Here is a 115,502-nt window from a genome sequence, read left to right on the forward strand (position 1 = left end):
CCTGTGCCATTCAGATGCATGGGAGGAAGCCATGAGTTCTTCAATCAGAATTATAAAAAGATAGATTACTGACAAACAAATACTTTTTTATCAACATCTCGCCTTTCCAAGTTTATTGACATTAATAACAGCATGCGTCTGTAATATAAACCTCATGTATGGGTCATAAATTTAAATATGACCCAAACATATTTTTTTTGCTGATATATCTTATGTCCTTTAAAAATGTTGGCTATTTTATATGAATGTCGAAACAAAGGTGGGAAAGTAGGCCTGAACCAAGTCAGGCGCAGTTTTACGGAATATTTTTTTCATTTCCTTGTTCCATTTATAATGACCAAAAAAGCATTTTTTTTTATTTTGTGTAGAATATCATTTGTAAAATATTTCAAATGTTTGTAAATAATTATCCCTTAAACTTCTTTGTTTATTTATCCAAATATATGCGCACGTACTGTAAAAACAAGGAATCTAAAATTTGAAAATTGCTCTGGGCGTAGCCTAGAAGGGAAAAGCGGCAGGGAGTAAGGGAGGGGACAATGGATCGAATATTCAATCTTTAGGAGTCTCAGACTTTGGGGACTGGCTTAAAGGGAATGTGCAAGAATTTAGCAGTTTCTGACTGAGTTTGGGGACTGGCGCAAGAAATGCCGTTACTCGCTTTGTTAGTTTTGAATATATATATAGTTTTGCAGACAGAGAGTAGTTCAAATATAAATACACGGCCCCCCTCCCATACTATATTTCACTCCCTTCATCCCCACCTCCCTTTTAAAAGTAGACGAGAAAGGGAAATGGAGAAGGGAGGTGGGGGGAAATAAACAGGATAAAAAGGGGCAGGAAGGCGTGCGGGTCATATACTTGCCCATCCAGCTACACGCCTGCCTGCCCCTTTTTTCCGTGTTCACATCACTTGCCCCCAAATCTCTTTTCTCTTTCCCTGTCATCTGAAGACATCCAGGGAGATATTTCTAGTAATTAATTACAGAATGGTTATGTCAGTCTGTAATACTGGTAATCTTATTTTCAAATGATTGCTTTTTTTCTTGGAACTATTTTCTTAGTTTATGGTTTTCTAGATTTAATCAACAATCACTTTACAATTTCCACCATATTTTCGGGATTATTCTGGTTTTCATGGCCTTTCTTCAAAAACTCTTAAATTGAATTAATTGCCCATTGTCCCCTCCCTTACTCCCTGGAAAAGCGGGGTCATAAAACATATATTTTCTCAGTTTCAAACCTCAAATGTAAATTTTTTCGTCTCAACTTTCTTTAAATTTACCAGAGATTGGGGATAGATACGTTTTTTTAAATTTAAACTTATATCATTATTATCAGCGAAACATACCTTTCTATCAAAGTTTTATATAAAGTTGTTCAAAAAAATTAATTCAGCATTTGATTTTACTAACATTTCTGTTGAGTCAAATTTGAAGGATAATATAGGTATCAGGCACCTCGGGTGCTCTCGGGATCTATGCAGAAACAAATAAAATAACCAGAGATAAACTTGAATCTAAAATTTTAGGTTTCAGTGTAAGACAGCTAATATATTCTTTATACAGACAGACAGACATAAATTGGATTAGATAGCTAATTGTTACATGAAGTTTTATTTTAAAATACAGATAGAAAGACAATTGCACTTACATAGAAAGTAATTTAGTCAAGAGTGAAATATATTACCCTAAGAGAATTTTTTTAAAAATTAAGTACCTCTGATGCTGCGACCACTACATTTTAAATTAACTGCCTAAAAAAATGGGGGATTTTTTTTTGTTTTTGAGGGGGTTGTGGGTGTCCCACCCCTTAAGAAAATAGCCAAAAACCACCACAGGACCAGTAGGTATATTCCCTGAACTAAAGAGTAGAATCCAATAGGTTGAGTGGTTACCGAGATCATAAGGGACGGACAGACATCATGTACATTGGTTCTCTAGACGATCACTTGAAGTAGATGAAGAACCTTGCCCTTATATAACGTAAATCATACATATTATCCTTGCATATTGGTTGTATAGCCTTTGTCATTAGATTTTTTTCGTGCATTAGATTCAAATTTTACTGTATAAGTGATTACTTTAAGAGAGACTTAGCTCCAAGGCTAATTATATCTATCTTAGTATTTAAATTAATAAACACTACATTATAAATATCACTTTACTATTATTATAATTAGTCTTCGTAATTAAAATTTAAATAAGGATGACAACATCCATAAAAACGAAGCACTCAAACGTTAGGACAAACGAACATTAACACTTGTAGAGTGTCAGAACTGAATTATCAGAATATAAAAAATCTAGCAAGGCAAGTGGCAGCTGGCAGAAATCCCCTAATTTTACTGAAAAGATTCTTGGATGACCTGTTTATGATCTGGAGAGGCAGTGTGGAGAATCTACAAATGTTTTTAGAATTGGTCAATACACTCCACCCCACAATTAAATTTACAAGTTCGTTCACCTGTCCTTTCCCTTGTACCTATCCTGCTGGATTTGAACATGACTGCTTCTGCCACTCAAGCCGATCCATACCTTTCCTGGACACATTAGTTACCATCAAAAACAAAACCTTGGTCACAGATATCTATAAAAAACCTACAGACCGTTGCCAGTACCTGTTGCCAACATCAGCACATCCTGCACACATTACCAAAAATATTCCCTTCAGCTTATGTTACAGACTAGTAAGAATATGTTCTGAAAGAAACACACTAATCCAACGACTAGATGAACTTAAACAACTGCTTCTTTCTAGAAACTACAACCTACAGATAATCAATGGTGCTATTGCCAAGGCTCTAAATATTGATAGAAATGCGGCCCTGGAAAAGAAAGTTAAAGTATCAACCAAGAGAATACCATTTGTTATTACTTTCCATCCAGCTCTACCTTCAATCAGCACAATCCTAAAACAAGGTTGGAAAATAATGGTAAAGGATGAGAGACTGAAAAAGATATTTCCAGAACCACCTTTAGTTGCATATCGTCAGCCTAAACACAGCTCTCTCCGGGAAATATTGGTGAAATCAAAGCTACCTGAACGTGAAAAAAGAAGTGTCAAAGGTATGAAGAGATGTAACCTACCTAACTGTCCCTCCTGCCCTCATGTCCGTGAAGCCAAAGTTGTCTACAGCTCAGCAAATAATTTTAAGGTACCTATTTCTACACCAGTCAGCTGCTCTACAAAAAATCTCGTTTATGTTATAACATGTGATAGGAGAGAATGCAAATACACACAGTATGTAGGAGAAACGGGGAAACAGCTTAAAGAAAGATTCAAACAACATTTAGATTGTGTCAGATCTCAAAATGAAAACTTGAATAAAACTGCAGTTGGGGAACATTTTAATCTTCCTGGACACAGTGTTGCCAACATGAAAGTATCTGTTATAGAAAATTGCAGGCAGGAGTCAGCCATGTACAGAAAATGTCGAGAATCCTTCTTCATCAATAAATTTGAAACAAAGCACCTGGGGCTGAACAGAAAAATTTAAAATTATTGTTATTGTTATATATTTTTGTTAATGAAAGTAAATTTTGCTAATACATGTTGTTTTTTCTTGTAACATAATTTATACCTATTTGACTTGCAAATTGCAATATTTTTTTTAAAAATGCTAACCCAACCAAAATTTTGAATATTTTCTTCCTTGTTGTTGTATAAATTCTTACCACTGTTGAAAAGTTTGACCGCCAATTTTCATCTGCTAACCCTTCCCCCCCCCCTTCCATTACAATAAATAATTCAGTTGTACATAAACTCTCAAACAATTAGGTACACCATATTTCAAAGTAAAAAGATTTGGATTTTATTTTGTTTTTAAAAATTCTTTTTTTCAAAGTTCTTAATATTTTTAACTTGTTTTTTGTTAAACTTATATTAATTTTAACTAGTATGAAGCTTGTTGTTTTCTTAAGAATTTTTGCAAATATGGTTATTATTTTATAGAATTGAGAAGGCTTGAATAAAGCGAAATATATTTTCTACAAAGAAGTGTGTTCTTCCATGTGTAGTTAGCTCTAGCCGCGCGTTTTTTCAGAATATAAATGTATAAAATTCAAAACAAATTGTCAGTAAAATTGTTGAAAAACTTCTTAAATACACAATAATGTTTGTGTGGATATACTTTCATAGTCAGGACTTAATTATAGAGATGCTTTGCTTATAACAAAGTACTTTGTTTTTTTAAAAATCAGATAATTATATCTCATAAAAAACTTGCTTAAAAAAGTTAAAAATCAACATGTTTTAAATGGCAGTAAGAACATTCTGGTAACGATTATAGAGTTGCTACGCTTTCTGAATCGTAACTAACATGCCTCTTAAATTAACGAAAAAAGCTATACCTTCCGGGCGTACGCCCTAATTATAGAAAAGCTTGCTTTTAAAAATCATAATATTTAGTTATTATTCCCTTTAACTTGGGTAAATTATAGGATTTCTAGCTAGGCCAGGGCTACATGAATAAATCTTTTTTTTAAACAAGTAATATATTGTATATTTAGCAGAGGAATATTAAATTAAATCACAATATGAAGAGAACCTATGTAAAACATTCTTATTCTTAGGTATATAATATAATAAATTCACTGGAGTCAAAAGGTTTCCAACTACCATAAAAAAATCACGGATTTTTTTTTCATAAAACATTGTTTATACTTAGCTGCTCTACATATTTCAAGAAATGACACCTTTTTTCCATTGAAATGTCCTATCCTTGTAGCCATGGAAAGGAGAGAGATCAGAGTTGTCAAGCAACATAAAAAACGATCAAAAATGCATAAAGTCTGAATCTGGATTAAAACCAAATACAATTTGTACATAAATAGCGTAGCAAAAATAACTTATATATGTTTTAGATTTTGATTAAACCGAAGTGTAAGCTGTTACACAGTATTCATTAGAATATCGTATATAGAGAAAAACTGCGTAGAGAAAAAGAAAAACAACTTATTATTACATCTTTACAACAGAGAGAACATGTAAAAATACTTGAGTAATTACCCTTATTCTACTTTTGGTCTGATAGGCGTACTTACATATCATAATTATAGAGAAGCTATCCTCCTAAAACTGCAATTGCCTCTAAAGAACAGGACATATAATTGCACTTTAAGATTTAATGATTATTGTTTATCCAATAAAATGTTCTGATTTGGCATTGTCTTGAAAATTTAAATATCAACAAGATGGCTTGACTTCCATGAATAGGAGAAAACACATAAATTTAAAATATATAAATATACCATATACAGGGTGGGTTACACTCATTTTTCATTTTAATACATATACAAAGATATATGTTAAGCATTAAATGAAATTTCAAAAAAAAGTTTTCAGAAGTGAAATAGTTTACTATTACATAACGAATATCGTAAATATAAAAGATTCGTATTCAGAATCTTTTCTTCTTTAAAAAAAGATATGGTTTTATAAGTTTCATCAAAGATTAGCGAACAGGCAAAGTGTATTGTGATAACAGTCAAATAAATCCCATGTTTCAATTATGAACAAGGATGACAACATCCAAAAAAGCGAAGCTCTATAATGGAAGGACAAACGTACATTAAGGCTTGTATAGTGTCTGAAGTGAATAATCAGAATATAAATGTATAAGAGTCGAATCAAAATTTTAAGTATATTTGTTGAAAAACGGCTTGATACAGGATAATGTTTATGGACATACTTACATTTTTAGGACTTGATTATAGAGTTGCTTTGCTTAGCATATTGTACTTTTTTGTCCCAGGAATCAGCATACCAAAAAACATAAACATATCCTAAAATCCAATTACTTAGAACCAAAGCACCCTGTAATACAATATCTGAGGTGGATTCTTAAAAAAAAAATTGCCCCTCTAATCGCTTAGTGGGACAAAATTGTTTTCGTGAAATTCCTCCAAAATTACATAAAAAATCTACAAAAATTAAATAAAATCTTATGTTACTAACCCTCTTATGATTTTGTTTTATTTTTGTAGATTTTTAATGTGATTTTGGCGGATTTTTCACGAAAACCATTTTCCCCCACTAAGCAATTAGTGGGGCAAATTTTTTTTAAGAATCCACCTCTGGTCTGTTTATTTATGTTTCTAGGAGGAAAATAGTAATTGTTTAACCATAGGCTCTTTTTTTAAAACCAACTTCACATTATTGCATGCATAATTATTTTTTTTGGAAAAAATATTATTAGTGTTATTACAGCAACATATACATTTTTACATATTTCTAAATAATCTTACGATTAGTGTTCCTAAACTTTTGTCGAATTTTTTGATGATGAAATTGCATTTTTATAAAGATATAATGTGAAAATTTATGGCTACCAGAATCAACGAGTTTAAACTTACTTCTCAAAGTTTACAACATGCGTAAGAGAAATGTTCGCATATTAGAATTTAGTGGCCTGATTATATTTAATTTTGGACGTTAGTGCCTTCTTGATTGAGTATATTATTCTAAGTTAAGTCAAGTTTTTATTTATTATGTTTTCTGCAATTTCTGCATTTTCTATTGTACATATCTGTAATGTTGGAAAGGTGTCAAGTTTGAGAAGGGACAACACTTTATCATACTGAAGACTTCAAAATTGTATTTACTACTGCAATATCAAACGCCCGACACCAATAGTCTGAGTTGGATGAATGCTTGTGGTCATAAATATTTGCAACTCACAACCATGTACGGCTAAATTCTTGTTAACTTATATAAAGTAAAGTACATCTGCAGCCAGTTATTATAAAATTTAAATTCATAAATCATTATATATGTATTATGTATATTGTCTTGCTCAATAAATTTATTTCATGGTTTTGCATAAAATAATTTCAACATTCAAATTACAATTAATTAAATTAAAGTAGCCAGCTTTAATTATTGTTAACTTATCATTGCTAAATGAAAGGACAGGAATAGTTATTTCTCGCATCGTATTATAAACGGCTTTCCGCGGATATAGAATGTACAATTATGAGATTAAAACTAGTTTTTTTAGCCCCGAGTTGCCGTAGGCACCGGCTAATTAATCTTATGATTGTATATTTTTTTATTCGTAGAAAGCTGGATATAATACGATGCTAGACATAGTTTTTTCGTATGAATGAGAACTGGTTTCTATCCACCGGGTTCGAATGAATACGAGAAACTACTGCAGTTCACGGTAAAATATTGCTGGTAACGAATATTGCTGAAAATCTATGAATTTTAAAGGCTGCTAGCTGCCAAACGGCTGAACGTACAGATCTTTCCCGCACACCATTTTAAGCGGTATAAGAAGGTCTACAAATAATCTGGAATAACCAAGATCCAATGATGCACAGGGAAAGCTTTACTGAAGAAAAAACGCGTAAAATAGGCCTTTTTCGCGCATTTCTCTACACTGCGAGATAATTATGCATTATTGATTTATGGCTATTCCAGATTATTTGTAGGACTTCTTATGCCGCTTAAAACAGTGTGCGGGCATGATATGTACGTTCAGCCGTTTGGCTGCTAGAAGTCTTTTAAATTCATAGATTTTTAGCAATATTCGTTACCAGCAATATTTTACCGTGAACTGCAGTAGACCCATAAATTCTAATAATTTGAATACTTCAGTATGCAAGTGGATATTTGTGAAGCACGTTCACAGAATTATCAAAATGGTCTGAAAGTTGCCATACCTCCTCTCTTCATTTCGTCTATTCTCTAAACACACATCCCATCTCTTTTTCCAGAAGGACCTTAACAAATTTCTTTACCAAGATGTAGGGCTAAAATATTTAGTAAAGCTTAACACTTTGCTAAAGTCTTGGATACGGGATCATTGGCTGACAATTTTTAAATTTTTAGAATTTTTGTCCCTTTTAGCCGTACAGAAGTTAACATTTAGGCAATTGTTAAATTATTCTTTACATTGTTGGTTAGTTATGTAACAAATAAATGGGAGTAGTTGTCAAAATCCAAGTTTATTAACTAGTCTAAAGAAATTAAATCCATGGTTGTTAATTATATTCTGTGGATTTATTGCATTAAATATAAACAAGTGTATATTAAATATCATTTACCTTATTCTAATTGATATGACAAAAAAATAAAGTTAACATAATGATAGTAATGTTGGTATAAAGCTTAATGTGTTAAATCCCACTGGAAAAGAAAATAATGATAAAAATTAAAGACGAATTTTTGTCACGAAAAGTATGAATTTCAATAACGGAATTATACCCTTGATTTTATAACATAGCCATATTCAACAGGCATTCATTTAGGCAATTAATAACGAATAACAACTAACAGACATCCCATCTTTAAAAAGTTTCATTTCAAAACAAACATTTTGATAATGAGATATTTATTAAATTAATTATATAAGGCAAATCAAATAAACCTAATGACATTGATAATCATTGTAATAATAATAATAATTGTTTAATATTTGTATTGGCACTATTAAATTCAGAAAGGTTTATTCAATAAAGCTGTTTAATCAAATTATAGCAATACCATGGCTTTTAATAAATAGGTTTATAATACCAATCAAAACAAAAAATTATTTATATACAACTCGAAATTACTAAAAAGCCATGATAATTTAAAAAATAAGTAATAATCATTAAAATATTTCCATTGGTTTCGTCATTATATTTATAAGATCCAAAATTGTCACGAAACCTTTCAGAAAAAAACACCACTTACAAATAACCGAAAAACAAAATTTAAACAAGAGCTTAAAGGATCAATTAAATAAAATTAATTCATACAAATAAACTTTGAATTAAGAACACATTACTGAAAAGTAAAATTTGTTTTTTAACTAATTATTTTTTAATTAATAAAATTTGCATAATCTTTTTCTCTGAGGACAATGAAAATTAAAACACATTTAAACGGACACAAGAAATTATCTAAAGTTATCTAAAATTACACATTGTATCCATTAAATAAATACTTTAAATTTATGTTAAAATATCCCTTTTTATATGAATATTCCCATTGTAGATTATATTCTCTAAAAAAATATATTTGTGCCGACCCACACATTTAAATATTACATGACGCAATAGTGGAAGATTTGAGTGTATTTTTGTGTTCTTGAACACTAATCTTCTATTCTCTTTTATAAAATTAAGTTTTAAAAATATTATGTTATTACTAAAACAACAAATTTTAATTTGTACAAATTGAAAATAGTATTTTTTCTCTTAAATGACAAGGGGCGACATCAATTGATGTCCCTATTAACACTCCCTCTTTAATTCAAGTGGTTGAGTTTTCCTGGCTTATTAAAAGTTGTATCTTCTGCTGGTTGTCAGATGCCCAACATTGATAGCAAGAATATGAAATGCCTCGGCCCAAAACAGGCGCAACTCATTAACCCCTTTTTGTATGTTATCAACCTTCCCCAGATGTATTATTCACCCAAAATTGTCTGCTCAGAACTTACGTATTTATTTCAACAAAGCATAAAGCTTACAGTTTTACCCTTATTTCTAAGGCAGTACATCAGATGCTCAAGAACACATAAAAACACTCAAAGTCTCCACTGTACAATCAGATTTTTTTTTTGCATATTATTTATAATCTTGCAAGATATTGTTTTGTTGTATTTTGAAGAACAATTCTTCGAGGTGTTATACTGGTTGATATATTCAAGGCATCTAAATAAAACAGTTTGTCAATTTTATTATATTTCATTTTATTATTTCAGATTAATTTATAAAAATTTAATTGTTCATGCTTTTTAATAATTTTAATAGTTTTAGTTTATATATATTTTCATATATTATTTCATCTGTATTGTATAGATATACATTATTGTAAAAAATTAAATTAATTTTCAAAAATATAAAAAAAAATTAATTAATGATATATAAACATGCACTGCCTATTGTGTGTTAGATCAAGCTTTTTACTGATATAAAAATAAAAAAAAAACTATTTAAGGATTAATATGTACTTACTTTATATTTTTATTGGCCTGAGCTTTCTCAGTTTAGGGGCTGATTTTGACCTACTATTCATAGTTGACTCTGAGATGTCAAAACTAAATGATTTCCGGCTGCCACCACTTGATAATGAAAATGGGAGAGCTGAAAGTTTATCCTCTAAAACGGGATGTTCAGTCGGCCTCTCTTTAATAAGAGGCTTTAATTTATTTGCTGAGCCACGTCCTGTTGTAAAAATATCATCCTTGCTGTCGGAACCTGCAAAATTTCAGTCCAAATTTAGTTTTTAAATACAGGCACTTTAGTCAAGTTATTTAGGTATAAAAGGATGAGCTAAATAATGAACAGTACAATAAGATGCTATTGTGTTTATCCTAAAAGAGTATTTTAATGCAAAATGGTTTTTCTGTAAGTGAAAAAATCCATGTTCTTTTATTTACTTATCCAAATATACCTTAATTTTATTTTATATTCGATTGTCATGTAGTAATATTTTTTAAGAAGAAAAATTCATATTTTGACAAGATGAATGAATGTAATAGAATCCTTCTAATCATATAGTAGACGACAGAGACCCCCGCCCCCCCCCCCTCTAACCTTTAATGTTTTTTTTTATATATCCTGGCCAATTTTGTTCCTTTAGTCTTTCTTGATACATCTTTAAATTATAAGTAATGTACAGACAAGAAAAAGTAAAATTGAGCACTGCATGAAGTAGGGTTCATAATTGATGCTCAACAATTGAAAGGATATTGCCATAAATTTCTATGAATATTTAGATGTTTCATTTGTTTTGTCAAATTATGCATTATCTCATCTTATTCAGTATAAATATACAGGGAGGGAGAGGACAATAAAGGTTAAATCATATAACTCCATATCTTATAACTAGCGGCTACGCCCATAGAAGCCTCTAGTGGCACTTTAAATGTTTTTGTTTGTTAAAGTTAATTTTATATGTACGATACCTCTTTATTTGACGTTAAAGTCTCCCATAAATTTTAAAAAAATTCGATTTTTTTGTCTTTTCTCTTGGGAGGGTGGTGGTACCCTCCCCTAAAATAGTTATAAACCTTCCCGGGACTTATGAGAAGCTACCCTGTTAAGGAGAACCCGATCGGTTCAGCGGTTAGCGAGATCCTTTGGTACAAACACACAAACACACAGACAAACACACAAACACACAGACATACTGTAACTTTAGTATAAGGATTTCATACAAAATTGGAGAAAAAAAAATTTATTTAGCGTCCATTGACCTATCCTGTTATCCCTGAAAATAAAATAATATTTCATGCAATTTAGACACTCATATAATCCAATGGTTTATGTTGCATTTTAGATTAGACATAAATATAATCAAAATATATTTTACAAAAGCTTTTGATTAGTAATTTATATTTTAGTTTAAGGTAACGGTAAAAATGGCGATTTAAAAAAAATTAATAATATTTCCTGTCAAAATTTCATTTAGGTTTCCATAGGTTAAAAAATAAAACTGAAATAACTTCTAAGCCAAATACAAGCTTTACTTGCTTTAAAATTTTTTTTACATCGACATTATTTTACTGTCGAAACGTTTTTTAAAATGTCTAAAACATAAGTTTAAAAATGAGCCTTTTGAAACTTTGCCCCTAACCGTAATATGTAAGTAAAATAATAGAATTTAATAAAATTATTATCTGGTCAACTATTAAAGCCTATGTTGATTTACATTAAGTAAAAGTTTGAATATTTAGGTATATAATTACCCCAATGCATAGGCCCATGTCTTCCAAGGTTACTGTTAGGTCGGTAATCTGCGCTTGGTCGCCTAAAAAGGTAAATTCATTCAGGAAAGAATTTCTGGCTTGATATTTAACAAGGATGACAACACCCTTACAAGCGAATGTCAGATAAATGAACATTAACCAACATAGAGTTCTCAAACAAAAATTTTGGATCAGGTAATGAGTTCCTGGGATCGATTATCTTCAAAAATTTTAATAACATTAAAGACTTCTAACTGCTATACTGATAAACTTTATAACTTTATTTAATGTTCGGACATAATTTCAACCAACTAAAGCACGCTTTTAACTAATCAGAAATCACAAAGTTTGCAGAATGAAGGTGTCAGGGTAAAAAAGCCACCACCCCCTAATCTTCCGTGGGGTGTTTTGGGTCGAGGAAATGTCAAAATTTTCAGGTGCGCTTCGGGCACCCTTCTGGTGAAACCCTCTGCGCGCCACTGATACCCAGTTTGAAATAGGTAGAACCATTTTAAGAAGCCTAAATTAAATATACGAGATAACCGTAATGTGTGAGCGAACGGAGCGACAATAAATATAGAAAAGCCTCGCTTTTCAATATAACTTGTCGGCTATTGTATCCTCTTCAATGTGTCAGGTACGTCAATGAGAAAAGAGGATGGGTTGAAATACCCGAAATTTGTTATGCATTTGACCCCACGAAATTTTTTGAGGCGGTAAATTTTTTGGCCATATTCCAATCATTAGTTTGCCCATCTATTGAGTTTTTAACTAACCAACCTAAAAAAATGTATGGTTCCTCGAATTTTATATCCCTAGATGATTTTTTACATTTTAAATCAAAAATGTTATTTACCCCACCAAAGTTACCTTCCGACACACTCGGCCGTGGTAGAGCACAGTTTAAATTATTGCTTATTTAAGAATTTCATGTATCATAAGTTTACTATGGTCAGTGCCAGTCTAGAGACAGTATTCTACTATACCTGAGTGCCAGACTAGAGACAGTAGTTTAATATACCTGAGTGCCAGACTAGAGACAGTATTCTACTATATCTGAGTGCCAGACTAGAGACAGTATTCTACTATACCTGAGTGACAGACTAGAGACAGTATTTTAATATACCTGAGTGCCAGACTAGAGACAGTATTCTACTATACCTGAGTGACAGACTAGAGACAGTATTCTACTTTACCTGAGTGCCAGACTAGAGACAGTATTCTACTATATCTGAGTGCCAGACTAGAGACAGTATTCTACTATACCTGAGTGACAGACTAGAGACAGTATTTTAATATACCTGAGTGCCAGACTAGAGACAGTATTCTACTATACCTGAGTGCCAGACTAGAGACAGTATTCTACTATACCTGAGTGACAGACTAGAGACAGTATTCTACTATATCTGAGTGCCAGACTAGAGACAGTATTCTACTATATCTGAGTGACAGACTAGAGACAGTATTCTACTATACCTGAGTGACAGACTAGAGACAGTATTCTACTATATCTGAGTGACAGACTAGAGACAGTATTTTAATATTCCTGAGTGCCCGACTAGAGACAGTATTCTACTATACCTAAGTGCCAGACCAGAGACAGTAACCTGGAAGTCTGTGGCTTTACCCGTAGCACCCATTGTCTTAGGTCTGTCTAGACCCAACAATCTTGTTTCTCTCTCCCCACTGGTAGAAAGAAAATTCAATTATTTTGATAATGGATAGCCTTGTACTTTAACTCATGTTTTGTTTCTGCTTGGTGCTTATTTATGTATGTCTCGTAGGGTGAGAGGTTCGAATCCCTACTGGATGGCGTAAATTCTGATAGATTCCGCTGGCGGAAAAGATGGCGGCCGGATTGAAACTGCAACTGTTGCTTGTAGAAGGAGTATATTTAAACTGAAGAAAAATGGCAAAGAACAGCCTCATGCTGGTGTTGAGGGTTCGGTGGAACCGCTCAACCTGGTTGGATTGAGGGTTGTAGGGTGGAGGGTGCGTCAGCCAGATCTCTAACTTGGCTGCCAGGGTGGTAAACACTTGCCCAGTGAACTTTAGGCCATTGTCAGAGTGGATCTTCAAGGGGCAGCCAAAGATGGCGATGTGCTTGTGCGTCAAGGTCTCGGCGACGGTGGTGGTCCGCTTGTTGGGGATAGGGTAGAGACACACAAACCGGCTGAATACGTCTTGACAGGTAAGGATGTACCGGTTGCTGGCGGGTGTCTCAGGTAGCGGCCCCGCCAGGTCAATGAACAAGACTTGTTTGGGGTAGCCCTGGCGGGATGGCACATGGATTCCACCCTTCAGTATCACCTTGGTGTTTTCTGGACACAGTCAGGACAGGTCTGGACCATAAGGCGGACGCCTCAGTAGACAGTGGGCCACCAGAAGTGCATTGCTACCCTGGCCAGGGTGACCTCCATTCCATTGTGGCCGATCCATGTGGGCGCCATGGGCTAGGTAGAAGGCATCTTGTTATAGTTCTGGGGGCAGCAGGTAACGGGTCTGCTCCCCTGTCAGTGTCATGGCAGTGATGGTCAGGCACCCGTGGTCGTTGATCCCAAGGGCTGCAAACCGGCTGGCATACTGCTGCTCGTCCCTGGATTTTTCAGATAGCTCTAACTTGGCTGGGGGCTATCCTTCTGACTGATTTTTCTTTTGGGGGAGGGGGGGGGGGGGGCGAAGTGGTTTTATGTTTGATATATTTAAATAAAATATTGAATTATCCCTGTTAGTCTTAGGTCTGCTGATAGGAGGTAGTGAAACTGGCTGTCGAAGGTACGGAGGAGAATCTGACTCACTTCGACTCCGACGGCCCCTAAATAATACAAAAGTATTTGTTAAATCTAAACGAGTTATTACAAGGACAATTATCAATATTAGCGTTATTTTGGCATTTGGCATTTTGGAAGAAAATCTGATTAAGGGGACCACAGAAACACCTTATCCCTTTATCTATAACTTATTGAAATAACATTTTTTCCAGCTCCTAAGAGAAACTCTACCATGCAGGACACTAGCTCTACGGAGCTCTCCTAACTAATACTTAACCTTGTATGCCCTTTAGGAAGAAGAATTTGTTAATATACTATATAACTGATTGATTTTTAAAGAATCATTTAAGTGAAAATACAAATAACATGAAATAAACCATAAATTGATATTATAGCTTTGTTTGAATCTATGTTAATACCAACCTTATTTTTTCCGCTATAATTTTAATACCAAGAGAAAGATGAATAGAAGAAATATGTAAGTTTAATTTTGCTTAATGTCTCTGCTTAACTTAATGTAAAGATTTAACTTTGATAACAAAATAGAGAATATTAAAGTCGCATATGAAAAAGATTAATCTACCGTTCAAAATTCTGAATACAGGAAAAATAAAGTCACTGGTAACGAAATCTTCATATGAAATGGGAATTTATATGTTTGCATTTTAAAATTTTTCACAGTATTTCTAGACCACCCCAACCCCACTTTTCTTACCCATCCCCTTCTTATTTTCATTTCTAAGTCCCTGTGGGTCGATCCGACTCTGCGGGTCCCTATGCCTACAAATAACTATTCCTGCGGGGCTCTTTTAATCTTTAATTAACCTAACCTGACCTAAAATAAGCATCAACGATGCTTTTCTCAGTCTCAAAAAGTTTATTTGTGGTTCATAGGCGATGTGATGGAAACCGTAATTTAAGGTCGCCTTTTGCATCTAATAAATATATTTTATACAAGTTAAGGTGCATATAAATAGGAAAAATGTTATATTAAAATATTAGTCAATAGCAGGTAAATAGAAATTAAAAAGTTTGAAAGTTTAAATGTATTTGATTCATAGTTTGATAAAATGAATTATTAACATATTCATGGTTTACCAAAATTATTTTATTTGAAGATAAATTATGTTTAATTACATTTGTGTCCGTTCATCATTAATATTTATGTCAACCATATCATTTGTTTTTTAAGTGTCCAAATATTGCTGCAAAGAAGTCGTATTTTAATTAAAATCAGTAAATAAATTGGATGTATAATTTATGTCTGTTAAGGCAAGGAAGGAAAAATGTCTGTAAAGCCTGAAGATTTCCAGTTTCATTTCACCCACATTAAGTTGTTATTTGTTATGAAACACCGTTGGTTTATAAAACAGGGATAAAAACAACTGCAAGTTTTTATATTGCATAACAATATAGGATCAATCTTTGTATATTTTTATTAAAGTTTTTTAAAAATTTGAAACTAAACTAACAATTTTCTTATCTAGAATAGGTATATAAAAATACAAAAACTTACCTGTTATTTTGTCCAGAATTATTACGTTGTTGTCTGCTATTACGTCCAGATTTCTTTCTATCCAAACTTTTATAATTTGTGTCAATGCCTGACTCAGCTAATCTCCATCCTCCCACACTTAATTTTCTGTGGTCCGGTGTCTCACTTTTCATCTTGTGCATTTCACGTCGACTTAAAAAAACTTATTTGTTAATTGATTTTTACAAAAATCTAAAATATTTATCCTTCCTGCAATCTTTTATTTTTAAACTACTCACCCATAAGTATTTCATATCTTGAAATCTCAAATAATGGATTAAAATGCTACATCATTCATGCACTGACATAGGTATTTACCTGTGTAGTTTATTTTGCTACATAAATCCTTTTACGGTTTAGACTTCCATATTGGTCCATATTGGTACATCTTCACCCTAGTTTCAGATTTATGAAGACACTCACCTTGAATTAGGTTGTGAAACTGGATGAAAAACCGAAATCCTGGGAACGACAGGTGCACTGGCAGGTATCTGGCGAATTGTTGGCAATGACATAGCCTCACCACAAACATCTTCTTCATCGCTGAAAAGTAAATAAAAATGATAAAATTTCTTGCTATTTGAAGATTCAGAAAGAATTCCTGAGAGTAAAGATCCAATCAAAGTTTTTTTTTAAACTAAATAAATAAGAAAAAAATGCAGAATAAACGACTGACAGACAAAACAAATTCAATAATATTTATTCCAAGTCTAAATAGTACATAGCCTTAGACTAATTGTAAACAATTTGAAATTTGGGTACTTGCTTACATGTGGTAGACTGGAGCACCGAAACCCCCCCCCCCCGCTTAGTTTTGACAAAAATCAAAAATAAGGGGGGGGGGGTAGTTTTTTAATGTCTGGAAAACGGCAAGGAGGAAAAAAGCTCAGCAAGGCATAGACTTAACCCCCCCCCCTTAATTTTGAAGAAAATCAAAAATAAGGGGGGGGGGGGTAGTTTTTTCACTGTACACACGCCAGAAAGTTGAGTGAGGTAAATCAAGTAAATCCAGTATACCAGAGGGGAAACCTTATTACAGGGATATTCATGTTTTGGGGCATAATTTCCTTATTTATTGACTTTGGCCAGTAAAAGGTTTTAATTTTTGCGCAAAAACTACCCCCCCCCTTATTTTTGATTTTCTTCAAAATTAAGGGGGGGGGGGGTTAAAAACTACCCCCCCTTATTTTTGATTTTTGTCAAAACTAAGCGGGGGGTTAAAAAACTACCCCCCCCTTATTTTTGATTTTTGTCAAAACTAAGCGGGGGGGGGGGGGGTTTCGGTGCTCCGGTCTTCACATGTAAGCAAGCACCGAAATTTGAAGTAAAGTAGAATAACCATTTTTTGCAGACCAACCAACATGCCAATATAATGGCACAGTTTACTTAAAAAATAAGATTTATTATTAGGCATATTTTTTTTTCACAATTTAAATCCTGTCCATAATTTCTTTTAACCTAGCCTTCATAAAAACTTTGGAATTTTGGCAATTTATTGTATTATGCGGTTTGAATTTCTCCAAACCTTTATTTCAATGATTAATCTTAAAATATACTTATTAAGCAAAATAAACTTTATTATATCGTGTCTAAAACATACTTTTATATCATTTGTATGAATCATTCAATCTTTTTAAATAAAAGGATGAACACAACAGCCACTTTTAAGTACAAATTTCCAACAACGTATATAGCATTTCCTTCAAAGAATAACAAACAATGGAATACATTTAAAGTTTATTATTGTAAAGTTTTTCCAACTTAACATTTGACTATAATTCAGAACATGATGAATAGTACTTTAACTGGGAGGGTAGGGGCAATGATTTTCCCTCCAGAAATTTTTATCTGCGTAAGTTATATCTTTTTATTATAATTGAATAGTGAGAGTGGAGGCTCTAAGTAATTGTCCAGGACCGTATCCTGAAGAGTCGCAAGGGTTTAAATTTTTTATCAAGTGCTTTTATTAAGTCTAAAGCCCACAAATTGAAATGGAACTTTGAATTCTTTTCCTTTCATGTTAAAGAGGTAAAATAGATTTAAATTAAATCTAAATATGCTTAGCTTGAATTATTTCAAACTAGGTAGATGTGATATATCTAAATAAAATATATTTATGGAGTAAAACCTTCCTCAACTTGGCTATCACCTGCTGATTATGATTTATGCTATTCTGTGAATTTGGTGTGTTAAAGTTTATTTGTTAATGATAAACTTAATCTACTTATAAGGTGATGCATTTTCTCACAGGTTCATAATTTATACATTCTTGTGCAGAAAAAAAACTTATCACGGCAGCCGAAGTCGTTTTCAGACATCCTTTATTTAGCATGTGTAGACAATAGACATAATTGCTAAATGGCAATTCTAGCATATACAAATGTACAAAAGTACAAATGGCAATTACTCAAACCTGATATAAAAATTAATAAAATAAAGATGCTTGCTCTTGCTATTCTAATAAAATCAGCCGCAAAAAATAGCTATAAATGAGTAAGTCAGTCTTCTTGCTGGATAGCCGTAAAAACGATATTTGTATCAATCAAGCGTAAAATCTTAGAAATTTGCATTTATTCTTAAAATCCGCGACTTTATAATTTTGCAGATGCCGAGCCTTGAGTTAACCTGAGGAGGCAAGGTTAATCATAAATTATAATTTATGAAAGGGAGAATTGAGGCGAATATTTTCAAGTACTCTTTGCTTTTTAATTAGTTTAGGGTTTCTCAATAGTTCAATATAATCATATTAATTCTTAAATACAGGGTATCCAAGAACATTACAGTTCCATGAAAGCACAGCATCTATTTACAGAATGAAAGGCATACATAAATAGCAAATTATACTAACTTTGAGTTGCTGAGCAAACTGTAAGGCGAATATATGCTAGTCTTAAAGTAGCTAAGATTTATAAAAAAAATATTTAATAAGTTACATATAAATACGTATATATATATATCTATTTTATGTTTCAAGTGCCATTACTGAGAAATTATTTTTACCTGAGATCCGGATATTGTCCATATTTAGGAGAAAAGGCAATTTTGGCAAGACTGAAAATAAATAAAAGTTTTAGAACTTCAAGTATTATTATATACTATTTTTAGGGGGGAGGGGGTTATTTCAGATAGGAGAGATATCTCGTCTTCATCAAGTAATTACAAATCTTCCATGGACATATAGGGAGCCTTACTGTAATGTAAGAACTCTATAGGGTTTGACACGTTTGCGATTTTAATAAAGATTGCTGACTATCCCTTTTTTAGTATGCAGAATTACATATGTATGTACTTTATTAGATAAAATGCTCCAAAATTCACTTTGACTCTCTATCAAACTCATTAGGGCAAATCGCCTTTACTTCACAGTTCACTCGAAGCGACAGTAATAGAAAAAAATTTCCAGACATAAGGCCAACTGTTTCTAAAATATCCCAATAAACATATAAATATAGTGGAAAATTGGTTGAGATAAAGTTATTTAAAAAGAAAAACTAGATGAGGGATGAAATAATCACCTGAAAATACTATCATCTTCTAAAGAATCTGAGGCTTCACTTTCCCTAAAATAAAAACTGTATCCAATACAAAATAACAACTATTTGATCTTATAGACTAACAACTACTACATATAATTTTATAGATTATTTTTACTAAATAAATATTCATTTTTTCTTGTGATACTTAGATTTAAAAAATTCAATACTTAAATTGTTAACATTAGAACTTTAATAATCCTCACTGTAAAACATAATTTATAATTTAGTAATTATTAACTACTAATTAAAAATTCATTTAAACATGTGCTGTAATTAAGCAACATAAAAAATTAATAACAGTCTCTTTGTGTACTCAAATATCGATTTTATACATTTTGTATTACTTTATGAAAACAATTAAGTATACAGTAGCATAGAGTGATCAACATGACAAATCATCAGTTTTTTTTAAGACGAGATATAAAGTAAGTACTTTATTAATTTAGTTGACATTCTTCTGTTGTCTAGCTGTAATTTTTTAATAGAGTTAAAACAAATGTACGTACTTGATTGAGTTCATTGCATTGGCTCTGTGAATTCCAGCACTTACAGCCACTTTTATATCTTCGGATATACTTCCTAAATATGTATATATTTAAATTAGATAGATTTACTTAATAATAATCAGGGCTTTGCAGTCGAGCAATCAACGTGAAGCTAAGGTAAAATTTACATATTGCGACAACAGCTGAGTATGGTTGGTATTTAGGACGGGAGGATAAATTGACCCTTCGCTTTTTAGTTTTAAAAAAAACTCTGGACGTATCCATTTATCGATCGATTTCTCCTGCGAGGATGGTTATACCCTCCACCCTAAAAATAGTTATAAACATTTCCTGTACTTCTAAAAATATTCACTATAAAGGAGAACCATATTAGTTAAGTGGCTAATTCTAACCTCGTTGCTGAAAGTAAGGAAATAAATCCATTAAATTAAAATCATTCCCATGTGTATGACTATATGATTGCAAAGAAGGTGTCTTAACTTTTATCTTTATAGCTAGTCGGTGTTTTTAGTAAGTAGTAGATGTAAAATTTTCCATAGAATTTAGATATGCAATCGGTTTTATGTAGACCTCTTATTTTTTAAGTAATAAGTAATTTTAAGTATTAAAAAAAATGAAGTCAGCTTTAAGGTACTAAAACGCAACAAAAAAAGAAGAAAATTGCCATTATAAACAAAAATAGTAAGATCTTTAATTTGACACCTTACTTTTTAAATTCTGTCAGGTAATTATTGAAAAAATTGATTTTTTTAAACGTCGGTTTAATCAAAACTTTGGACGTAAATATATACTATCACAGACATAAAAAAATGGGTTCATATATTCCTTTAGAATCAGAAAAATATTACGAATTAATTGTAAGCAAAATTGAAAAAAAGTAAAAAAAATAAAATAACAAAAGTGGCCTAACACATTATGTTGTACAGGCAACACTTATTTTGTCCCCTCTTTACCCCCTTCCCATTTTTACCCCAAAACAACGAATTAAGATGGTTGCCTGTATAATATAATATAATATTTCATATAATTTCTATTATTGTAGTTTATATACTATTTTGTAAACTTTTTATTTCAATTTTGCTTAGAATGGATTTGTAATATTTTTCTCATTCTAAAAGTATATAAAACACCTATTTCTTATGCCTGTGTAATTGTATATTTAAGTTCAAAATTTTTATTCTCGTGGGTTAAAAAAATAGATTTTTCCAATAATTACTCAACAGAATTTAAAAAGTAAGGTGTCAAATTAAAGATCTTACTATTTTTGTTCATAATAAAATTTTCTTCTTTTTTTTTGTTGCATTTTTAGTACCTTAAAACCGACTTAATTAAAAAAAACTTGGAAAATTTTACATCTACTACTTACTAAAAACACCGACTAGCTATAAAAATAAAAGTTAAGACGCCTTCTTTAAACGTGGATTTAGAAATATATGTATTTATATACATGCAAATTAAATCCTGTTTTAATGATGCATTATGCTAAACTAAAATTGATAGGGTATTACTAAACTAAACTTGTATTAACTAAGGATATAGGGAAGAGACAATGAATATCAAATTTATCTTTTTTCTGTCTTGTACTTCAGGCACAAGAATTGATGCAACTTTATTATTTTGGCTAATTTTAAATACTTTTACCACTAGCGCATAGAATGCTGTGTGTGCGAAAGGGGCGTTTGTCCATATTTATGTATGGAGACCGCTCTTCTATGAGTACTACTAAAACCTAATTTTAATGCAATACACATAGACATTCTCATCGTCGGTTCGCTTATTTAGAATGCTTAACCCTCTATTCCCACAAGTATAATACGAATTTGGTTGAGCTGGTGGAAGCTCAACAAAAGACCCACGCGAAGTATTATGTTGCTTTAACCTAAGAATAAATGGTTGGTTTTGATATTCGATTAGAATCATATAAGTATATTAAGTATTAAGGAAGGAAAATGTTTTTATAAAGTGTATTTATATCACAAGTGCATAAGTTAAGTATGGAAATATTTACAGGATAAGTGTTAAAATTATAAGTAGAGTAGGACAGAAATGTGCCCTAAGTCCCAAGCAGTGAATTGTGCTAAGTGTTAGAGTTCTAACATAAGGCCTGAGCTCAATTCATGCTAAGTACTAAGGGGCCTAAATTTAAACTACAATGCATGCCAAACAACTAAGTCATTACCTTTTTAAAGCCAGAAAGAGAAGTTGATGGTAGGAGAGTTAGTAAATAACTGAATAAATTCAAGAGGTACATGCTATAACATTAGCTCTGGACCAGGATTTTAGTGTTTGTCTGTGCAATTAAATATCTGTGTGTTAATATGTGACGTAAATCAGGCATAGTTGTAGGCATACATATATGTACTGGTTGTTTATATGATTACATTAACTATAAACATAATATCTTTAATAAACATATACTATTAGCAAATCACATACAGATTACCATGAATAGGCTTTCGTTACCCATATGTGGTGTCATATAGGTAGAAACAGGCCTATGAATGCATAAATTGATACAAATAATGCCTTGGGCCTAGCTAAAGTAATTGTGTCTTGCCCCTGAGTGCTACTAGTTAATTGCAGGGCACGTGTCAATCAAAGGTTCATAATATGATCTATATAGTGTTGATTTTATATCAAGCATAGATAGATAGTTGTGGATGCGAAGCATTTCTGTAAAAGTCTCATATGTACGTTCAAAGAATTTGAAAATTGAGGATCGCATCTCCAATGGGGGTAAGTTGTTAAAAAAGAAAAAAGAGAAAAAGAAAAAATTTAGTAGTCCCAGTATATAGGCATATATAATAAACTATAAATGTATTCCAAGCTAAGTTAAATACGCTTTCCATTAAGAAAGTATGATTTGCGTATCTTCATAGCTGGGTATACAAGATGATAAACCTCCCAAATAGAATACATTCTTTTCTTGAGGGGTTTAGTTTTATCTAACTTTGTCACATCAATAAATGTTTTTGCGTTGGTAGTTCTGGATAGTTCAGCTTCTTCTGATGATGAACTAGGTGGTGAAGTGCTCTCGTTCGAAGTGTAGGTTGAGGTTGGGGGTGAGGTAGATATGTAGCCAAGGGCGTCCACTTGTGCTACCTCGTTTCCATTCTCGTCCAAGGTGATTGAGTGATTTTCCAGGTCATAGTAGAGTTGGTTGAGGTCATCGGTAGAGAGGGACAGTGTGCTGCTGGAGCTGGTGTTACTATCGGTCTCCACTCTACTATCTTCTCTGGTAGTCAGGGCTGTATTTAACAAGAAATTCCTGATGGTGATGGACAGGTTCTCTGAGAATCCATCGTACTCAGGTGTGGTGATGATGTTGTTGTTCTCGTCTATTGTGTCAAGGTGTTGACAGGAACACAACCGCAATCCGTCCAAGGTAGGGTGGTGGTAGGGCTCCAATACTCCATGATCATCTAGGTTATCTCCAGGCTGGTCCATGGTAGATCCTAAAAAGAGTTAGTGCGCGTGCTCCAACCGGTTCCTTGGGGTATCCTGGCTATGGTAATCTAAACAAAAGAAGTTTTAATAATCTTTTATTAATCCTTTTATCCCTGGGATATTCTAGAAATTCTTTCGTTACAGATAGACCTATAATGGATTGGTTAGTTATCTCTATTTCTGTTAAATATAACTGTTTCCTGAATATAAACAATATTATATATAAAAATGTATAAGTACAATTAGTATTTACATATCGTATTATTTTCTTTGGTTACATTACTCGTATATATGTAAAAATATAAGATTTTACTAACAAAAGTTGGTAACCCTTTGTTTGTATATTTTGTATATGTACATATGGTTTATACCATTGTTGGTATTAGCTGTATTTATGTTATTTTTAACATGAATAAATTTTAATCATTTTAAAGACTAATATCTTACATTACGTCGCTATCAAGTGTACCTTTTAAACTTAATATCTATAAAATATATCGTTCGACGTCCGTAATTAAATTTTACGTAACAATAAGTTGTCAACCCTTTGTTTATGTTTGGGCGGTCAAAAGTGATAGGGGTTGGCTTTGAGCGAGGTTATAAAAAGCTGGCGGCCCAGTAATTATGCTCATTTATATAATAATTGTCCTTGCGAGCGGAGCTTGCGTTCGAGTGTTTAATTTTACCGCTAAATTCCAAGAAAATTTATATAAAAGTGATAAAATATAGTAACCCGTTTGTTTTATATGAATGTTTTTATGTTATAGATTGTTGATGTGCCCATTATTGTATTCGTTAGCCATTATTTAAGACCTAAGAATCTTATTTTTTTCTTCGTCGATAAGACCTTTATCACTGTATTTTAAACGAAAGTGGGTTTGAAGCAGTATGGGTACATCTTCAATATATGACAATTTTGTTCTATATAATATTTGTAGTTTTGATAGGACATATCTGAGTCAGCAAGTAAATTGACGTACCTTGTTTTGTTTATGTTTTCCGTCTGCAAAAGTTAAATTCGTTCATCGTAAACAAAACTTATAATGACACAGATATATTCCATCATTCTACTCGTTTTAACTTTTGATTATAGGGTTCCCTTTGTATAATCAAAACTTATTTGAGTCCTGATTCAAATCTTCTAAAACAATTTTACTATAGGTTTAAAAATAAGATTTTCTTTTTACGTAATTCAATTATAATGACGTTAATTGATAGATTATTTACGTTACGAATAACTCAACCATATTATATAAAAAAATGGTCGCTTACAAAAATTATATTTAGCTAGCTTTATCTAAAGTGTTTTAAAACATCATTGAAGATATTCAGATTTAGCTAGTACATAAGTTTTAACTGCTTGATACATCATAATGAATATGTTTTTGATAGCTCAGCGATAGCTATTTTTAAGCGTTGAATCATGTAAAACTAATTACATATTCTTTAACTTAATTGAGTCTAATAAAACAAAGTTTTAATGTTTAAATAGCTTAACGATAGCTATTTTTAAGCGTTGAATCATGTAAGATTAATTACATATTCTTTAACTTAATTGAATCTAATAAAATAAAGTTTTTAATGTTTGAATAGCTTAACGATAGCTATTTTCAAGCATTGAATCATGTAAAATTAATTACATATTCTTTAATTTAAAGAATTTTACTTTTAGATGATAAATCAAAGTTTTAATGGTTAGGAGGTTCAACCATAGTTGCTTAAAATACAAAAGAATTATTCGTGTGTACAGTCTTTTTCATAAAATTAACTTTACTATATTGCCTTTCAGAATCACTAGTCCTCTTATTTTAAATTTACATTCGCTCATAATGTATGTGCCTGACAGCCTGGACGCGCATCAGAATATTAAGGAAAGATTCGAGGAATCAATGAGGGCGGCTGCGGCCACTCTCGCCAATTCCTCGTTTCTTGAAAATTCCTTAGACGACTCGAGTTCAGTGTACAGCGACCAGTCTGGGATGCCAAGCCTTGCTGATGTCGATGACTATGGGGGCACAAGTACTGTAGAGTCCGAAAGGGATCAAGGGGAGATGTTCGGCAACGAGCATCTCTCACTGATGCTTAGTAGAACGATACAAATCATCTGGTCTCTCCTCAATTCGGTGATGCAGAACTCCTGCGGTGACATTGGTGACGATGTTGCCGGAGGTGATTCTGGGTCTGCCGAGTTGGGGAGAGACCAGAAGACGAGTCTGGACACCTTCAACATGGATGGCTTAATTAACATGTTGTTGGGTTTAGCCTTGTTTTCATGTGCTCTTATAGTGGTCTTCTTCGGCGCTGTAGGGCTTGAGACTCTCACACGTGTTGACAACACCTCAGACAGGTCGCTGGCTCGCTGGATAAGAGATGTATGTACGCGCCTCCGAAACATAGGCGTCAGGACCATTGAGCTTCTCCACTGCAGTAACAGGACTAACAGGACTAGAGCTGGGGCTATGTCGCCAACTGCGGAGCCGTCGGATACCATGTATGAAGCCGCATCCTCTGAGATTGATGATATTCTGTCGGATACACAGGTGAGTTTTCTTCTGTTGTATATTTCTTTTTTTTTTGTGTTTTGTATAATTTTTTTTCTAGCCACCCGGTTTGTATAATAAAGCATCATGTTGGTGTATGGTTGTTCTGTCCTATTCTCACTTCCTCAACGTTGACTTTCGGCTCTTCCATATATATCGCTCACCGTTTGTCATCGTTTTATGTCGCCAGAGAAATCTGCTCGATTACCGCAATTAAGTTGAGATACCAGTTAACATTTACTAAAATCTTAAGTAGCAACCTAATATTATTTCCCTCTGGGAAAGTTAAGAGTTTGCTCGTGCCGTACGTTTCTCATTGGGGTTTAAATGTTAGATCAAGACTTTAATGTTTTCATTTTGTTTTAGGCTCCCTCTGCTAGTCCATCGACTCCAGCAGAATTGAGGTCCAGAATTGGCCTGTTTGCCGTACACTGTTTGTCTGCCCCTGAGGATCGGATTACTGGAAGAAGTGTGCCTGTGGGCTTGGAAACCTCGACGGGAAGTCCTGGCTTCCGTCCGTTGATTGTGGATCAAACAGAGCGTTTACATGTAAGTGTCCATGCTTTAGTTTTCTATTAATTTTCAGAAAGAGGCTGTATATTTGTACACGTATCTAGAGGTATTTGCAACTAAAATTCTTTTATTGGTAGAATATTAATCTTAAAATGTATGGTTGCATAAGCATTTTTGAACCGATCTAAGATTTTAATTCTAGTATAAAGTGGGTTGACTTGCTACCTAATCATATAGCTTTACAGGATTTTAGGCATTCTCATTTCCTGATTTTCCTAGACTCGTTGTTGGTATTGCGATTAAACTAATAAGATCTATTATATTTTAGGCGACCAACTCCATCCCCCTGGCACAATTTTACACCAATATGGGGAGGTGTAATCGAGTCAGCTCTGAGAGGACAGCTGAGGTATCCAGCGACAGCTCTTCCTTGAGCTCTATTATGTGCTTAAGTCGCATTGAATCTCCGTCTGCAGCTGATTTGTCTGTGGTAAGTTTGATAAGCTCTTATAATATTTCTTCGCTGCAAAAATTACGTAACTTAGACTAGGCTATTTAGCTCAGCTAGCTATGCTTTTAGACAATAACTTTACTTTAACTATGGTGTAATTTCTTCCTAATAGTTAATAGCAATATTTTAGATAAAGTATTAGTAAAATTGACTCATAATCATATATGGATTAACGTTGATAAATTTTCTTGTGAACATTTTATTAATATGGTTGTCTAATAACGTCCCTTTTCTTAATTTTAGGATGCGGCCAGTTTAGTTCCACTGGTTGACGATATCGAGGACCCCGATCTTCCGCCGATTCGATTTAATGCGGTGACTGATGAAATCGAGTATCCCACTCCACTGCGGGTCCTCAGTTTAGAACGTTTGCGCCGCTCCATGCGTACTCCAACGCCTGCTATCTTGGAAGAGATAACATCAGCGGAGAGTAGCTTCAACTCAGCTACGCATTCCTCAGATAACAACAGGACAGAGGATTCCGGCGTCGAGGGAGTCCCTCGACGTCGGGGTCCCATGTTCCCTAAACGCACGCCGTGAAGTGGCGCTGTTAGCTTGGTTGAAACTATGACATACAAATTTTAAGACAATGACCAGTTTTAGACAACATGTGACTAAATTTACAGATTTTCTATTCTTATGTAACTAGTCAAAATAGTAATCACTATGAATTAAAGACTTTTGTTATTAGACATTATGACTCTTTATACTGTACAAAACCAAACATTAATTTACACTTCTGCCATTATATTATGTACATATATGTTTAGTCTGTAAGGATATTTAGTATGTAAGGAAATGATTATAAGGTTGTATTTTCTTTATGCCCATAATTTTTAAAACTTCATTCAATTCTTAATTACTGTCTTTGTAAATGAACTAATCCTTTTTCTTTTTCAATAGTATATTAATAACTGTAATTGCAGCCTTATATCGCAGTATATTCATTCTTGTTAGCTTGTAAGGGTCATGTATATATAGATATTTAATCGAACTCGCAACTCAGTACCTTTTCTCTAAATTTCATTTATATCCATCCCTGTGCATTAATCGTGAATTTTAATTGTGCTGTGATATAGAGAGGACTTGTAAATAGCATATATATATTTTTTTTGTAAAACAATATCTAAGTAGACCGAAAGACTGACGTTTAGACAAAATCATTTAAATACGCTTATTCAAGTATTTTTAAGAGAACTCATGTAAAGGCTGTTTGTAACTCAAGTAATTAAAGTAATATCATTGATTGGATGATCTCATTAAGGAAGTTTTATTTAATTAGTAAGGCTTAGAATAAAAGGTTTTCCCCTTTTAAATTTCGATACAATAGTCATAAAGTTTAAAGTCTCAAGGTAAAATGTTCTTATGTCCCTTTGGATTTAAAACTAGGTCTGAATTCCAACAAGTAGAGCTAAAAAAAAATTTTTTTTTTTTGTGCTCACATTGGCTTGTTGTTAGGCTATGCGCTTTTTATATGAACAAATTCAACATTTAGCGTTTGATTAATCGTATTAGCAATCTCGAAGTTTTATTATGTGCCAATGTACAGCTTATGTCCAAATTATATTAACTAAGATGTTAAATTGTCAGAAAACTTCTTACTATCGTAATGTTTTCCCAATACTGTAAAAATAAAAATTTATGTTCTGTTTTCAAAATTGATTTAAATTTTAGTTTTCACCAAAGAAAAATATTTGTCAAAATTTTTATACCATTCTAAAGATTATTTACTTTTGTTTTAAATAAATATAGCAATTTTAAGTAGCGTATACACTGTTATTTACTGATTTAGTATTTATTGTGTACAACTCCCGTTTACGTAGCTACTCTATAAGTATTATTGTCTGTTCCTTAATTTAGTTAGATACATAATTAAAGTTTATTTTTGCAAGGTGCTTAGTTTAGCTTACATTCACTTGGTTTATGATAACTTGTATAAATAACAAACTTTCTTGTTATGTTCTTTTTGATATCTCTACTATGATTTATGCGATTAATTTCCTATCGTTTTCAATAATTACATAGAGATATATGAGAATATAAATATTTTACATCAATACACATATGTACAAGAGGTTTTATCATATGCAAAACTTTTATATCGTTAGGATACGTCCGTACGTCTTTGTTTAGAACTCAGATTATAAGAATCAGTTGTAATCTAGTTTACTCTTCGTGGATAATGGGGAGAGTACAATGACCAGAAATAAGAAGGACTGTGTCTCTCAGATTCTCTATTTGGCGTGCTACTGCCCGTAATTCGTCTGTTATAGTCTGTCGGTTTCTATACTCTTGCTGTCTATACCGTATAACCAAACGGTTGTATGCGTCTCTATAAGTGTTTCTAAGTATACGACAGTGCAAGTATCGTACAATACGACTAGGTTGGCTGATTCCACAACTAATTTTAAACGCTAACATTTCTTTAATCATCGTAAGCAAGTTATAACAATATTCTACTAGGTTTGCGAAGGTCTCATGTAGAACCCGTTGTGATCTAGGCATAGGCTTTCGGAATCTAGTTTGCATTTTATAACTTTTGTAAAATATTCTGTTAAGACTTACGTGTTATGTGATAACTGTAGTACTTCACAAGGTTGGTGATTTCCTCACTTGTGGATATGTTATAGTAAACTGACTCAATTTCAGGGTAAAATTTAAGTTATCGTTATTGTTTACTACTACTAAAATTCTGAGTGGGCGTTTCCTGTCCGAAGTTATAATTAAAGTTTTTGACATATTTTTTTTGTATGTAGAGTGGTTATAGTTTCTAATAACTAATCAACTCATCATAATTCAAGGCGAATATATATAGGTTGCCTATTAGTACTGCTATGTTTGTGCACCTTGTACAATTTGTATTAAATGTTTTAAATAGTTTTTGTGTATATTTTAGGGTGCGTATTTAACATTTGTAATATTCGCATTTATGTACAATCTGTATCAATTGTTTGACTCTGTTTGCCTATACAGATTCAAAACTCTCTATATGCAAAAATTTGTTTTATGTAAGTGTTTTTGAAGGGATCGACTCTTTAGTCGACGTATATTGCATATAGTTGGTCTCCCCGTTGAAGAGAAAAGATGTATATTTTACCACTGAATATATAACCTTGAGTGGGAAAATTTACATGAATATGATAACTTAGTTATCAGATTAAAATAACATATTATCATATTGTTCACAAGTTTACAGGGTAAATGGAAATGTAAATTATGGTTGTGAACTTGTGCCATTCCGAAATCTGACATGTCTATCATTTATTTTCCTAAGTCGTCGACCTCCGGTAATAAATACGGAATCGAGTGTCATGTCCTCGTCGTCACTTGAGTCTTCTATGTCCGAATCAGAATCTAATGGTTTCTTATTTTGTGACGCTTCTTTTCGTGTTTCTAAGGGTGAGTGTGCGCGTATTCCTGGTTGTGGATCTTTTGAATTAACCGGAAATATAAGCGGAAGTGTGTCATTTTTAACTAATGTGGCTATCTCTTGATTTGTGAGTTTATTATAAGGCTTTGTGATAATATCCCTTATTTCCTCTGGGAGGGTGTCAAAATGTTCGTCAATTGGCTTGAACTTTTTGATTTCGTTGAAAGAGTATTTAAATATTTCAGTCTTCTTGTCAGAAATTCTTTCAAGCGTGCAACTGTTAGGGCTTACATCTAGAACTCTATAGGGTGAAATATGATAGATAGGTCTAAGATTGGGGTTAACACCAGGTGTAATAGTGTTATTTCTAACCAAGACAAGATCTCCTATATCAAATTGTTTGTGTATGCGGGTTTTGTTAATATACTTTAGTCTTGCCTCCCTTCCCTTTTCAATAGCTTTTGCTGAAATGTCCAAGTTTTCTTGTATACCGTCTGAGAGGTCTTGCACATAAGCTTCTGTGCGTGCTATTTCAGGGTGATATTCATCCGGTTTTATTGCTCCAAAGAACAATTTAGACAGGGAGCTACGTGTCCCGAATAATAATTCCATGGGTGAGAATCCAGTTTTTGGTATTTTAGTGCAATTATATTGTCGGACTATTAACGGTAGTAGATATACCCATGAGGTTTTTGAGTCTTGCGCCAAAATTTTAATGATTGGCCATTTTATTACTTTGTTGCTAGCTTCCACCAATCCTTTAGAGGGTGAAAAGTACGCAGTAGAATACAAAACTCGGATGCCAATAGAAGCAAAGAATATTAAATTTTGCTTATCTAAGAATGATTTTGCATTGTCGCACAATATTTGTCTGGGGGAGAAATTAGGATAGAAATAAAACATGAATTTGTTTATAAATTCACGGGATGTGAGTGATTTCATGGGATATGCAAGAATCATTCCTGTTAGTTGGCAGACTATAGTGAGGATATGGTTATAACTACGATATGGTGGCAAGGATTGTATATAGTCAATACTTACACATTCAAAAGGTCTTGAAATTGTACTATAAGTTCCTACTTGTTCTAGTTTTGTAGATGAATTTTGAAGTTGACAATTTAAACAAGATCTAGTGTAATTTCTAACATATTTCTTAAGGTTAGGGTGGAAGAAATTTTGCATATTCAAAAGCATTTTAATTTCTCCACTATGTACTAACAAAAGATGAGTATAGCATACTAATACTGGTAATAGTTTGGTTGGGAGATAAACCTTTAAATCTCCTTTTACTTTTGTGAACAAAATCGTGTCCTTAAGTTCGTAGTTCTGTCTTTTATAAGTGTAGGTATTTGATTTAGAGGTTAGACAACGTGTGTAAATATCAGAGTATTCCTCTTTTTGGTTTGCAATTATATTTTCTATACTAATCTTTTCTTTTAGGATTTCCAAAGGTCTTAGTACTTTGCCTATAACTCTATGTTCTGCGGCAAGTGAATTTATGGTGATTTTGGGTTTTTGTTGCTTTGGCTGTGGGGGTTGTTCATCATAACCCAAATAGTCGGGGTTATCCATAATGAACTGTGTCCATTCCTCAATAGTCCAAACTTTATATTGGGGTAAGTTATCTTCAAACCCAGATTTAACAAACTTAGGTAGGGCTACCTTTTTAATGCTTGGTAAAGTAGCCTTATATGCCCTTGTTAAGAAATCTGCCAAATTGTCTTCTCCTCTTAAGAAAGACATTGTTAGCTTCGGTATTAGAGTCAACAGAGTGGTATTCCATCTCTTCAATTTATTAACGGCTGTTAATGCTTTAGGATTAAAGAGATAATAAGCACACTTTGCGTCTGTTAACAAAGTACATTCACAGCTTGGACCTATTAGAGTTCTAAACGAGTTTGCTGCATAAATAATTCCTAGGATTTCAATGTCTATGATATGTAATCTTGACTCAGCAACGGTAATTTTCTTTGAGGTGTATGCGATAATTTCAAACATAGACGCTAAAGATTTTAAATTAAAGCTATTGGTTGATGAAACCATTGCGGGTCTTACTATGTGTTGCTCTTTGTGTCCATATAGTAAAAATACAAAAGGGGGTTTTGTTTTGTCTGAACAGTGTTGAGTGACAGGTTTGACACCCTCTATATTTGTGATAACTATCACAGGACGGTACATAGCTACACTAAGAGCTTCAAATATGAGTTGTTGCGGATCTAGATATACATATCCATGCTCTAGTTTGCGAATAAATTCTAAGAATTTATCCCTATCATTATTAAATACAAATTGAATATACTTTTGTCTCAACATCGTAGAACGTATAATTTTTGATGCTCTTTGCAGGATAGTGGTCAAAGGTGTTTGAACTTTATTTAGTTCTAGAAGCAATTGTAAAGATATCCCGAGACTATTGTGTACAGTGTCTTCAGGATAGCCCAAAGTTTTACTAGCCAAATATTCAAACTCAGGTGGTCCATCTTCAGACATACGCTTCGCATAATCCTTAATGTTTTCACCTTCATTCTGCAAAGGTAGGGGTAAAATTGGTAACCTATTATCATAAATAACATGGTGTACAGGGTCATCGAAATTTAGCCCAGGGGGTAGGGTTTTAGCCTGTAATTCTGGTGTCACTATTTGCGCTAAGACTGCCGAATATGAGCCAGTTGAGGTGCCGGCTGCGTCTGATAAGATAATCTTAGGTGCAGATAAGTTAACTAATTTGCTAAAAATTGGTCCTGAAGCTAAAGCTTTCTTAATGTCTTCGAATGCTTGTCTTTGTTCTGGAGTTGGGACAAAAGTTTTACCTATTCTAGTAGAAGTAAGTGAAGTTAGAATATGTGTAGGAGCCATAATATCAAATCTTAAATGTTTATGCATACTTTGTAGTACTCCCATAAAAGATCTCATTATAGTAATATCAGTAGGCATGGGAATATTTAGGAGTTTTTGTACTCGCCTTTGATCTACACAGCAATAATTATGTGAAATGAAGAACCCAAAGAAATTTACCCTACTTTTAAAAAGTTGTGATTTCTTTAAACTAATCTTTCCTTTATGCGTGTGTATTCTCCCCATAACTTTCTTCAAAATCTTAAAATGTATATTCAATGATTCTGATCTAGTTTTAGCTAGTTCAGTTGAGACAATGAAATCATCGTAAATGTGTTGGACTTCTGGGATAGGTGAGTATACCATCTTGGCTAAATCACCTTCCATTACAACATTACCACTATCATCATAAACCAATTCCCAGTGTAATATCTTTTCCATAAAGCGTGATAGACTTTCAGGTGAAGTCTTAATGCCGGTTGGTAAGGATGCATGTCTAAAAGCTCCTAAGGGGGTTGCAAACAATGTTAGGTCTCTGCAAGAAGGTTCTAGCGTTATACTATGAAAGGCGTTAGCCATGTCACTACTACTGTGCACAAATTTGTCCCTTAGAGACTGAATCAAATTTTCTGCTGTGGGTAGCAGTGCAGGTTCAGATTGCAGACATGGATTCAATTGTTGAAAATTTACAATTAAACGAGGACAGCTCCCCTGATCCGACTTTGGAATCAGATATGCTGGGCTTGCATAGTTGTTATAGGAATCCCCATCCAAATTAGCTCTTTCAATGGTGCCGTTCTTTAACAAAAACTCTAAGATAGATTGCATTTGCATTTTCTCTACGGGTGATAAATAATATAATTTCTTATGCTGGGGTAAAGTTTGACCAGGTTTTAGTCTAATTGTATAATTGCCTAGATATTTACTCATGTTACCTCTGTCAGTAGAATGTGTAGATATGATATCAGGGTAAGATTTTAGGAATATGTCCTCTATATAATGTCTTACCTCTGGTGGATAGTCTGACAGCACCACAAGATCCTCTGGTTTAACAAACTGATCCTTAGGCACACTGTAGCCAGTAGGTTCTGTTACATAGTCCATGAGGTTATCAGATTCAGCTATATGTTTTAAGCCAAGTTCAATAACGTCATCACTATTCTCAAAGAGTTTATTCTTTTCAGGATCTGGTGTAGTTAGAATTTCATCAATATTAGAACGGTAGTCAGATAAGGCTACTCCTGGTACTGGAGTGTCATTGTTTATAGCTGTAGGATTCGGTATATATCCATCAGCTAAAGGAAAAGATCGTTCTACCAGATTGATGGCGCTGTATTTTGGTAGCTATAAGAGTTGAACTGAATGGTTTCTGGTGTCTAGTGAGATCTGATTGATGGCTGGAGCCGTATCTTTTTCTGCGTGTCGCTCCAGGGCTTGTACAATCTCATCTAGCTCAGTTGTCACAGATACATTGTGTAGGAATGATTGCGTAAAGTCAAAGTCTGTGGTGATCTCCTTGACTACAAATTGGTTGCTTGGTTCCAAGTATCCGGTGATAACAGTGTTAGTGATTGCATGTTCAGTGACATTTGTTATCATTGCTCTTCCACTAAGTTGTCCTCGGTTGTTGACAGTCAGTTGCGTTTGTCCAGGTTGAATTTTAATTCCTCCATTTCTATCATTTGCAATGTGGTCATCGCTGAGAATGACTTTTGTTCCGGGAGCTAAGTTGAAGAAATGGTTGATGTTCATTTCTATAGTCTGAGTTTCATTAGGGTCAATTTTGTCTATTGTCCCTGTGCAGAGTTGTAACTCATAATCAGAACAGAACAGGCTATCTAGTACTCTCCCAGGATGGAACATAGAGTATAGATATGGTGCCGGCGGGTGGTTATCCGCAACGAAAGTCAACCCTAATTGGAGATCCCTAATGCCGTTCATTCCAATGATCATAGGTGTGACATTCTTGTGTTCCTCAGGTACAATCATAAATGGTACTGGTCTATAGATGCCTGAGAATTGTGTGAGACGAATCATGAGAGTTATCTCTCCAGCTACTGGGATTTTGTGTCCAGAATAGCTGACAAGAACCATGTCACTCTTTTCCAGATGGTTCTTAACCTCATTTTGTTGTACTCCAAATAACATACCAAAATAGCTGGTTGACATGATATTTCTATCTGCTGCTGAGTCAAACAAAGCTGTCATGTTTACATCGTAGTTTCCATTTGACATACAGCCAGAGCAGTTCAAGTACATTTTCCTATTTTCATCCATGATAGCTGCAGAACTATCGACCGCTAAAATCTTGGGGTCGTTTGGATCCATTCGAACGGTGATAGCATTAACTCTACCTGTTCTGCCACGCTCCTTGGATTGTCCATTGGCTTTGGCCTCAACCCATTCTTCATATGCCTGTCTAAACACACCACCAGGTCTTACTTTGCCACTATGGTACAGTTCCATCATTGCTGGTCGTCCAGGGCATAGGTGTTGCGCGTGGTATAGGTCTTTGCCATACTTCTTGTGACAGCTTGGGCAGTATCCGGATGTTAGTGCTGTTTGATATTGTCGTCCTTGGTCATCACACAGTAGTCTGCATCCATCGGATATTTTGTGGGAGTTTTGACCACATGCACCGCAGTAGCGCTTATTGGATGTACCATAGGAGATATGATAATCTTGTTTAGTGTTCTTTTGTGGTTGCCTATCTCTATTATCCCTGTTTTCTCTGTTGTAGGTTTTAGGATAAGCTGGTTTAGCAGTAACTTCTCTAACTGTTGGCCTTTTATAATAGCTTGACGTAGCGGCAACTTTAGCAGGTTGTTTGTCTCTGTTCATTCTTGTATCCCTGTCATGTGAGTAGTTGGTGTTGTTCGTCTTTTTATGAAGCGATAAATCTCCATTGTAACTGGCTGATACACCATTCTGCTGTAGGTCCAGATCTAGGTCTTCAGTTCTAGGATACATGGAAGCGGTCAACTCATGATATGTAGGGGATCTTCCAAGATCATGTGTGAGATTGTGATGGTTTTCAGATGCTATATTGCGGCTATTTGTTGGTAAGCTACGTTTAAGTGCCTCCACTGCAGTTATGTTGAATACATTCTGTCTTTCCTTCTTGTCTGTATAATGAACAGCGGCTCTGCTGGCAAGATTCTGAATTGTACTGACAAGCTTAGGGAATGACATGGCTTTTGTTCCCTTAAAGGCTATCAGCTTAGCTTGAGCTTCCTGTGGGCTGATGAGTATATCATACTGTAGCAGTAAGCTATTGTAGACACTTTCAATGGATAGTCCAAGATTGAAACTCTGCTGGATAGTAGTATATGCTTCGCCAGTTGTGGTTCTAAGCATAAAGGTTTCAAATTCTGATCTTGAGAGGTTACATAACTCCTGAGCAGTGTTCATCTCTGATAGGTAATCAGTAATGTAGGGTGGTTTACCATCTCCTTTGAAGCAATGCTTGAGAGGGAAGGTTCCATTGGCTAACTTAAGCTTTTGATCGTTGCTTAGGGTGCTCTTACTTGCATAGCTGCTTGGTGGTTTAATTCCAGTTTGGTTGGTGAAGTTACTGAAGTGTCGCTGAGTGCGTTTGTCATTCTCCACTTGTACAATACGCTGGGCTTCTAACTCAACTTCACGTCTTTGTTCCTCTTTGTATTCCCTCATACTCTGTGTGTAGTTGGTACAGAAGTTCCTCATCATTTCTGAGTCCACACGTAGGTTGGGGTTACAAAGTCTTATTGTATCCAGGAATTGTGGGAACAGGAAATTTCCCAGAGGATCTGCTAGTGTTGCTCTAACATATCGGTCTCTGATCAGTGCGTCTGGTGAGTCCTCTCGCATGGGTATGGATCTTACAGATTCCCTGTCTGGTTCTGGCGTCTGGGTTCTCTCACCATTCTGTTCTGGTTCCTCCTGGTTGGGCATTGGTTCCTCCCTTCGTGTATCATCTCCTGCAGAAGCTGCATCAGCTGACGGAGTTCTTCTTCCAGGCGTCGTCGAGCGTCCTCGACGTGGAGTGTTCGCCTTTTCAGCGTTGTCATCTTTCTTACTTTTATTAAATAATGGCATTACAGCTAGCTTAAAGCTTTTAAACTTTCTATGAGTTCTTTAAAGAAGCTTATGAGATGTTGTACTATTTTAGGATTTAAATAGCAGAGGTACAAGAAGAAACCGACTAATGCGCTTAACGTTAAAACAATCAGGAATTGTTTACAATAACAAATTTTTCTTTTAAAATTGTTAAATATAGATGAGTATGTATTGTCTACTTCACCTACAGTTGTTTCTACGTCGTGAATGCTTGCGTGTGAGCTTGGAATCTTATTCTGGAGTGTGCGCTAATGCACTCTTATCCTTAATTAAGCTCAACTGTAGAAACACTTTTACTCAGATTTATTCTATATTTGCTTACAAAGCTAATGTGGGTTAGTTAGCTATACAAATTAGCTATAAGGTTAGATAGAATGTTAAAGTTTGCAGCGAAGTTAATTTGGGTATGCTAATATACTATCACAAATTAACTGTTATTTGCTTAGGCGTCGACTTTTCCTAGCAAATGTTATTGTTGAGAAAAACAGCAATTTATAATCCTTGTTGAATTCTTACTTCACTCTAAGGATATGTAGCTTACAATCTGCTTATTCCTGTAAGGCTTTATGAATATAACTTACTAAGGTTCACTCCCAAAGGATCGTCTATATTCTAGTAGTATTGCAACTGTTTTGCCTGAATATCAAAGATCTCGCACCCAATACTTATAGTTGTATTAGGGTATGCCTACCAATCCTACTAAGTATTATTCGCGAATTATTACGGGGCTTCACTTGTGATTTCAATCCTTATAACTATATTATTGAGACTCAATTTAGATTATCCTATATATATGAATATAATCAGTCTGTTTTCAAGGTTATTATAGACCGGATGTGCTCTACTTAATTAGTGAGAACACAATATTCTATGTGTCTTACTGAAGTGTGATATCCTACGCAAGGTGATCAATCTATACGCTGGAAGTTGTCAATCAAACTCTTTAAAGTAGACTACAAGGTTGGTGTTATTGCTTGGTCAAATATTATTGAAAATCAAATTAGCTGAATTAGTGCACTTTTTTTTCTAAAAAGGTAACAATTTTAGATTATAAAGACTATGAACTATATGTACACACTTTATTTTACTTGGTTATAGATTTTATACTAATAATCCTAAGTAAAATTAAATTTTCTCAATGGTATAAAAGAAAATATTCTTTCTTTGTTTTAATCCGGATGTTTTATAAAGACAGTAGAGTACTTCCAATATTACTTGCTACTTCTTTTAGAGACGTCCCAAGACTCCCAAGATAGGCTGCTGCAACCTTTTGCTGCGTTTGGTTACTAGAACTTTGTCTCTTATAAGTGTGCTTTTAAATTACATATAGGGCTTAGGTTGTTGACTATACTTTTAAATCACTAATATTCACTATCACTAATGATTGATGGTTTATAACTCTTCTCAAGTTGTCTGTTGAATTCTGGCGGCACATGAAATAGAAATTTTAGCATTAGCAAAGCAAGTAAAAATTTAGTTTTCATGTCCTACTTATTGTTGAGTGAACTGTTTATTGTATCTATGTATGTGTTTGTAAGGAACATACAAACAAAAGATTTTTCTAAGTTAAGATTGAATTAAAAACTTTCTAAGTCAAAATAAAATAGAATCACTCTAAGTCCAAAGTTGGAAAATTTTGACTAAGTCCAAAAAGTTTCTAATGAAAATATTCTAAGTACAAAATCAATAAACTTTGGCCCAGGAAAAAATCAAAAATTATCTTAAGTACAAAAAGTTAGCAAATTTTGACTAAGTCAAAAGATTTTTTTTTTTTTTTTGAAATTATACCAAGTACAAAATTAGTGAATTTTGACTAAGTCCAAAAATCTTTCAATGAAATTATGCTAAGTACAAAAATAGTGAAATTTTCTTGAGACAAAAGAAATAGAATTACTCTAAGTCCAGACGTGGAATATTTTGTCCGAGATGAAATTTCCTAACAGTTCATTCACAAATCTACTTTAGAGATTGCCTATAAGTCAAAAGAAATAGAATCACTCTAAGTCCACTATTGGAATATTTTGACTAAATGCAAATCTCGCTAAGTTAAGGATTTTAAAATTATAAAGTATTAGAGTGTTAGAATTATCCTTCACCAAAAGAAGTAGAATCTCTCTAAGTCCATAATCGGAATATTTTGGCTAAGACAAAAATACTCTAAGACAAAATTTTCTTTTAAGTGTGGAAAATGAAATTTGTTAATCTAGTTGGAAAAAATCGTAATTATTACAAGTCCGAATTTTGGTAAATTTCCAACCAAGTTCCCAATTTCATAAAAATTACTATAAGTCCAGAAATTCGAGATTCTCTCTGTAACAAAAGAAATAGAAACGGTGCTAAGTCCAAAAGTGGAATATTTTGCTCAGAGTCTCAGGAGGTCTCTGATTGCATACAGCAATTTGTCTACACTTATATCATTCCAACCGATCGATGTTGAGAATATCTTTGAGACTTTGAAATATTTTGTTTAACTCAAAATTTTAGAGGCAATAGTTTTATTTTGATACATCCGCGTATAAATCAGAATTGCATTAAGAATATAAGTCCTAGGCATGTATAAGTAAGTGCAAATCTCAGAAAATCGGTTCTAACGGCACCAAAGTATTAGTACAGTTTAACTTGTGTATAAATGCTACAAGTTTGTAATAATCTTTTGGCCCTTTACTACGACTCAAGAGTACTAACTGCTTTCGGCATATTGTTTCAGAAACATGGCTCCAAAGACAATATGTATCCCAACTAACAGCGTTTCCCGTGTTCTATAGGATTTGCTCCTAAGTTTTCATTTAATAAGGCAGTTCAAAATGGTCCTTTACAAATAGTATTTTGATAGCTTATAAATGAAAAGTTACTTCATGCTTGATTCTTAATAAGTTCTGGCTTAAGTATCAAAGATTCAAGTATTTCAACACTTAGAGAATTTTCGAATAAGTAAAAATCATACTAAGTCCGAAGATTTATATATATACTCCGCCACCTAGCACAACTCCTAAATTTCAAAATTCTGACTAAGTCCAGAAATCAAAATTTTGCACATAGCTCAATCATAGATTATTCCAACCCAAGTGTTTTACTAAAGAGAGGCGGACATGGAGGTGCCGGTGTGCTGGTATTCTCTAGGGCCTCTAGAGTGTCAACCAGTGCGAGTGTCCTTATAGGGCGGCGACCAATGGCCACAAATATGCTAGCATTCTCTAGGGCCTCTAGAGTGTCAGCTAGTGCAACTGCTCGTACACGAGGCTCTCAATTGCATTTGTGTCGTGCCTTTCAGTCCCTATCTCTTCAAACGCCTCATAGTCCTAACCTTGCTCTCAAATAGTATCACAGGTTTTGGTAAATCCGATTTTGCCATAGCTACAATTATTCGATTTTGGTAAAAATACCTGCCTTAGGCGGTTCGGGTACGGTAAGGAAAAAAGAAAAAAATTTATGAAGTAAAATTTTTCCAAGATACAACCGGTAAGTTGCACCATTGTGTGTGCGAAAGGGGCGTTTGTCCATATTTATGTATGGAGACCGCTCTTCTATGAGTACTACTAAAACCTAATTTTAATGCAATACACATAGACATTCTCATCGTCGGTTCGCTTATTTAGAATGCTTAACCCTCTATTCCCACAAGTATAATACGAATTTGGTTGAGCTGGTGGAAGCTCAACAAAAGACCCACGCGAAGTATTATGTTGCTTTAACCTAAGAATAAATGGTTGGTTTTGATATTCGATTAGAATCATATAAGTATATTAAGTATTAAGGAAGGAAAATGTTTTTATAAAGTGTATTTATATCACAAGTGCATAAGTTAAGTATGGAAATATTTACAGGATAAGTGTTAAAATTATAAGTAGAGTAGGACAGAAATGTGCCCTAAGTCCCAAGCAGTGAATTGTGCTAAGTGTTAGAGTTCTAACATAAGGCCTGAGCTCAATTCATGCTAAGTACTAAGGGGCCTAAATTTAAACTACAATGCATGCCAAACAACTAAGTCATTACCTTTTTAAAGCCAGAAAGAGAAGTTGATGGTAGGAGAGTTAGTAAATAACTGAATAAATTCAAGAGGTACATGCTATAACATTAGCTCTGGACCAGGAGTTTAGTGTTTGTCTGTGCAATTAAATATCTGTGTGTTAATATGTGACGTAAATCAGGCATAGTTGTAGGCATACATATATGTACTGGTTGTTTATATGATTACATTAACTATAAACATAATATCTTTAATAAACATATACTATTAGCAAATCACATACAGATTACCATGAATAGGCTTTCGTTACCCATATGTGGTGTCATATAGGTAGAAACAGGCCTATGAATGCATAAATTGATACAAATAATGCCTTGGGCCTAGCTAAAGTAATTGTGTCTTGCCCCTGAGTGCTACTAGTTAATTGCAGGGCACGTGTCAATCAAAGGTTCATAATATGATCTATATAGTGTTGATTTTATATCAAGCATAGATAGATAGTTGTGGATGCGAAGCATTTCTGTAAAAGTCTCATATGTACGTTCAAAGAATTTGAAAATTGAGGATCGCATCTCCAATGCCCCGATAAAAGGTTGGTTCTGAAAATGTATTTTTATTCTAATCAATCTAGCTTTCAAAGAAACTATATACTTCTATAAATAACCTCTATATAACCCCTATTTTTTGAAAATATGATATGGGATGTGATTTTTTTGTGATTAATCATGGAATATAAACCCCAACTTGTAAAATAAACCTTTTATTTAAACTTTTTTCTTTTCTTGATTTTTATAAAATGTCACTTTTTCTAGATATCTTTTTTTCGAGACAATTAAGATTTACCTTTAAAATGAATTAATTGCCCATTGTCGTATCTCTATGTTTCTGTATATTTACCTAGAAGATTAACCAGTAGCTCAGACACAATTTTCTCCTCCACAAATTTGTGTGGGCTATCAGTAAATTGAGCACTAAAAAAGGAATAATTAAATATAATATGTTTTTGTTAATATATCATTTTATTGTCTATTCTTTAAATAAAATAATTTGATTTTAAGTCAGATTTATTAAAGTTTCCTTCAATCCTACAATCTACAAAGACCAAAAACTTATTTTGAGAGTGTATTTTTGGATATAGACGGTCTTGCTATCAATTTGAAATATGTAAATTATACGATTACTAAACTCGAGCTTTAAAGCATTTTACATAATATAAACATATTAGGTTATTTACAATATCAATTTATTTTATCAAAATATGCGTAAATATAAATAGTTAAATAGACAAAGAGGAAAATGAGATTTGATAATCTCATAATAATTATAAAAAATAAGAGTCTCATTTTTTGGAGAAAATCTGTCATGTTAATCTTTCCATGAAAACAGAGACGTAACATTTCAATAGAAAAACAAAAACTGATTTACAGCCAAACATTTAAAGTATAACTTGCTTATTTGAATTATGATTATATATTAAATATGTATTGGATTTTATTATTCCATTTGTAAGATATAACTTAGTTTGTTTAGCCGACGTTTGTTAGGGTTTATTATATTTCTTAAAATATATTCATTTAGTTGTAAGGTTTACCTTTCACCTGGAATCATTTCATTAGGATGGATGTTAGGTAATAATAGGATATATCCGTTTTCGTATAGAGGAATGAGGATTCAATATGGTTTTAAATCCTCCATTAATAATAATATACAGAGCGCTAAGCTAAAACCAAAAACATATTTTCAACAATGTTATATGTATCTTTTCTACATAAACAAAACAAAATATTGATACCTAGGATGTTGATTAGGTTGTGGAGTGAAGCTGAATCCGTGCTGTGCGTAAACAACTTCCTCCTCCCCGTCACTGTGCCACCCATCTCCCACTTCCTCGATAACAGCCGTGTCAACAAAAGCAACAACAGGCTTGTCAAGTCTTCTGGGCTGTCCATTTAATTTTCTTCCTTCTACCAACGAACTTTCCCTACGAAATTTCTTGTGATCGAATTAAGATTAATATTGAGAATTAAACAATTAAATTGAAACTAAAGAAACTTTTCAGCTGAAAATTCTTTCTTTGAGTTGAAAAATATATTTCAATATGAAAATACGGAAGTAAACTTTAATATAGAAATAGAAGTGGAAAATACAAAAAGAAAAATTTAATTATAAATCAATTTGTAAAAACCTGGATTTATTTTCCCTTTTTTCTCTATGTGGAATTTTCTTGATGTCTGGGCGAGTTCTACTTCGTAATCCACCCTTCCCATCAACAGATCCTTCTAATACAACTTTCCTCCTAAAATAAATAATTTTCAAACACAATCCAATAACCCTGTTCCTCGTCTTTCAGCTCTTTAAAGTAATGTACATTAAATGAAGAAATAGAGTTAAATTAAAGTTAAAATGTGTGCTTCAGCTTTTCAATACAACAAGGACATAAACTTTAGCAGTACAGCTTACCTCAAGAATAAAGATAAAATATGATATAAGATTTGGCCTTAAATTTTGGTCAACTCAAATCTATATAAAAGTAGTTTTCTGTAAGTTCAAAGTATACAATAATCTTCACATTAAGAAATTAACATATACTAACGATTAATTACACATCAAAAAGTATGAGAAATATCATAACCAGAGTTAGAGCATCTGCGGAAAAACAATTTTGCTTTAAACTTCAACATTATATTCTGTTAGCCTCAAAATTTGTAACAATAATATACCATACATAAAACAGATAAATAATATATTTTGTCTGATTAATAGCTAGAAAATTTTAAGGTGAATAAATTTAACTTTTTTACCTGTTTTGTTGTGTTTGCATATTTGAGAAGTCTATACTTTTTCCGACAATCCTAAATAAATAAATATTAAACATTCCGTCTGTTTGTCATTCAGTAAATTCTTAGCACAACTAACTGCCGGCTATTAATGAGGTTTAAGTAGGGAGTAAGGGAGGGGACAATGGGCAATTAATTCAATTTAATAGTTTTCGCTGAAAAGCAATGAAAACCAGATTTATCTAGAAAATATGACCAAAATTGTAAAGGGATCATCTATAATACAAAGTAGCCTGATGTCTGTCCGTCTGAAGCTTGAGATCTCAGTAACCGCTGAACCGATTGGGCTTGCTTATGCTCACCCCGTACGAGATATACGGTGAACAACCTGGGTTTAATTTTTACGAATTGAAATTTTTGTGCAAACGGCGCACAACCTGGGTTTAATTTTACCAAAGAGAAATTCGGCAAAGAATAACTTTTTTGAAAATATAACTGTAAAATTATTCTGGAGGGTTGACTTTCCATTGCCTCATGGGGTGAAGCCCCTTCAGGCTAGGGGCGAAGCCACTAGTGGTAATATAAATTAAAACAAAATTAGTTCTAAGAAAAAATCATTTACTTGAAAATTAAATTACCAATACATCACAATGTAGTAAACATTCTGTAATTAATCACAAGAAAAGTCTTGTTTAGAAATTTGTCAACCCTTCTCATATATTTTTATTTGCTACCTAAATTCAAAGGGTTCTTAGATTTTTAATACATAAATATCACAGTAGAGTTTCTATACATGAAATGACATTTTCTTGGGAAAAAATATTTGTTAAAACCAGCCATCAATAACAAATTTTTCTGTCTGCAATATTCAAAACTAACTCAGATAGTTAGCGGGGAATTGATGCGCTAGTACCTAAAGTCAGCCAGAAACTGCTGAATTCGTGCAAATTCCCTTTACGCCAGTACCCAAAGTCTGAGACTCTTAAAAATTGAATATTCGATCCATTGTCCCCTCCCTTACTCCCTGGGTTTAAGGCTTTGGAGGTGGTGGGGGTGGGACTCCTCCTCAAAAAAGAGAAAAAATAGGTGTTTTGAAATGGCAATTATGGAAACATGGAAAAAGTAGTCTCGGACAAAGTAGCCTCGGGACATTTACTTAAGAAAAGTAGCATTCTAAGGAAAATATATTGGTGGTTTAGAATTTTGTGGATTTTACAAAAATTGCTTGGTAGATTTTTACAATTTTTAATATTGTTTTTGCAATTTTAGATATTGTTTTTACAATGTTTAGGTTAGGTTAAGTTATAGGCTAGGAGCCGAGCGCCCGCGGCTAGGCAGGCCAGGGAGCCGAGCGCTGCGGCCATGACCTTTATTAACACTTTCCTTGGGAGGCTACTTTTCTTAAGTAAATGTCCCGGGGCTACTTTGTCCTAGAGGCTACTTTGTCCGGAGGCTACTTTGTCCGAGGCTACTTTGTCAAAGATCCCAATTATGACGTTTTTGATAATATTTTTTTGTATTGGATATGTTTTTCTTCAATTATAGGAATACCTAATCCCAAAATCAATTACCCTTATTTTAACCCAAAATACTTAAGGGGAAGAGACACTCTTGAAAAGAACAAAGCAATTCGTAAAATATTTCAAGAAAATTGAATTTGAAGAAAATCAATTTTAGATATAGAATTTCTTAAAAATTGTTATGTAAAAATATTGTTTTACCTTAGATGCATGAAATGTTCTCTCCATATCTGACATTCTTTGCTCTGTGTTGAATTCTAAAACATTTATTTCAATTTGTATTTTCCTTTTTTGACAAAGTTTGTTGATCATTAAAAAGTTCTTATTTAATACGTTTCCAGTTGTTTGAAAGCCTTCAACAAGAATAGTTCTCCATATCAAGCTTTTCTACTGTTTTTTTTTTTACATCAGCATAATACTGTGAATATATAACATTACTAGAATAATATAATGAAGATAAAGTGTCATTAAGTAAAGTCATGTGATGATATGTCAGCTACAAACACCATTCGCATTAACTTGTGAGAGTATTAACGTAAAGAGAAACCTTACCTTTTCAGGTTGTGTAGAATAAAGACAGTCTTCAATCTCATCAAATAAGGTTTTCACCTTTTCCGTTGTCGCTTTCTCACATTCCTAAAAGTACAAAATTGTTTTTTGTGTAGTATGGGTATATTTTAGGGACGTGCAGGGGAGGGTAGGGAGGGGTTGGGTAAAGGGATATAGGCCATATCAAATTCAACCATCTCTCAAAATAAAAAGCTTTTAGAAATTAGAATTTAGAATTAAAAGTTAGGATTGGAATTACCTAACACGACTACAATTAAAAATATTAAACGTTAGGTTTTACAAAATACATATTTTTAGTTCAATATTTCTATTCTTTTTTAATGCTCGGTGCCGCCAAATTTGAATCCATCTATTTTCAAAATACAGTGTTTTTTTTATGAGAACTTTTTTGAAAGCAATTTTACCCCACTTATAGTTATCCGAATTTAATGATTAATGGCTTATTTTCTTCGTTTTTTAATGCAATTAATAGAACATTAAAAAATATTACAGTTTTTGTTTAAAAAGTACAGTAAAATGTAAAATTTAAAACTTAGGTGTCAACATCTAAAAATGGTTTTAGCGCATTTTTCTTATGTTCAAATCTTCTACCTTTTGCAAGAATGGCTGCAAAACGCTTCAAAGTTAAGATCTAGAGCTAAAAATTGATACGAAACTATTGGGGACATGTACTAGAATATATCAAAGTTTGCAGGTCATATCTCAATCAGGGAGGGAGTAATGGCCCCCCAAAGTACACTACTGAAAATCCAATTTTTTTCTTGCAAAGGGTAGAAGATTTGAGCATAAGAAAAATGCGCTAAAACCATTTTGATTTTGTCACCTAAGTTTTGAATTTTAGATTTTACTGTACTTTTTAATTAAAAAACTGAAATATTTTTTTAATGTTCTATTAATTGCATTAAAAAACGAAGAAAATAAGCCATTAATCAATAAATTCTGATAACTATAAGTGGGGTAAAATTGCTTTCAAAAAAGTTCTCATAAAAAAAACACACTGTAACTTGTCCAAAAAAAGATCAACTCTCATCGAGTGTGGCTTTAAGGAAGCCGAAAAATTTAATTTGTATTTTCTCAAGTACATTCGCAGCTGTACAATTTAAGGAACGACTGCCGAGTCCAGATTATCTACTTAAGTTTGCAAAATCTAATCAGGGATACGGGATGGGAAACCTGTCCGAAAATTAGGTCTCAGCCTCCTTTTTAAAGCGATGAAGCAACTTTTCTTTTTTAGCAAACATAAATTTCTGCTATTAGAATGACAACAATGGAAATTTTTTGCTATCAGAATGACAACAATATACAGGGTGCGGCACATAAATCCGGACTTTTTTTAAACGGCCATAGCATCAAAACTACTTGACCAATCAGGACGTTTGACCCCACTATAAAAAGCTTAGATAATGACCTTTTAGCACAAAAAAAACTTTGGACGAAGATGGACGTGTATTACGAGCTGGCCGCGCATATGTTCAACAAGGCAGATTCGAAATGCGCAGGTGGTTTAATCTTGATTCTCGACTAGGGCCCACTAAATCTGACCTCAGCCTATCTGTAGGTGAGATATGCATATAAAACTTGCTGGAGATACTGTTAGATACATAAGTAAGACACTAGAAAAGACTAGAGCTTGCTATCTGAAATGGCTTGGCCGTAGTACTCCAGCAAAGTGAAACGTGTCAGATTTTAAGATGTCAAAAACGTCAAAAATGGTGAAAAATTGTTAATATTTCTCGGTTTTTCGATTTCAGGGATCCATATGGAACTTTAAAACTCATTTTAGACTATGCATTGCGCTGACAATCCTAGCTGAATCGACATGCCATTTTCAAAAAGGTAAAAAACGTCGTTGTAGCTCAACTGTGGTCCAAATGAAAGCCTCCGTGTCTAAGGGTAGCTTGAAAGTTGTGTTAATTTGGACCCTGCGGTTACTCACGTTTCTAAGGAAATGTGGCCTCCCAACAGCCTGATCTTAATTCAATGGACTTTTAGGCCTAAAGCTACTTTGAAGCATGAACCAATAGAAGTGCCCATATCACAAAGACCTCCCTCATTGCCACTATCAAGGAGAACTTCGCCAGCTTGGACAGGTACATTTTGACCGTGCCTGCCGGCGGTTGAGGAGGCGGGTAGAGGCGGCGAATGAGACTGGCGGCCATTTTTTTGAATTATCTAATAGTCAAATACCTATTCTGCCTCTCAGTTTTTAAAATTTAATAAAATCTTTAAAATTGACGATTTTATGTTCATTTGTTTAAAAATTAAAAAAAGTCCGGATTTATGTGCCGCACCCTGTATATTGCGTTTAATCACATCAACTTATTATTAAATCTACACATTAATAAAAGTCCATATAGCAAAACATAAACAGAGAGATCGTTTTTTGAAGACTGAGTAGGATTCAACTTTTTATACTTTAGAACAATGTGAAAAGCTCATGTCTTCAGACAATTTAAAAGTAATATTTCATGTGGAATTGATAACCCACCTAAATGATTACAAATACAAACTAGTTCAATATGTAAATAAAAGTTTACTATGTTTTGTTAAAAAATATTTCCATTAATTTTGCTAAAAATTATTGTATACTTAATTGAACTTTTCAGTTTATTTTTAATATAAAATTAAGCTTTAAAAAAAATTCTTAATTTATATGTATGCTATGGAACAATTAGTTGATAGAATGTTACCCATGTACTTATTCAATTCTACTTAATTTATTAATAAAAGCTGGGGGGCTAAAGCGGTGTTTATTTCCATATGCGAATTTTGGGGTGAAATAGACCTCCCTTAAAATGTTTGAAAATAAATCAGATTTAACCATCTCAAAAACAAACTTTTTTTCTTTGCATTCATATAATAGCTATTTCATCATTGTTCATATTTTTCTAAACTAACTAATGCACCTTTCCATTTTTTGAGAGAGTTGTGAAATAGGCCTGGAATAATATTTTGCAACTTTTCCCATCCCTTATCCATGAATTTAATGATTTGGGATGTTTGTACATTAGAGCTAACTTTAATCTTAAAATTAAATCAAACCTAAACTTTGTTTTTAATTTGTCAAGTTTGAGATGCCAACAATATTGCAAAACTTTGTGATGCACTAAAGTTTTGGTTTTTGCAAAGTCAATCATTAGAATCGTCCACGAATCATCAGACAATTTTCTAACTTTTCTTTTGTTAAGTCATTGAAAGTATCTTTTTATTTATTATAGATAAAACTTAGTTTTCAGTTCTGCATTGAATTCGAACAAAGTTGAAATAACCATAGGTAGGGAAACTAAGAAAAATATTTTAAGTCTGAAATAAAAAGTAGATACATATATCTAGTAAATTATAAGAACATAATGTCTGTCTGTCTATTTTTCTCTAACCGCTGAATTTGTAAAGCTCTACTAAAATAAGGTTTATTATGGTATGTTGCTAATTTTAATCTAGTTTTCCTCTTCCACAGGGTTAAGAGATAAATTACAAGTACCTATTAAACTATGAAAAAAAAACTTTTATATTAGAAGAAGCAAACTTATCAATAATAATATGAAGAGCAGCTGCGCTATTAATACTTACGTCATCAGCCCAGGAAAGAGAACTATCTGTAGCTCGTTCATACAGACTTGACCATGAGACAGTTGACCATGTTGTACAGTCCTCATCCCTAGAATATAATTATCATAGTTGACCATGTTGTACAATCCTCATCCCTAGAATATAATTATCATAGTTGATCAAGTTGTACAATCCTCATCCCTAGAATATAATTATCATAGTTGACCATGTTGTACAGTCCTCATCCCTAGAATATAATTATCATAGTTGACCATGTTGTACAATCCTCATCCCTAGAATATAATTATCATAGTTGATCAAGTTGTACAATCCTCATCCCTAGAATATAATTATCATAGTTGACCATGTTGTACAATCCTCATCCCTAGAATATAATTATCATAGTTGATCAAGTTGTACAATCCTCATCACTAGAATATAATTATCATAGTTGACCATGTTGTACAATCCTCATCCCTAGAAAATAATTATTATAGTTGACCATGTTGTACAATCCTCATCCCTACAATATAATTATCATAGTTGACCATATTGTACAATCCTTATCCCTCTAGAAGATAATTATCATAGTTGACCATGTTGTACAATCCTCATCCCTACAATATAATTATCATAGTTGACCATGCTGTACAATCCTCATCCCTAGAAGATAATTATCATAGTTGACCATGTTGTACAATCCTCATCCCTCTAGAAGATAATTATCATAGATGACCATGTTGTACAATCCTCATCCCTACAATATAATTTTCATAGTTGACCATGTTGTACAGTCCTCATCCCTAGAATATAATTATCATAGTTGACCATGTTGTACAGTCCTCATCCCTAGAATATAATTATCATAGTTGACCATGTTGTACAATCCTCATCCCTAGAATATAATTATCATAGTTGATCAAGTTGTACAATCCTCATCCCTAGAATATAATTATCATAGTTGACCATGTTGTACAATCCTCATCCCTAGAATATAATTATCATAGTTGATCAAGTTGTACAATCCTCATCACTAGAATATAATTATCATAGTTGACCATGTTGTACAATCCTCATCCCTAGAAGATAATTATTATAGTTGACCATGTTGTACAATCCTCATCCCTACAATATAATTATCATAGTTGACCATATTGTACAATCCTTATCCCTCTAGAAGATAATTATCATAGTTGACCATGTTGTACATTCCTCATCCCTACAATATAATTATCATAGTTGACCATGTTGTACAATCCTCATCCCTAGAAGATAATTATCATAGTTGACCATGTTGTACAATCCTCATCCCTCTAGAAGATAATTATCATAGATGACCATGTTGTACAATCCTCATCCCTACAATATAATTTTCATAGTTGACCATGTTGTACAATCCTCATCCCTAGAATATAATTATCATAGTTGACCATTTTTTACAATCCTCAACATCTACAATATAATTATTATAATAGACCTTAATAATATCTGATTGTTTTAAACCTTGTATTTTTCATTTTATTTAAAACAATCAAATCCAATGATTTTAGTTTAGATATTATTCTTTTGTATTGTACGTAACTAAATTTCCAAAACTTTAAAGGTACTATTAATGTTTGTTTATTGATGCAGTAAAAATTGTAAAATTGTCCACATTTAATGATTTATTTTTATGATTTTTATTTATTATTCGAGGCAAATTGTCTAGAATAGGGTACAATACTTGATTTTTAGTATAGCACAAAACCAGATATTTTCTTCAAATCGGTTTTGAAGCCATACTGAATGAAAAATATTACCTATTAATTTGTTGTGACTCAATGGTGTTGTTGTGTGGAATGTGATGGGGAATAACCTAGATTAGTTATTTCTCGCATCATATTATAAACGGCTTTCCGCGGATATAGGATGTACAATTATGAGATTAAAACTAGTTTTTTTTAGACCCGAGGTGCCGAAGGCACCAGCTAAAAAAACTGGTTTTAATCTTATGATTGTACATTTTTATATTCGTAGAAAGCTGGATATAATAAGATGCTAGGCATAGTTTTTTTGTATGGATGAGAACCGGGTCCTATCCACCGGATTCGAATGAATACGAGAAAAAATTATTTATATTAATTTTCCCTTATTCATAATTTATATTAATACCAACTGGATTAAACCTAATATTAGAACCCAATTGGTACAGCGGTTAATAATATCTTACTGAAAATAAAAAAGAATAATTTGGACAGGCCTATTCTACTATACAAAGAAGAAATTGTATAAATTACTAGCTCAAGGATTTTATGCATGACCTCATTAAGCTATAATTGTTCAAAATTAAACAATCTTTTTGCTTTTCCATGGATAGCATAAAGACTTTAAACAACAAATTAAAGATAGGATTAAGATTTTTTGTAACTATATGGGTTTAATTTCAATATCTTTAATGAATTCACACTAAAATCTTTTAATTGAGTTTTTTTTTATAATTATCAAAGCGTTTGATTAAAAGTGTGTCTTTGTACTGTTTTAGCTATTCTTCAATGTCCCTGCAATTTAAGTGATAAGACAATGGAGGATAAAATTATGTACAACCCTAATAATATTAAATAAGATTTACACTTTAACCAAATAAAATTTAATAAAAGTAACCTATTTTTCTGAGTAAACAATTAATTAAACTTTGGGTACTACTGTAATTAACAATCCAATGCCCCCCCCCCCCTTCTTGGGAATTTTACAGCCACACAAAATTATAGTTTTCTTTTTTTTACGTTGCTTGATTAAATATTTATTTTAATGATATGAACGTACTACAAATTATTAAAAAAATATCACTCAATAGATCATTATTTATCACTTTTGAATTTATTATAATTCAAAAGAGGGTTGAAATGATAATTTAGCGTTTACCTGCAATAATTAAGACTAGTTGTATAAATTGTTTACATTTTAATGAAGCAAATTAGTGTAAATAGATTAAAGAGAACTATAACAGAAAGAACCCACAAGGCACAAACTAATAGAATGCATGAGAATTGTAGAGAAGCCCCGCTGCTACAGAATGGTTACCTTTGATACTGGGGTGAAATCCCCTTTATCAGGACTCTCAACATCTAGTAGCCACTCAGTCACCTAAAATTGATTTTAATTTTAAATTTGTTAATAAATATTTTACATTTTATTGCATTATATTATTTCAAGCAATGTGGAGCCGATTCTTGAACAGACTATTTGTTAGATGTCTGGAGCCAAAGATGAAGCTAGGGCGGTGTTGAAGAAAAAAATGGCGGCTCCACCTCGCAGGATAAAAAAACCTTTTTGTTAAAAGAATTCTTATGAAGATGAAACCACTTAGTAAAATTTTAATACAACTTAATCTTTTCTCTTGAAACACAAAACTAAGAACTTGGTTCAAAATAAAGATAATTTGTTTGTTAATTTTATTTATATTTTGCTTTAACTCATCTTTAACCTGAATATATTTTGTTTACGTAAATGTTTTTCAAAGTTTATATCAGCTATATGAAATCTAAATAATTAAGGTAATCGTAACAGCTAATATTGATATATATTTTATTATTACATTTATATTATCCCTATATACTCTTGTAGAAATTACACAACAACACTCAACAATGGAATTAAGTTTAAAACTGTCAATTTTTCTATAAAATTGTAGGCGCAATGTTTTCCAATAAACTTTTCACTTCCCAATATCCAACATTTTCAGATAAAGTAAAATTTTGTTTCACAATCACAAGAGCCAAATATTATTGTTTAGTAAACTGAAGAAAAGTTAAAAAGCAAACAAATCCAAAGCATTCTCTTTATTTTTATGAAATTCTTTACATTTTCAGGAATGAATATGTTTGCTTGCCTATTTAAATCCAGGGAGTAAGGGAGGGGACAATGGATCAAATATTCAAGTTTTAGGAGTCTCAGACTTTGGGGACTGGCTTAAAGGGAATGTGCAAGAATTTAGCAGTTTCTGACTGAGTTTGGGGACTTGCGCATGAAATGCCGCTACTCGTTATGTATGTTTTGAATATTGCAGACGGGGAGAAGGGATAAGGGAAGTGGGGGCAAGGGAAATAAAAACTCGTTGTGTTAGTTTGGAATTTGGCAGACGGGGAGAAGGGAGGTGGGGGCAAGGGAAATAAACAAAATAAAAAGGGGGAGTCATATTCTTGCTAGCAGCTGGCCGGGTCCAATAATCTTTTAATATAAAAATCACATCAAAAAACCTCAATATATTTCATCAAAAACAAGTTGTGATTTCACTTTACATGACGCTATGGAAATCTATTATTCAATTAACAATCCCTTTATAATTTCCTACAAATTTATTGGATTAAACTAGATTTCATGCTCTTTCTTTGATAACTCTTATATTGAATTAATTGCCCATTGTCCCCTCCCTTACTCCCTGATTTAAATCCCTAAATAAAAGTAATAGGATCTGTGTTTGTGTGTGTGTACTGAAGGATCTCGCTAACCGCTGAACCGATGATAGTTCTTGTTAAAAATGTACCTTTTCATAGGTTTATAACTATTTTGGGGGAGGGTGCCATCACCCTCACAACAAATATCGCAATTTAAAAAAAATTACCCCCTTCCCTAAACCGAAATAAAAATAGGGGTTGAATTAAACCCCTTTACCATCTCAAGTGCCCCTAAAGAACTCTAGAAGCTGGTCTACTAGCATTAAGTATAAAATTTACATTTTCTTTGAAATAGAAGAAAACAAATTTGCTGAACTCACGTTTTACATTTATAATTTCTTTAAAAAGATTATGTTACTCAATAAGTATAAATTTAGTACTTTGATCACATATTAATAAAATCAAGATGACTTTTCAGGAATTGGCAGATGTATTTTGAAACTAATAAAGTAAATCCAAAATGGATTATTTTTAAATTAATTAAAAATATTTAGGAACATGTTACAGTTAGGGAGTTAAATTTATTTTTATAGAAGCATAAATATAATCTATGATTACGGTTTTGACCCTCTAAAAAACGTAATCTACCATTCCACTTTCCCCTCTCTTGGTGATGATATCATCAAAACCGATACGATTTTTGAAATGTACCATTCCACTTTCAATAGAGGCGAAACTGGAATGGTACATTTATGTTTACATATCAGCGTATTTATAAAAATTGATTTCCTTATCTAAATCGACATAATAGTAATGGTATTTTCTAGTTATTGGAATGGTACATTTCAAAAATCGTATCGGCATTGATGATATTATCACTAAGAGAGACAAAATTGGAATGGTAGATTACAAAAATCATATCGGCGTTGATGATATCATCACCAAGAGAGGGGAAAGTGGAATGGTAGATTACGTTATTAGAGGGTCAAAACCGTAATCATAGATTATATTTCTGCTTCTATAAAAATGGATTCAACTCCCTAACTGTGTTAGTAAATTTAGATAACTACTTACTCTCTTTTGAAGCAGCTTATAGTGCCTAGTAATTATAAAGTAATACAATACAAATAACCAATGAAAGGGGAATGTGTGCATTGTGATTTACCGACGGTAAAATGTATACTAGCCTATTATTTGTCATTTGTATTGTATGACTTAAATTTTTATTAGCCACTATAAGCTGCTTCCTTTTTTTAGCCCCAAAACGAGGCTTCCCTAAAAATAACGAGCCAATTGATTAGAGATATTATGATTATAACATTTTTAAAAAGATTCTAGTTAATTTTTAAAAGTAAATATTTATATATTTGAACTTTTTCTTCCTGTATACTAAATGTACTTAGTGTGTACCTGTCTATCTGGAAATTTATTTGCTTCCACAAGAGGATGTAAAGGATAATCCAGAGAGATAAGATCTGATTTTGTATCAGGCCTAAATATATTTTACATTATTTGGATCAAGTCGGAAATAAAGTTTTATTTCTTACAAAATTCTAACTCTTCGTATGGTGGAACATCTGTACTGTACTATGTCTTACTTATTATAAAGACCTTGCTGAGTGTGTTGTATTGGTGTGCTACAGACGGCTTGGTAGCTAATAACTAGTTTTAAAGTTAATAAAAAGACCATCGTGTTTTCCGACTAGATTCTATTGTTGCACTTCATACCATACACCATACAAAGAATAAGGAAAATTAATTGTCATCAAAAAGTATTTTTTTAAGAACACGTCATTTTAATTTTCATGTTTGATTCAAATCGAGTTTTTGGTCTTGCATTAAGTTTTAAAATAATTTGACCGTACACAAACTTAAACTTTATTGTTTTATAAGTATAATATCTTTAAATATTTGGTCAGTGGACGAAAAAAACAACTGTCTACAAGTTGTGTTTTGAATCAATTCGCAATTTAAATGGAATGATTTATTGTTACCTGAAGGAAAGCTTGTTCTTGGTTAAGGAGGTTCTGTTCGTTTTTCTAGCCACAATCTAAATGAGGATGAGAACATTAATTTGACGGGAATCAAATAATGTAATACAATTCATCAAAATATGAAGAAAAGATGTTCAAACTGGCAGCAAAGTGAGTTTTATAGAAAACCAACAGCAAAATTATAGAAGCCAAATTAATTCATTGTAAAATTTTGAGGCAGATTTACAAATTTGTGCCCTTGAAATATTTTTTGAAAACAAATTTAAAATAATTTCATAAATGTATTATGCTATAACCATTATGTATTTCTCGAACAATTTTTAAAATTTTAAGAAGGAATTGTATAAAAATATTTGATGGTGCGTAAGAACCAACTTCTTATCTTTGTCACAGTAAGTGATGAACCTAAATATTCTTGTTGGTTTAAACTAAAAGTTGACTTGTTTGATTGCATGCATTCAAATGCAACATTTTAGATTGTATCCAGAGGCATTATATGCTTATATTATCACATAACAGTTATATGTTTGCCTGCCCAGATTTATTTTGTATTATGGTGACCTCACAGAACTGTAGAGACTTCCTTTTATTGGTCCAACGGGGCCCAAACATAATTATAATGGATTCATACATTTCTGCAAAACTTATTGACAGTACATGCTAATTCAAATCTTTGTCTTACATTGTCTTTGTTTCAAGCCAATAAATAACGTATATTACATACATAATTCCGTCACTTTGACTTCTGCAAAGTGTTTAATTTTTACAGAAACCCAACAACTTTTCTCAACATGATTTTCTTAGCTTTGATTGATTGATTTAAAAACTAAGTTTTCCTCACTAAAATTAAACATTAGATCTTGGTCATTATCTAATGATATGTATTAGATTAAAACATTGCCACTTAAATAAATGTTTATAATTGTAATTATAGTGAATAATATCAATTAAATGGTGTGTCAGCTCAAATTTTTCTAGTTTTTTAGCATATTTGTAAACCAGCCAATAAAAGCATACACAGACATTAAAACTAAAATTGTCCAGTTTTACACAAAATTTTGAAATTACAACTTTGTAAATTTTGTGCTATAAACAATGGGAATTCGGATTAACTATTATAAAGCTTTGTAAAGCTGGAATAAAAAATGTATAAAAGTTTCTGTTGCTGTTTTTATTATTAAAATAACAAGGATAATATTTTTCTTAGGTATGAGGTAATAATATATAATAATAAACTTTATCAAAGGATAAAACTTTAGAAAAAAAACTAACAAATTTTATCAATTATTTGTTCTCTACCTATAGAATAAAACGATCCATATGAGATATACACCACTGTCTTAAAACAAAAGTGTAGAGAAATTTTGCTGAACAAAAAGTAATCTCTAAGATAAAAGTTTGCGAAAATAATGTTGTTCTGCTATTTTTTTGTTAGGCTAGGTATAAATATTTGGAGAACAGAAAGTATGTAGACAAATTGATCTTTACCCTTAAAATTACTTAGTGGGCGAGAAAAAACCTTATCGCTTTGTAGAATTACCCTTCATTCCAGAACTTCACACCCCCCCCCCCCACTCCCCTCCTGCACACAACCACATAAAGAGATAAAAAGAATATGAACGTCCTGATAAATTTCAACAGGGAGTGTACCATATCCTTCCACCCAGCAGAGCAGACGCATATAGACTACCTCTGTTAAACTCTGTAATTATATCCTTTGTGTGCAGTCCTGCCTTAATATTTTTAGAATTTTTATCTTTGCCCCTAGTTGTGCTGCATTATGAAGAATAAGAAAGTTAGCACAAATTATTCAAACTTACAAACTTGGCACAAAATTATTCTCAAATGAATACTTTAGTAAACAAACTTTTTGATTAATTTCAAACTTATGTTTTTATCAACATCATCATCAGAGAGAAATACGAAAATTTATAATCATTAAATTTGTTTTCAATTTAATTTTGAATTTCTCAGACTTTATAAGTAAACTTAGGAAAATTGAAAACTTTTCTATTCTCTTGTCACTTCAAATTATATTGAAAACTTAACAATCGAAATACAAAAGACTTTTTACTGTAGCAAAGCTGCTCATAAAGTTTATAATGTTATTCTGTTTTTTTATATCATTATTACATTACACCCCTTCCCCTGTTATAGGTAGATGGTCGATTTTTTGAAAGATTACTAAAGAACATCTATTAATACTAAAGAACATCTATTAAATCCTTTTTTTTTAACTTAGTGTGCTACATGAATAATGCAACCTGTACACATTATATACCTGTTTTTGAAGTGGTTGTGGTCGGTGATTGTGCAGGGTTGGAGGGTAATAGAGTTGCATGCTGGTTCCTAGCACACAATCTAACCTATAAAAAAAACATATTATAATGGTTTACCAATTGTGCAGTAATTTATTCGGTAGAAGGTTAAAAACCTTTTGATGGAAGTAAAACTAAAATATTTTATGTCCTTTACTTTACAGGGATTGCGTTAAAGCCGAAATGTATTTTAAAATATCTCATTTTTATAAAGTTAGACAACCCAAGTTTGTTGTTTGGTTTTAATTGTAAATATTATATTATCATAGATATAGGGATTCAATTTATAGTTTTAGCTCAATAGTCTTTAAAACCAGAATTATTTAGAAAAATTTCAACAAATTAGCTAGGACATACTAGATTTTATTTGGAAAAACAGAATAAAGTAAGGACACAAAGGAAAAAATTCCATACATTAGGTTAGCTTACTCGTATAATGCTGATCATATAATTGATAATTGATCATATTACGTGTGACTATAAAAAAAAACAACATTTTTCACAATAATAATTTAAAAATTACGGGGGTTTAACAATTTGGCTTATTAGAATGATTTATTAAATAGTATCAATAGTTGAGTTTTTGTCTTTGCACACCAATAATCATAATCTTAAGAACATTCCAGAATAAGAAAAGTTGCATTAGTTCAAGTAGACACAGTCCATAAACAAGAAGAATGAATTTAATTCCAATGTCCTATCGCTATTTCCCTGGAAATTAAATTAAATTACAAAGGGGTAGTTGCACGAAATGCATTTGAACTTGAATTTAGTGATTCACATAATGGTTTAAACTATCTGTATTGGAAATGATTTTGTTTTCAGTTTTATTTGATAAATACCTAAGGATTTTGATTTAATTCCAAGAAATTTAAAAAAGGGCCAATCGGTCATAACGCCAATATTTTTTTTTATTATGAATAAGTTATTAATATCTTATTTATAATGTTTTAAATGTACTAATTATGTATATTTTTTTTAGGGTTGTTAACCGATTTTATGAGTTTCAATAAAAATTTGACAATCACCTTTTTTGTCATTCATCCCATTCCCGGCCAGGCCTCTATAGCTAGACGTATGATGCGTCATATTTGAAAAATCGGGCTTGTCCAGATCGAGTCCGTAACACTATCTTTTTAGAGCATATATTTGAAAGTATCTCAATTTTCTACCACGTAGTTTTAGAAATAGCAAGACTTATAGCTACACAAATTAGACAATTTTGGACGTAACTCTAAAACTACCTAGTAAAAGTTTAAATATATTTCAAATATCTTCAAAGCTAAACAATTTGTATATCAAATCCTATAAAAGTATATTAAGGTTCATTTCTACAAGTATCCCCAACTCGTTAAATGCACTTCGTGCAACTATCTCCTTAATGTATTTTTAACAATCCATTCATATATTCTGTATAACCATTAAACGATGAATATGGTTGATATATTATAAATCAGTTTACCTAAACTTCTTTAATAAAAAAAAACATTTATTAAGTTAAATCATAAAATATTTAGGAAAAGAAATCGATTAATAACTTACATGATATTATCATTTAATCTAATTTTTCTTTGATATTAATACATTGTAAGAAAGTTCCCAGCTTTTATTCTAATTCATAATTTATCACTTACAAAAAATAATTATTGTATGTATTAGATTTCATGTTATAAGGACAATTTTATCATAAGAAAGGAACTATATTAATAACAGAAAATAGAAATTGTAATGTGTTAATTCTTCAGTACATATATAAAACATATGTTCATATATATTACGGTTGACCCACAGCCAAGAACTTGAACAGAGGGGCCATAGCTTAAGTACATATATAAAACATATGTACATATATATTACGGTTGACCCACAGCCAAGAACTTGAACAGAGGGGCCATAGCTTAAGTACATATATAAAACATATGTACATATATATTACGGTTGACCCACAGCCAAGAACTTGAACAGAGGGGCCATAGCTTAAGTAAAAACGCATTTATATTTACAACGACGAGACAACTTCGTAATTTCAGACTAGCAACCATTAGTTCATATTTGTTGGGAAAGATTGGATACCAGCAATATTTTTACGTGATTCAACTTTTCCAAGAAATGAATTATACTGATAGTAAAGATAATATTGGACATCTTCAGATAACCAATACTTATTTATTCTAAACTTGTACTATACAATATTTTTACGTTCATTTTTTTCTCAAAATATTCTTCGAATTTAAGGGTTATTTTTAACAGAAGTCAAGTTTTGCAAAGACTAGAGTCAATCTCAATTATGACATTTAGCCGATACCTTTACTTTAGTTGTACTTTGGCTAAAATAGATTCATTATTACTTGCCCAATTATCCTTTGATAAAAGAGTGAAAGTAAACATGTCTGATTGTATCGAAAATACTTTAACTTTTCTTAAAACAAAATTTTAAGTTGCGGTGCCTTCGAGGCCTATAGGGGTACTGCCATGCACAAGTAACAAATAATAGTAAAGTGACAATTAAAAATATTTTTAAACTTTGTATACATACTCTCTTTGATATTTTAAAAAGTAAATGGAAAATAGGAATTCCCAGTAGTTAACGCATACAAAATTACAATTAGGTTAAAAACATTAAGGTTGACTAATCACTTTGTCTTTCATATACAGGGTGGTTTTTTAATTCAACAATAGTATTGCTTTATTGCTTAATTTAACCCACTTACCAATGACATAAATTAATCAATAAATTCTTATTTTCTACCTTGGCTATGCGATTATTAAATAAAAAATAATTCACAGTTTTTAAAATGTTTTTAAAAGCGAACCTTTTTATAATTAGGGTCGGTCCGTAACGGTTATTTTTCGTTAATTTAGGCATGTTAGAATTGTCCTATCGATTTCAAACTTTGCATGCTTTTTCCTGTAGTAGTTAGGTACGATTTAGAAAGCGTAGCAACTCTATATTATATCTGTTACCACAATGTCCGTACGTCCATTTTAATCATGTTGATTTTAACTTTTGTAACAACAAATTTTTATGTTATATAATAATCCAATTTATCTGATTTTAAGAGTTCTGATTCCTATTACAACAAGGTTCAATATTATAAGCGAAGCATCTTTATAATCAAGTCCAAAAAATGAAAGTATGTCCTTAAATAGTATGCTGTATTTAAGAAGTTTAGCAACAATTTTATGTATAATTTTGTCAAAACTTTTATATTTACATTTTGCATATTCAGTTCTCACACTCTGCAAGAGTTACTTTTCGTCGGTCCTACCGTTTTAGAGCTTCACTTTTATGAATGTTGTCATCCATGTTTCTAATTAGTTTATTATTTTAATAATGGATCAAGACCAATTGACAAGATTATTGTATCAACGCTAAAGTACATACTTATCAGGACGGACAGACAAGCAGAAAATGTTTTACCGTTTTAGAGGTAATCAATGTAATACAAATAATTTTAGATTATTAATTAGTGGAAAAACGTGATATTGATAGAACTGTCTTATACTATCATTTTTATGTATATTAAAACTGCTTTAGCTTTCTTGAATTAACGGTAAAAAGAATATAAAAAGGCTACACAACTATAGAAAAGTTAACTTTGAAACAGAATCATAGCACTGAATTGTATATTGGTTGGTGAACAGTTTCTTACTAAATTTAAAAATATAAAATTATTTTATAAGAGTTGAATTCAACATTGACTGACAAAGCTGATTCATTGGGTGATTGTGTCATAGTTTTCATGTTTTCAGTTTTCGTCAACACTAATTTAGTGCTGAAAATTACATGCTTTAAAAGCATTTTAAAGTGTTCACGAAGCTGGAATTAAGTTGATATATGTCACTGATTATTGTTTTTTAAGATTACTTTTTTGAGAATTAAGTCTTAAATACTTCCCATTTAAAAATAAATCAAACTTTAAAAAAACGAATTTATTCCCTTGAAAACATCGTTGTATTTTGTGTTTTATTATACATATCTAAAAACCTATCAAAATCGACAAATAACAATCTTTTAGTTGAAGTTTACTTGCAAATTTATAGTAAAATAAAAGCTTTTGTTACATACCGTATTAAACTAACCAAAAAATGTTGAAATTGTTATCTACGGATAGATTTAAAATTTTCCTCCGATGGTCACAGAAATAAAGCCATATATGGTAATGAATATCACTGATAATGGTTCCTGGATTTTCATTTTTTCCTTTATTTAAAAATTTATATGAATATCTAATTCTACATATCTACATGGCTTTAGATATGTGACGTTAAAAAACATTTAAAATCAGTTAATTGCTTTGTATATGTATGATAAAATGTAATATAAACCATTGAACAGGATACATACAGGCAATTGATAATATTATAATTGAAACTATAAAATTAAGCTATTCTCGGGACCATCAATAATGTATCATCTTAATTAACGCTTATCTCAAAAAATGCTTATCTCAGAAAATGCTTTTCTAAAGACATTTTAAAAAGCAAAGCATTGTTTTATATTTAGCAATCAATATATTAATAAGAATATATTTTGATATCATTAATATGACTTAATTATATTCATTTTGTATAAAGACACATTCATTTATTAAAAATTGTTAAGATAAAGTCCAAGCTTTTTAGCTCTAACTAGTGGCTACGCCCCCAGAGGCCTCTAATGGTACTTTAAAAGTTTTTTTTATATTTAAAATATGTCTATGTTGCGTTTGACATTTATATTTCATTGAATGCTCTTTGTTAAATCAAGAAACATAATTTTTTTGTTTTCTTGTGATTTCTCTTAGGAAGGTGGTGGTACCCTCCCCCAAAATAGTTACGAATCTTTCCGGGACCTATGAGAATCTACCATGTTAAGAAGAACCTGATTGCAGCGAGATCCTTTGGCACAAATATACAGACACACAAACATCCTGTTACTAATAAAGTAACAGGATGTTTGTCTGTGTGTTTGTACTCTCTTTTGGAATCATACTGCAGAGCTAAAAATACGAATAGGCCCCCACATAATTGGGGGATTTTAAAGTTTTATTATCAATTGAGAAAGTTTTTACAGATATTAAGGTTTTATTTTATTTTGGGGTAAAATTCTTGCTTAGATTATATTTAATTAATTAACTAAAATTTATAGAAGATATTTAAAAGAAACAAACTTTAAAATGTAAATTAATTAAAGGTTTTGCTGTAAGTGTTTTCTAAGATAGGCATTTTTTGAGTACAGACAGGTTGAATTAAACACACACACACATACACACAGACAGAGTACGGACACCACAGAACTTGATTGTATTAAAGTTTATTCTTCAAAACATGGAATAGGACAAAGAGCACACAAATTCTATTCTTTTAATAAATTTATATATAAATCTGTTGTATATGGATGTACAATAATTAAAGCAAGGCTTTATTTTAATGCTAAACAAAATTACGTAAAGATGGTTCCTGAGATATTAAATCAAGTCAGTTCATAAAATAACATGTCTTTTCAGTTATGGGAATACAATTATTTACTTATTATAGTTATTGAAATTGTCCTATATTGGTCCAAACTTATAACTTAAAATACACTGAAGGGACTGCAACTTTTACAATATTCAAAAATGTTTGGTTTCTATATTTCAACTTAACAAAATTTGTTGGTACCATTTGTACAATGACAGGTAAGAGAGGGGACGAAGAAAGAAAGAGGGAAATACAAACGGCTATAAGTTGGGTTTATAAACAAAATCTGTATGATTATAAATCAATAAATTAATAAACTTGTTTAACCAAGTTGTCGAGATTTTACATAATATCACCAGGGACGTCCTAGGGGGTGGAGGATAAAGGGGTAGGCATCCCCAAAATTTTTAATTTTTACCCCCCCTTAAAATAAAAAAGCTTAGACGTCACCAACTCTATGACATAAAGATTTCTCCCCCCAAAATGAACTTTGTGATGCTGTAGGCATCTCAGAAATTGTAATTTTTAATTCTTCCCCCCCCCCCCCCAATAAAAATGCTTGGACGTCCTTGAAAAGTATGATCTATGTTATCAAGATTTTCAATGATAAACAACCTTTTTGTTTCAAAGACCCAACTCTGTGTGAATGAAACAGTGATATTACTGGATAAAAATTAATTAAAATCAACTTATATATTATCCAGATTTTATTTAATTGACGACCTTTTTGTTTTAAATCCCCAACTCTGTTGAATGAAACAGACAACTACTTAAAATAATGGGCCCTGAATGTTTATTTTATATGGATTTTTCATTTAAATAATGTTTAGTTGAAACTTATGTATATTGATTGTAGGAATATGAATTTAAGGCTTTAAAAAAAATTAAATAAAAAACTAAATTTGGATATCTAGGGTTTAAATTTAGGCAGGTATTTAGAAAAATTTGACTCTTTTCCGATAATTGGGAGAAAAAAAAGATTGCTTTTGTTTATGGAAAACCTTTAGAAAGACTGCTAATTTTTTTGCTAGATATGTATGGCAAATGATATTTGTTTATTCTTTTTGCCCAATTTTATTCTTAAATCATGTATTTTCTGAAGATTTCAACAATTTTTCATATGTTAGTGTACCTGCATAGATATATCAATAATTGGTAACTGATTTTACGAAATTAACGCAGGTTTTATATTTAATTGTAAACCAAGTTTGAACATTTATTTCAAAAGAGGTGTAGTACAACAAAATTTTTGTAGTATAAATTTCGTTGTTTTTATGTGTAAGCAAAGAAAAGGGTGATTTTTCCTTAGTCTTATAAGTGCACAGATTGTTGTGGTATTTTTGTGAGAAGTGGATCTCGGCATTCTTAATTAATTTATTTCTACCTTTATGGAATTTTTAAGGCATTATTCAATGAAAATTACTTAAAACATAAGAAAAAGTAAATAAAAATGCAATTTGAAAAATTAGCTTCGCGATCACTTTAAAGGGCGAATATAGGTTGAATATAATATGGGCTCAAAAAAAACGTGCAATTCCATAGATTATAAGTAACTTTAAGATATTGACATATCCAAATGTATAAGTCTGTTATAGCTTAAAACCTGAACATTCTCAGGATAAATTTATGTAATAAGTGTGGTTCCCTAAGAACTCCAAACACCCTAGCATCACACAAGGCTTCGGTTTAAGGTTGAATTAAAAAGCTTTCGTTAAATGATAGTCGTAATAAAAGTGGAAACCAGTTATCAATCTATTTTTTTGTATTGTGGATTTTTTCTTCCTTGACAATATTCCCCAACAAAGTGTAAAGTATATGAATTTTATTTTTAAAAAAAAACCTTTACAGGAGAAATTTTATTTCATGTAGTATGAAAATTATATGGTAATTGTTATAATTAATTTAAAGAGGACAAAAATAATAGGTGAATAGTGTTTTTTTTCTTATATTTTTTTCTGGAGAAAATCTGGCGATCGGTGCGTTTGTGTGTGTGTGTTGAAAAATGCGTACTAGGGTAATTATATCAGCAAGAATTAATCATTGATCTTTATACAGAAAAAAAAACTTTAAAACGTATTATTTACCCTAGTAATTACTCCGGACGCAAATTGACGCAAATTATTTAATGCTTTTTAAAAAATCAATAAAATAGTATATAATATAAAAAAAATAAACACTTTAATTATCAATTAAGATGCATGCCAATGTAATAATCAATTAAACTTAAGAAAACTAGTCAAAAAAAGTCTTGTAAAGGGGTAAAATAAACGATTTTGTTGACTTTCTCATTTATCATATGTTGAAGTAAAAGCAAAAATTGCAAAATCTACTTAAGGATTTTTTTGATTTTTTAAATTTAACATAGATATTTTAAAAGTATGTAATGGCACCTTTCATATAAGCTCATATCATATTGAAACTATATTCGCCCTTTAAGCTTGTAGTAGTTTTTTTTTATTGAACTGAATTTTTATTTATAGGTAGTAGTCATCTGGAAGTAATACCGAAAGTAAAACTAAAAGAAAATTGTATTTGAATAGAAATACCTAAATAGTAAGAAAGTTTGTATTGAAATTAGATATTGAACTGCATTTTACAAAGGATAACATGAGTGAGCCTGTATTTACTTGAGTGGATTTTAGATCTTAAACCTACAATATGAAAATGAATGTTGTACGTTTTCATAGCTGCTTAATATTTGTATGAACTGTCTTAATATAGTTGTTCAATGAATATGTAAATAATTTATATTTACCAAGTGCTAATATAAACAGAGAGATTCATTGGTTGCTGAAATGGAAAAGTGAATGGGTTCATTTAACATTTAAGTATGTTGGTTTTACATATAAATAATACAGACATTTTTATATGCCTTTTATCTAATGAGAAATATAATATTATCAAATAGTCATGTAAGGTACTAAGTTATCATTAAAATGGAAACAAGGATGACAACATCCATAGCAAATCTTGGATAGCAAAATTAAAAAGGAAGTTTTATAAATCAAAATTTATCATCTGATCTTTTTAAAAATGGGCATTTTTGTATTTTGAAGAATAAATGAAAGACAGACAGGAAAAAACAATGTAAGATTAGATGTGCACAAGTCATGGAAATCATAAGTGAAAATTTCGGCTGTCTTAAATAACAACCGAGAAAATTACATTTCCCCCACAGCTTTTGTATAAAGGACGGGAGGACAGACAAAGTGAATTATAGAGTAGCTTGACTACTATAAAATTTATATAATTCTTACTAAATTTATAGATTATTCGGCCAGGTTTACAATATTGCTATCATAGTTCACACTTTTTTATGCATTGAAATTGCAGAGAGGGAGAGGCGGGTTCCAGTTTGAGTCAAATAAACCTGAAATCATCCACAAATATTCAGGGATAAATGGAACAAACAAAATATTCATGTTAGCCATTCAAAAATAATAGTTATATTTAGTTTAGTTGTATAATTACCTACTTCAATATCCCTGAAAATGTTGACCTGTCATCAACCAAACTTTTATATCAACTATCCCTATATACCTGCTATAAATCAAGTATTGACCTGTCATCCAACATTTTTGCTTTGTGTACTGTGCAACACTCTTTGCAAAGCAGTGATTTTCTTCAAGTTTCTTTGTTGTTTCGTTCGTTATTTAACAGGGCACTCAATACTTAGGTAATAATTAGAAGGTTTTATAGATAGAGTTTTATTGCTGTAAGACAGAAAAAATACTTAATAAAATTTTCCATCTTCAACTAAGCAAAAGAAGTTTAAAATTTGAACAATTGCTAAATCAAAGACGCACATTATCTGCGAAGTTTCAAGAAATATAGTCAGTTGTCCAAAATAGTTTAAAGCATGTGGGTACTTCTCCCCATTGTCAATATGTAGATACTACTCTCCACTTACATCATGTAGGTACTACCCCACTGTCAACATGTAGGTACTACTCCCCACTGTCAATATGTAGGTACTACTCCCCACTGTCAACATGTAGGTACTACTCCCCACTGTCAATATGTAGGTACTACTCCCCACTGTCAATATGTAGGTACTACTCCCCACTGTCAATATGTAGGTACTACTCCCCACTGTCAACATGCAGGTACTACTCCCCACTGTCAATATGTAGGTACTACTCCCCACTGTCAATATATAGGTACTACTCCCCACTGTCAATATGTAGGTACTACTCCCCACTGTCAATATGTAGGAACTACTCCCCACTGTCAATATGTAGGTACTACCCCACTGTCAACATGTAGGTACTACTCCCCACTGTCAATATGTAGGTACTACTCCCCGCTGTCAATATGTAGGTACTACTCCCCACTGTCAATATGTAGGTACTGCTCCCCACTGTCAACATGTAGGTACTACCCCACTGTCAATATGTAGGTACTACTCCCCACTGTCAATATGTAGGTACTACTCCCCACTGTCAATATGTAGGTACTACTCCCCACTGTCAATATGTAGGTACTACTCCCCACTGTCAACATGTAGGTACTACTCCCCACTGTCAATATGTAGGTACAACTCCCCACTGTCAACATGTAGGTACTACTCCCCACTGTCAACATGTAGGTACTACTCCCCACTGTCAATATGTAGGTACTACTCCCCACTCCCACGTGTAAGTACTACTTCCCGCTTACAACATGTAGGTACTACTCTCTGCTGCCAACATGATGGTACTACTCCCCGATCTCAACATGTAGATAATACTCTAGGCTCCTGACATGTAGGTAAAACTCCCCACTGCAATATGTAGGAACTACTCCCCACTACCACCATGTAGGTACTACTCTCCACTCCCATCATGTAGGTACTACTCCCCGATCCCAACATGTAGGTACTACTCCCTGCTCTCAACATGTAGTTACTACTCTTGGCTCCCAACATGTAGATACTACTATTGGATCCATACATATAGGTAATACTCCCTGCTCTCAACATGCAGTCACTACTCTAGGCTTCCAACATCTAGTTACTACTCCCTGCTCTCAACATGTAGGTACTACTCCCCGCTCTCAACATGTAGGTACTACTCTAGGCTACCAACATGTAGGTACTATACCCTGCTCTCAACATGTAGGTACTACTTCCGGCTCTCAACATGTAGGTACTACTCACTGCTCTCAACATGTAGTTACTACTCCCTGCTCTCAACATGTAGATACTACTCTAGGCTCCTAACATCTAGTTACTACTCCCTGCTCTCAACATGTAGGTACTACTCCCCGCTCTCAACATGTAGGTACTACTCTAGGCTCCCAACATGTAGGTACTACTCCCTGCTCTCAACATGTAGTCACTCCTCCTTGCTCTTAACATGTAGATACTACTCTAGGCTTCCAACATCTAGTTACTACTCCCTGCTCTCAACATGTAGGTACTACTCCCCGCTCTCAACATGTAGGTACTACTCTAGGCTCCCAACATGTAGATATTACTATTGGATCCAAACATGTAGGTACTACTCCCTGCTCTCAACATGTAGTCACTACTCTAGGCTTCCAACATCTAGTTACTACTCCCTGCTCTCAACATGTAGGTACTACTCCCCGCTCTCAACATGTAGGTAATACTCTAGGCTCCCAACATGTAGGTACTACTCCCTGCTCTCAACATGTAGGTACTACTCCCGGCTCTCAACATGTAGGTACTACTCACTGCTCTCAACATGTAGTTACTACTCCCTGCTCTCAACATGTAGATACTACTCTAGGCTCCTAACATGTAGTTACTACTCCCTGCTCTCAACATGTAGTTACTACTCCCTGCTCTCAACATGTAGGTACTACTCCCCGCTCTCAACATGTAGGTACTACTCTAGGCTCCCAACATGTAGGTACTACTCCCTGCTCTCAACATGTAGGTACTACTCCCGGCCAATCATAGTTTTAGTTTATAGTATTTTTCAAAATATACTCAAAATCTTTAACGATGGGTGATTTCGTAGAGAAATGTTACTGTTTTCAATATTTTCAAAATACTAAAATAACCCTAAAAATATACATTTTCCCCAATATATTCGAACGACAGGAAATTGAGACTTCGCACATTTGTTGATATTTTCATACGGATAGAATGGGTCAACTTATGCTAGATTTGGGATGTATTTGTAAGATACTACATATGTTCACATATCTTTACGGTCAAACATGGTCAGAAAATCATAAAAGTTCTGGAAAATATTATCAAACGAATAAGGTTTTATGGCCTCATCAGGATTTTATGACTTGGAATAATAAGGTTTGGTGAATAGATTTTTTTTCTATCATCACGCAAGCTCGTAGCAAGATTATCAAGATAGTTAAGCTTAGTTCTTATTTCTAATTTTGCTTGTTTTTTTATTTTCATTTTGGCAGCATTTCATGCTTAATAAACCAACCAATCAAAATTAAAGAAAAAAAGTTGTTATTTGCAACTCTAAATGTGTTAATGTTCGTTTTGGAGCTTTGCTTTTATGTATGTTGTCATCCTTGTCAAATAACATATTACAGAGTAGCTTTGTAACTAAAAATTCAAAAAATCAAAATGTTTAAAATGGAGTAGCTTTGCTTCCGCTCTGAATGTAACTAAACAAGTATGATAACACCCTTAAAAGCAAAGCTCAGTGAATATAAAGTCAGACAAACAAATATAGAGTTAACAGCGCATTTAATATTAAAAATCAAAAAAAAACCTTTTACCCCCCCCCCCTTGGAGGTCCTTGGGATATTATTTATTGTCCATTGTCTTATCCCTTAAGATCCCTGACCAACCCTCAACATTTTGATCATAACTTAGACAGGGAGTTGTAGTATTAACATAGTTTTAAACATATGGTTTTGTTTTTAATTCTAAAGGTACTACAAACTACGCTTGAAGTTAGCCAGTATTTCTTGTAAAAAAAAGTAACAGGATGTCTTTATAACTTTCTTTGGATCGATATAATTTTAACCGCATTTTATGGGGGGGAGGGGGTTGAAAATGTATGAAATCTGAGTACTAAGCTTATTGAACTAGCAGAGTCACGGAGGGAGTGGACATTGGACTGTAAATTATATTAGCTTAAAAAATTTGGGTATAAAATGTATTTATCAACTCTGTGATCGTTGCTTAAAGATTATGTGACAATTTAAAACACAATAAAGTTAAGTGTCTAGACATTTTAAACTTAAATTGTAATCTAATGAGGGGTATTTTTGTTTATCATCAAAGTTCCCTTCCTGGGCCCAGCTGAGTAAACAACTGCAACATGCAACATGAGTATTTTATAATATAGCTCTATCAATATCCAGGGAGGGAGGGGACAATGGGCTACATGGGTACTACTCACTGCTCTCAACATGTAGTTACTACTCCCTGCTCTCAACATGTAGATACTACTCTAGGCTCTTAACATGTAGTTACTACTCCCTGCTCTCAACATGTAGTTTCTACTTCCTGCTCTCAACATGTAGGTACTACTCTAGGCTCCCAACATGTAGTTACTACTCCCTGCTCTCAACATGTAGGTACTACACTCCGCTCCTCTTGCACCATTTTCTCAATCAAACACCCTCTAAATTTATCTCAGCCGTTGATTGTGACAAACCAAAAATTTATTACGTTATAATAACTCCATCCCTTTCCCACATGTTATTTTAAAAAATAAAAGGATATTTTTACCTCCCCATCAAAAAATGTAAATACACATAATTTAAAATAAATATTTTTGGAGCAAGATTTTAATTATATTTTACTTTCTACAGGTGTAGAAATTTCAAATTTTATTTAATAAAATATTAAATTTGATAGAGCTTGTTAAATTAAACTCATTGTATTGTTAGTAGCGAAGCTACTCTATAATTCACAATGTCCGCCCGTTCGTCTGTCCGTAATTAATGAATTGGGGGAAACGTGATTTTCTCGGCTCCTATTCAAGATAGACAGCTGAAATTTTTAGTGAAGATTCCCACTATATATGCCCATCTAATATATACATTGTTTTGTCCGTCTGTTTGTTATTTGGGGTGTTAGATCAATTCCTAGATTTCTACGTTTTCGTGATTTTCTCAACTCCTTTTCAAGATAAAGGGCTGAAATTTAAGGGATTAATTAATTTTATATTCAACATATTTCCACCAAGTTTTATTAATATTTTTTTATTAAGTGGGGTGCTAGAACGATTCCTAGATTTTTTAGGTTTTCATGGTTTTCTCAATTCCTATTCAGGATTTACGGTTGAAATTATCAGATATTGAGTATGCTCATGTTCTACATATTTCCATAAAGTTTCATTAAGATTTGTATATTAATTGCGGTGCTAGATCAATTCCTAGATTTTTAAGTTTTCATGATTATAAGGTTGCGTGATTTTAAAGGTGTGATGATTTCCCTATTTTACCAATATTAATATTTATTATATAACACTGCTTTATAGTATTTTTTTCCTGATATACAATCATAATTTTGAGCTTCGCTACTTATGGATGTTGTCATTCTTGTTTTAACTATATACAGAGTAAATTAAATTAATTAAGACAACACTAACAAAGCTTTAATTTAGAAAGTATCCAATAATGGGTTCAAAACTCTCAAACTGGTTGACCGTCTAGTGATGTGCACAAAAACCAAAATCAAAATCGAGACAGAAAAAAGCTTTTTTATAATCTTACTGTGTAGCTATTACTCATTGCATTAACAATTCAAACTTTCCAACATAAAGTATAATTACTTTAATTTTTCTGGACAATTATAGGTCTCATTAAAGAAATTTTTGAACTTTTATAGCTTAAAATTTAGAGGCAAAATAAATATTTTTAAGATGTCTATTATTGCCTTTTCAAGAAAGATACAAGTTTTATTTTATAAAACTGAGAAAAAAAACCTTTAAATTAAAACTAACTAAAGTGTCATTAAAAACATGTAAGTTTGAATAGAACATAGAAACATAAATAGATGATTCAATTTCTATTTATAACAAAGGTTTTATTACAATGGGAAGTTGGGTGATTATTGTAAATTTCAATTTATGTATTATATTCTATCGATTTACAATTCAATGTAATTATAAATGTTAAAATATCATACAGATTTTCCTTTTCAATGATTAATAAAGCATTTTTTGTGATTTTATAATTATTTTTTTAGGACAATATCATTTTCAATAAGTATACAAAATATATATGGGGATAAATTTATTTACTTCATATTTAAAGTCAATTCAACATCAAAGGTTATAGAAAATTGATTTTACTCTCCCTGTGCATATATATATATATATATCATATCTATTTACATAACCTCTAGGTATAGCAAATAGGTATATAGTATTCTTAGAATAAACAATCTAAACAATATTTCAGTAAAAATTTTGTTAAGGTCCGATTTATTATAAATATTTATAGTACCTCAAAAGTTATATGTTACTAAAAAATAATTTTATTTAGATATATAACATAATCTTAGAATATAAATAAGGTTAGGTATAGATTTACAACCTTGAAAAAAAAAACTTTAGTGTTTGATAGGGAATTTATAAAAACTTGATAGTACCCACCCAGAGTAAACCTTTTAACTTTGTTTTTCCTTGACAAAAAAATGCAATATAAAGATAAAAATAATTATTTTCTTTTTGAAAGGTAATGTTTAAAAAAATTAAATGTAAGAAAATAATAAAAATCTTGCTTACCTATATACAAAGCAAAGTCATATTTTTGTATTTCATTTTTGCTGGTTTGCTATCTCACAGTACATAATATATAACTTTGAAACTTAAAGAGTAAAGTTTAGTAAGTGTTGACACATCTTCAAAATTATTCATCACTGTATTGTAATATTATAATAATTTCAGAAAATTTTAAATTCACCAACTTTGCTTCCATTGATCACCAATATTTATAAAATATACAAAATGGAAGGAAAAGTTTTTTTTGGTTGTATATTACTAATTGTTGTTGAGTTACTCTGGCTGAAAGCAGGTTAACTGTATAGAGCCAATATAACAAGGACTCATAGTTTCCATGACTACGCTCACACTATACAAAAGGAAAGCTTGGAATTGCTTAAGTCACGTGACACATATCAACCAATGGTAAAAAAGGGAAAGGAATTCATGCTTTTGAAATTGTTTAATGTCAAATTCCATTCTGTTTTTAGATTTTGTCTGTACTCAACCATTACAAGTGATGATAACACTACATTAAAGAACTTGTTGACTGGATTCTTTAATGAACAAACGGTTAATGAAATGAGAGTGATATGTTTGGTCCGTAAACAATCGTCCTACTGATTTAGTGTTAAAAATGGCAGTTTCGGCCGAAGTGATAAAAACAACGCAGCAGAATTTAGGGAAATATATTAAGAAGCCACCCCTAACAGAAAAACTTTTATCGAAGCCACCATTTAGGCAAGTAAAAAATTGTTTTTCGCTTTCGATTTTTGTACGACAAAATTTATATATATTCTTTTTTTCTCGTATTCATTCGAATCCGGTGGATTGGAACCGGTTCTCATCCATACGAAAAAACTATGTCTAGCATCGTATTATATCCAGCTTTCCACGAATATAAAAATGTACAATCATTAGATTAAAACTAGTTTTTTAGCCCGTGCCTTCGGCACCTCGGAGCTAAAAAAATTTAATAATTGTACATTCTTTATCCGCGGAAAGCCGTTTATAATACGATGAAAGAAATAACTATTAAATTGGTTTGGTCAAAAACGTATTCTAAATATAAAACCCACTAAAAAAAACTGAAATATGACAATACTTATTTACACATACGTTTACTTAAATATTTTTTTCATCTTTTGATCTAATTTACAAAATATGATAATAATTAAATTTTAACAATATTCCTATTTTATTTTAAAATACTTGTTGTTTATCGGCAATGGAAATTTTTTGCGCTGAAGATGAGTCGTCCCAATTAACGGGGGCTCAACATCGCTGATTTGATATTCTGATTCTGAAATTTCATAAATATTTTATTTAGGTTTCTTCATGATGTATTTTCCATTGCTATGCGTGAGACAGGCGTCCTTACTGGTCTTTTCGATGAAAATGAACTAGATTCAAATAATGTCAAAGTAAGTTTTATTTTACAAGAAACATGTTTTGTAAAGCTTAGGTTCCCTCGCCGGTGTTTTATGTTTTGTTATGAAGGCCTTTTCTAGATTGGTTATTTACTCCTTGCCTCTGGCGGCTTATCTGAAGTAAAAATATTTAATTTTCAACTTTTTGCTTGTTCATAAAAATTACCTGGTTTAAGTTACATGCACTTCATATCCCTTAAAACTTTTATAAACATGACGCGCAAGCCTTATTTTGATATAATAACAGCAAGAGAGGATGAAAGGTATTCCCACTAATGTTTGCCTAACACTTGTGTAGCGAGATACATGCCCAGCCTAACAATAATTGTTCTTAACTTATACTATCTAAGCCTATTTTCTTAAAATGTATGTTGGAACATTTGTTTTTTTTTACCATTCCCTAGGTTTTAATCCTATCTTGTAATGGAAGTAGACGACCTTGTTTAAATCAGAATTCTTCCAGACCAAAGATTTGAATATTTTATTTTTTACACTTACACCTGATATTCAAATTCTTTCAACTTTAAAGATATCATTCTGGATAAAGAGAAAATATAGCATTAGAAATAAATATAACATGTGTAAAATATTATATTTACCCATTACTTTAAATCGTGACGTTTATATTATATTATTATTTATATATTATCCCAATTTTCTAAGCACTGGAGGGTGGCCCCGCCCCTTGCTTCCAAGAAACAGGAATAGATGACCCACAAATATTTTGTTTAGTAAGGATTAGCCAGTAATTTAAGTATAGGCGTTGACGTTGAATTAATCTCCTACATATTATGATATCAATTTTTCTTTTATAGAATAAATTAGTGGTAGCAAAGTTTGTGTTATTTTGTACAATTTAGCCTAACACTCAAAAAATGATTTGCTTACTAATGACACTCTTGAGGGTAGCATCAATGTCAGCCCAGTACTCCCTTTTTAAAAGCGAAGCTTTTCTATAATTAGGGTCGGTCCGTCCGTCCGTCCGAGATAGATAGCTTTTATTCGTTAATTTAGGCATGTTAGAATTGTCCTATCGATTTCAAACTTTGCATGATGATTCCTGTAGTAGTTGGGTACGATTTAGAAAGCGTAGCAACTCTATAATCATTACCAGAATGTCTGTACGTCCATTTTAAACATGTTGATTTTTCTACTTTTTTAACAACAAATTTTCAAGTGTTTTAATTATCCATTTGATCTGATTTTTGGTATATTGATTCCTGGGACAACAAAGAACAATATTATAAGCGAAGCAACTCTATAATCAAGTCCAAAAATGTAAGTATGTCCATAAACATTATCCTGTTTTTAAGCAGTTTTTCAAAAAATCACCTACAATTTTAATTCGACATTTATACATTTATGTTCCGATTTTTCAGTTCAGATACTATACAAGTGTTAATGTCCGTTTGTCCTACCGTTTCAGTGCTTCGCTTTTATGGATGTTGTCATCCTTGTTTTTTCTTTTTTTCTTTTTTTTAGATTTTGGTTTTATACAACATTTTAAAGCTTTAAGAATACTAGCGGCTTCGCCCCTGGGGGCTTTGCCCAAAGAGGTATAATTACAACTTCTATTACCTACCCAGCGGAAAAAGTAAGAATGGATCGCAAATTTTCGCGAATAATTGGCGAATTCGCAAAATTAGCAAAATTCGTAAAAATTCTGTTTCCCACCCTCCAAGAAAACAGCCTAAAACCACCACAGGACCAGTAGGTATATTGACTGAAGATTATAATCCGATTGGTTCAGTGGTTTTAAGGGACAGACGGACGGACAGACAGACATCATTCTACTTTGTATTATAGATTGATAAAATATGTATATGTATTTTTGTTTGTTCAACGTTTCGCAAATAAATGTCAAAAAGTATAAATAAGAATTCATAATGAAAAATTCTCGTATGGAATTTGCCAAAAATAGGAATAAATAGGAATGACGCATATAAAGGTTCACTCCAACTGTATGTTTAATGTTACCAGCAGAAACAATCAGCCAAGTGGTTTTATTTCTTTATAAGCCTTATGAGATTTGGTACACTTCTTTAATAAAAATGGAAATATGGTTATTTCAGCTGCGGCTGAGGGTGGCTGTGGCTGAGAATGGTTTGAGAAGCTGTGGCTAAGGGTGCTTTGGATGTAATAAAAATAAAATTTACATCCACGGCTAAGAGCGCAGATATGAATAATTTAATTAAAACTAAATCTATTTATTAAAAAATGTACTCATTCATAAACTTAGAATAAGGTTACTGAATAGATTTTCGATAATTAAGATAATTTGTGGCCCTTCACAACACTCTTTACCTCACTTTATATATAGTTATCGTGCAACTTAAATATTACATATTGCTCTACAAACATAATTATTTTCAAGATGGATGGATTATAAAGCTAAAATACAATTACATCCATAAGAGAAATATCTATTTAAGTCTAACTTATAGAGTTTACTTATGACAATACATGTGTTTTTATCCCATAAATCTGTAGAATAAACACCTTCAAATGTCAAATAATAGCACAGTTTTATAATTTGATAGGGTAAAAGGATAAATATATTGAAACTGTATAAATCAAGGATGACAACATCCATAAGCAGCGAAGCACTAATCTATTAAGAAATAAACAAATGGACAAATCAAGATAACTTCAAAAAATAAGATTTATGTCTTTGAAAGTTTTTTTTTTACCTATTTAATTATGGTGCATAATTAAGGGAATATTGGCAAGAAGTTTCAGCCGTGTATCTTTTGTAGCAGCCGAGAAAATCTGTTGTAAAAAGTAAAAATGGCTAAAGCAGTCCCACCGCTTTAAATGTTTTACACTTGACTATGCCCCATATTAGTAGGAATGTTGATCTTTTACAGGAGCCGAGATAATAAGTTGTAACAAATAAAAGTGGCTAAAATGCTTAATTGAGATCCATATTGATGGAAATATTGACAAGAAGAATCAGCATTCTATCTATCATAGGAGCCGAGAAAATCACGTTTCTCCTAAAACATTTCAGACATACATACATACGGAAAGACGGACATTTCAAATTAAATAATTTTTTTTTTTTTGGGGGGGGGGGTAAATTTACCCCTGCAAACAGATTTCAGTGGGGGTATTTAACCCTTAAAGCAAATTTTACCCCCGGGTAAAAATTTTGGAGTGGGTAAAAAAAATTTGCGGCCATTTTAACCCCCAAAAAACAAATTATCCCCCCCCCCCCCAAAAAAAAAGAAAAAAGCTTGCACGCCCCTGCTAGGCCTAAAAAAACAGTTATGGGATGGTGCATTAGTTCGTTATCAACCAGGGAGTAAGGGAGGGGACAATGGGCAATTAATTCAATTTAAGAGTTTTTAAAGAAAGGCCATGAAAACCAGAATAATCCCGAAAATATGGTGGAAATTGTAAAGTGATTGTTGATTAAATCTAGAAAACCATAAACTAAGAAAAAAGTTCCAAGAAAAAAAACAATCATTTGAAAATAAGATTACCAGTATTACAGACTGACATAACCATTCTGTAATTAATTACTAGAAATATCTCCCTGGATCTCTTCAGATGACAGGGAAAGAGAAAAGAGTTTTGGGGGCAAGTGATGTGAACACGGAAAAAGGGGCAGGCAGGCGTGTAACTGGATGGGCAAGTATATGACCCGCACGCCTTCCTGCCCCTTTTTATCCTGTTTATTTCCCCCACCTCCCTTCTCCATTTCCCTTTCTCGTCTACTTTTAAAAAGGAGGTGGGGATGAAGGGAGTGAAATATAGTATGGGAGGGGGGCCGTGTATTTATATTTGAACTACTCTCTGTCTGCAAAACTATATATATTCAAAACTAACATAGCGAGTAACGGCATTTCTTGCGCAAGTCCCCAAACTCAGTCAGAAACTGCTAAATTCTTGCACATTACCTTTAAGCCAGTCCCCAAAGTCTGAGACTCCTAAAGATTGAATATTCGATCCATTGTCCCCTCCCTTACTCCCTGGTTATCAACGCTAATGAAATAGCTATGTGTGTGTGTGTGTTTAGATAAAGTATAGAATAAAATTAAGGTAGCTAGTCTAAAGTAAAAATTGAACTTTTTATAAACCAATATATAATGGCTTTTGTTAAAATCACGTTATGATGTTTTTTTTCTCCCAAAATTTTTTTATCTTTTACTTTGGTAATTTAAATTTTCAGAAAGCTATCATTGGGTTTCCTTTGTTTGAAAATATCATTGCTAATAAAAATTCAAAATAAATAAATTAATAAATAAGCACTTGGGTAGCATTCTATCAAGTTTTTGGATACTATTATGTAATACTAGATTTTTACTATTTACTGTAAAGTACAAATATTAAGGTTAAGGTGTTTATCAATTCCGTATAAAATTTTTAAATTCAAAATACAACATTTAATTTATAAACTACCAAATGACAATTTGTAGCTACCCACTTTCCAAAAAATAATCCCTCTATTTTTGTTTTTTCTATATGGTCCTTTTTTAATGTTAAACTCTGAGCACATTTAATAATTAAGCTAATGTGATCAAACACCATTTCTATTTATTTTTTAGAAGCAGACAAATCATTATTTTTTTCTAGAATTGTCTGCTTCTAAAAATGCCGCAGATTTATATAGCCTGCCTCCAATTGTCTATTGGTTGATACAAAACAAGCCGATCCTTATTGGTTTAGAGCAATAGGTAATTTGGAGCTGCCTCCAGTAATGTCATTTACTTAGGAAATGGTAAAAGTTGCAATATCCCATTAAAAACTAGGCCGGACCTAATTTTTGGCCAGGTTTCCTTTCCCTTATCCCTGTTGTTTACAAAAACAAAAACAAAAATTAAAAATTTTGGAAGTTGGGATTTTTTTTATTTTTGGGAGGGTTGGGGTGTCCCACCCTGCAAGATAAGAGCTTAAAACCACCATAGGAGCAAGAGGTATATTCCCTGAAGAGTAGAGCTCAATCGGTTCAGCGGTTACTGAGATTTTTAAAAAAATGTAAATAAATTTTTTTGGGGGGGTGGTTTTTTTTTTATTTTTTTGTGGGGTTGGTGGTGTCCCACCTCGCAGGAAAATAGCTTAAAACCATCACAGGACCAGTAGGTATATTCTCTGAAGGGTAGAGCACAATCAGTTCAGCAGTAACTGAGATCTTAAGCTTCAGACAGACAGACGGACAGACATAAAGCTACTTAGATAAATTATATTATATTAGCGGCTACGCCCCTAGAGGCCTCTAGTGGCACTTTAAATGTTTTTTTTATATTTAAAATATGTCTATGTTGCGTTTGACGTTTATGTTTGTGTTGAACTATCTTTCTAAAATCAAGAAACGTAAATTTTTTTCGATTTTTGTGATTTCTCTTGGGAGGGTGGTGGTACCCTCCCCCAAAATAATTAAAAATTATGAGAATATACCCTGTTAAGAAGAACGTGATCGGTTCAGCGGTTAGCGAGATCCTTCAGTACAGACACACAGACAAACAAACAGACAAACATCCTGTTACTTTAGTATTATGATTATAGTATTATAGATAAAACAACATCTTTTAATCTGAAATCAAACATATACATATTACAAGCAGACAGACCAGACTTTAACAAAACTCCAGGAGAATTCACAGACAGACAGAAAACTAATATACCAACGGATTTACAGACAGACGGACAGATTGACAGATGTATGGACGAATGGACATACAGTACATACAGATAGGTATATACTATCATCTATAATACAAAGTATGTCTTGATGTCTTGATGTCTGTCTGTCTGTCCATCTGTCCCTTAAGATCTCAGTAACCACTGAACCGATCGGATTCTACTCTTCAGGGAATATACCTACTGGTCCTGTGGTGGTTTTAGGCTGTTTTCTTGGGGGTTGGGACACCCCGAACCCCCCCCCCCCCAAAAAAAAAAAAAATCCCCCCGATTTTTTTTATGAATTCGCGATGTAAATATACCTCTTGGGGCAAAGCCCCTAGAGGCTAGGGGCGAAACCACAAGTATACTATATAGTACATCAAATGCTTTATAAATGTCAAGGTAACTTTAAATAAGACATTTTTATCATCAAAAATCTTGTATATTGCATTAGTCTGAATATGAAACAAATAAAAAACTCATACACTCACAAAAGTAGCTTTTATAATTAACGAAGCCTTTTATGTAAGATAAAAGACACATTCATGTATATTTTACTGTTTACTTGTGGTCATTAGATGTAACTTAATACGAAAGAATGGTATAATGATACGAGACAATGTGTAAAATAATGAATCCCGTCATGCGATAGTCTAATGTAGGAATTACATTTATATAACCAAAAAAGTAAAGATATGAGAAAATAGTATGACTTTGAATATAAAAATATTTTGAAATAGAATCAAGTTGATCTTTTTGTAGAAAATGCATAAACAGATATAACAATGTATAAATAGCGGAATAATTATGCCAAGTTTGAAATAAATAGAACTATTCCAACATGCATAAGAGCTATTCTTTACGGGCATACAGACAAACGGACATGCTCTAATTATAAAAAAAGTATTACATACTGTTCAAAAAATTTTGTATTTTAGGACAAAGATTCCAAAGTTCAATATTTGGGAAAGATTATTGACTGTCTCTCATTTGCTACACAGACACAAATACAGGTAAATACTTTTATAATACATTTTACAAAGCAAGTTTTTAAAAAATCATTGTTAAAACAAAAGTAATTATTTCTTCTTGCACAATAACATGTTGTATAAACAAATGTTAAATAGGATTTAGAATATTTAATGATTTCCTAACACTTTATTTTTAGAAGCCAGATTCGAAAGCTATTTGACAAAAAAGAAAAATTTTAAAATATAATTATTAAACAAATGAAACCTAATGTAAAACATGTTACTAAATAGTTTTCTTTTCTTATTCTCTTTCCATGGAATAATACACTTTATGCTTTTATAGCTTTTTAATCTTACCAATGACGGGATTTCCTTTGCTATGCTTTAGATTTAGAATTTAGATGGCCTTAAATATGATTTATTGATCTTCTGTAGTAAAATGTTCATAAGAAAGGAAAACAATAAATAAGAAGGGGAGCAAAAATAATTGAAAGGGCAGGAACAAAGATGCTAAATATGTCAATATTTATTTGGTAGGGGATTTTTTTTAACTTTAGATGAAGTAATTTTAATTTAAGTGAATTACAAATTATCCCCTAATCTATCTTTTACAATTGTAGAAAAATCATTTACTCACTATTAATATACCCCTGACCTTTAAAGTAAAAAATCTGAACCTTATGCACTGAATTTAGAAGTTAAATATTTGCTTACATGACATATCGAGTTTTAAAAATTTTCTGTTTATCTTTATCTGTATTCTAGGATGATTGTTTATAAGTGAAAATAAGATGAAAGTCTGATATCATTTATCTGTCTGGTCTGTCTATTAGATCTTTTCATGAAAATACCCTTTTTCGAATTTCAATCTTCTGCTAACCTAAAAAGTTACTTTAGGGGCCTAGAAATATATGTACAAAATTTCAGCTCTCTATCTCTACTGGCGACCTAGCGCCAGGCATGTAAAATATCAACAGATAACGGTAGCACGGCGGTTTTAACAATATCTCAGTAATGTGCAGGTTTTCAGCTCTTCTGCATATTTCAATTTAAACACATAAGGCCAAAGATATTATATCCAAAAAATCTTTTGTCAAAGTCTACTCTAGACCTAGCGCCAGTCAGTTTTCTAAAATCATGCATTTTATACCTGTGAAAAATGAAATCGCCAGCGCTAGGTGTAGAGTAGACTTTGACAAAAGATTTTTGGGATATTATATCTTAGGCCTTATGTGTTTAAGTTGAAATATGCAGAACACCTAAATTCACCTTCCAAGCCATTCTCTAAGCATTTTAATTTTTTTTGTTGAAATAACGGGATTTCAAAACTGCCTTTTGAAAAGGCCTAAAAAATATCTTTTTTTGTCTCTTTTTTCACTGTATATAGTTACAACTTATTAAGATATTATTTTCAGGTAAAAAAAATTGGCGCTTCCAGCACCAAAACCGGCAAAAACAGGCAGTTAAACTTCTGAACCCCTACTTAATCCCCTGACAGACCCCCCCTCTATCTCAGCTCCTGTTACAGATAGAGACGTAAAACTTTTTTCTGGTTGTTCATGTGTATTTTAAGAGAATTACTTTTTCTAGTCATAGCGGTCAGACCGCTCCTTATCCGCTTTTTAGCGGCCAGCCGCTAAATATTAAAAAAGCTGTAGAGCGGCCAATTTTAAAGCTAGGAAAACCAAATTTTATGACAAGCAATTATTTTTCATAACAAAAAAATGCTTTTTCTGACCATCGCCAAAAAATGACAAATAACGGAAACTGCCAATTTCGGCGGTAAAACGGTGGTTGGCGGCGCTAGTTTTATCTGTTTATGATCACAATAAAGACTACATACAAAAATTGGCTGGTCTAGAGCTGTTTTAGAATTCCGCTACTGGCAGCTTAAAAATGGCAAAACTACAGGTAGGAAATAAAAAATCAGTTAAAAATCGATCAAGGATACTAGCACATAAGAATCTAACTTCGTTTTCTTTCCATGATCCAGAATGTTCTATGAACAGTTAAATTTTGAAAATACATCTTGCATTTGAAAAGGAAAATAAGAAAGATAATATGTAATAGGATGGAAAAGATCATATTGATGTTTTTAATAATTATGGAGATGCAACATCCAAATTTCAAAATTCTTTGAACGTACAAACATGACTCTTAAAGAAATGCTTTGCATCTAGTCCACTTACTTATATTCTCCATAGCTTCATTTACATCACAAGTTTAACATACAAACACTTTATTAAACAGACAAGGACAAATTTGGCGGTAAAACGGCAGTTGGTGGCGCCAATTAATATTTTTATCTGTTTATGATCACAATAAAAGACTACACACAAAAATTGGCTGGTCTAGAGCTGTTTTAGAATTCCGCTACTGGCAGCTTAAAAACGGCAAAACTACAGGTAGAAAATAAAAAATCAGTTAAAAATTGGTCAAGGATACTAGCACATAAGAATCTAACTTCGTTTTCTTTCCATGATCCAGAATGTTCTATGAACAGTTAAATTTTGAAAATACATCTTGCATTTGAAAAGGAAAATAAGAAAGATAATATGTAATAGGATGGAAAAGATTAAGGTCTGGAAAGGGTCAAGAGAGTTAATTGTTTAAACTAATAGATTTTTATTTTAGTCAGATGCCAGACGCAGACAATTAAAAAAAAATTAACATTTAGAAATATTATCAATTTGTCTACAAAGGGTTAACAACAAAATCAAAATATAAAAATCTAATTGGTAGTGCTAATGGGGCGCTCTTCCGATATTATGGCATGGAGATCGCTCTTCTATGAGTACTACTTAAATCCTACTTTTACTGCAATACACATAGACATTCTCATCGTCGGCTCATCAGTGTAGAATGCTTTTCCTTTTATTCCCACAAGTATAATACGAATTTGGTTGAACCCGTGGTAGTTCAACAAATACCCACACGAAGTATTATATTGCTTTAAGCTAAGAATAAATGGCTGGTTAGGATGTTCGATCTATATCATATAAGTATATTAAGCACTTAAGAAGGAAGATGGTTTTATAAAGTGTATTTACATTACAAGTGAATCAGTTAGGTATGAAATATTTACAGGATAGGAGATAATAAACATAAGTAGTGTAGGACAGAAAAGTGCCCTAAGTCCAAAGCATTCAATTGTGCATAGTGTTAGATCTCTAACATAAGACCTAGGCACAATTCATGCTAAGTACTAAGGGACCTAAATTTAAACTACAATGCATGCTAAATTAACTAAGATCATTACCTTTCAGCCAGGAGAACTTGATAGTTCGAGAGTCAATGAATAACTGAGATATTTTAAGAGGTGCAAGTTATAACAACAACTATTTACCAGGATCTAAGTCCTTGTCTGTTTAATAAAGTGTTTGTATGTTAAACTTGTGACGTAAATGAAGCTATGGCTATAGGTATACTTAGTATTACATAATGGTTTTATGATTACTTTAACAATAGATATGATGTTTTATATAAGCATATAACAATATTCAATCACATACAGATTACCATGATTAGGCTAGTATTACCCATATGGTATTTTATTGGTAAGAATAGACTAATAAATGCATAAAAATACATAAAAAGTGCCTAGTGGCTGACCAGAGTAATTGTGTCTTGTGCCTGAGGTGCGCGCGATAATTACTATGGCTTGTCCAGGGATAAGGGATAAGAAACCTGGCCATAAATTAGGTCTTGGCCTGGTTTTGAAAGGGATCATGCAACTTTTACCATTTGCCTAATTTAATGACCTTACTGGCGGACGGCTCATATTGGCTGCCGCTCTAAACCAATAGTGTTCTGTGATTTGGGCTTGTTTTGTATCAACCAATCACCAATTGGCGGCGCCAATTGGTGATTGGTTGATACAAAACAAGCCCAAATCACAGATGGCGGAAATTTTAGGTTCAAATTACCAAAGTAAAAGATAAAAAATTTTGGGAGAGAAAAAACTTCATTTTAACAAAAGCCATTAATATATAGGTTTATAAAAAGTTATGTTTTTTACTTTAAACTAGCTACCTGAATTTGATTCTATACTTTATTTACACACACACACACAGCTTTTTTATTAGCGTTTAGGACGAACCACTGCGTCATCCCAAAACTGGTTTATTAGGCCTAGGCTTGAAATAGGCCTGAAATGATATTTTCCTACGTTTCCCATCCCTTATCCCTGGGCTTGTCAATCATTATTTAGATCAAAGCTTTATATGGTGTTAAATTTATAGAGAATATAAGTAAGTGGACTAGATGCGAAGCATTTCTTTAAGAGTCTTGTTCGTACATTCAAAGAATTTTGAAATTTGGATGTCACATCTCCATAATTATTAAAAACATCAATATAATCTTTTCCATCCTATTACATATTATCTTTCTTATTTTCCTTTTCAAATGCAAGATGTATTTTCAAAATTTAACTGTTCATAGAACATTCTGGATCATGGAAAGAAAACGAAGTTAGATTCTTATGTGCTAGTATCCTTGACCGATTTTTAACTGATTTTTTATTTCCTACCTGTAGTTTTGCCATTTTTAAGCTGCCAGTAGCGGAATTCTAAAACAGCTCTAGACCAGCCAATTTTTGTATGTAGTCTTTATTGTGATCATAAACAGATAAAACTAACGCCGCCAACCGCCGTTTTACCGCCGAAATTGGCAGTTTCCGTTATTTGTCATTTTTTGGCGATGGTCAGAAAAAGCATTTTTTTGTTATGAAAAATAATTGCTTGTCATAAAATTTGGTTTTCCTAGCTTTAAAATTGGCCGCTCTACAGCTTTTTTAATATTTAGCTGCTGGCAGCTAAAAAGCCGATAAGGAGCAGTCAGACTGCTATGACTAGAAAAAGTAATTTTCTCTAAAAATACACATGAACCAACAGAAAAAAGTTTTACGTCTCTATCTGTAACAGGAGCAGAAATAGAGGGGGGTCTGTTATGGGGTTAAGTAGATATACAGAAGTTTAACTGCCTGTTTTTGCCGGTTTGGGTGCTGGAAGCGCCAATTTTTTTTTAACTGAGAATAATATCTTAATAAGTTGTAACTATAAACAGATAAAAATATTATTTAGCGCCGCCAAACGCCGTTTTACTGCCAAAATTAGCGGTTTCCGTTATTTGTCGTTTTTTGGCGATGGTCCGAAAAGGTATTTTTTTATTATAAAAAATAATAGTTTGTCATAAAATTTGGTTTTCTTAGCTTTAAAATTGGCCGCTCTACAGCTGTTTTAATATTTAGCGGCTGGCTGCTAAAAATTGGATAAGTAGCGGTCTGACCGCTATGACTAGAAAAAGTAATTCTCTACAAATACACATGAACAACCAGAAAAAAGTTTTACGTCTCTATCTGTAACAGGTGCCGAGATAGAGGGGGGGTCTGTCAGGGGGTTAAGTAGGGGTTCAGAAGTTTAACTGCCTGTTTTTGCCGGTTTTGGTGCTGGAAGCGCCAATTTTTTTTTAACTGAGAATAATATCTTAATAAGTTGTAACTATATACAGTGAAAAAAGGGACAAAAAAAGATATTTTTTATGCCTTTTCAAAAGGTAGTTTTGAAATCCCGTTATTTCAAAAAAAAAATTAAAATGCTTAGAGAATGGCTTGGAAGGTGAATTTAGGTGTTCTGCATATTTCAACTTAAACACATAAGGCCTAAGATATGATATCCAAAAAATCTTTTGTCAACGTCTACTCTACACCTAGCGCTGGCGATTTCATTTTTCACAGGTATAAAATGCATGATTTTAGAAAACTGACTGGCGCTAGGTCTAGAGTAGACTTTGACAAAAGATTTTTTGGATATAATATCTTTGGCCTTATGTGTTTAAATTGAAATATGCAGAAGAGCTGAAAACCTGCACATTACTGAGATATTGTTAAAACCGCCGTGCTACCGTTATCTGTTGATATTTTACATGCCTGGCGCTAGGTCGCCAGTAGAGATAGAGAGCTAAAATTTTGTACATATATTTCTAGGCCCCTAAAGTAACTTTTTAGGTTAGCAGAAGATTGAAATTCGAAAAAGGGTATTTTCATGAAAAGATCTACTGTCTATAATCTGTCCACCACAATAGAGACATGGACAGATATTCTAAAAACTGTTCATGGCCTGATTATCTCAACGGTCTCTCTATAAAATGATTAAAATAGGATCTGATGATATTTTTTGTTTTTTCTTTTTAACATATTTTTATTTTATTTACAATTTGAAATATTTCCATTATTTTTTTGTCAGAATATAGTTTTATATTTATTGGAGCGGTTTACATTTTCCCAAAAATATGATTGTAGAATTTTATCAATTTATGTTTATTATACAGAAACAATACTCAGTTGTGAGTGGTTGGGTCATTACAGGGTGATAACATAAATATTTCTTTTTAGTAGCCTAGTGAAATATATTTTTTCATAGGATGCATCACATGTTGATTCCAATTTCTCATTCAAATACATTTACCCAACTTCCCTTTGGTTTGGAAAAATTATGAATTTGAGTATTTTGATTACTCAATAGTCTGTGACGCGGAAAGCGTTATAGATTTCGATAGAGCTTGGGTTGCCTTCTTATCTTAGGTCCAAACACTAAGAACCCTAAAATTACTATTTATAAATTACCAACCATGATTACAGATTGACAACTGTATTTTAAAGTATATACCTATGGTAATAAAAAATCTAGGAATAAGATTGTTTTGATACACACTGTAAACTAATTGTTATAGCACATCAATATATAAAACATACGGTAATATAATTTAGATAAATAGTAGAAAATAAATCCATTATAATGTTCAGAAAACATATATTTTATCATTAGGTTACCCCAGCGGCGTATATTGTTTACAAATTATTATAATAGAGAAAATTTTTTTATCAAGCTACACCGAGACAGAATATCTTTTTATTTTCAATTTACACATTTGTTTTTATAATAACTATTTTAATGTTCTAAACAAAATAGTCATACTCTTATGCTAAGACATCATCCCATATTAGTGTTTATCATTTTATTATGGGTTAACTTATTTTACACTAGCTGCTGAGTAAGAAAGAGATAAAACAATAGTCTAAAACCTTAAAAAAAACTTATATCTAAAAATAAAATGGCCTAAAACCAGCCCTGGACCTTTGTAAAGCCTCCCTAACACGAAGATTAAAAAATCAGTTTGAAACATCCATTAGCTTTAGGCAAAAAAACTTACTACTTTACATAATAGTATTACCAATTTTTTTCTTTTAATTAATTCTCCACATGTTGATATTATTCTATTTGCTTCCGATTAAGCAGGATAAAAAGTCCGGAATATTTTTAAATTAAAATTTTTGTTGATAGGTAAAACCTGGAAAGATTGTAAGTGGTCAAGAGGCAGACAAAACTAACCTTCTACTCCAAGCACTAGCCACTGTCATTGAAAATAAGGTAAATGTTAAAATTCAACAAAAGTGGTTTCACCCTTTACCTCCAAAGGTTTCACTCAAGGTGGTCAATTGGAGAATTCTTCAACTTTTTATTTAAGGTTTAGATAATTTTTTTTAGAATGATAATACACACTCACACACGTTCAAGTTTTCAATTTTTCTACAGTGTTATTAGTAGATATAGATTTCTTGTAGTAATGCTTAATTTTGTCATATATACTTTTTATGGAACTTTGAGGAAAAAACTTGTTAAATAGAATATAGACAATTGAAATTGTTTTTATCATGATGCTTTATGGTAAGGTTTACCAAGCTTTTCTTTGTTTCAATAGTTTAGCTGCTTTGAATTTGCTTAGTTGGTGACAAAGAAAGGAAAGTAGGATACAGTACACTGAGTATACAATTATTCCCTTTGACTAACAATTATATAATTATAATCAAACCAAAACTCATTCCCTTCCCCTCTTATCAGAAGCGCAGCCACTCTCTAAATCTGTAAATACAAATTTCTCTATTTTTATTTTAGCTTTCATAAAGGCAATTTGATTACCTAAATAAAGTTAATTATACGATTTTTTTCCTATACAATAAATTTGTTTTTTTCCGGTTGTTTAATAAATCTTTTTAGCATGCTTATGTACATAACTAGCCTTGTTTCTTGCATTTGGTGTATGATTTTTTTGTTTAAAGGTCAAGTGAAAACATTATATTGATCATACAATATCCTTAACTCAAGTAAAAAATTAATTCAACATTAATAGTTGTTTCTCGCATCGTATTATAAACAGCTTTCCGCGGATATAGAAAGTACAATTATAAGACTAAAACCATTATTTAACCCGTGCCTTCGGCACTTCGGGGCTAAAAAAATGGTTTTAATCTTATGATTGTGCATTTTTAAATTCGTAGAAATATACGATACTAGACATAGTTTTTTCGTATGGATGAGAACCGGTTCCTATCCACCGGATTCGAATGAATACGATAAAATTAATGAAGTTTTTTTTAACTTTCAATCATTTAAACTGTCTTTGCATTTAGATTTAAATCTCTGTAGCATTCATTCTTCTGTCTACGGTGATTAAATAAAAGTGAGAGAAAAAACAGAGACAAAAGAAATTTTTTAGATATTACCGATTTGTAAATTTCTTAGTTTGTTACATCAAAACTAAGGTTTTATAGTAATCTAGAATAAACATTTTGGTGCCTAGAGTTGGTTTTGTTTGTGATAAATTGAATAAAGTAAGAGATTCTTGTGGTTATAACACCAGAGATAATGAAAACATGTGTATAGGGATATAAAGTCAATCAATTTTGTTTTAAAAAACTAGGTTTGCAGCTCATTTATTTAAGTGACTTTAGGATAAACAATCCAGAGCTGGATATTTAAATCACTGTTCTGCCCCCTCCGAGCAACAAGCGAGCCGATTTTGATAGTGGTTTACCTCATATCAATCTTTAAATCGAAATGGCATTGGTGATCCGGCTCAATAAGAGGCTCGCCTACGGATCACCGGCAACACTCTTATTGTAATGCCACCGAGCCAGGCTAACGATCTGACCACACCGAGCCGTAAATCTTTAAAAGATGTTTTTTAGCAGGAGCTGTGGCCCACCTCGAGACAGATCTGGCTCGGCTCACCACTAATTGATTTAAAGATCCAGCTCTGGATCTAATAAGATGCTGTGATTTTAAGGAAAACCCTATCAGCGTGATCAAGTAGATCACAGGAAAGCATAGACAGACACATACAAAAAAAAACATCCTACGTCTTTTTAATAATGATATATATGAATTATAAATATAGGTATAAAATTACTTTAACAATAAACGTTTAGGCACAGCATAATTACACAATACATAATTATAAAAGTTTATTATTGCATAGTTAAGAAAATATTATAACTTTTCACGAAATTGCTTATCCACTAATTCTATGAAACCAATTGTTTTTAGCTAACAACTAGGTTAATCGTTTTCCCTACTAATATTAATCATTCTTAGATATTTGTTTAAATACAAGGATTGACCCCACTAAAATTATTAGTTAAAAAGTTCCATATGAATCCCGGACATCTTGGAGATTTTTAATTTTACAAAATGGTTGATTAGATTGAATATGATTCATATTTAGATAATTAATTTTATTTTTAAAGATGGGATTCACGTTTCAGCTCTTCTATCTATGTTACAACTCAGATACAAAACACCAAAATGCATTTTATTCAATTTTATATTTTTGTATCTATCAACCTTTCATATGATAAAATACTTTCTGACATTTAACTGAGAAAAGTAAAGTTTTATCAACCTAGTCGTTTCTGTGGTAAACGAGGTATTTTAATACGTAATATATCTTTTAGACCTAAACGTTGTTCTGATAAAAAGTATAAATATTTCTTTTTTTCCAGATAGATACAAGCGAAGCTGTGAAAAAAGTTTTAAATGGAGAGAAACCCAGCAAGCCAAAGAAGAAGGATGAAAAGCCCTCCAAGGACGAAGGCAAACCCCCCTCGAAGAGAACCCCAGACAGATCCTCAGACAGAGAAAATAAGGAAAACCGTGAAAATAACACGCGGTCAAGCGCGCGCGGTGGCCGGAAGCCGCCGGTTTCCCGGCAAGGTTCAAAGGAAAGTCCGCGGAAACCAATATCCCGCCAGGGATCTAAGGAGAGTCCGCGTAAACCTGTGTCAAGAATTGAGTCCCCACCCCCGGATAAGGTATTAAATTATATTTTAATTCACGATTGAACCAACAACGAATCTAATTTGTCTATATACTATTGGCTGCTCTTTTAGAGGCCTCCAATTGCAAGGCACTCATAATAGGCAATAATTTAGATTTACTAGTTCATAATTCCTGTATAAAAGTAAGAGGATGTCTCTCTGTCAACTGTATATAGCTTAAGATGTGGGTTACCGCTTGATTGACTTAGGTTTTCTTTACAGAGTAGCTTAGTGTAAGTCCAGGTTTGGGTTTTTAACTACTTTGGGGGAGGGTAACCCCACCCTATTAAGAAAAATCACACCTGAAAAAAAATACTCCTCCACCCTTTTCTTTCTATTATTTAATATAAAATTTTAATGGATGGTGGGTCGATTTATCCACCCTCCCATCTCCCACCTTCCTTTATTTTCCCTAGAGTCCTAAAGAGGCGTAGAAGCTTTTAGAATACTATTTCTTTATAACAATTAAAGGCAGTTGATATCTTTTTGAATAAAAAAATTATAGAAAATAACCAATTTTACTTACGTAAGTTTGGGACAGATTCCAACTTCTATTTTTGAGTTCCATGGAAATATTTTACACAAGAGTTTAAATCTTTGATAAAATTCTAGAAATTCTGAATATAATTCTGGACCTTTTTTAATTTCATCCTTGGAAAATAAATATAAAACTAAACGAGTTCGTGGAAATAATTCATATGTACTTCATTTAAGAATGCAAGTTTTCAGCGACACAGCTACTTAACTAATAATTGAATTACAGTTAGGAGTTAAGAGAAAAGACAAATACTAAAAGAGAATGGTTTAACGGCCGCGGAATAAAACCAGGAGAATTTAAACAAACTAAAGAAAGTCTAGCCACCCTGGATGTTGTTATCCTAATTTTTATACTGAAAATGTCAGATGTACACGTTGTTGTTTTTCTAGGATGAAAATTTAGTAAATGGGCAAGAGGAAAACGGTGGAATAATAGTGAATCATATTAATGGAGATATTCAAGAAAATGGACATCAACCAGAATCAAGAATTCAATCTGCTAAACAGTAAGTGTCAAGTTTTTACAAGGTAGACTACAACCATGAAATCATTAAATAATTGGTAAAATAATGAGTTAAAATATTAAGGTACTAAACCCTGTATCGATGAGCATCCAGTATATAATTTACTTGGTTCGTCTGTCTGTCTCTCATGTTTCAAAAGAAAAAGTTATTTATTATATGATTGATCACATAAACTATATCTATAACTCACTTTGTCCATCCACATTTTTTTGTTTTTTCTTACTTCGCTAAATTATGTGGATATATATGTAAATGGAACGTGTGATATATTGATATGTAAATCAAACATTATAGAGTATCATTACTCTTGTTAGATAGATAGATAAATATAAATAGATTGATGTAATTGTAATACAAGGTATTTCTCCTGATATAAGAAGATAATGTGATATTTTGAAGTGGACGTATTATATGACATTGTAAAATATAATTACACTGATAAATACATAGATAGATAGAATATAGTGTGATATATTGATATAAATTTAATATAAAATATTGTAAAGTATCATTGCTGTGTCCACACATTATTCACAAAATCAAAATTTCTGTTAAAATATGTACAGCTTGTGCAGACCTTCTATTCCATGAAGACATTTTATTGTCACCAAAAAATTCAGGCACTATGGCATTATGTCTTTTTTTCCAGATAATTCTTACCATAATTTTAAGTTATTTAAGTTAAAATTCTTGTTGGTTTATAAATTGTTTATAAAGTATCTATTTAGTTGTGTATAACTGTATTTACAAACAATGTAAATAAATCTTGCTGTTTTATTTCACACATTCCTCACTCAAACTTTTAGGTAGAAAATTTGAATAAATTCTTCCCAGGCTAAAATATTTAAATTGTAAGGTTTCAATTGTTAGATTTAGATTTCACACAAATTTTAGAATATTTTAGATTCAAAAAGTAATATTTCTTGAAATATATATGTAGTGTTTAAAAGATAATTTGCTTTTTTATATTTAACAGGGAATCTTCATTTCAATGATTCAGGATTTGGTAAATAGATAAAGGAATTAAATTAATCTTTTATATCAGTTTCGTATACAGTTTTATAAAGCTTAAAGAATTGAATACCCCATAAGAAATAATCTAGAAGAATTCTAGCTGAAAACTAAAAGTATTTTAATAATTTATTTAAGAAAATATTACTCTATCACTAATATGCCTATCCAAGTATCCCTGCATTTTCTGCAAAATAATTAGCTATAAATAGTTTTTAAAATATATTTTATATTAGTTTTCTTTCATTCTTTTTTTTTCATATCCATTTTAATCCGACCACACATCTGTTTAATAAAAATAATGCATCAATATTTGTCCAAAAAAATGCAACATTCATTTCAAATTTTGTTTTCCTTGTGTTGATTAAATATTTCTTTGAAGAATGTCAACAAAACTGCAATGGAAGTAAAACTAACTTTTTCATTTCCATAAAATTGCTAAGCTATTCTAGTATTTTTCCTTGAATTATACAATAAAGCATGCAAAAAAATAGTAAGATGTAAGTTTATGTCAAAATGTTTATGAAAAAAAAGTTGTTATCTTAGTTGTAAGACATTTTTACTTTTCTTTATATTATGGCTAGAAAATTCCCTCTGGGAAAAAGCTATTCTTAAATTAGATTATATGTATTTGTTTGACTGACGTCCGACCGACCGACTAGCTGTGAACAAAAGTTACATAAAAACAATAATCAAATAACTATTAATCTCATTAAGAATAGGCATGTTATTAACTTGATATGGTTGTGAGTTTTATAAACACGTTTGTTCCTGTTTAGATTCGAACGTGAAAATTCCGTGGAAGTTGGAGATGTTGGGATGTCCATGTCATCACCTGACCACAACTTACAAGAAGCAAGGATTCACTCCGGGAACTCGAACTCGTCAAAGCCAGGATCAGCTGGAAAAATTGAAAATGCCGAGGTACAAATAAATATCTAAGTTCTAATTTTGGGTAAAAAAGTAAAAAATATAATTGAATCATTAGTAGACAAAAAACATACTACTTTTATGGGGTTACGGTCCCGTGTTCTCCCCAATGTAGATACTTATATAACTTTCTAAATATTTTATTTGGTTTTTAGCTTATTATAGATAATTTAACTACTTCGGTGTTAGATGAAAGATTCCTTAAAACCGAAAAGTACAAAAGTAATTACTTGTATTATAGAAAATTATTACCTGTTCTTGTGTATATTGTATATTGTATAGCACAATATACAATACTAGAGTTGGCTCGATATAATTATCTCCCTATTGGCTAGTTTTCTATATGCATATCTATTTCTCAATAAATCTATTTTCCTCACCCGGCATTACTATCTAAAAGAAAGTAAATATTTAATGATTTAAATGATTTTTAAAAGATTTTTTTAAATTATATTTTTTTCTTTACATTACCATCACCAAAGGGTTAATGATGATGATTACAATTTTAGTTTAATATTTGAACACACAAAATGTCGCCACAATCGAATTCTTTTAAAACATAGTTTTCTTAAATTTATCATATTATAAATTTAAATTTTCTTTTTTATGATTAGAAATTAAATACATCAATATAAGGTAAATAGCAACATGAAATGAAAAAAATGAATTTATTTTTAATAAAGTAAAATAATGGGTCTTATCGTTCTGGGCAATGAGAGTTCATTATGGATTATTGGAGCACTATGAGTTTTAATCATATATTCCTTGGAAAACTTGAGCTCGTTTATAGACATTTATTTCCTATATAGATCTGACATGGATCTTGAAGCAATTACGCAGGCCGTTTTGTACATGTTAAAAATTGGAAGATTTCATTTAATAAAAGTAATCGCAAATATACTTAGTAAATAGTAGAATATTATAGTACAATAAACAGTATATTAATGTGAATATGATTATAGGATTGATTATATTTCCTATTCTCTCCTACACCTACTTATTCTTTACACAATTTATATATTCGGTCAGGTATTTATACAGAATGCTGACATTAGATGACATTAGAGTATTGGAATAGCTGTAATCTAAATATATTTTATTTTATAACAGGAATAGTCGATTATGGAATTATGGCAACCATTATGAATTCAACATAGACCAAAAGTAAACAATGTTTCCAGGTTCTATACCATGTAAAAAAAAACTCATTTGTAAGCCCACAATCTGTTGGTCTCTGTGTCTGTGTGAATTATGGGGCAGATAAACAAGTCTATCATTATCTAACCATCATTTAAGCTTAATATTGCTACTTTAAGTAAAAATGTCCTTGAAAATTCATATATTCATGTTTTTACACTCCGTGTATTGAAAGAGATAATAATGCTTTTATCAAAGCAATTTTATAAGAAATCAACCATCTATGGCAATTAAAACGACATCCATAATCCATATAAGCGAAGATCAAAAACTCGAGCATCTTAGAGTTCTCATAATCTGGTGATTAGTTAGGTTCATAAAATCATGAAAATTCGTAATTTAGCTGGGACACGTTTACTTCAATTTGAAGAGTAAAGAATGTTTTATTATACAAAAACATTTTTTATGTCCAGTCAGGCTATTTAAATTTTATTAAGCAAAGAGTTTTAAAAGTAATTTACTTTTTTATCATGGCTGGTTTGAATACTTATGGTATTACTCTTGGTTGTATAATGTAAATGCCCCTTGTATAAACAGCACTTTGTAAACAATCTATTACAATACATACAGTTTTTTGCTGATATTTATCTATACAACCAAATATAAGATTTAAGAGAAAGTTTTAGATATACAATGTAATGCAATGTATACCTGATAATATTGTATTGGTTTTAAAAAAGGAATTTCAAGAAACTTATTAAATTTTTATTTAATTTTTTATGTGCACTATATCCCAATCTCCATTAGAAAGAAAGTCATTGGAGTAGATAAAGTAATTACTGGAACAAATTATAGAATAATAAGAAAGGAATTGTAGCACGGTTTTGATGTAACAAATAAAACTAATTTTAGGATTAAATAGACAAAATATCCAATCAATATTTCTGTATTACGAGCAATAGTGTTAGACAGACCGACAAACCGACAGATAATTTACAATATCTTCAATAGTTCTTTTAGTCTAAATTTTATATATAAAATTACCAACTGGTACTATTTTGATTGTAAAAAGAATAAAAAGAATTTTTATTTTATTTGGTAATAATTTCTTTATAATACTTGTCCCTATTCCTAAGTTGTAGGAAAAGGATTGCCTAAAAAAAATAATTGATCTGATCAGAGTAATAAAATAATGTCATCATCATCAGGTGCGTCTCTCTTTTGAACTCTGTAGTCCAGAGAATACGGCCACCCTGTTCCTCCATGATGTCCTGTCCTTAGCATGTTTTTCAGCTTCTCCCCATGTTAATTTTAAATTAATAAGGTCTTTTTCAGTGCTCTGCCTCCAGGTCATTTTTGGTCTCTCCTGTTTACGTTTACTAGTGGTGGGGTTCCATCTTAGACACTTTTTTGGAATCCTGTTATGTTCCATTTTGAGCACATTCCCTAGCCATCTTAGTCTTTTATATTTTACTTCTGCTTCAATACTATTGCACTTGGTCTTAGCATACCTCTGGCTGTGTTAGAGCCATAAGTGTTTGAGGTTTTGTGGGTGGTTTCTTTAACTATATTCTTTTTCTTGGAAGGATGGTTAGTCCTACGCAAACCTTCCATATCCCTGGAAGGAAGGGTGACTGGTAAGGGGAGGGACGTCAATATCCCCCAGTACTTCAAGAAGTGCCTTCTGCCAATAAAATAATGTAATTAAATCTTATACTTATTTTTTTTTATTCACAAAATGTGCCTTTTAAAGTGATAAGACCAGTTATAGAATATTTGCTATAACAGAATTTTTAACTACAATAGTGCTTATTCTTTATTTATCCTTCCGTCCCATTTAGTAATACAATAGAATGGTTGAGGCAGATAAAAAACAAGGATTACAACACCCATAAGTAGCGAAGTTCAAAATTATGAATGAATATCGGAAAAAAATTACTATAGAGCAGTGTCATACAATAATCATTAAACTTACTTGATAAAATAGGGAAATCACGCAACATTTAAAATCACGAAACCTTTTAATCACGAAAACTTTAAAATCTAGGAATCGATCTATCACCGCAATTAATGGACAAATCTTATGAAACTTCATGGAGTTATGTAGAATATGAGCATATTTAATCCTTGATAATTTTAGCCGTCAATCCTGAATAGAAATAGAGAAAATCATGAAAACCTTAAAATCTAGGAATCGATCTAACACCCCAATCAACAGACAGATGGACAAAATTATGTATAGAATGGATGAGCATATGTCATAGGAATCTTCACTAAAAATTTCAGCTGTCTATCTTTCATAGGAGCCGAAAAAATCACGTTTCCCCCATAGCGTTACGGACTGACTGACTGACGGACAGACAAAGTGAATTATAGAGTAGCTTCGCTACCAAAAAAAGGTGAGGGTAAGAGTGTTAATGAACCTTATACTTGATTATATTTTCTTATTCCTAAGTTACCATTCTTTGCATAGATGAAGGGATTTTTACATCAATATTTTTTTTTATCTTTTAGAGATAATTCTTGGCATATTGAACGCAGGGGGGTTTATGGCATCAATAACTAATTCATTTGCTTATTTCTTTTGGACGAAAATGTCCTTGCGTAATCGCAATGTAAAATGTTTAATGTAAAAATAGTTATTCATCGCATCGTATTATAAACAGCTTTATGTGGATATAAAAAGTTAATTATTAGAGTAATGCGATACGTTACAAGATATTTCGGTATGGCACCGAACCGGTTCCAATCAAGCGAATATTAATCGGTTTTAAAGCCATACTGGAAATACTTTACCTTACATTGATACATATTCGTTTGTTTCTGAAATAAGGAAAAATTAAAGAGGATATATTATACATGAACTCGTACAGACTTATTACAGTCATGTAAAAAGTTTCATTGAAACGATTACGTCCAAAAGTACAGAACCTAGGTCAAAAAAAATACAAAGCGATAACTTTTTAATAAGAAAATTTAAAGCTTTATGTCTAGCTTTGTTATTGTAACAATTTTTTAAGATCATGAACGATTATATCCAATAGTTGCGAGGACTGAGTGTTCAATGAACAGAGCTAGGGAGTAACAAAAGTAAGACCATTCAAAAATATTTCAAGAGAGAGAGAAATGATCCAAATACTGTTACTATTTGTTTTTTTTCTTTTTCTCTCTCTTTTGAAATATTTTCGATTTATCTTACTTTGATCACTCCCTAGCTCTGTTCATTGAACACTCAGTCCTCATAATTCTTTTTAAAAAGAATTATATCTGTTTGGCATAGGTGGTACCAATAATCTGACGACCCTAGCATCATCGTTAGAAAGTCAACTAATATGCGTAGCTTCGCTACTAGAAATGAATGTATTTGTATATATTGTACACTTAGCACACTCTTTGTTCTCTTTATTACTTTCTTTTTGTTAAAAAGAATTCAGTTAAGAAGATTATCCTAACTCTTAATTATAGAGAATTACTAAACAAACTTCTTGTGAAAGGAACTTTAGTTTTTTTTCTCTAATAAAAACTTAAATTACTTTTATATAAGTAAAACTGTATTGAATTTCTGAACTTCAGTGATCTTTTTTTAACATGGATTTGGTTTTTAGCCTTGATTTTATCGTAAATAGTCAAGCTAGATTGGTGGATGACTACTGGATATGTTTTTTTAAATATATGAAGTCAAGTATGAACTACATAATAAATGTCAGTTTTTATTAAACACCGTATTCAAATCTTTAATTCTCATAATATACTTTAGATATTTGGTGGTGCCGAACCTGCAACTCCTGGGTCAACGACCCGCCCGACTACAGCAGCTGCTAACCGACCAGGATCAGGAAGGCCAAAGACAGGAAGGTTAAAATCTGCCCGGCCACCGAGTGCGCGTCCAGCCGCCCCTAGAATCAGGTAGCAAATAAAACCAAATCTCAGTGAGTATCATTTTTCCTTACTTTTTAATTACTTTTGATGAAGCCACTTCTGCATCTCAAGCGAAATTGATTTAGAATTAATTCAACCTACCCTCATTTTTTTCCTTTTTACACTGAAATTAAAAGCGGATTTTAATAACCCCACCGCCCCCCAGCCCCACACACATACAAACACACTGAAGGGCCCCAAGAGTCCTCTTAGTTTAGAATAAAGTAGTTGTGCTTCTAATAAAGTCTTGGTCATAAATATTGTATCTAATCTTCTAAAAATAGAATTTATGATTACACATCATAAATAAAGTAAACCTATATATTGTCATACCCAATAAAAATATCATTATTTTTATATTCCGTGAAGCTCCTCTAAAAATTCGCTGCGTCGATATGTAATATGTATATATTTCATTTTCTCAATTTTGATCCTTTTGTTTTGTTACGAAAACATACTTAGATATTAAAAACGTACCCATTTTTTTACTTTTTGTATTAGGCTGTTTTTATCTGCGTTGAACCTAGTAATAGTGTCTAACTTTTTATCTTTGTGACGTAACAAAAATCCATCTCTTTTTTAGGGGTTTCCTTTCCCACCTCCCCTCTCATCCTTCGATTTTTGTTACGTCACAACGATAAAAAGTTAGACACTATTACTAGGTTCATCTGCGTTAGTTTATTTGAGCTTATAAGTTTAATATGACTTTTATCCTTTAATTTGCTCTCTTCTTATAATCCTCGCTTCTTTTGGATTAAATCGTCTATGCTGAAAATATCATTACTTAACCGAAATATCATTATTTCCTTTCATAGAAATATAAATTTCTTACTTGTAGTTGAACAGAGAGAACCTGGTTATAAAACTATTTCTTTATGAAAACAATTTCTCTCTTACGTTCTTATTTGGCAATGATTATTTTCATTAATATTTGCAGAACTTGTTAATTCTAATTAATTTTTAATTGAATGTTTTCTGAAAGAGCAACATAAATAAACAAAATAATTAGAAACTTTCATGGATTAAATGAGTCAACTTAGTATTGTATTAACTGTTATAAATTATGATGTCTGTCTGTATGTACACCAGTATTTATGAAACTTTTCCCCTGTAACTGATATTATTTTCCTCATGCATACAATTAATTTTAACTAAATTATTAAACATTTTTAAATAAAGAAAGTATCTTAAGAGTCCTTCAGTATTTGAGCATAGACTAGAAGCAAGTTTGTCCAATAATTCAAAGGATAAAATAACAAAACAAAAATGATGTGATGTTTCTGCTTAGGGAAAAGAAAGAGATTGCCTTACCTGAAGCCAGGCCTCAAACAGCAAAGGTAAAAATCAACAAAAAATATTGTAATATTTTAAGTGTATGAACATCTAGTGAGAACAATTTACTGTAAAATTATTTTTTTAAATTGTCTCGATCTGGATCTTTAAATCATTTAGTGCTGCCACAGCCACTGTCAATGCCACTGCCAGTACTGCCAATAAAACATGCATTTTTAAAAGATTTTACGACCGAGCGATACCGGCAGCTCACCTAATTGGTATACACCACTGTTACCAGAACATTAATTCATTATAACTTTCCTAAAATTTTTAAAATGTAATTATATTCCAATCTTATCTTATTAATAATATTGCAGTTATAGATCCCCAAAACAGTATATTTTAAGTATATTTATAGTTTTATTGATTCAATTCCCTTAAATTGTCCCCTTTATATGGTAACGTCCAAGGCGGCGGTACGGTGAGCCGCGTCTCAGTGGCTTCGTAAATTGACTACTGCCAGTGAGCTGGTGGTTGTTTCCAAAATGTTTCCCGGCTTGTCACTGCCATTTTGATTTAAAAGTCGCTATCAGGTGAGGCACTTTCAAAATCGGCTCACAAGAGGCAGTGGCATCCCTGTGAATTGAAGATCGAGCTCATAAACATTTAAAAATTTTGTAAGGTTGTAATTCCTTTGATCATCCTTTTATCTTGGACTTTTAAAATCTCTATGTAGATATTTTTCATTAAACCACAAGCTTTATAAATATATATTTAAAATGTTTAGGTTGCCAACCTTATACTTGACAATGATGTAGATTATGATAATGGTGAAGAATTCTTAATAGAAGAATCTGCTAAAGATCCTCTGGCTTCTCTGGAAGCTGAAAATATAGTTCAGGTAGATAATAATGTTAATTCAGCCAACTCACATATTTTTTTTCAATTTAAACACAAATTATTAGGCATTTATTTTAATCAAGAATTGGTGTAATAACAAACTCATAATGTTTCCTAATCAAACTGGTGTTTTCTTGTATACAAAAAAAACATATCAATAATGTCATTGCTAAAAGACATGAATTACAATATTATACCGATTTACAGAGACAGGTTCACCTAGCTATATTGGTGATAGGCTTACTAAGTTTCTGAATATAGATAATCTAACATCTAATAGACAAATAACCATTTGATTGTATGGTCTTATACATAGACGTCCAATAATCGCCCCATTACCCCCCCCCCCAAACGATTTTTCATTTTTTCATTTTACCCCCCCCCCCCATTTAAAATTTACCCCTACCCTGGGGGTACCGTAGGCACCCCCAACCATTTAGGAGGGGGTATTTACCCCCCCCCCCCAAAATAAAAAATCTGTAATCTAAAAAATTTGGCGCGCTTCGCGCGCAATTTTAATACTATATGTTTAATAAAAATTTAAATTACCCCCCCCCCAAAAATTTTACCCCGGGGGTAAATTTTGGGGGGGGGGTAAACTAAATTTACCCCTGCCAACAAATTTCAGGGGGGGTAATTACCCTCCTCAAGCAAATTTTACCCCCGGGGTAAAAATTTTTTTTGGGGGGGGTAAAAAAAAATTGCCATTTTACCCCCCCAAACACGAATTACCCCCCCCTTAAAAAATTTTTACCCCCCCCCAAAAAAAAGCTTGGACGCCCCTGGTCTTATATCATGTGCAATACGTAGTAGCAGCAGGTAACTTTTCAACGTCTCTAGTCTGTAGCATTGTGGTCCAGTCATAAATCCGAAGGGTATATCACTAAGAACCTTGATTATATTAAAATGTTTGCCTGCATGTAAAAATAAATATAATATTAATTCTGAATCCTGTGCTGGAAATATAATATTGATTGACACTACATCGGTCATTGGAAAACAATAAATATCCAGGCTAAGTACCAAGTCTGCCAGATATACAGCAACACGGATATGGAATTCAAATAGTAAATTGTCCTTAATGGCATGAAATAAATTCGTCTTTAAAATGCTTAGTTTGTCCTTTCATTTGAGTTTTATGAAACTTATTTGAGATCAAAATCTAGGGAATTAAGATATTTATTCAAAAAATGTTATTAAGATATTATTGAAAATGATTCCAATTACCATAGCAAAATATTTTATTTTATCTAACGCATTTTCATGATTTTGAAGAATTTGAATAATATAATAAATTAATTATGTCTATGTACAAATACCGCAATTTATTTTACAAAAATGGTTGCTGCATACAAGCTTAAATTTTCTATTGTTAAATCTAGTAGATTACACTTACAAAAACAAGATTAATTCAAGTCAGTTACGTTTTCATTTGATCTTATTTATTTCTCTACTTTCCATATTTATGTGCACATGAGGAAAATACAAAATACATATCACATTATACTTTTACTTTCACAAAATATTTGAGAGTATTCCTTAATTTAGTTGATGAACTAGATCTAAAGAAAATTGTTAAAATAATTATACTCTTTATTTGTTTATGAGATACATTTTGTCCTATTCATGATTGACTTCCATTATATTATTGCTTTTTTTCGAGGAACGAATGGCCTAAATACACATGACAGGATTTATATGTTGCTTCCCTAAAAATGGGCGAAGTTATAAAAATTTTATCATTACTCAGATAATATTTTCTTAGTTTTGTTTTTACAGGTAACTGATGGCGTGGAGGATGGAGAACACGGGGGCCTTGTCAACCAGATACTCGAGACACAGAAGGAGCTACAACATGGAAACAAAATGAAAAAACCGGTGGAAATTGTAAGTATTTACCATATGATTGTACTAGCGGCTACGTTCCTAGTGACCTAGTGATATCTCTTGTTAGGGAGTAGGTACCCTCTATTAAAATAGTTTTAAACCTTCCCAGGACCAATCAGAAGCTTCACTTTAAAGGAGAACTATTTCGGTCCAGCTGTTATTAAGATCCTTTGGTACAGAGAGACAGACATCCTGTTATACAAGGTGTTTAAAAAAACTGCGTTTTCCAATTTTGGGAATCAACCGAAAGGAGCATGAAAAAAAATATTACATGTCCATATTTTCTGTAAAAATGTACATAACATTTACTTAGGGTGTTTTTCGATATCTCTAAAATGCGGCTGTACTGATGCCTGCTGCTAAAACTGTGATAACATTTATAAACAAATAACTCATTTATTGTGCAATTAATATATAGGTTGAAAAGTGCATTATTAAAGTAACAAAAGGTTAAATCAATGTCCCCATTTAAGATTTTTTACAAATTTACTTTTTTGGCTATATGCAAAGAGCTTTTTTGGTTCTTCAGAATTTACTTTTTCTATTTCTCTAATGCAAAGTTATTTTTAGTAAGGAATTTCTTAGAATACTGTGCGCATTGAAGAATAGAACAAGTAACTTTTTATTTCATTTCAATATCTCTAAAAATAAGCAAATTATCTTGGTTCAAAATTGTCGCTAAAAAGGCTTTTTCTTGAATAAATTTTGTTTGATATAATATGTCATATATCAATCAAAAGGGATTATTAGATTAAAGGGGGAGGAGTGAGGAACGAACATGTAGATTTTTAATACTATCAAATTGAATTATAATATAAAAGCAAGAATAAAGTTAATCATTTGTTCTGTAAAAATAAGCATTTTTAAGTTAAATAAAAAATGTAATTATTAGAATATTTCTTTGGGCATGCTATAATGTTTTAAGAGATATTAAAAAACAATAAGATATATTTTTGTTAAATACTTTGTTACAGTCTAAAGTACATTAAATATCAGTATATTTATAACATACTAAATTAAAATTGTAATTATTAGAATATTTCGTTGGACATGCTTTAATGCCGTTTTCAAGTAAAAAGAAGAATTTAGTATAGCCCTAAATTGTACAAAAATAAAGCAAAACATATGCATTTTGAATTCTTTAAGCTCTAAAAAGCGCTATTGTTTCAAGAGGTATTTAAAAACAATAAGATATATTTTTGTTAAATACTTTGTTACTGTCTAAAGTACATTAAATATCAGTATATTTACAACATACGATAAATAATTTTTTTCCATCAAAAAACCTTTTCTGATGATTAATGGTTAATGTTAATAAGAGTTTTTATTAAAACATACATGATTTATTCAAATCAAGCAAAAAATAATATTTACAATAAAAAATCATCAGTTGTCTTGTTTTTTAAAGTGCTCTACCCTAACAGAATCATTTTATAAAAACTTTTTCTAGTTTGTTTAATAATATAAATATAGTACCTAAAATGAAATATAAAATAGGTATTTACCTAGCAAAAAAAATTGAAATGTTGTAAAGTTGAGGGAACCTTTTACTTAAACACATTTGTGCATTCTAAATATTCTGAATTTAAAAAAAGTGAAAGACAAAGCTCTGTAAATTTTAAGGACAGATACGAGTATTGTATGAATCAGTATTATACAAGTTTAGGGATACTAGTTAAAAAGTTTTCTTATCTTTACTTGTAAAAATTTATCTATTATAAAATTATACTACTTTAAACTTTCACAAAGAAAAAAGAAAATTATTGTGCGTGCGTAAGGAAAGGGGATATTAAATCATTTTCCTTTATTGATTAATTTTCTTTAATGCGTGTCTTTGAAAAAAGTTTTGTAGTGAAAGAGAAAACCTTGCAGTTTCAGAGTGACGTGAAATGTCTTTCATCTCCAGACATTTACAAAAAAAACTTTCTTGATTTGTGCAATAAATTTTTAACATGCATTGAGTGTTCTATAAAAACATCACACCAAAGGCGCTGGTAATATGAATATGAATTATAATTGTAATTTCACTAGTTAAGGATAATTTATTTATAATTCGCAGCTGCTATTGAGATACGTATCCTATTTCTTAAAGAATTATATTTGTTTTACAGTTTTCTTTCTTTTAGAGTTCTCATGATGTATGGAGAAATATTTGTCTAGCAGTAAATAATCTAGATTATTTTTTTTATTTTTTGACTCTGATAACAAATAATGTTCTTGTTTGTTTTCATCAGTTTGCAATAGAAATATTTGTGAAATCATTCTTGTTGTTTAAAAAGAGTTAAGTAGAAAATTTATAGACTTGAAGAAAATTTTTGTGTAATTTTATTTTACCATCGTTTTCGTAATATTTATAACAATTGTATTTTTTAAAAATTGTAACTTCTTTTACTCTTGATTTTGAAAAGATAAGAATTTCCATAAATTTAAGAATTCATCTAAAATAAATGATTTGAGTTTTATTACTTATATACAGTTAAACATCATGCAACGAAAATAAAATAAAAACTACAAAACAAATATAAAATGAAAACATTTATAAGGAGCGAAGCACAGATAAAAAGCAAAGGATGCCATAGGTAACTTCAAAATTTTTTAGTTATAACAAATGTAAAGTACCCTAGCTTGTTATTCAGATCTCCTCACCGCCCTAAAAAGAGGTTAATTCAAATTTTATCTTTATTTTTTAAATATTTCAACATTTAATGTAAAATCCTTTTTTGGCAAGAAATTGAGTGAAGACAGACATATGTTGTCAAAGAAAGACAGATTAAACCCATGCCCAGAAAAAAAAACTGGATAAATCATATTAGTAAAAACTTATATGGCATTCAACCAAATTTTATCTATATAATGTTCTGTATAAGAAAATTATTTAAGCATGTCAACATTCGACGCAAATTTTATAGAAAGAAATATTAATAGATTTATTAGAATTAGAATTGGTTGTTTAGTTATTGTTACATGTCAGTGTCAAACAGCAGATATTAGAATACACGGTTTCTGAATCTAAATACACACTTTATTTTTGGTCAAGTCCTTCTCTTGTACAGATTTTTTCGCTTGAGTTATAATTTTTATTTATCACATTTTAAAAGCGAAGCTTTATTATAATTAAGGTCGATCCATCTGTCCGTAACGGTTAGCTCTTTTTGTTAATTTAGACATTTTAGAATTCTCAGTAAAACGATACGTTATTTGATTTTTCATTGAGGCTTAGAACCAATTTTAATTCATCCGAAATGCATCAGTTTCGAAGCCCTACTGGAAAAAATATTGGCCGTTTTGATTCTCTACACACCACCCTTTTTTTAAAGCTTGACTGTGTATTTGTAAGTAAGAATATTTGGTAAAATGTGAGTGAAGTGTTTACAACTTACATTCTACAACTCAAATGCATTTGTTTTTTTTTCATGCAATTTATCTTGTATAAAGCTTTGATTCCCTTCTTTTTAAGTATTAATGATGCTTGCGTCTTAGTAATGTGCAAATTCATCAAAGGTCAAGTAAAGTATTCAAAAGAATGTTATCTTATTGTAATTAAATAGAAATTCTAGATATTTGAAAATTAGTATTGTCTATCTATCGAATTGTGACTTTTTTCTAGATGCAATATTCAGTACTTTTTATGACAGAAACCACAAGTCAAGTTTAGCCTTTTTTTCACATTTCCACTATAATTAATTGCATTAAATTCTGTCATGAATATATTTTTCATTGTTAAGAAAATATTTCTTTGTGAGTAAGACTATAAAAATAATTCTAAATTTGTTGCCCTAATTTATAAGATTTGCTAAAATCAGTCCATGACACATTATACTAGAAACTTGCACATCGTGACTTTTAAATATCAGAAATGTAAAATGCAAAACAATAGTACCTTGTTGATAAATAATTTCAATTTTACAAAAGTAAAGAGAAAATCGAATGAATACTTTAATTATTTTCTCTTTTTTACTTTATTAAGAAACAGTCACAACAGAACAATATTGAAAGAAAAGGTATATTCTAAGACTGCTGACACTTTTTATCTCAAGGCCCTTGAAACTAATATTAGTATAAACTATTATTAATGATTTCCATTACCACGGACACATTTGCTTTCAAGTGAAGCATTTTTATAGTCCGGAGCCATCAATAGTTAGTTTGAAAAGGATAAGTTAAACTTTTTCGACTATTGATTTGAAAAAATGCTGTTCACCAATGCAATGGCTCAATTATACCCACAACTTTAACCCATAGACGTCCAAGGGGGGGGGGGAGAGGGTTAAGTGGCGAATCCCCCCCCCCCCTAAAACGAATTTGGGGGTGTCGTAGGCACCCCCAAATTTTTTTCATTTTAACCCTCCCCCCAAAAAACGAATTACCCCCCCTTAACCCTTAACGGTCAGGGGGGGGGAGGGCATTGAACGCCCCTCCATCCGGTTTTTTCTTTCTCATTTTCTGTGTGAAATATAAAGAGCCCAAACTGCGTGACTTTTTAAGTATGGATATGACACATAACTGAGAGTTGGAATTTTTTTGAATATCTCCATCCTGGCGGGCACAGGATGCCAGCAAACCTGGCAGGGTCATCCAGGTAAAGAGCAAAAATATTTTTTTGACTTAAACAAAGCATTTTATCTTACTAAATTATCCTCTAGTAGTACATTCTCATATGAAATACAGGTGTTAAAGTCAATTTCAGGTTCCAGGTATGATTCTGCAGGTCCTGATCCTCCAGGTCTCCAGAAATCTTTAAAAGGCTCCTGTGACCGCAATTTTTGTCTTAGAGACTTCAAATTTTATCTTAAGCTTTCCTTACATGTCTTCATAACGTATTAAAATTTCATAAAGATCCGCCGCCGTTTTCTCGCCGACCGCCGACTGCGGCAACTGGCAGCTGCCAAGTACAGCTGCGGCCGCGGAAATTTATGTTTTTGTATTTCTAATATAAAATTTACATAAAGATAAACATTTTCTTTAAAAATATTGTTTTTCTAGCTTCAAAACTAAGAAAATTACAGCCGTTTGAAATTTTTCAGTAAAAATGGACCTAAAAACAAAGGTTGTTAAATAAAGGGGTGAAGGAAGCGAAAATTGACTTTGACTCACTTAAGGTCGGAAATTTATTATCAAACAGGGGACTTGCACAAAAATGTTTAGCCCTCTAGCTCTAATAGGAACTGAAATAATAGGGGGGGGCGTTGAACGCCCCCCCCCCCCCCCCCCGACTGATTAAGGTGCGGCAAGGGGCCCGACTGTAAAGGATTTTTAAAAATTTAGCTCCCTCCCCCCCCCCCCCAAAAAAAAAGCTTCGACGCCTCTGCTTTAACCAATATAAAATATTCATACCGAATTAAAATTTTATTTTGTTTATCTGTAAAAATATATTTGCAGGTTTTATATTTGATTTAGTCAGATATATGACATACTTGACCTTCATTTGGCAAAGCATGAACATTTATGCAAAATTTTGAACAAATTTCCTAAGATTATCCACATTTAGCTTCAGCAATATTTAGTTTTTTTTTTAATACAGTTGATTAATCTCAGATTTCAAATTATCAAGTTTTTACTATAAGTAAAAGAGTTACGTATTGAACATTTGAGTTCAAAATGAATAGAGAAAAATATTTATAACATTTTTTTCTATTTGTTGAAAATAACACTTTAATTTGGGCATTTATAATTAGATACCTTGACAATCATCTATTGCTAAAAAAAGGTCAAAGAATTAGAGAAACGTTCAAATACCAAATAAATATACTTTTTTTTTTAAAGTATATAATTATTATTGTGTAAAGTAAATTAAAGATTTAACTTTACAATGTTTTCTCTATTTAGGATTTGGAATATGTGATATATACTTTTATTTATAACATCTTTATTTTTCTATTTACTCAGTAAAACCTGAATTTTACTTGAGTCAACTGTGTATATTTCAGGTTAAAGAGATTTAGTTTTTTATTTGACATGATTACAACGTAAAAAGTCATGTTAAAATATCTAAATTTGAAGTTGGAAAGTTTCCAATTATTTTGTTTTTCTGCAGAGTATAACATGATGCTTGACAACTAACAGCCATGCTCAAAGTATTTGTAAGATAAACGTCTTTTCATTCTCTCATTATTTTCTCCCCCCCTTCTTATTTTTAAATAAAATTGAAGATACGTTAGGTGCATAAAACCTGCGGGGCTTTCCATTTACCTATAGTATATAACCTAAACTCGCTGTAATTATGAACAAGCAAACAAATAACCATTGAGTACATTGATATCCCATGACAATAAAGTTACACCCTTCTATTTACTATATTAATTATCTACATCCCACCTACTCCCCCCCCCCCCCACCCCGATTTTAGTTAACTGGTTAAGAGTATGCTTGAAGTGGGTCATACATGTAGAGCATCTTTTCCGTAACAAAACGTAAGAACATACGCACATTGTAATACAAGAACTTCAAAAAAAAACTTTGCTGATTATAAATTTATTATTGCACATTTACAAAATGACAACCCAAGCGTTTGCAAAAGCAATTACGCTTGCAAAGAAAGGAGACAGAAACATTTAAAAATTTGTTTTTATGCTATTTACTAAAGTAGTGGGTTATTTGTCTGTCACTGCTTATGAGTCTAGTAAGATCTCCAATATCGTTGAATCGTTTAATAAACAATTTTCAGGGAGTTTCTGTTTGTACTACGTATATTCCTATCCCTGCAACAATAGATGCGATTATTGAAATCATGTCTGTTTTCATTTTATTTTCAAAATTTTGTAGCTAAATTTCCAGGTTTTTTTACTGGGTTTGAACAATTCACGAACAATTAGTTGGCCTTTTTATTTCAAATGGCGAAGGTTTTGATGTAAACTCGGCTTGTTTAAAATTATTTTTATATTTTAGGAGAGAGAATCAGAAGCAGGAGAAGTTGGTAGAGCCAGAGAAAGAGAAACTGTTAGAAAAGAAATTGATAAATTAAGAGGGTCTATTCAGACCTTAACTAGGTAAATTTTTAAATTAAGTGTACATAATAATTTTAATGGGTCTATACATAATTTAAAAATACTTAAACAAATTGTCTTTTTCACTTAATTTAACAAAAACAATCCAGCAATTATCTTCCAAACTAAATCAAACTTTTAAAAACCAGACTCATTTCTAGTCTAGTTCTTAACCTTCCCATATGTATTATAAACACAAGATAGTTCTTATCGTAGTCTTAAGAATGGGATATAAAGAATAAAATCTATTCATATTCAAAAGGTAGATTATTGAAAGATATCTAGCCGCCTCGACCAGCATTGTTGTTTATTATATATTATTACTAGTGGCTCTGTCACAAGAGGTAATTGAATACAAAAAGAAAAAGAAAAGAAAGAAAAAAAATGGGGAGATTTTTTTGTTATTTAGAGGATTTGGGGTTCCTCTCCCCAAAAAAATAGCCTACCGAAGGACCAGTTTGTATACTCCCTTAGGAGTAGAACCCAATCCATCAGACAGACATCGTTCTACTTTGTATTACAGATTGCTTATCAGCTAATAAATACGAGAAATTTTATAAATATTTCACAATCTGCTGAAAATGCAGAACTTATTATGAATCGAGAGCCACACTGCGGCTGTCGAATTATAAATTATGTAGAATTAATACTACTCAGATCTTTTACATTTGCATATTGACAAGTGGTTTACATACACTAAAGTATACAGTTTTGTACTTCTTTTTAGTACAATTTTCAATTATATATAGTTTTTAGAGGCGATTTCTCTTCGGGGGGTTTTGTTTACCTCCCCAAAAACTTTTCCATGACCTAATAGAATCTACAATGTATAGGAGGACCATATTGGTCCAGTAGTGAGCAAATTTTTTCGGAACAGACTGGAAGACATCCTGTTACTTTTACTTAAGAATATGGTGCATATTACATATATCTATATTTATTTTTATCATTTGATTATTTGTAAAGGAACAATAACTCATCTTTCTCATTTTACATTTCCATATTAGTTTTTAATACAGTGATAGGTATATGATTTTTGAAGGTAAAAAATTATTTAATAATATTAGCCCAACGCAGAGTGATTGGATTGTTAACTAGTTTAACCCACTGCGAGTACAACTTTTAACGGCTAGATTAGATGTTTAAAAATCGTCCCCTAACGTTTTAAGAATAAAAACGTATTTGTATTTTATTTTAACTTTGCCTAAATCATTGAATTAACACAAATAACGTAATAAATAATAGAATAATTTTAGGTCAGCGAATCCATTGGGCAAGTTAATGGATTTCCTACAGGAGGATGTGGACAGTATGCAGAGAGAACTTGATACCTGGAGACAAGAAAATAAGAAACTTCAACTTCAGCTCAGGTAGAATAGATTAAGGCGTTATATGATTAAAGCACTGGAATGTGACATGTGTGACGTCATAAAAATACGTTTAAATCCATCTCTTTTATGAGGGTTTCCTTTCCCACTTCCTCACTCATCCTTCCTTTTTTGATGTATTTTTATGTCGTCACACATGACACTTTCCATCGCTTCTAAATAATATAATGTGGGGTTACCATAAATTTTCAGGTGTTTAGATTTTAAATAAAACCTTAATGCATTTAATTGTCTCTGTGTCTAATTGAACATTTAATAAGACTGAATGATGATATATCTAGACAAGAAGAAACTCTGACCCAAGAAACCCTGAGGCCTTTATCAGAACATCTTACAGAACTTAACTCTGCCCTTCAAGATCAGGTTAAAAAAGAAAAAAAATCTTAAAATGATTTACTAAAACTATAGAAAACAGGATAAAACAACGATATCAAGTTCCATGCTTAGCGAAGCGCAAAAAAACATGAATGAACAAACAGACAAATTGATAGTAAATGACGAAACCTTTAATTATCTATTATGTCTCTTGCAGCATCAACCAAAGACAAACGATTTAAATAAGTTATATTTTATATACATGTTGTATTGAGGATTCTTTACAATAAAACAAGGATGACAATATCAATAAAGGCGAAGCTCTGAAACTGTAGGACAAACGGACATTAACACTTGTTTACTAGTGTCAGAACTAAATAACTATAATATAAATGTTAGGGCGGGTCGATTTGCATGCTTTTTGGGATTTTCACATTAGTACACATTGGCATGGGTTACTGGGCCAATATAAAACCCTAAGAAACTCTAAAAAGGTTTTTAAATCCAAAAAAACAACTGGCGCGCGGGGGGTATAAAAAGTGCCCACCCCCCTTATAAAACCAAAAATTGAAATTCCTTCAAAATGACCGCATTGAAATGCTGATTACGAATCCAAAAACCGTTTCGAAAAATATTGCTCCTAGTTCGAATAAGATCTCATTAAGTACCTAAAATCAGCTGATTTAGTCAAAATTGTTTATTTTGGTAGGTTATTTGAAATTTATTTCAGACTGAATCAATATTTTTCAAAACTGTTTTCAGATCTGTAATCAGCATTTCAATGCGGTCATTTTGATGTGCAACATGCCTGTGTTTGAAGGAATTTCAATTTTTGGTTTTATAAGGGGTTGGGCACATTTTATAACCCCCGCACGGCCATTGTTTTTGGATTAAAAAACCTCTTTCAAGTTTCACAGGGTTTTATATTGGCCCGGTAACCCTTGCCAATGTCTAATAATGTGAAATTCCAAAATCGACCCACCCTAATAAACGTATAAGAGTCAAAGCAAAATTGTAAAAAAATTGATACAGGATAATGTTTATGGACATACTTACATTTTTAAGACTTGATTATGGAGTTGCTTCGCTCATAATATTGTACTTTGTAAAGGACGGACGGACCGACCCTAATTATAGAAAAGCTTCGATTTTAAAATCTGCGGTCTCTCAAATATCAGCTTAAATAACATGTTTTGCCCAAAATGTTTCAGACATAGAGACGGAAATTTTGAATTACAGAGAAGCTCATAAAAAATTTTCAAAGTGTAATCATAGATTAATTAATATTTTTGATTTTATTCATTGTCCTATCCCTGTATCCTTACAGAAATCTACATATCCTTCGTCTTGTTTTCACAATTCTTTCCAGAATTTAATTCATTTCGTAATCATTTGATTTTCAGTTGGAGAAGATTTCAGTTGTAAAAAGTAATATATTGAAGAATGAAGAGAAGATGAGTAAAATGGTGAGCGGTATTGGAGTCTCTGCAAGATAAAAACATATTATTTCTTTATATTTTCATCATTAATTTATGATTTTACCCACACATTTGCTTTGTGTCCGACTAAGACACGTGAGCAGCTAGCCCTTTCGGGAGTTTAATTACTGCCCTAAATTAGCCTTATTATATATTTAAAAAGGAAATATCTCAACCTAACTTAACATAACCTATCTAATTGTAACTTTATTTCACAATTGATGTAATTTTTGTTTCAAATATTTCCTGGGCAAGTTTTGCAAAACTATGATATTGTACATTAATATGAGTTTAGAAGATATTTATTATATCTGATTCCGTGAAAGAGGAACACAGTAATAGTGTCTGACTGATTATGACGTAACAAAAAAATTAGTCAATGAGAGGCCGTTATTGACCAATGGTAAAATTTATAGTGGCCTCTCATTGGCTAATTTTTTTTGTTACGTCATAATCAGTCAGACACTATTACTGTGTTCGTGAAAGAGTGATTTTAATTATTAGATCATTATTTTTTACATCAAAAGTTTTTTAAATCTTTCATTAAAAGAAAATCTTTAAAAATTATTGTTAAAAGATATGATTATTGTAATGTAAAAACTTCTTTTTGTTAGAAGACTTTATATTAATACTCAGTGATAATTTTTAGGTTTATTACCTGTTTATTTAGAAATGAAGACATTGTATAAAGATTGTATCTTATTTAGAAATAAACACCATGATAATTATTCTGTCTTACTTATGTGTGTCTATTTGTACATGTACCAATGTTTCTCCAGAATACTTTGCCACTTACTTTCTTATCAAATATTTAGATAGATATATTTTATTAATTGACTTGTCTTTGTTTTATTCTTTTTTACTCTTACACGTTTCAATTATACATTTCAATAAGCTATTCCTTTAAAAGTCTTTGTTACATTTAAATGTAAAAGTGATTGATATAGAGTTAAGATTCTTAATATAAATCAAAGAAATATAACATAATAATAATTGTCAGCTGTCATTTTTATTTTCTTGGAACAGTTCGGTGCAAAATAAATACTTTTGTCAAGTTTTAATGCAAAAAATGTATTTTATAAAGGTTGAAGCTGAATCACTTTAGACGGGGTGAAATTTGAATATGAGTGTAACGAAATATGTAATATTTTACCAAGTTAGCCGCATGAAGTTCAAGGGAAAAAAAAAATTTTGTAAGGGGGGTCAAAATGGGGGGTCCGCAGTCTCACCACCCCCCGCAGGGGGGCGGCCGGAGGCCGATTTTGAAAAGGAAAATTGCTATGGATTTTTGAATGCCGTCCGGAGGTGAGGCAATTGGAATTTTGAAAATCGGAGCAAAAACGCGCGCGCAGCGCGCGCGCAAAGTTGAAAATTGCGGAAAAAAAGGTCAAAATGTCCATTTTACACAAAATATCCTCTCGTTTTTTGATCGTTAATAACGCGCAGGGTTTTTGATTTACAGAAAAATCTTTTTAAACCATGAAAATCTGGCAAAATGGCATCGCAAAAAATCATGACCCAACATTTTCCCCCAAGTGGCGGAAA

General features: G+C 31.9%; 2 protein-coding genes across 4 annotated transcripts; one reads left to right on the top strand and one right to left on the bottom strand.

Annotated features, from left to right (window-relative positions):
- Positions 1 to 9,428: 9,428 nt before the first annotated feature.
- On the bottom strand, positions 9,429 to 73,792 carry LOC145317192 (uncharacterized). Of its 3 annotated transcripts, none has more exons than XM_080158166.1 (23): positions 73,520 to 73,792; positions 58,376 to 58,460; positions 56,095 to 56,150; positions 55,511 to 55,592; positions 52,788 to 52,850; positions 51,527 to 51,582; positions 49,749 to 49,836; positions 46,161 to 46,244; positions 45,810 to 45,865; positions 44,113 to 44,163; positions 43,497 to 43,607; positions 43,104 to 43,292; positions 42,209 to 42,282; positions 20,031 to 20,103; positions 19,504 to 19,548; positions 18,989 to 19,039; positions 16,412 to 16,531; positions 15,971 to 16,141; positions 14,409 to 14,498; positions 13,265 to 13,369; positions 11,684 to 11,745; positions 9,948 to 10,190; positions 9,511 to 9,644 (listed from the first exon to the last, which is right to left on the bottom strand). In XM_080158166.1, the coding sequence occupies exons 2-22, from the start codon at positions 58,433 to 58,435 to the stop codon at positions 9,949 to 9,951; spliced, it is 1,929 nt and encodes a 642-aa protein (XP_080014292.1). In that variant the 5' UTR covers positions 58,436 to 58,460; positions 73,520 to 73,792; the 3' UTR covers positions 9,511 to 9,644; position 9,948. The 3 variants fall into 3 exon arrangements, with proteins under 3 accessions (XP_080014302.1, XP_080014292.1, XP_080014283.1); XM_080158157.1 differs by lacking the exon at positions 73,520 to 73,792 and adding an exon at positions 59,955 to 60,035; XM_080158176.1 differs by lacking the exons at positions 9,948 to 10,190; positions 73,520 to 73,792 and adding an exon at positions 59,955 to 60,035 and having other exon boundaries at positions 9,429 to 9,644.
- A 155-nt stretch (positions 73,793 to 73,947) lies between these two features.
- Positions 73,948 to 114,292, top strand: IFT54 (intraflagellar transport 54). Its single transcript, XM_080158187.1, has 15 exons — positions 73,948 to 74,236; positions 74,826 to 74,919; positions 81,489 to 81,563; positions 88,862 to 88,948; positions 91,360 to 91,668; positions 92,602 to 92,717; positions 94,526 to 94,670; positions 99,571 to 99,719; positions 101,020 to 101,068; positions 101,794 to 101,907; positions 103,686 to 103,793; positions 110,679 to 110,779; positions 112,033 to 112,146; positions 112,446 to 112,527; positions 113,883 to 114,292. The coding sequence occupies exons 1-15, from the start codon at positions 74,133 to 74,135 to the stop codon at positions 113,973 to 113,975; spliced, it is 1,740 nt and encodes a 579-aa protein (XP_080014313.1). The 5' UTR covers positions 73,948 to 74,132; the 3' UTR covers positions 113,976 to 114,292.
- The last annotated feature ends 1,210 nt before the right edge of the window (positions 114,293 to 115,502 follow it).

The sequence above is a fragment of the Acartia tonsa genome, chromosome 1, assembly GCF_053477335.1.
Source record: "Acartia tonsa isolate MP-2025a chromosome 1, ASM5347733v1, whole genome shotgun sequence".
Taxonomy (NCBI): domain Eukaryota; kingdom Metazoa; phylum Arthropoda; class Copepoda; order Calanoida; family Acartiidae; genus Acartia; species Acartia tonsa.

Bases quoted from the DNA above. Each gene is read 5' to 3' on its own strand.
- LOC145317192 (XM_080158157.1), bottom strand. The intron at 49,837-51,526 runs GTAATATTTTTC...ATTATATTCTAG, and splicing joins GAGTCACAACAAATTAATAG to GGATGAGGACTGTACAACAT. The intron at 16,532-18,988 runs GTAAAAATAATT...TTTACTTTTCAG, and splicing joins GGACAATATCCGGATCTCAG to CGATGAAGAAGATGTTTGTG.
- IFT54 (XM_080158187.1), top strand. From the start codon at position 74,133: ATGGCAGTTTCGGCCGAAGTGATAAAAACAACGCAGCAGAATTTAGGG. The intron at 74,237-74,825 runs GCAAGTAAAAAA...TATTTTATTTAG, and splicing joins TTATCGAAGCCACCATTTAG to GTTTCTTCATGATGTATTTT. The intron at 101,908-103,685 runs GTAGATAATAAT...TTGTTTTTACAG, and splicing joins AAGCTGAAAATATAGTTCAG to GTAACTGATGGCGTGGAGGA.